General features: G+C 36.8%; 17 protein-coding genes, 3 long non-coding RNA genes and 1 pseudogene across 41 annotated transcripts; 10 read left to right on the top strand and 11 right to left on the bottom strand.

The window, feature by feature from the left end:
* The first annotated feature begins 7,045 nt into the window (after positions 1–7,045).
* LOC142548301 (uncharacterized) lies at positions 7,046–8,472 on the top strand. Its single transcript, XR_012820957.1, has 3 exons — positions 7,046–7,182; positions 7,566–7,763; positions 8,158–8,472. It is a non-coding gene; the product is annotated as an uncharacterized LOC142548301 (long non-coding RNA).
* Positions 8,473–8,662: 190 nt separating this feature from the next.
* LOC142549869 (uncharacterized) lies at positions 8,663–12,594 on the bottom strand. The gene is made up of 3 exons (XR_012821272.1): positions 12,456–12,594; positions 9,148–9,271; positions 8,663–9,065 (listed from the first exon to the last, which is right to left on the bottom strand). It is a non-coding gene; the product is annotated as an uncharacterized LOC142549869 (long non-coding RNA).
* LOC142549868 (uncharacterized) lies at positions 9,784–12,537 on the bottom strand. Its single transcript, XM_075659072.1, has one exon. The coding sequence runs from the start codon at positions 12,286–12,288 to the stop codon at positions 9,988–9,990; it is 2,301 nt and encodes a 766-aa protein (XP_075515187.1). The 5' UTR covers positions 12,289–12,537; the 3' UTR covers positions 9,784–9,987.
* A 481-nt stretch (positions 12,595–13,075) lies between the features above and the next one.
* On the top strand, positions 13,076–15,151 carry LOC142550312 (uncharacterized; annotated as a pseudogene).
* A 398-nt stretch (positions 15,152–15,549) lies between these two features.
* On the bottom strand, positions 15,550–17,854 carry LOC142549864 (uncharacterized). Of its 3 annotated transcripts, none has more exons than XM_075659068.1 (4): positions 17,140–17,854; positions 16,698–17,058; positions 15,908–16,084; positions 15,550–15,770 (listed from the first exon to the last, which is right to left on the bottom strand). In XM_075659068.1, the coding sequence occupies exons 1-4, from the start codon at positions 17,535–17,537 to the stop codon at positions 15,747–15,749; spliced, it is 960 nt and encodes a 319-aa protein (XP_075515183.1). In that variant the 5' UTR covers positions 17,538–17,854; the 3' UTR covers positions 15,550–15,746. The 3 variants fall into 3 exon arrangements, with proteins under 3 accessions (XP_075515183.1, XP_075515184.1, XP_075515185.1); XM_075659069.1 differs by having other exon boundaries at positions 15,908–16,081; positions 17,140–17,837; XM_075659070.1 differs by having other exon boundaries at positions 17,146–17,833.
* Positions 17,855–19,840: 1,986 nt separating this feature from the next.
* Positions 19,841–20,528, bottom strand: LOC142548300 (uncharacterized). The gene has a single exon (XM_075656610.1). The coding sequence runs from the start codon at positions 20,399–20,401 to the stop codon at positions 20,009–20,011; it is 393 nt and encodes a 130-aa protein (XP_075512725.1). The 5' UTR covers positions 20,402–20,528; the 3' UTR covers positions 19,841–20,008.
* Positions 20,529–22,109: 1,581 nt separating this feature from the next.
* LOC142549862 (E3 ubiquitin-protein ligase RGLG5-like) lies at positions 22,110–26,370 on the bottom strand. Of its 2 annotated transcripts, XM_075659066.1 has the most exons (12): positions 26,301–26,370; positions 25,236–25,614; positions 24,476–24,560; positions 24,217–24,357; positions 24,016–24,129; positions 23,844–23,941; positions 23,317–23,396; positions 23,131–23,236; positions 22,913–23,040; positions 22,623–22,806; positions 22,429–22,485; positions 22,110–22,340 (listed from the first exon to the last, which is right to left on the bottom strand). In XM_075659066.1, exons 2-12 carry the CDS (start codon positions 25,599–25,601, stop codon positions 22,260–22,262), a joined length of 1,440 nt encoding a protein of 479 aa, XP_075515181.1. In that variant the 5' UTR covers positions 25,602–25,614; positions 26,301–26,370; the 3' UTR covers positions 22,110–22,259. The 2 variants fall into 2 exon arrangements, with proteins under 2 accessions (XP_075515181.1, XP_075515180.1); XM_075659065.1 differs by lacking the exon at positions 26,301–26,370 and having other exon boundaries at positions 25,236–25,993.
* Positions 26,371–28,603: 2,233 nt separating this feature from the next.
* LOC142549861 (putative methyltransferase PMT9) lies at positions 28,604–32,272 on the top strand. The gene is made up of 7 exons (XM_075659064.1): positions 28,604–29,094; positions 29,194–29,358; positions 29,675–29,857; positions 29,954–30,548; positions 31,007–31,119; positions 31,237–31,457; positions 31,727–32,272. Exons 1-7 carry the CDS (start codon positions 28,849–28,851, stop codon positions 32,037–32,039), a joined length of 1,836 nt encoding a protein of 611 aa, XP_075515179.1. The 5' UTR covers positions 28,604–28,848; the 3' UTR covers positions 32,040–32,272.
* A 31-nt stretch (positions 32,273–32,303) lies between these two features.
* LOC142549863 (SAGA-associated factor 29 homolog A-like) lies at positions 32,304–36,038 on the bottom strand. The gene is made up of 9 exons (XM_075659067.1): positions 35,650–36,038; positions 34,935–35,028; positions 34,679–34,755; positions 34,045–34,157; positions 33,809–33,894; positions 33,580–33,633; positions 32,828–32,978; positions 32,707–32,720; positions 32,304–32,564 (listed from the first exon to the last, which is right to left on the bottom strand). The coding sequence occupies exons 1-9, from the start codon at positions 35,765–35,767 to the stop codon at positions 32,462–32,464; spliced, it is 810 nt and encodes a 269-aa protein (XP_075515182.1). The 5' UTR covers positions 35,768–36,038; the 3' UTR covers positions 32,304–32,461.
* Positions 36,039–37,097: 1,059 nt separating this feature from the next.
* Positions 37,098–38,361, top strand: LOC142549860 (uncharacterized). Its single transcript, XM_075659063.1, has 2 exons — positions 37,098–37,601; positions 37,784–38,361. The coding sequence occupies exons 1-2, from the start codon at positions 37,212–37,214 to the stop codon at positions 37,943–37,945; spliced, it is 552 nt and encodes a 183-aa protein (XP_075515178.1). The 5' UTR covers positions 37,098–37,211; the 3' UTR covers positions 37,946–38,361.
* A 606-nt stretch (positions 38,362–38,967) lies between these two features.
* LOC142549859 (glucuronokinase 1-like) lies at positions 38,968–41,816 on the bottom strand. Its single transcript, XM_075659062.1, has 6 exons — positions 41,422–41,816; positions 40,777–40,926; positions 40,229–40,417; positions 40,030–40,146; positions 39,448–39,608; positions 38,968–39,360 (listed from the first exon to the last, which is right to left on the bottom strand). Exons 1-6 carry the CDS (start codon positions 41,629–41,631, stop codon positions 39,123–39,125), a joined length of 1,065 nt encoding a protein of 354 aa, XP_075515177.1. The 5' UTR covers positions 41,632–41,816; the 3' UTR covers positions 38,968–39,122.
* A 3,897-nt stretch (positions 41,817–45,713) lies between these two features.
* Positions 45,714–48,772, bottom strand: LOC142549858 (CRM-domain containing factor CFM9, mitochondrial). Its single transcript, XM_075659060.1, has 4 exons — positions 48,600–48,772; positions 48,247–48,514; positions 47,249–47,650; positions 45,714–47,127 (listed from the first exon to the last, which is right to left on the bottom strand). Exons 1-4 carry the CDS (start codon positions 48,671–48,673, stop codon positions 46,186–46,188), a joined length of 1,686 nt encoding a protein of 561 aa, XP_075515175.1. The 5' UTR covers positions 48,674–48,772; the 3' UTR covers positions 45,714–46,185.
* A 7,054-nt stretch (positions 48,773–55,826) lies between these two features.
* LOC142549866 (anthranilate phosphoribosyltransferase, chloroplastic-like) lies at positions 55,827–59,565 on the top strand. Its single transcript, XM_075659071.1, has 10 exons — positions 55,827–56,075; positions 56,162–56,305; positions 56,428–56,589; positions 56,724–56,807; positions 58,090–58,278; positions 58,452–58,542; positions 58,646–58,705; positions 58,839–58,957; positions 59,164–59,298; positions 59,378–59,565. The coding sequence occupies exons 1-10, from the start codon at positions 55,887–55,889 to the stop codon at positions 59,408–59,410; spliced, it is 1,206 nt and encodes a 401-aa protein (XP_075515186.1). The 5' UTR covers positions 55,827–55,886; the 3' UTR covers positions 59,411–59,565.
* Positions 59,566–62,286: 2,721 nt separating this feature from the next.
* On the top strand, positions 62,287–64,789 carry LOC142549867 (uncharacterized). Its single transcript, XR_012821271.1, has 3 exons — positions 62,287–63,163; positions 63,245–63,372; positions 63,493–64,789. It is a non-coding gene; the product is annotated as an uncharacterized LOC142549867 (long non-coding RNA).
* Positions 64,790–65,860: 1,071 nt separating this feature from the next.
* On the top strand, positions 65,861–68,840 carry LOC142549857 (cysteine-rich receptor-like protein kinase 42). 2 transcript variants are annotated; one of them, XM_075659058.1, is made up of 5 exons: positions 65,861–66,763; positions 67,217–67,330; positions 67,423–68,002; positions 68,077–68,221; positions 68,300–68,840. In XM_075659058.1, exons 1-5 carry the CDS (start codon positions 66,001–66,003, stop codon positions 68,642–68,644), a joined length of 1,947 nt encoding a protein of 648 aa, XP_075515173.1. In that variant the 5' UTR covers positions 65,861–66,000; the 3' UTR covers positions 68,645–68,840. The 2 variants fall into 2 exon arrangements, with proteins under 2 accessions (XP_075515173.1, XP_075515174.1); XM_075659059.1 differs by lacking the exon at positions 67,217–67,330.
* A 7,406-nt stretch (positions 68,841–76,246) lies between these two features.
* LOC142549855 (uncharacterized) lies at positions 76,247–78,187 on the bottom strand. Of its 3 annotated transcripts, none has more exons than XM_075659053.1 (6): positions 78,019–78,187; positions 77,781–77,924; positions 77,503–77,589; positions 77,161–77,393; positions 76,888–76,929; positions 76,247–76,720 (listed from the first exon to the last, which is right to left on the bottom strand). In XM_075659053.1, the coding sequence occupies exons 1-6, from the start codon at positions 78,098–78,100 to the stop codon at positions 76,499–76,501; spliced, it is 810 nt and encodes a 269-aa protein (XP_075515168.1). In that variant the 5' UTR covers positions 78,101–78,187; the 3' UTR covers positions 76,247–76,498. The 3 variants fall into 3 exon arrangements, with proteins under 3 accessions (XP_075515168.1, XP_075515167.1, XP_075515169.1); XM_075659052.1 differs by having other exon boundaries at positions 76,888–76,935; positions 78,019–78,186; XM_075659054.1 differs by having other exon boundaries at positions 76,888–76,923; positions 78,019–78,185.
* Positions 78,188–78,232: 45 nt separating this feature from the next.
* Positions 78,233–82,145, top strand: LOC142549856 (uncharacterized). Of its 8 annotated transcripts, none has more exons than XR_012821270.1 (5): positions 78,233–78,389; positions 78,502–78,929; positions 79,065–79,170; positions 80,118–80,270; positions 80,800–82,145. XR_012821270.1 is itself a non-coding variant. In XM_075659056.1 (4 exons), exons 3-4 carry the CDS (start codon positions 80,187–80,189, stop codon positions 81,055–81,057), a joined length of 342 nt encoding a protein of 113 aa, XP_075515171.1. In that variant the 5' UTR covers positions 78,235–78,389; positions 78,502–79,170; positions 80,118–80,186; the 3' UTR covers positions 81,058–82,145. The 8 variants fall into 8 exon arrangements, 1 of the variants encoding a protein (XP_075515171.1); XR_012821269.1 differs by having other exon boundaries at positions 78,502–78,979; XR_012821267.1 differs by having other exon boundaries at positions 78,502–78,671; positions 78,746–80,270.
* Positions 82,146–82,910: 765 nt separating this feature from the next.
* On the top strand, positions 82,911–88,376 carry LOC142549853 (zinc finger CCCH domain-containing protein 41-like). 5 transcript variants are annotated; one of them, XM_075659050.1, is made up of 5 exons: positions 82,911–83,054; positions 84,265–85,104; positions 85,246–86,451; positions 86,988–87,299; positions 87,592–88,376. In XM_075659050.1, the coding sequence occupies exons 2-5, from the start codon at positions 84,328–84,330 to the stop codon at positions 88,045–88,047; spliced, it is 2,751 nt and encodes a 916-aa protein (XP_075515165.1). In that variant the 5' UTR covers positions 82,911–83,054; positions 84,265–84,327; the 3' UTR covers positions 88,048–88,376. The 5 variants fall into 5 exon arrangements, with proteins under 5 accessions (XP_075515165.1, XP_075515164.1, XP_075515163.1 ...); XM_075659049.1 differs by having other exon boundaries at positions 82,912–83,154; positions 84,287–85,104; XM_075659048.1 differs by having other exon boundaries at positions 82,912–83,154.
* Positions 88,377–88,407: 31 nt separating this feature from the next.
* On the bottom strand, positions 88,408–105,317 carry LOC142549852 (protein RST1). The gene is made up of 25 exons (XM_075659046.1): positions 104,867–105,317; positions 104,413–104,694; positions 104,189–104,272; positions 103,760–104,036; positions 102,622–102,872; positions 102,148–102,328; positions 101,840–102,030; positions 101,602–101,702; positions 99,620–99,695; positions 98,163–98,294; positions 98,005–98,086; positions 97,109–97,181; positions 95,379–95,547; positions 95,008–95,138; positions 94,833–94,924; positions 94,414–94,493; positions 94,128–94,331; positions 93,952–94,029; positions 93,204–93,386; positions 91,837–92,739; positions 91,146–91,442; positions 90,256–90,909; positions 90,013–90,160; positions 89,811–89,929; positions 88,408–88,860 (listed from the first exon to the last, which is right to left on the bottom strand). Exons 1-25 carry the CDS (start codon positions 105,245–105,247, stop codon positions 88,510–88,512), a joined length of 5,520 nt encoding a protein of 1,839 aa, XP_075515161.1. The 5' UTR covers positions 105,248–105,317; the 3' UTR covers positions 88,408–88,509.
* Positions 105,318–109,042: 3,725 nt separating this feature from the next.
* On the bottom strand, positions 109,043–111,353 carry LOC142549851 (LOB domain-containing protein 25). Of its 5 annotated transcripts, none has more exons than XM_075659045.1 (4): positions 111,235–111,353; positions 110,763–110,888; positions 110,383–110,428; positions 109,043–109,762 (listed from the first exon to the last, which is right to left on the bottom strand). In XM_075659045.1, the coding sequence occupies exon 4, from the start codon at positions 109,756–109,758 to the stop codon at positions 109,183–109,185; it is 576 nt and encodes a 191-aa protein (XP_075515160.1). In that variant the 5' UTR covers positions 109,759–109,762; positions 110,383–110,428; positions 110,763–110,888; positions 111,235–111,353; the 3' UTR covers positions 109,043–109,182. The 5 variants fall into 5 exon arrangements, with proteins under 5 accessions (XP_075515160.1, XP_075515159.1, XP_075515158.1 ...); XM_075659044.1 differs by having other exon boundaries at positions 109,043–109,759; XM_075659043.1 differs by lacking the exon at positions 110,383–110,428.
* Positions 111,354–121,454: 10,101 nt separating this feature from the next.
* LOC142548298 (cyclin-dependent protein kinase inhibitor SMR6) lies at positions 121,455–122,386 on the top strand. Its single transcript, XM_075656609.1, has one exon. The coding sequence runs from the start codon at positions 121,860–121,862 to the stop codon at positions 122,175–122,177; it is 318 nt and encodes a 105-aa protein (XP_075512724.1). The 5' UTR covers positions 121,455–121,859; the 3' UTR covers positions 122,178–122,386.
* The last annotated feature ends 308 nt before the right edge of the window (positions 122,387–122,694 follow it).

The raw sequence follows: 122,694 nt of genomic DNA, 5'->3' as shown, positions 1-122,694 counted from the left end.
CTCATGGGCGACCCATTACCATTAACCCATATGTTATTTCTTACAATTGACAATAATATATATTGCCGGTAGAAGATGAAGTGTAGACATCTGTGCGTGCGTGGAAATGAAAACTTGATTTATTTCGTACAATAATATGCAAATAAAGTTTTCTCGACTTTGAAACAAATGTTGAGAAATTCATTTAGCTGTTGTTCTTCGAGTCAATGATATACGTTGCGTAATTGGGAGCATGCTTGAACCCATTATTTTACTTATTTTATCTGTTAAAGTCTTTAAAATCAAGATTAACCAAACTACGTAATATTGTAGTCATTTGGTTGATTACTGCATGAAAGGTAACAAAATAAATAAAACAGGTTAACCAAAGTAATATTGTAGTCATTAGTATGATTAATTAATTTAATAGACTAACTTTATGTATTTCAATTAGCAAGTATCCGCAGCTAATACTCCTAAGTACTTGGAGATTTTGGAAGTAATTACGAGAAGCTTAACGACAAAATTCTGATGGCACGAAAGGGAAATCCCATCATTAATTTTCATTAGTTTTTCCCCTTCCAAACAAAAAATCAACCCTTTTTCTTAATTGTGTCAGTGTTGTTACATTCGTATCACTTAATTGGTTCCTTTAATTAAATGGTTAAATAGATTTTATCAACTAATAGTTATTTCTTTTACAGTAGTTTCGTGGAGTAAAATTAATGACGAAGGGAATAATTATTATTATTTTTTTTATTATTATTATAATAAACCAAGTCATGAACACAAAATTTTAGTTTTGTTTTAATTTCAGATAAATTTATTATTTCATGATTCTATCTAAATACAGTTAAATAATGAAATGAAAATCAAATACAAATTGATCAAGTTTCGTGGATCAAACACCAGCTTTCGTCTCCATCATCCACCCGATCCCAAACCAAGCCCACCTCGCAGAATCCCATCCCATCATCGTCATCATCAACAAACGCAAAATACTTAATAAAAAATAATAGGTAGGAAATTGTTTGAAGCAGTGGGGATTTGGTCAATTACACGTTAATAAGACAATTATTCATGCTTGATGGACAAATATACAATATGGATATTTCATGACTGACCACATTGAGTCCCGCCATTTTAATTTTAAACTAAACAATTTCACAAATTTAATCACCAAATTTCACAAATATGGATATTTCATAATTGACCACATTGAGTTCTCCGACTAAAATTTTCGTTGAAAGCTAGCTATTCTTTAAATTAAAATAAAATTTTCTGATTTTTGAGTGACACAATTAGACTATTTTCAATTTCACCCTTTACCATATTACATAAAAGAAAAGATTTGTATATACTTTTAATTTTTGTTTATGTCTATTTCAAAGGCGGTATTATATATACACATACACAATTAATTAAGTTACATAAATATGTGAGAAAATATCACTACAAAAAAAACACGGGATTAGCGACGGTCAAAACTGTCGCTAATACCGTCGCTAAAACCGTGAGGCGACGGTTGTAGCGACGGTTTTGTCGTCCGTAGCTGGAGGTCGCGTCGCCTTCATATAGCGACGGTTTCTCAATAACCGTGACAACATAGCGACGGTCTTAGCCAAGAACACCGTCGCTACATATAGCGATGGGTTTTTAAATACCGTCGCTATATTAAACAACGGTTTTTAAATAAACCGTAGCTTAACGAAGTTACGGTTTTCAATCTTATCCCAAAAAACTCATTCATGATTTACAAAATTAATAATCTACTACTTTATAATTCGTAAATAAAGTACGACACAAAAATTAAATATGACAATTTCTGTAAAGAAAACGCTTTAAAAACCTTACGTGCGCGAAGATATGCCGATTTACGTAACACTGGAAGATTGTGCCGACGAGCAAATCTACGAAATTAATACAAAAAAATGTTAGTACAAAACAAAAAAAACCGAAATTGCGAAAAAATTGATAGCGTTTCGCTACTACCACTGAAGAAATGCGACAATCGCGTGAAGAAAATGTTCGCGAACCACGGTATAAATAGAATCATAGCGACGGGTATATCGTAAACCGTCGTCATTAGCTACAGTTTTGATTTAAACCATCGCTAATAGCGACCGTTTTCGAGATACCGTCGCCGATAGCGACGGTTAAGTATATATCCGTCGACAATAGCGACTGTTATATAAAACCGTCGCCGATGCGATCGGCGACGGTTTCTAGCGACAGAGCTTTTCACACGGTCGCTATGTTAGCGACGGTTTATTATACCCGGTCCTTATGAGGATTATTCCATCCTACCCTTGCAGGCAGTGCTTGCAGGGGTACATCCAAGGGCCGGAATTTTTTCTGGCCCAATTTTTTTTTTTTTAATTTATTTTTTCCCATGAAGTGGAATCCCAACCATTCATATGGGGTGTGGGCACTGCCCTCACACCCAGGATCGAACGAACCGTCGTTATGATAGCTCTTATCACTAAACTTGATTATTGAAGTAGATGAGGGCGATATATAGAACCATCGCGACGGTTTTAATTTAAACAGTCGCCAATAGCGATGGTATTTTAAAAATCGTCGCATATCTTAATTGGCGACGGATTAAAAACCGTTGCTATTAGCGACGGTTTAATACAAACCGTCGCCAATAGCAACGGTTTTTAGAAAATCTCGTTACCAGCGACGGTCGTCTAAAACTGTCGCCGCACATGGCGACGGGTAAAAAATAAGTCGCCTAATAATATGGCGACGGGTAAAAAATCTGTCGCCTAATAATATGGCGACGGACTAAATATATAATGTAAGGTCCGAGAATTTTATCCCGTTAATCTGAAATGATTTGATGATAATTGATGTGATTATAGACGGAAGGGATTAGACTGGAAAAGGCGTATGAAAACACGAATTATGTGCGAGGACAGAACACCTCGAACATATGCGCGACAGTGGCAGAAGACCTCGCGCATATGCGCGAGGAGTAGGCACGCATATGCGCGAGCTGTGCGGAAGCTTAATGCCATGTCCAGAGAACCTCGCGCATATGCGCGAGCTACAGCATGCCGAGACAGTAGGTCTCGCGCAGATGCGCGGTATCCAGTGCGCGCAGATGCGCGAGCAGAGATAAGCTTAGGCGCAGAGACAGAGTGTCTCGTGCATGTGCGCCGACGGTGGTCGCGCATATGCGCGAGACGTGTTGAACAAAGGGGGAGCCACACACACACACACACACACACACACACACACACATATATATATATATATATATATTACAAACGTTAATCCTCAGAAAACGAAAGGGGGAATCAAGGCTTCAGAGAATTTTTAAGATCTTGATATTATATTTTAATTTGCGAGAAATCCGTCCGTCTGTTTTTGAATCCGACTGCAGTACCAAGTTCCCAGCAACGACAGCTATAACAGGACGTAAGTTTCATTGAGTTCTGATATCGTTTGAAATTATGATATTGGGGGAATTCTAATTAGACTGATATTATATGTTCCGGATATGCTGATCAGTATATAATTGAAGTCAGATAGAAGAACAGATTGTGTATGCAATTGTTATGATTTTCTGAAATGATATGACTGAGATTGTACAGATTTGATTTTATGAATTGTTATTATTGAAGATTATGATTCGTATTGATATCGATTATGAGTCGTGGTATTATATCTAGGATGTTGAGATTAACGAAGTACTGAAACTGTATTATTATGTCGTCGAAACACCAGTAGATTGGTATTGATCAGATTCAGTATTGATTGAGAATGTATCGTTATGTCATTGACATGGATCAGATTATGTTTGATTCGATATTGATCAGATTATGTCTGGATTTGCGTATTGATCAGAACAGGCCTTGAATTCAGCTGTATATTGACATAGTCTATCCGATATTGACATTTCAGATTTGATATGGACAGATTTGACTTCGAGACTTCGACTTCATCAGACCGAGAAGAGCAAGGTATAAATTTATGTTGATGCGGGATTGCACAACTCGAATTGGATTCGACTTGAGTTTCCCAAAATCACATACTTTATGTTATTGCATTGTTATTTGCAATTGAATGTGTTTGATATCTTTGGTCTATGGATTTATATACAATGTATGTATTGAGTCATAGGCGGATGTGCCTAGTCGTATACATTTGATCCCGTGACAGAGGTGCCCGATTGTGATGGAATCGTCACGGGCCCATTGCACATTGTTACCGAGGTGTGGCTATATCGAAGTGGATAGAATTGGAGTTTCTTCTATTACTATTGTTCGATATAGATGCCATGGTCGATAGGCCCAGTTTGTGGCTAACTAGCCAAGACACCGGATGTTTGGCTATATCGAAGTGGATAGAATTGGAGTTTCTTCTATTACTGGTGTTCGATATGGAAATAGCCAAAGTCCGTGAATAAGAACGTGCCACCACCCTGATCGGGAGTGTAGGTGGGGGTAAGTTCTTATTCAGAGCGGGATCCCTAAATTAGGATGAGTCGAGTCAGAGTCTAGGAGTCACGGAGTGTGATTCAGAATCTGTGTTGATTCATGTGTCGGAGTTGACACCTGTTATGTGCAGAGTTAGCATTCACTACAAGAAAAAAGACGAAAGACAACGGTTAAAAACCGTTGTCGTAGGTCAAAAAAACTGTTGTAAAAGCCCATGTAGTTAAATGGTACGCTCAAAGACAATGGTGAAAAACCGTTGTCGTAGACATCAAAGACAACGGTAAAAAACTGTTGCCGTAGGTCATGTAAAACCGTTGTTAAAGACCCTGTGGTTAAATGGTGTGCGCAAAGACAACGGTGAAAAACTGTTGTCGTAAACGTTTAAAGACGACGGTGAAAAACCGTTGTCGTAGCATTGAAAAATCGTTGTAAAAATAAATTTAGCGACGGATTGTCTAAACAATTCCGTCGCTAATAGCGACAGATTATTATTTTTCGTCGCCAATTAGCGACGGTTTAAATTATGTTTACTGTCGCTGTTGTTTTTCGTAAAATAAAAAAAAATTCGGTTATAATTTTAAAAACCTAACAATCTTATTAAATTAAAATATTTACAATCTTTAACACTTAAAATTGAAATTTAATGAAAATCGTAGACTAATCGTGGAAGAATAAGAGCGACGGTTTGTGTTTAAACCGTCGCTAGGTGCGACGGTATTTCGGAAAACTGTTGCTAGTAGCGACACCAATTGCAAAACCATCGCTATTTGCGTCAGTTATTTAAACCGTCGCTATTAGCGACGGTATATTATATAACTGTCGTATACATTAACTTAGCGACGGTTCTATCGTCGCTAATTTAAAAATGTAAAGAATTTAAAAATGCGACGGTTTATTACCGTCGCTAGATTGAATCGGCGACGTGATGGCGGATACCGTCGCTAATTTGCGCGACAGTCAGGCCAAAACCGTCGCCAACATTAGCGAAGGGTTTTGTTCAGACTGTCGCTACGTTAAAAGTAGCGACGGTTATTTAAAAAACTGTCGCTAAATATTAGCCGATTCTTTGAAAAAAATTAGAAACTACGACAATGTTTTTTCAAAAACCGTTGTCTTTAACCAAATAATACACTAAGAAACGACAACATTTTAAAAAACCATTGTCCTAGTTCTAAAACCATCCGAAAGACAACGGTTTACACAAACCGTTGTCTTTGACCCTTGACAGAATCTTATATAGACAACGATTTTTGAAAAAACGTTGTTGTAGCCCAAAAAACCATCCAAAAGATCGTTGTCGTAACCTAAAAAAAAACCTCTCATAGACAACGGTTTGGTTTTGTTGTAGCCCAAAAAAAAAATCTCTTCGACAACGGTTTTTAAAAACCGTTGTTGTAGCCCAAAAAAAACACTCATAGACAACGGTTTTTAAAAATCGTTGTCGTAGACACATAAAAGACAACGGTTTTTAAAAAACCGTTGTCTATAAGCGGGTTTTTTTAGGCTACGACAACGGTTTTTGTTAAAACCGTCGTTTAAAGAAAAAAGACAACGGTTTTAATAAAAACCGTTGTCGTATGAGTGTTGTTGAATTGTATTTTTCTTGTAGTGATTATTTCATGTTTCTGACTTTGATACATGTTATGATTGTCTGTTCATGCTTTTATACTTGTTTATATGAAATGCATGTATACATGATTTATACTGGAATATAATTCTCACCGGAGTTATCCGACTGTTGTCGTGTTTGTATGTGTGCATGGCAACAGGTGGGACATGATCAGATCAGGGTCAAAGAGATGGAGAGAGAGATCATGATTAGAGTGGAGACTACGGACTTGGACTAAAGATAGGGTTGAACACTTGACATGTAGTCGTCAAACCTTAGTTTAAATGAATGTAATATATCTCGTACAGAGTTTGTACTTTTATACTGATATGTATATATTAGATTAATTCCATTACGTTCCGCATTTTAAAAAAAAATATTTAGACCATGTTTACTATAATGAATGAAATTGTCCCAATGATGATTAAGATTATGATTAGCGTCCGGATCCCCAAATATAACATCGCCAAAGGCGACGGTAATAAAACCGTTGCAATAAATTGCGACAGATAGATTCAAACAGTAGCAATATTAGCGACAGTTGTATGGCAAACCGTCGCTATATTAGCGACGGGCATAGATAAACTGTCGTTAACTTTAGTAGGCGACGGTTTTATTACAACCGTCGCTAATACAACGACGGTTTATTAGAAATTGTCGCTACAATAGCGACGGTGTAATATAAAACTGTTGCCAAAGTACCGTTTTTTTGTAGTGTATTATCAATGAAAAACATCTTGCAAAAACTACATTAATTATGTGACCCCGTCAATATTGAATTACAATTTATACAAAACTATTTCATGTTAACAAATTTTAATCCCGATTTTTAAAATCACAATATAACAAAACACACAATACACGTTTTACCATAAATAAAAGAAAGACAATTACTCATTGTTTGTTGACTCTTCAACTTCTCAATATTCTATTTATAGCATCATATTTGTTTTTTTTTCCTAAAAATCACATTATTATTAATTGTTCTTATTATTATATTATCATCAATTCCGGTGTGGCTCTTCGATCATCTTCTTCCTAAAGAATCGTTTGGAATTCTCCAATTTTTCTTCCAAATATATAAATATAAATATTTCTGTCCTCCATTCCGAGGGGAAAATCTGCAAGCTTAATTGAATGACGTCTGTAAGTTACGTACGTTTTTCATAAAATATATATGTTGGCTTAGTTATTAATTTGATTATGATGTTAAGTTTTTTTTAGAAAAATTTGTGTTGACGTTTCGATTCTAATGATTATTATACGATGCATACATGGATTCGGTTTGATTTTGTGAGTGTGTGTGTATATTCTCTAAATCCTATATTATGTGATTTAATGATGTCAAGAAGATTAATTACAAATAGAAAACAGATAATTTTAAGGTATAGAAGTTTATGCAAATCAACGTTCATGCATGCATGAATTTTAACAAGGTTTTAACTTTTTCTTATGATTTTCTTAAAATCTAATTAGAATCCTGCGGTTCTGATATTTATTGAAGAAAAATATTATATATGTATACGCAGCACGAGAAAGGTCGGCCTTTGCCGAAATTTGGGGAGTGGGACGTGAACAATCCGGCATCGGCTGATGGATTCACAGTCATATTTGCCAAGGCTAGGGATGAAAAGAAGGCAACCGGTACAGCCGCTAGCATCGCAGCACCCTCTGCACCGCCTCCCTCCATGTCTCAGCCACACGAATCAGATAATGACCCCCGCAAGGTTTCTTTTTGTTTCCACCCCTCAGTTTATTGCACACCTTCATGTGTCCAAATGCATGACAATTATATTTTGTGAAAACAGTATTTTTAGTTTTATATATTTACTTTTTTTTTTAATCTATTTTAATTTTCCAAAGTGCAATATTAATGCGGTCTCAAAATGATGCTGATGTACATTACAAATATCATAGTCGCGCCAGACTCTGTCTAAACTGGCAACGACTTATTTCTTATGGAATCATTTTAGCATTTATATAATTCAAGTATCGATCCCGAAATCTTGGGTTTATTGTGCTGCATGTGTATATTCACATTTTCGTTGAAATCTTTAGAAAGTGTCATCATTTCTTCGAGTACACAGATTTTATTTCTTTTTCTTCATATTGATGATGCAGAAAAAGTGGCTGTGTTGCTTCTGAAAAGTTGGACGAATTTGTGAAAGATGGCATCGGATAATATTTTGATGTAAATTTCGAAATGGGGCTGTTTATGTGGGTTGGAAATCCATCGAAAGATGACCGTAAAAACTAAATCTATTTGTCATGTATTCAAATCTCTTCTATGTTCTTCCTCAATATATTTTGAGGGAATTTGTAAAGTCCATTTTAAATTGCCCAGCCATGTTTATTTTTCAATTCGGATTCTTGTTCGCATTTACTGTAAATGATAAGTTTAGAAATATTTTAGTAGCTTACGTTTCTGTCATGTTTATAATATCCACTGTTTCATTTTAGATTCTAGATTCTTGTGTTTGCCGCCAACGAGGAAAAATGAAGCCAAAATAATTAAAAATCCCGATTGACCGATTTTTGTGCAAATCCAAAATAAACAATATTCAAATACTAACAACATGTTGATCAAAACTCATGAGATGCAAAATAAACATATATATAAAAAAAATGCATGGAAATGTAATAACAATCCAAGAAAACTCAGAAATCAAACGTAACACCGAAATTATAAAATCTAAAACTAATCAAACAACAATCCTAGGAACACAAACTTCACGAGAAAAACCGAAAAGCAGACATGATCAAGAACAGCGCACACGTGAAAAGGGCATTGTTCTTGGAAGCATGAGACTTAGCAGTGGAATCCTCGTCTTGCCAGATAACCCAAACGATCATCCGCTGCCCCTTCTCACAGTGCCCGGTCGCTCCGCTTATGAAGTAGAAGAACCCCGACCGGTCCAGCGTGTAGATGGTGTCACCCTTGTTGGAGAAGAAATTGGGGCGGCTGGAATTGCATTCGTTGTACTCGGTCTTGTTCACTTCCATTACAGAGTCTTTCTTATATTTGAAACCTAAACATGTACTCAATATGCATGTCAGTATACATACATTAATTCGTGGTATCATTCTTGAAACAAAAGTCAGTGTACTTACGAACGGTGTCGCCAACCTTGAACCGCTCTCGCGAAGCCCATTCATTGTAGTGGTCGGTCTGATTCGCGGGTGGCACCGCCCAACCAGCCCCGTCGCCCACCTGAAACTGGAAGCAACTCCCCATCTGCAGCAAAGACAGCTCTAAAAGACAAACAAATGTAATGCAAACGAAGGGTTTCAACTCCATTACTGTTGGTTGATGAAGGCTAGCTATATCTTCTGGATATAACTAAGAAATTTAACAATCAACAAGGAATTAAGAAGAGAATTGTGGATGGCTGTCTATCTGTTGTTGTGGTACATAGGAGAAACTCCTCCATTGCACTGCATATATATAATAAACATCAATCAATAAATTAAGGGATAAATGCTATTGTTTAACGTGAAGGGGGTAATGGCTGAGTGGGGAGTAACGGTTGAGCGTTTTGGTTTACCGGGTCAACGGATCAGTTTGTTTCTTGAATATGTATTTATAACATATTTTTTTATGTCCTCCTTTTACTTATGGTAGAGGATTAACGTGGATGGTATTTATAAATTTTATACCCTTTTTCAACTAATACGACATTTTTCTTTTTTACATGACCATAATCCTATAAAGAGCTAAAAGCGTGACAATAACACAAAAAGCGTGTGTAAAATAAAACCATATCAATCGATATATATGACAAAAAGTGTCAATTGTCTATTCAGTATTTGATGGAAGTGATATAATAGCCATATACCACAGAGCTGTCATTCGTTCAACATCTTTTAACTATACATCATCTTCAACAAAAGAAGGTACCGCTTGCTCTACACACTCAAAAACACCTCCTAGTACAGCACCATACTTGCCTGTTATTCTTCAGTCTGTGATTTATAAATTTCTTTCCTGTTAAATGGTTTGCTCCTCCTAGGAACATCAGCAAGATTACAGAACCCAGACAAATCCTTCCTAATCTGCACTTTTTTCTTCGTCTCCGGTGGCCGAGCACCTAGGTTGCTGATATCAATTGTGGCACCATACAATCGTGCAGACCGGACGACTGAATCATACGCCTTACTAGACAGAACAAGGCCCTCTTTCTGAGACCTCAAATGCAACTCGTATGCCAGCCTTGGTTTAGCATCGTTCGCCAGTGCCTCAATCAATATTTCATAAGTAATCTCGTTGGGAGTTATCTTCTGAACTTCCATACGCTTGAACCATTCATATCCTGCACTTCCAAGATTATTACGAGCACATCCACTTATTATTGCATTGAACGTGACAACTGTAGGATCGACCCCTACAGTAACCATTTCACGTATTATGGAATCGACTATATTGAATTTACCCTGTCCAGCATATATTGAAGCCATGATGGTGTAGGCATATAAGTTCGGTTCAATGCCCACTTTAGTCATATGTATCCAGACTCGAACGGCCTCATCGTATAGTTTCCCTTTCTCAAGAGCACTAAGCAATGCACCATAAGAAATAATTGTTGGCTTCTCGCCTTGTTCCACCATTCGTTTGAATATCTGGATCGCTGCTGCAGTTTCTGAAGCTTTGGAACAGGCTACAAGGACAGAGTTCCACTCCCTGCTGCCTGGTTTAAGGCCTTTCTCTTCCATTTTGTTGAGCAACCTTACTCCCCATCTCCAAATTCCCTTTTTCCTAGCTGCAGATAGAAGTACATTAAAATGAGAGACCATTAGTTCATATGACAAGTTATTTGGTTTAGGGCCTTTATCCAACAAGTCCTCATAAATTTCTAATGCCGTCCACCATTTTTTCGCCTTTCCCATGAGCCAAATGACGTGATTACAAACAGATAAACTTATGTCAGAGTTTATCTCTCTTATCCGAGTATACAATTCTTTAGCCACAAGAAAATGCTCTTCACGAGTGCATGCCCAGATGAGGCGCTCATATTCAGCATGACCAGACTGAAGGCCAGCCTTATCCATCTCTATTAGCAGTCTCAACATCTCAGTACTTGAGTTCTCACTAGCCACAAGCCAATGCCGCATCACTTGGTAGCAGATTCGAATAGTGAAGTTCTCAAGCTTGTCAAACTCGCTTTTCCAGTCTTCATCGGAATCCTTACCAATTTCGCCTTTTTCGTATTTTTTTATTATATCGGTGAAGAATGACAATGCTCCAAACCCATCTTCCAATCTACGGTATGCATACAAAACTGTAGAATAAGTTGCGGGAGATGGAGACATTCCCTTCTGTGGCATTTCCTTAAAAAGTTGGAGGGCCTCCGATTCTCGTCCTTGTTCTATATATATACCCATTAAAGAGTTGTATGTCACAACATTAGGACGCATACCATTTACAGACATATCATTTATGACTTTTTCAAAGTCATTGAAATTTCCAGATTGCTTCATCGCTCCCAAAAGGCTATTGTATATAAATAAGTTGGGACAGAGAGAACTATCAGTTTCTTCACCCTTTCTCTTAAGCCAATCGTAGAGGGCCATAGCTGGGGTTAGTTTCTTGTCCTTGCCAAAACCTCTTATTATGGAAGAATAAACCTGAAGAGGGAGGTCACCCTTACCCTTCAGAATTTTTTCCACGTCATCAGCATCTTTGGCTGAGTGTAAGGTCCATGCCAATGCACGAACATCAACCCTCGCATTATTCTCATCATCTAATTTCACATCAAGATCATTTCCACCATCATATCCATCACCGTTGTCCGGACAATCATCATTCCTTTTGTCACCACCATTATCAACACAACAAGGGGATTTCCCATTCTCTAATTTCTCGCGAACAAATTGTGCGGAGTCTTCTTCCGAAAAATCACTCGAGTTCTCTAAATCTACTTGGGTAACACTATCTCCAATTTCTTGTTCCTCCAATGCCCATGCCAGAGAAAGAGAGGTTCCACGGGAACCACTCTTTGACTTCAATGATAAATATACTTTGCTTTTGGGGTACACATATAAGAACCTCCATTTCAGCTCGGTCTTTGCACTTCTACTTCTAAAGCCTCTCGACAAACACAATAGGCCACGGAAAATACTCAAACTTTTCTGTCCTGTAACCAAATTATAACTAGAATATGATCCAAAATCCAACTGGGGTGTGGCACAATTGGACCAAGATTCACTTGCTGAAGGCCAAATGCTCAAAGCTTGCATATTGAGTTTAAGTAACATAAAAATCCACAAAGAACCTACAAACTTAAAACTGGAAATCTCAAAAACAACTCTGGACTCATATCAGGTCATCCACTCTATATTACAAACAGAACGAAACTAGAATTTTCTGCCTAACAGATATGGTGACAACCATCTGAAAAATCAAGAACTGGCAAAAATCATACCTTGCAAAAAGGGCACAGGACTCAAGTTAAGGATGGGATTTTCCGGATATTTTAGGCCCCAGAAACTGAGACGGGATTTTTCACAGCCATTCGAATGCTGGGAAAGTGAACGAGATGTAAAAGGACTCGTCCCATTAAAATTATCTTCTACTGATTATCCTTATCTGATGTTGACAAATACGTCATATTCCATTTCTACACATAATTACATATGACATGTACAACATTAATAGAATATATTCACAAAATAAATAAATGGCTTATTTTCCAATCACCTAACCGAAAACTAAATTAAAAAAAAAAATCAAATTAAATAACCTAATAAAGCAATTGGACAGTGAAAAAGGAAAGAAAAAATATGTGACAACGTTGATGTAGGGAATGTAATTTGTAAATATAACATCAATCTAATGATAGATACTTGTGTTAGAAAAATATGTTTCCATAATGTGTTTTGTTTCGATTGCAATGTCGCTACTTTGAAGAAATATATTGTTTTCACTGTGTTCATGTTGGAGAAACTTTAAAACAAAGAATATAATTTATAAATAATAATATCTTTAAATTTTTCCAGGACAGTTGTGAGGTGATTTTTTTTATAATAAAAAATTAAGAGTCGAATGGCTACTAAAAGGTAATAAAATAGTTTTTTAATCACTTTCTTGATTATTTTTTTGAACATGATTTCAATTCACTCTAATTACATAAATTAGCCCAAGTCCAATAACATAATTATAATTGGGTAAAGCCCAAATGTAAAAACATCATTTTACCCAGAAAAGCCCGCAATTTAAACGCAGCCGCTGGCCCGTAACAATAGGGTTAGGTCCATCAGTAATGTATTTTTCTTCGTCACAGGAAGGATTGAAAGGTCCTTTTATTCCTTCTGTGCCATCATAAACTTTTGATCTTTCCCCACATCAATTCTTCACCTAGTGTGGTAAGATGGACGAAACTTGTCAAGCCTGCTTTTGGTTCGCTAAGGTCCCTTAGGTTGGTTTATGTTGACATCAAGGATGAGGTGTTTCAGTAATTCCTAGCATCATGTCCGCATCTTGAACAGCTATGCATAAGGACCTCTTATGTTACAAAGAATCTTCAAGTTGTTGATCCATTACCAAACTTCGGAGTTATGGAAATATCCAAATGCTACCAAATCCAAAGTCTGGAAGTATCTGCAATGAATCTTGTCTCGTTTACATACGATGGGAATGAAACAAATCTGCCGTTAAAAAAATTCCAAATGTCTGAGCTAAGTCTTGTCGGGGGATTTTGCCAGTCCTTTATGTGTGAACCCGACAAACACTCAAGTTATTCAGTTCAGCTGGTGAAGCTGGCATTAAATCTTGGTTTTTACGGTTGGTTTTCTACCATTATACTTTTGCTCTCTCATATTTAATAATATCTAATCTTAGCAATAGGAAAGATCGCTGATATAATCCTGTCTCGATCTTTTTGTCAGATTCGTCTGAGAACATATTCTGCTCCTCGTGATCTGCCTCAGTTACACTCCCTCAAGCGGCTGGAATTGAATATTGTGTCACAAGTTGGCCAAAGTCTTCTCTTCTTTTCTTCATTGGTCAAGGCGTCTCCTTTCTTACACAAATTTAAAATCAAGGTGAAGGCTCTTTCTATAAATGTTCTACTTTAGTTTACATGTTGATTTAATATCATATGAATTTTTCTTAAATGTATTCTCATTGTAGCATTAGACATGTTGTCTCTGATGTGGGTTGAGATTGGTTTGGACTTGCTCATCCGAGGCATGTCAAGCTTCACTTGTTGGAATTGGCCAAGCTTGAATAGTATTTAACTTGCTCAAATTTTGAATCATACTTGACCTTGGCTCAGGTTTTTAAAAGGCTCCCCCCCTAGGCGAGGCAAAACCTTTGTGCCTCGAACCTACGCGGCGGCGAAGCACTTGTGTGCCATTTCCTTGAGGAGAGACCCCATTTTATTTTAAAACACAATGGGTGCTTTGATTTTTCTTCTTTCTTTCTCCCCGTTCCGTTTGCGCTCTCTCTAAACACTCCCATGTGCCTATCCCTCTCGAAATATTCTCTTGTTTGGTAGAACAGATTGAAAGAGAAAGGATTTTTTTTTTATTTCGTTAGAAGAATTGGACACTTGCAGGTTGATATTTAGTGATTGATGATTACTAGGACCAAATTGTTTAGTATGCTATACAATTGAAAGTTAACGAGTTGAATCAATCTGAACAAAGTTGTTAAGCATGTTCTTGCATTTTACTTCAACCAGTTTAACAAGTCAAAACCAATGTCAACGATATGTTTGGTAATATGAGTTCCTGTGCCTGAATTTCTTATTTTCCGAATCCTACTCTAATCAGTTGAGATAATAAGCCTTTTACTTTCTTCATTTTGATGCAGATAAGTTTCATGGTGGATCAACCATGGTATACGGTACTGAAATCAACTCTGACGGCTGATGAAATTTTGTCTGTTTTTTTTTTTTTTTACGGTGAAAACTCTTGTAATTTATTGTAATTGCAAAATGTCTTTTATTACAAGATCAATCAACCAAAAAGGAAAATTACCACACTCCCAAACAAAAGGAGAATGAGACGAACAAGCAAAAGATGCAATGGCATGAGCAACACAATTCGCAGAACGCCGAACATGACTAAGAATGGGGCTACCCTGAAGATCCAGAAGAAGTCTGATATCAAGTGCTAGAGCTCTGGCATAACTGAAGTTCTCTTTACTTTGTTATTTTTAAATTGAATTTCTCACGTGTAGGTTACCTCTGTTTGGAATTGTTTGAATTATATTTTGTAGGTGTTTAATCGGCTGCCTTTTTTCTTCTTTTTATTCATGTTTTGAATTACGTAGGTTTGTACTTTGACAACTTGATGCCAACAATTATTTTTTAGTCTGATATAGTAATTTGACATGAGGTTTGAAATTGAAAAGAGAGAATGTAATGAAAATTTGAATTGAAAGCTAAGGGATACGGTGATGAATTTGCGGTATTCTCCGGAAATATATATATATATATATATATTCGCAACTATTTTCCAATCACCTACCTAAAACAAATCAAATTAAGTAAACCTTAAAATGCAATTGGACAGTGAAAAAGGAAAGAAAAAATATATGACAATGTTGACGTAGGGAATGTAATTTCTAAATCTAACATCAATATAACGATAGCGACGACGTGTGGTAATAATTTAGTAATCTCTCATCGTTCGTTCACCAGACAGAAATAATCTTTTATTATTTACACAGTTCTTTTTTTAAAAAAAAAAAAAAATAGAGAAAATAGGGTTCAACTTCTCTTCACGAACCTACCCTGCAAATAAAATAAATAATTAATTTAGATTTCAGATATCATTATGAGTAAAAGGTAATTAAGATTGTGGTCTTATAATTTTTATTTTAGAGAAATGCTGATGTAGTTTTGTCCCAAGGCAAGGGATAACTAATTACCTTGAGACGAGGGCGTTTCTCGGCATTGAGCTTTCGGACTTGGTAACGTATTTTCTTAGAGAAAAGCCTATTCCGCCTCTTCTCCTTGTACCTCAACACACTGGCTTCCCTTTGTCCCATTTCCGGCACTGTCCACAATCCCATCTTCACCTCGTTACATGCCCACCCCATCACCTGCTAATCATACAACACAACATAAGAAGACTAAATCGAACCGGATTCCGGTGGAAAACTCCAGAAGCATTAATCAATTAATTCGGGGCAGAGGCAAAAGGGCCCCCGATTAAAAACGATGGCCCCCCCAAAAAAAGACTACACTCCAAAGATTCCTTGTTGATCCAACTTGCATCAACCCCATCTTATTCAATAATTGACCTCCTACTTCAAAATATTATTGATAATTCCTGTTGTTTTTTTATATTAAATAAGGGCCGAGATCCAATTCCAATTCTAAATCCAAATCATCTATCTAAATATAAAAATCTTACATAACATATCTAATAATTCCATTGTGTATGGTCAAAAGCACGTGGTCTTTGTTGTTTGTAGAAAAGAATTAAAAAAATAGTACCAAAGCTCGATGCCATTTCTATAAAGGTGTACACCTTTTTTCCTTCACAAAAAGATTAAAAAATCAATTTAATACTCATCCTTAGTTACCTGTTAATTCAAAATATCCAATTTTTTAAATAATTCGGCGATATTTCTTTATATTAAACAATAAATTAACATGTAATATGTATTTAATTAATAAATTAAGTACATAGTAAAGGTAAAATAATAATCTTACGTTATATGATGACTCTTGCAAGAGAAGAAAATCATCGGACATGTTGGGGACGATCTGGGAATTCTCCGAATCCACATAAAGCGGGCCTTTATTGGACCATGCCTTCAAGATTTCTTGATAATCCAGCTTCAACGAAAGCCCTTGGATCGCCGCCCGATCATCGCTCAGCCGCGGATCCGCGGCGGAGCTGGTCACCTCCTCCTCCTTTATCTTCTTCCTCTCCACAACCTCCGAGTAGCACACCCACTTCTCCTCGCTGGAGTCCCGCTCTCTGTTTTTCATCGCGTTGCGTACAAGCGCCGCCGACCCGTCTCTGCTCTCGGGACCGCCGTAGGCCGATGACGGGGACAGATCATCTTGTCTGAAACCACAAATCAAGAAATTCTCAAACTTTATAATCCGTAAGTACTCTGAGGATTCCAAAACGCGAGCCATTACGTACCGGTACCTGTCACTGTTGTTGATTGTAGTGTGGGATGAGATGGAGGGGGTATCGGCGGAATCATCGAGAAGGTCGGTGAGGGAGGTTGCGCCGCCGTCTGTGGTGGAGAAGAAGTACGCGACGTTCTCTTGATCTTGGGCACTCTCTTTGTCTTGAAGTTGATTCCCCGGGTGCAGCGGGAATAAGTTGAGCCCGTGGGATTCACTATCAGCGGGGGGAGAGGTTGTGGTAATGACTTCCACCGATCCTGCGGCGGAGGCACCCGCTGCACGCGTTTCACCGATCCGCCTGGTTTTCACAACTTCCTCGGCCGGGAACTGGAGGCGGAGGCTGAGGAATTTCGGTTTCTTGGCCTTAGTCCTGGACTTTCTAGCTGTGGGGCGTCGTTTTCTGTTCATGGAGGGAGTGTTGTTGCTGCACAACAGTAGGACGAGTGTGGAATTATAGGGAAAGGAGAAGTATCTAATGGAGGTCACGAAAAAGTGAAAAGCGGGTGGGGACCACTATCGGCAGAGCAATCAAGAAGAAGATGATGAGCTGCTTTCTTTGACACGTGGATTTACCTGATTGGGTGGAATTTTGTAGATGGTGCGTTATCTGGATTTCCTCTTGGATGAAGTCTGCCGTCGGTGGTAGCAGTCCAGTCCAGTCCAGTTACTAGATTGCAACATACACTCGGCTATTAATTTGATAGGGTTTGATAGGGGTTTGTCTATGTTTCAACAATATCCTAAATTTATTAGATAATATCATCGAGCTCTCAAATTTCACTCGGAATTCAAATGCTAAAATTTGGTCACAACATATGAAACAAAAGCGTCGACCTGATTTAAAAAGTTTTTGGATTTCCGGTTACACAATATTGAGCAAGTCTATTTTCATATTAATGGGAATTGACAGTTGATTATGAAGCTGTTGGACTTATTTTCAAACTTGGTTTTTTGCAAAAAGCCCTTGTTGGAGACATGTTCCTACTGTTAAATTTAGGATTTTACGGCCCAACGAGAAATCAACCATATTCGCATTGGTGGGGTCTGTCATTATTATCAAGGAATTTCACATGTAGAAAGAGTTTAGCCGATATCACAAAGGGCGTGTAAATAAACACCTTCAATCTTTAAATGACTTGAGTTATGAAAATGAAAAAAAGGTAAACTAGAAGTCTATATTATAATATTACAAAACATAATTACGGGACTTGCACTTTAAAGTCAAAAGTCTCTTCCGCAGCAGGTGGAAAAACACAAGCATTCCTGCCCCATTTAAGTCATTGCTGCGAGTTCCACTCTCAAACAACCGCCAGCGTTTAGCCGACTGTGCTATTGGCTTCGGCAAGAATGCATCTGGCGGCAGAGGCGGCCGCATCTATGTCGTCACCTATACCGGCATGATGATCCGGTGAACCCACGACCTGGTACCCTCCGCTATGCTGTGATCCAAAACGAGCCGCTTTGGATAATCTTCAAACTCGACATGGTCATACGGCTAAATCAAGAACTTGTGATGAACTCCCACAAAACCGTCGACGGCAGCGGCGCCAGTGTCCACATATCCAACGGCCACAACTACGCAAGTAACATAATTATCCCTGGGATTCATATACATGCTTGTGCGAAAGCTGGGGATGGGATCATCAGAGATTTCCCGCAGCATGCAGGGCATTGGGAGGTTTATGATGGAGATGGGGTAGCCATTTTAGCCGGGAAAAACATCTGGATCGATAGATTACATGGATTCGTATTTTGTGAGACAGATATTGTGCAAGTGATGCAATTTGTGCAAGTGGAATTGGAACTGGAGATCGGAAGGCGATTTCATGTTGACCGGTGGCTTTTCCGGCAGTCGGGACGTGGAGCTTGGGCTGCACATTCGAAGGCATCAAGTTTAAGTGCTAGGCCAGTTTCTCTTGTGGGTTCAGTCACCAGAACTTCTGCGGCACTCAATTGAGAAAATGGATCTCGTTGCTGGTTAGTTAAGTACAATGATGGTGTTATTGCAGCGAGTTGAATCCCATAAGTTCTTGAGTGATTGATGTAAACAGCATTAATTCAAGTTCAGTGAACGACAGAAGAAGAAATGCAAAAGGCAAAAACTTGTCTCGAGTCGTATTTTGTGAGACAGATATCTTATTCGAGTTATTCATGAAAAAATATTACTTTTTATGCTAAAAGTATTATTTTTTATTGTGAATATCGGTAGGGTTGACCCGTCTCACAGATAAAGATTCGTGAAACGACCTCACAGATAAAGATTCGTGAGAGCGTCTCACAAAAGTCCTACTCAAAGCAACAATATTGTCAAAGTAAGAAGTGTGAACTATCCATGCAAATAATTTATTAATTGAAATCAGTTACGATATATAAATTAAGGGTGGGAGCCAATAGTAAATGTTGTTTGGAGAATATTCCAAATTGTCAATTTTAAGCCTCTGTAAACCTGTATATTTGATAACTTCTCCATCCTCTCCTCTTTGACCTACAAATCATCTTCACTGTTCTTCTATTTTCTTCCCTTACAACAAAGGAATTATCAGAATTTTTTCCCCATATTTAAAATCAAAATCTATCATTCTTAATCCAACCATAAATGAGAGAATCAATCAGGCAATAATAGCAATTTTTAATTTCCATGTCACTAATATTTAATAAACATGTAAATGCATGGGTGGTAAGGTATTTAAATTAACTAATGCACAGCAGAATGAGCAAATAAACAAAGAAAGGAAGGAATATTGAACTTATAGAAATGCAACAACACTAAATTCGCTACTTCTTTATGCATTAACATTTATTTATTACTCACGATTGAGCTCATAGAAAAAACGAACTCGATTGAATATAAGATGAACAAATTAACACTTAAAAGAAATTTAGAAGAAGAAGAATCCAGCGGCAGCGGCGGTTCCAACAGCAGCGGAGACCTTCAAGGTGGCGGCGCCGCTCTTAGGTTTATCAGCTGCGGGTTCGCTGGGGCTAGGTGCTGCGGCAGCGGGAGTGGGAGCAGCAGCTTCGGCGACTGGGGAGCTGGCCTCGCTGTCGGGGACAGGTGGAGATGAGGGCTCCTCCTCGGGGGAGTCAGCAGGGAAGGATTCTGGGGAGGCGGCTGGCACAGGGGCAGATTTCGGGGTGGCGCTGGCGGCTGTTGGCTTCGATGGAGCAACAGATGGTGATGCTGAAGGAGCGGCATGTGGTGATTGGCCGGAAACCGCCACCGCGAAGGCGGCGACCAAGACGAGTGCGAGAGCAACCATTTGACGTGCCATTTTTATTCTCTTTTCTTCGAAAATAATTGCCCTCTTTTAAGTTTCTTGATTCTTGTAGGCTCTTGCAGTACTTCTCAATTTATATTTCGAGAAACACTGCGATACTAAAGAATGGGGAAACAAGAACGGGGGCGGAGGGGGATTTATAAGGCGGAAGTTGGCGGGGAAATGGGCGGTGCACGTTGTTCCATGCAGGATTGTTGGTTGTGGTGAAGTTGCTGGCCGAGATTTATGGTCAACGTCTTATATTGCATGCACAGGAAGTAATATTTGTGTTCAGTTTGTGGTGATGAAAGCTTGGTTATCTCACGGCCGTTGTTCAATAGTTGATGTTACGAGAAATAATCGGCACAATTTTTTATTTTATTTTTAAAAATAGTTTATTTTGCTATGTTGTTTTGTTTCTTAAACTACCAATTAAATATTGGCTAATGCAATCAATTTTATAGTATGCATGTATATACATGTGTTAATTGTTATATATTTGGGGTAATCAGTGCACTTGAAATTTATTTTTTTCCTTGATAATGGTGTGACCATTTTTCGTTTTGACAAAAACTTGTGTGATACGGTCTCACGAGTCGTATTTTGTGAGACGGGTCTCTTATTTGGGTCATTCATGAAAAAGTATTACTTTTTATGCTAAGAGTATTACTTTTTATTGTGAATATCGGTAGGGTTAACCTGTCTCATGGATAAAGATTCGTGAGACTGTTTCACAAAAGACTTACTCGTTTTTTGCTTTTACTCTTTGCACCGATTGGGTTGTTATATAAGATAATAAAAATTATAGTAATAAAAGACATGAATAAAGAAATAATTTTTAACTCTAATTATGGATAACTTCTATTAATTCTGAGCCAGACACCATGATTTCTTCACTCATCGGCTCGAAGTTGACACTTCCAACATGGGTAGTGCGATGAATGTTGGTTTTTTCAGCTGGAAATATACAACTTTTTTTTATACAGCCTATAAGCCAGAGACCATGTTTAAGCAGATTGTTGATGACAAACTTGGGGAGATCAGAGATGGTTTCAGGATCAACCCACCCGGCAGATTATCATCGATTTCAGAGTGGTTTTTAGCGGGTATTATTATCGATTTCGCTAATATATTACCATATTTTTTTCACACCATACTGGGGAAACAAGCAAGTGGTCTCACTCTTGATCTTGTGCAAGGTCTCGTGAGCAACCGGTGCCGACTGCTGTTTTGAAGTCCTAATAAAAGCTAATCTTACTAGTTAAGCAATAGATTGCTCTAATCCAATTAATTGACCTTCATTGATTCCAGCATTTCACTGAAATCTTGAGTAACAATTAATGCTGAATTTTTTTTAATTAATCTAAACAAGAGATTTTTACTGTTTTGTTCTCATGAGAAACAACTCCACCACCTGAAGAATCTAATCCGCTCTATCTTTGGATATTCAAGTCATAATAAACAAATGTCATCAAGAATCTCAGTTTATTCCCTACCTAACATGCATGTGTTTGAATAAAAAGAATACGAACTTCATACAATTCCAACCACAAAATAATTCCCTTTGATTAAAAACAATCTTAACCCCCACAATCTCAAACCTGTTTCAATGCAAAACCTCACCACAGAAACTTTGCAATCATCATCGTACAGGATGATCGTACAAGTCTTGTTATGGCTCACGTATGACTTCATCGCAGGCCTAAAAATATGTACACAATACAACCAAATGATATGTACAAAGACTGATTACTTGATTTGTACAGTATCACAACCACTCTCAAAATGCTGCCACTTTTATACATCAATAAACCAATACAAAGAATTTGATATTATAATAATATAGTGTCAAGATTCAAAGGAGGAAAGCTATTTAGCAGAGCTTGATTCTGGTATCAATTCGACTCCGGCAAATTGGACATAGTTGAAGGTCTTGTCCACAATGGCGACATGTCTGCGAAAAACAAGGTAAAAGCACTTTTTGTGTGGAAATTTATGGCATTCATTGCACCATGTCACAACAGATCACGAAATGGAATTACCTGATGACCACAACCGAAAACCATGTCCTGTGGGTCGGTAAGGCAAATGGGACAAATCTATGAACCCAGAAAGAAGCAACGGTTAGTTTTTACTCGCCTAACTCGTTCAAAAATTTCTCTTACAGAGGTACGAGCTGATAAAGGAAGGAAACACATTATCTACAACCCAATATAGATTCATATGCAAAACATACCTGGTAGTCCAATGTCGAGCTAGGAGCAGATGGAGTTGCATTTGCAGCAACATTGTGCTCGTAAAATGAACTGGTGCTGTGCTGAAAACTAGTTGCTTGTGAGGGTTTTGAGCTGCTGGCATACATCATACTATAGACAGGAGGAGGAAGAGGGACCCTTCCAGAAACATTTCCTTTTGATCCACTAAACCATCCAAAAAAGTAAATGTTTGCGATTAGCGCTACAGATGCACCCAAGTAATACCAACCCAATGGACCACACGTATACAGAAGTAAAGGTGAAGGATTACCTTAGCAAATTGAGCTCCATTGTTGCTTTATATTGAGCAGGAATTTCCATTAAAGAAGAAAGAGCAAATTCAGTCTCTTTTCGAGATTGGTGCACATTTTTAGACATAATCTCTGTAAAATTAACAAACTGAAGAAGAAAGGAGTAAAGAGTTTCACCAGATTTATCCAAAAGCAGATATTGGTAGAAAAAATAATATATCTCAAGCAAACAGCTGACCTGGAAATTATCAAATTCCCGAGCAGGAATGTTGTCATCAAATTCCTTCATAGTGTCCCAGGGGCCATCCCCAACCCCAACCAAAATAATAGATAATGGATATTTGCTGCAAATAATGTAGAAACCTTACCACGAGAATGAAGAAAAATGACCAGCATATCACAAAAACATGTTTAAAAAATTCACCTCGCTTCAACAATTGCTTGAACAGTTCTCTGTTCCTGCGGACTTAACTGACCGTGTCCAGTATCAACACTTCTGGTAACCTGAGAATATGAATAATATTGCTGACCATGGGTATGAACTATGAAAATCATAAAAAGGAAACATCTAACATTGGTACAACCACGGAACTGTTAAGGCATTAGAAAACATAGATAAAAGGAAGAATTTTTTCCATTAAGTTATCAGAGAATCAGATTCAAATTCATCTTCCTTCCGACCATGTCAGACAACTAATGAACATAAGAACACGAGGCGAACATAAGAATGGCAGGAAGTGTGAAAAAGAAAATGGTTCTAACAACAATTTTGTGAAACCCAATGGTTCAGTCAATCAAAATATGATGATTTATGACACAATTAAAGAACTTCCTACCAAAAATGTTTTTAGATTTATCAGAGAATGTGAAGAGAAGTACAGGCTCGCCTAGAGCAGATTTTACCAAAACATACAAAGAAAAAACCTTGCCATTGTTTATATCCTAATATACCTGTCCGTCTGCAATAATCAGTAAAACATGGTACTGGCCTCCACTACGCTGAACAATAGACATCGCCATTTCGATAATAGGCGCAAACGATGTGGGACCTGAAACAAAGTGATATAGAGTTTAAGCTATCATTCAAATCTATCTTGACAACGAAGGCTAGAGAGTTATTAACCTGCCAGTTTCAAACTAGGAACGATTTCTCGATAACGACTTAAAGCCTCCTCAAATCCATTACAAAATCTCTCGTCAGGGTAGAAACTGAAAACTTCTTGATCATTGGTTGATGCTGCAAAATTAAATAGCTGAAATATATATTTATAGTTTGAGAAAGAAAATTAGAAACTTCAGAATAATGACAGGTTTCGTTTAATACCATCTCCAAATCCAAAACAGGGGATCAAGTTATCATCGTCAAAAGCGGCCATTGTCTTTCCAATGATAGATATTGCTTGTTCGTATGGATTAAGCCCATTTCCAATGTAATGTAAGCTTCGGCCATGATAGGAATTCTTGCCTAAACATTGGATCAAGCTCAGCTTCTGCTCCACAATGTCTAGTCCTCAATTGAGGCATCTAACTAAACAAAAACAGAAACAGAGATAGAAAAAATAATAATTTAAAAAAAAATCTACCTGTCCATTCATTGCTCTTAGTGAAATCAATCCCAACAATTAGATTGGAAGACTCCAGTCCGGCACGTGCAAGGGCTTCAGTCACCTGAAAAGGCCTCAACTTTCAAATCTTTTGTGAAGATCGAACAATCAAAGTTTCGGAAGAGTGGATCACATCATCACTCCACATAATGATACAAGGCATCAAAACAATTCCTGCCGCACCAGTTAAGATCTGGTATTCCTAGGTCACATACGGTTAACATGCCGTTAACACTGACTAATCTATTTTCATCATGGATGATTTTGCTATTTTAAATATTAATTTTAACACTGACCAATCTACTTTCATTATGGATGATTTTGCTATTTTAAATATTAATTGGAATTGAAGTATCTAGGCTTTCACAACACACCATCTAACTATTCATTCTCAACTCCCCACATGTAGACAAATCATAGCATGCTAAAGAACTCCATTATAGTAGAAGACCAGAAATAACCGCATAATCTCCAAATTTTCTCCCTATAAAGATACAGCTCACAAATTACAATAAACTAAAGTAATTCGACCAAGCCTTCAAGAACTATTTTAGTGAAAAGTTCACAAACAATCAGCAAGTTACAACTATACCAACTGCCTGGCATTATCCAATTCCCTTCACAAGATTTAATAAATTAATCATTTAATCGTTGCTCGTTTTCGTTGCTTTACATTATCTGATATCAAGAAAAAGACCTATGATTCAGTAGTTCTCCCCCATTATTCACACGCACATACCTCCTCCAATGATCTGTAATTGTCTGCAATTCTTGAATACCTCCTGTCAAATTTTTTTTGTGGCACGTGTGGTTGCGAAGGAAGCCCATGTTGTTGAGGGGGTGCGTGTGATTCCGGTTGACTACCATAATTTTGAGGTGGGACATGAGAGTGTGACGAAGTATCGTAATTTTGAGGAGGAACATGGTCCTGGCCTGAAGGTGGATAACCTGCTGGATAGGGATACTGCACAGGATAATTCTGAGCATATGAAGAATATGATGATTGAGCATGATTATGATGCCATCCGGACGACGGAATAGATCGACCAGTTGAAGATGGCCTCCCATTCTCTCCGCCTATAGTGCTAGAGCTCTGATTTCCCATTAAATCAATTTATCTACAAAAGCAACTCAAAATTCTTATTACAGGCCCACTCTTAACACCATTGAAAACTGATTCAAGTAACCTCTCAGATTAATCAAGGGATTATGAAATCCAGAAAGAAACGATTAGTCCAAAATCCAACAAAAAAATCCGCTGAAAAAATTAGCAAAGGGAAACGATAATATAACCCAGATTCCACACAGGTTGATATCCCATTCGGATCAAAGTACACCCCTATCTAACAAAAACAAGCAAAGCAATTCAAACTCTGGATATGCTAATTATCTAAAACTTATTTTTATATATACAAGAAAATTAAACAAGTGTGAATTTATCAAAACAGGTGGCTTATTTGACTTGACAAATGAAGGAATAATGGTTCGGGAAACCTCACTTACCCTTCGACCACGTAGTTTCTTTCAGATAAACACGCATCATACTTTCAAATTTCAGCAACCAACCCAGAAAAAAAAAAGATGCCAACACACGTAAAGTATTTATTTCTATGAAAATTCAAAGATAATGCGTAGTAAAGAGAGAGAAAAAGTGAATTGACTGATATCTTGAACCGTAAGCAAAAAATTCAACGATTCAAGTTAGACAAATTTTCTGGCAAACTTAAGACAAACTTGCAACTGCCTTTTCAGAAATGAATCCCGAAAAATCTCCACATGCAGAAATTGAGAGAACAGAGGATACCTCAGTTGCGGAATATTGATTTCACCGACATCCTTGTCACATAGATGTCATTACATCTATTCACACATGAGCATACTTACACGTAAATGTTTTTTTTAATGTTTTTTTTTTTCAACAAATCCAATATATTGATGACAACCAACTCGTCGAGTCGTGTCTATCTTATTGTTAGTTACAGAGTTAGGTTTTACGTAAAAGTCAACATATTAATATTTTAATAAATTTTTGTTGATTAGTATCAAATTTATTTTTATTTGATATATTCACACAAATTATTTTATCACGCGCATATATCAATTTTCATTTTAAATTTATTATATAAACCTCAATTTTATAAAAATAATATATATATATATTATTTTGATATTAAATTTTATTTTTTTGTCGTGTACAAGAAATATTAATTAATTTATTACAAAACATTATGTTTATGCTATTGATTACAGTTAAACATTTCTATGGATTTTCTCGAGTCTGTTCATATAGAACTTAAATAAGCTAACTAATACTAAAATATCAGCGGAAATTCAGATCTTTTCAGTAATTAATTTATAACATGTTAAAGTTTTTCTCTTTTTGATCAGTATTGTAGTCGCTCTTTGCATCGAAGAATCTAGAACGAAAATGAAGCAGGTTCCGTTGATTTCTATGCGAATTAAAACATCTTAGTAGCTAGAGGAAAAGAAAGCAAAAGCGATTCAGATAATAGCAGTAAGCGAAATGAGAGCAACCTAAACCGTGAAATGTAGTTGTTGTTGACTCAATCATCTTTATCTTTATCATTACGACCCAATAGAAACAACTAAAACCGCATATTCATTCTAGAGCTATGATTATTCAATTCAATCATAAGCTAAGCAACTGAATTGAGCTGGTCCATGAATCTAAGAAACAGTGAAAATATCTCTCAATTCGAAAATCCAAGATTTGAATTGACGTCTTTTCAACAAGAAGCATTGTATCTTATTGCAAGTATTTAATTTATTCGAAATTATTTCATTTAACCTTTTAATATTTATATTTTCATCGTATCTTTTATTCATCATTTCATTTAAAATATTTGATAATCTTCAATGTAATATTTTTAAAAAAAAAAAAACTACTTTCTCAATTTTTAACGGATTTTACGTATTGCGTATGTCACAATTTTCTAGTTGTAATTATAATTATAGATTTATAATAATGAATAAAACATATAAATATATTTGCAAATATATAAGTGGATAGTTCAAATAATTGATCACTATGTCGATTAACTAAGAAATTTGAATCATGTTGTTAACTTAAAGGTATAAAGGTCGTCGGAATATACCATAAAAAACAAAAAAACAAAAAAAAAAGGTCGGCGGAATATTCTATGATATCCTCTTTCTTCGCCAACTGTGTACTAAAGTGTTATGATTTATTTCACAATACAGATATTCATCAATTAAAATATATTGTTGGCTCTACACGTATTAAAAATTATAAGATTGTTATTAATCAAATGTATTATATTCAAAAAAAAAAAATTTATTTCCTAAATAGCACACATCAACCAAATACTTTTGCTGGTATTTTGGTGATTGATGTGAGAGAAACTAATATAAATTTAAAATATAAAATTATTGAATGTATTGTTTTATAGGCAATAGTTATTGTATAAATTTATTCACGATATCAAAATCACAGAGGTTAAAAGACAATATTGAGTAGTTTTTATTGCCCAATATCTGATCAACTTAAATGTACATTACTTGGAATGCACATTTTCAGCAAGATTTTAAAAGTTAGCACTAAGAATGATGACAAAGGTCCCGGTTGAAATCTTAACCCGCACACCTGATTGGGTCGCAATCGAGTCCGAGCGAGTCTCGAGTTTAGCCGGACCCGACCCGCATATATGAATTGTAATACATCGATATATATCTTTTGATAAATCGAAAATAGAAATATCATAACTATAAAATCGGCATATTTTGACAAAGATTATTGGGGCCGTTCTGGGCCAATTGATCTGGACTCTGGCAATTTATCGGAGACTGGCCCGTCGCATTCCAATAATATTCTGGATGAAGTATATCATGAATTCATTTGCTCAAAATAAGAAGCACAAGTCTCACTCACGAGTCATGATCCATAAACGGGTAGGACCCGACTCCTACATCAACTGGGACCCGACATTTCTCCTGTACTCGGTCGAACCCATCATTTACCGAATGTATGTATATATATATATATATATATATATATATATATATATATTTTATATTATAATTTGAATTAGTTTATTTATTATTCAGTCAACATACTGACTCTTCGGCTACCTAAACCAATCCAACCAATAGCATTCTCCCACGACATCGGGGGGACGCAAAGCCGGTGCACATGCTATCATGTTCTCCCTCACAAGTGGAGAAAACACGCACAAGGAGTCGCCGAGCTACCTCGCTTTGCGTTCTCTCCCTCGAAGCTAGAATACGGCTGAGTCTCCATTTCGTTAATCGGGAATGCATCCACTGTTAGGGTTCTAGAATTGGGTTCCATTTGCTTGCTTTTGGTGAGCGAAATGAATCCGAAGAGGGACGCTGTTCAATCGACGGGGCTGTTGAAGTTCGTGTTGATGGGTTCGTTGGTGTTACTGGGATTGGTTTGTCTGTATTATGGCGCTCTTTTTTCCTCTGCTCTGCCACGTCAAGACGATTCATTTGACGGCGTCGCTGAGGGAGTCGACGGAGGATTTGATGCGAAAAGGGGTTTGGATGAAGTGCTCGAGGTCGGAGATCTCAATCCTGGAGTTCCCAAAAGCATTCCAGTGAGTAATCGTATGTGCGAGTGTTGATGTGTTTTCAGCTCACAGTTACTATTATTGACTTCTGTGTCTTGTTTGTTTTCTCTTTACGGATTTTTGTAGGTTTGTGATTTGAGATATTCGGAGTTGATACCTTGTCTGGATAGGGATATGATGTCTCAGATGAAATTGAAGCTCAATTTGAGTTTAATGGAGCACTATGAAAGGCATTGTCCGCAGCCCGAACGCCGTTATAATTGCCTTATCCCTCCTCCCCTTGGTTACAAGGTTTGTTGCTTCATCTGCTCTGTATTTCGGAAAGAGTGGTAGAAGCTCTGTAATCAACATCCGAGAATTTATTGGGTGATTGTTCTACATAGTTACCGTATGTGTAAGAGCTAAAGTGATTATCACCTTTCATTGGATACATTTTGACGGATGCTGAGATTAAATTTCGAGTATAAATTTTGTGTTGCTTTGTTCTGTTATCTGTTCCTTAGAATGCGTGTGATTCTGCCGCCGTAGTAACCGCATTTTCAATTTGTTAGTTTTGAATCCAATTTGTTAGTTTTGAATCCAATGGAATTTGATGTTAGAAGTCCAGATCTCAATTAGATGGCCGATGAGTCGGGATCAAGTTTGGAAGGCGAATATACCCCATACGAATCTAGCACAGGAGAAGTCGGATCAGAATTGGATGGTTGTGGATGGTGAAAAGATCAAGTTTCCAGGTGGTGGCACCCATTTCCACTATGGTGCTGACATTTACATTGCTGCTATTGCTGGGGTGCGTTTGTATAGGTCAATCAGCTATAGTTTTCATCTTGTAGTTTTATGTTTAGTTTGTTTTGTTTTCTAACTCTTCGTGTTGTTTCTGCTATAGATGCTTAAATTTCCTGATGACAAACTCCATAATGGTGGTCATATCCGAAATGTTCTTGATGTGGGCTGTGGGGTTGCCAGTTTTGGAGCGTATCTCCTTCGCCATAACATCATTGCCATGTCGCTTGCTCCTAATGATGTCCATGAAAATCAAATTCAGTTTGCATTGGAGAGGGGGATCCCCGCCACTTTAGGTGTTTTGGGCACCAAAAGACTGCCGTATCCCAGCAGATCATTTGAATTGGCTCACTGTTCCCGCTGTCGGATTGATTGGCTTCAAAGAGATGGTATTCTTTTGCTGGAATTGGACAGATTGCTCAGACCAGGAGGCTATTTTGTCTACTCTTCACCCGAAGCATATGCACATGATGTGGAAAATCAAAGAATTTGGAGCTTGATGCACGACCTTCTGCGAAGAATGTGCTGGAGAGTTGTTGCAAGGAAAGACCAAACCGTGATATGGGCCAAGTCTTTAAGTAATAGTTGCTATAGGAAAAGAACTCTAGGAACTTTACCACTTATGTGTAGTTCCGATGATGATCCAGACACGACATGGAATGTGCTTATGAAAGGATGCATCACTCCATATTCAGCGAGTACGTGTTTATTAATGTTAATCATCAATCAGTAAACCTTCCAACCTACTAGAATATCTCACCAACCTACTAGAATATCTCACAGCAGGATGACAGAATTCTTGATTTTCCTCATCATACTTTAACTGTAGATAGCAGACAAACTAAATGGGAAGAAGTTTTTAATTCTGTATGGCAATAATTTCTGACTCTGCTGTTTGTGCATATAGTTCGCCAGTTTTTCTATCAACAATTTTTAGTGTTGAATTAAAGTTGATGGACCATGTTGTTCTATTACCCAGAAAGAAAATTAATTGATTTGATTGCATGTAATATTTCTCCTTGTTATCAATTTTAGGTGGAATATTTTCTTTTCTTTTGCATTTAATGAATTGTAATAATATTTTGAACTGATATCATGAGTGTGTCATTTTTTTTTTCATTTAATCACTTAATTACCCACATTTTTATGATATTAGAGATGCACCGGGAAAAGGGGAGTGGACTAGAACCCTGGCCACGAAGGCTCACAGCACCTCCACCGCGTCTAGAAGAAATTGGAATCAGTATCGAGGAATTTCAGAATGACATGGCAAGTCTTTTATAACGATGGAATGCACTTCCGTATTAATGTTGTCTCATGACAGTGTATTTTAATTCCTGTAGTTCTGATGTATGTGTCAACTTATCTGATGACTATGTGATGCAGAATGTATGGCATTATCGAGTGGCCGAGTACTGGAAGCAGATGAAATCTGTCATATTTAGGAACTCACTCAGAAATGTCATGGACATGAATTCAAATCTTGGTGGATTTGCTGCTGCCCTAAATGACAAGGATGTTTGGGTAATGAATGTTGCTCCAGTCAATGAATCATCCAAGTTAAAGATCATATACGATCGAGGCTTGATTGGAACAGCTCATGACTGGTAGGCTTTTGTTTCGTTAACTTTTGTAAATTGATCAAATCCTCTTTTGACATTCTCCTGCAAGCTGGCCATTGGTTTGCCCATTAATTACTTGGTCAGTGATGCCTAGATTTGAAGGGTCGTTCAATTTATTAATATCTATATTTTAGGAACAAAAATATCCATGAATGAGATCTATCTTAAAACTTGACCGAATAGTTTATTTGTTATGGGAATTCAAAGTCAAGGTGGTTGGCCCTTGATACAGTATGTATTCCTCTCTCTCACAGGTGTGAATCGTTCTCAACTTATCCACGCACCTACGACTTGCTACATGCCTGGTCAGTATTCTCGCAGATCGAGGACCGAGGTTGTAGCTCACAGGATCTGCTTATTGAAATGGATCGAATACTGAGGCCAGAAGGATTTGTGGTGATTCGAGACTCGCCTTCTGTCATCAGCTATGTACATAAATTCTTGGCTTCCTTAAAGTGGGATGGATGGTCATCAGAGGTTGAACCAAGTGCCGATTCGCTCTCCTTAAGTGATGAAAGAGTGTTAATTGCGAGAAAGAAATTGTGGGATGAGAATCATGTGTCGTAAAAATGTGCGGAGTTCTGTGCCTTTCTCATCACTGATTTCTTGATTAGATGCTGAGGTTAGTTCTTAGTGTGTATGAACTTGTCTGATCCGCCAATTGCAATCATGACGGCGTGCCATAAGCAACTGTGAGTCCTTTGAAAAACAGCAGAATCTACCTATGAAAAACACGCTTGTAAAAACAATTGACTGTCATTTTCAGATTCACCTCTGAATTAGTAATTTTTACACCCGTAGACTGCCGTTTTGATCAATAAATGCAGCAAGTAATATTTAAATGACTAAATCAAGTTATTATAAAAAAGGAAAAAAGTTGATTCAAAGGGCGTGGATACAAACTATACTTAATCTTAGTCTAGTCGTTACAAAGCTTTAATGCTATAAGAACACGCGTCAGAAATTTTTACAACCTATAAATAGTATAATTATTGACGATATCCTTCTGGAAGAGGAACGACTCGGTGGAAGGGTACCAATCGTTGAGGCAAAGATCCATCCTCTTCATCATCGTCAAATTCCAAAACATAGCTGTCAAGGTAAAACCACAAAGAAAATTTAGAACTTATAAGATCACCTGATGAATTGAACATCCATGTCAAAACAAGCATATAAGTAACAATAGTAGAAGATGATAATAAGCAGAGTAGCAAACTGAAGAAAGGGTACTTACTCATCAGTCTTCCTCTAAATAATAGCAAATCGAACATCATATCGCATGCAGAAAAGAAACATAATTGCAAGTCAGCTTGAATCATTTTTTCTTTAGAAACAACATAACAAGCAAATACTACCTTCCGAGCTTGGACAACAGTTGCTTTATATAGAGTTGTGGTTTCTGGATATACTGCCAAAACATGTTTTCCAGGAGGAAAATCATGGGCACTAGAGAGATCAGTTCGCTTTGGAAATGGTATAATATGCGACATAGGCAGCTTGTATTTTCTGACACCATCAAGAAAAAGAAAGAAATAGACGAAGCTAAGCCACAATGTTGACTTTAAAGTTTAAACATATAAGTATTTTGATTATCAATAAGAACCAACAACAGGCAAGCACTACATTTAGATGAGTGCGACCATCAATAAATTTAACTAATTAGCCATAGAAACCAAAGACCCTTACATTTAACCTAAAGAGTAAAATATAAAGGTGTAAAATCCTTTTATCACACAACACTACAGCTAACAAGATTAACGCAGGAATCCCTCGATTATATCCATGAGACTAAGACTATCACCGATCTACAACGATACTTTATTTTGGATTTATGTACTGAATTGTGGACGGAAAGTGCATTTTGAATATCACCGTCACGTCAAAATATGTGTTGCCTTAATTGAGTTGTAAGGTTCTCCAAACTTTTAAAAGAAATGAAAAACGATAAAGAAGGAAAAAGAAAAACAGAATCAGGAACATAAATAAAAAATCTTTTTCTAGTAAAATGGCCTTAAAATTAATGATATGATAAAGTATCACGGTGAACTGATGTTGAAGCAGGGCAGTTAGAACCAAAAAATAAGCAACAATAGAGGAAACAGCCAACCTCTGCCCTCCGCTCTCCTCATCGTCACCTGGTTCTTCATCCAACACTTCAATTCTGTGTCAACACAGTTATTACACGCAAAGCTTGAATAAAACCAAATTACACCAGATTTTTTTAAAATAAATATAACTAAAAATAAAAACAAATTTAGTCGTAAGGTCTTTCATCAATATTTGTTACAAAAATAGCAAATATGCATTTTCAACTTCTAAATAAAAACATCACTCACTCTCTTGTTTCCTTGTCAAAATGAATAACTTTAACCACGAACCATTCATCCTTTCCTGCATCCTCTTGAGGGACCCTTGCTGCCACCTGAATTGTTTGAAGATTTCTAATTATAATCCATTACTAAATATCACAAAGGTAGGTATCTCAAGCGAGAATAACCATAGTTGAATTAAAAGCGAAAATCAACAGGATGATCAGCAGTAACTGGATGAAGAATTCAGGCTTAATGTCGACCTGTTCACCCTTCAAATTTGCAAGGTTATCTAGGTGATTTCGCATTGAAGGTGAAAGTCTGGAGACATCTGAATCGGCCTTCATCCTCTTCTTTTTCGGCTCAGTACCATCTCCTATGGATGAAATGCCTGAGTTATATTTCCAATCCGGAGATAAAGTGGATACAAACACACGCAAAAAATGAATCATAAATGAAACATGAGCAAGTAGTTATAAGTAAATTTCATCTAATAAAAGCTCAAGTTCATTTTTAGCACTTAACAATTAAAACCAACATAAATTCGATTACATAATGGATATGCATCTGCATCTCATCTAATTTGTTTCAATAGGTATCACTCACTCTGGAAAAGGATTAAACCTTTCGAAATCTCTTCTTTTCATGCACATATTGTTATAGAACAGGGAAGGAGGCAAATTTTAAACTCAGTGAGATATTAATAGAAATAGCATCAAAAATAGTTGCAATATTTTGAGGATTACTAACTTAAACATATCTAGTATGAAGATAACCAACTGATCAAAATTCCAAAAACCTAAGATCACTTGACAGCTTGGTAATGTGATCCACTAAATTTGTCATAAAGCCAGAAGTAGACCTATTTTTGAATGCCTTCTAAAACTAAGTACAAACCTATCTTTCTGCGATGTTGCCCTGAAGTCCCAGAAGGTATTAGCGCATCCAGTTGTCCTAATAATTGGGTGGAAATGCTGCTTACAAATGAATAAACAATATGAGAAATAGCAAAAAAAATGTGTGTGCAAAATATGATAGCCAAACAAGACAGCAACACTGCTGTAAGTAGCGACAATGTTAGGAGAACTAGAAAAATGAAAATAAAAGTCCAAAAAAAAAATAAACATCCTAATTGAATAAAACTCAGGCATACGTCACTTCATTCTCTGACAACTCTTTGGCTTGAGTATATAACATTTTGAGCCTCGATAGTGAATTGTCACCTGACTTTTCAACCACTTCAGGTGCTGTATGGATAAACAAAAACCATATCATTTTCTCTGCACTTGTCTGTGAGAAGGTTACATATAGATTTAAACCAATGCATGCTCATACTTTATTCATAATTCCCTAGCTCGAAAGATCCATGTCAGAGCCAAGAATTCATGTTAATCGAGCCAAATTGCAAGTCTAAATGTTTTTCCTAATGTAGGGAGCTAACATATATTTTTACTCAACATTTATGTAAATATAAATAAAAACTTCCGGTCATCCCGGACTTTGTGATTGGGATCAATCCAAGCTCATTTAAAACAATCTAAATCTACCAAACAGCATATACCATTCTAAATAATGTCCAATAAATAATTTACAAAGCCAGCTATTAAGTCAATTTGATCTTTCCTCCAATAGATTCGATATATAGCCATAGCAGCAAATTAACTCATCCTGTCAAAATGTCATTCTTCAATTTACGAAGCCACCAAGCTAACACCGCACACAATTTCAAACTGGAAAAAGGTTGAAGATTTTCCTAAATCAGGATAACAGTGAACATATAGTTCATAGTTGTAATAATCAAGATTAAGTGGAATAACCAGAATGGCTCCAAATTAGGAAACGAAATTAAAATTTACACAACCACTCACTGGATTGGAGTTTCTTGTGCATCTTGTTGATCTCCATGAGGATCTCCTCTTGCTTTTTCCTTAAGCGATCAAGTTCCTCCGAGTTCTCCAAGATTCCGGCAATATCGGGAGTCGACATCGCCAGGTATTCCTCGAAGACCCGTGTTGACCGCCGTAACTAACTTCCGGTAAGAATGCAACTACGTTGGATCCTTGAATCTTGACACGTTCGAGAAATCCAACACTTTTGAGAAAAAAAAAAGATATTGGTTTTTAAGGAAAATATGATCTGATTTCTGATGGAAAGATGGTACCTTTTCAGGTATGTCCTTAAATTGGGAGGTGGGTCGAAGGAGGGTTCATGTTCTTTGGGATGAAACAAGACCCGGATCCGATGGATATCGGATCCGACCACGGTTAGCTTGAAATCGGAATTAGAATTATTTTTTAAAACACAAAATCTTAGCGCGGATGTCGCTTGTATTCGAGATGAGTTCACATTGTCTCGTTTGTCATGTTCTTTTGATAGCGGTCTCAAATTGGGTAAGTCGGATAGATTCAGATCTTGAAAGACAAAAAAACTTGTGTTAGAGAGTCTCACGAGTCGTATTTTGTGAAACAGATATCTTATTTGGGTCATCCATAAAAAATATTATTTTTTTATAATAAGAGTATTATTTTTTATTGTGAATATCGGTAGCGTTGACTCATCTCACAGATAAAGATTTGTGACACCATCTCACAAGAGACCTGCTCATCTTAAAATATGTATATTACAAATAATTTCTCAAGATAAAAATTCAAAACAATGATAAATATATTAATTTAAATACATAATAACAAAATGTCGCTTAAAAATATGATAGTTATATTTCATTAATTTAAACATTTAATTAAATTTAATAGTGTAAGTTGTATAAACTGTTAATTAGTTTATAAAAATATTTGTTTAAGAAATTCAAATATTTTACAAAATAAATAATACATGATAAAAATTTATGAGATCAATAACAATAAAATAAAATGTAAATAATGGTTTAAAAAATCAATATTGTACAAAATAAATATTTGATCAAGCATTTTCGTTTATGAAAAAATCATAAATTAAATGTCTAATTGTAGAAAATTTAAAGTATATTTACTACACAAAATATATAATTGTTTAAAAATCAATATTTACAAAATAAATATTACATGATGAAAATTTATGAAATCGATATATGTACAATAAAAAAATTCAAACATATAATATATAAAAATATAGTTAATATTTATTAATTCTATACAATTTTTTTAAAAAAAAAAATCTGATTAACTTAGATTGAGATTATTTTTCCGAGTCAAATTTCAGTTCAATCTGATTTGACTCATACTCGAAAATCTTCAGTCCTAACCTGATTATTTTCAGGCCGACTCAGGTTGGGTTCATTGAGGCCCGATAGTACTTACTGGTTATTGGGCAAATATTATACTTTTTGGAGTACAACAAATAATGCTCCCAGAAATTATAATCCAAACAATTGAATACAAAATCTTCCGATTTCACTCAAACCTAATCCGTCTGCTCTTCTTTGAATAAGTCCATGGATCCAGCAGATTGGGAGAATCCAGACGACTGGGAGCTGATTAATGATGATGGTTTTGTGTACAAGCGCAAGAAACAACGGATCCAGGACTCCCGCGCCACCTTGTGCGACGCCAATCAGCCGCCAAATCCGGAGGATTCGAGGAAGAACCTCCGCGAACGGAAGAGAAAGGTTCTCCTTCAACTGAGGGAGAAGTATCAAAGAGAGATCCGTCAGTGGGAACGTTTCTCGAACACCTTAACGGAAATGGAGGCCAACTCCCAAACACAGTTTCAGGCGCATGAAGGGATTTGTAACACGGTCTCTGTTAGCGAGCCCTCGAGCTCACAAGACATTTTCTTGACGAATTCCACTCACCGGAAACTCGTCGACGATCTCCTCTCTCAGGTTCTAGCTTCTTGCTTTAAAATTCTATGCATCCGCCACTTCATTGTTTCGAAGTGTGTAACATGCATTGTGAAAATAAATACCGGGGATTATTCCTTTGTGGGACTTGAAAACGATAAAAACAAAGAAAAAGGGCGAACTTGGATTTATGTTTTTGATGACATTTATATTGAATCGAATAGGTTGAAGCACAGGAGGCTGTAATTCATGGTGTCTCCCATTTATGTGATGTAGCTGACGCATTGTGTAGTGCGCAAGAGGAAAGGCTGAAGCAACAATTCATCGACCTGCCGATTTGGGACTCGTCGCCACGTGAACTCGTTGCAGGATTAACAGACCAGTAGACCTCTGTCAGTACTTTGTAGGCACATAGTGGTGTTGTTCTACGTGTATCAGGATTAACAGACCAGTAGACCTCTGTCAGTACTTTGTAGCACATAGTGGTGTTGTTCTACGTGTATCTTGTGCGTATTGAACTGTAATCTAGCACAAATTGTCTGTTTGTTGCAGAGTTAACTTGTAACAAATAAAATAGCAGGCATGTCTATGGAGGTTTGTGTGGGAATATATGGCAGGTTCTCGAGAAGTGTGAATTGAGGTTGAGGATGTATGAAGTTAGGTTACAAGTTTGCTTTTGTGGCTAAATTTGGATAGGATAGTGAGAAGTGTCTAAATATTCTGGCTCTATTCGAGCTCTTGTAAATCGAGGTTGAGGATGTATGAAGTTATATGATGATCTATGTTGTCTTTTTGCCTTGAATTTTCGAATGATAACAGATAATTTTTTTGAACTTGCACATTGTTGTTCCTGTTCCAATCTTTCATGCGTTGGTCAAATGGATGGAATGATCGAAAGGCGAAACTCAGGTGCTGCATTACTGTGGCTATGAATTTGTGGGTCTGAGTTCTGGTAGGCTCGTGCAACAAGATAAATATTGCTTGCAGTTTCGTTAATTTTTTATGATTTAAAGCTTTTTCAATGTTGTATGGTGCACAAACAGAAAGAAAGACTGTTCTTTTATTGAGTTATGCTTCTTGATCTTAACATTTGATTTCGTGCGAGGATAATTTGTATTTCAGTTGCTGGCAAATATTATACAGAAGAATGATGCCTTTTTCATCGTCTTTTGTGTTTTTGCTGATGATTACCGGGTACACGTATTTTGGTTGATAAAAAGGAAAAAAAATGTTGTATGGTTCGTAAGTTTCAGTCTCGGTCTCATGTGACATTATTCTGATAAACTGACGAGGTTCCCCCACCCCCCCCCCCCACCCACCCACCCATTGGGTTGCATTTACTGCGGAACATGTGTGGTTCACAACATATATCTTTCAAAGACCGAAGTAAATATAAAATGTCCTCCTGTTGAGAAAAATCTCTGGATCTTGCGTTTACTGATTACTGGGAAAGTGAAAACAAATTCAGAAATCATGACTAAGCTAATAGCAATTTATAAGGAAGAAAAAACTCGATGTGCTGCAGTCGGGATGGCAAACACGAATAGTTTCGTGAAGCTTTCATCACATAGTGCCAATATCAACGTCATTTAAAAAGGATGGCATAACTTTCACCGGTTGAAAGATAAAGCCAGCACTCCTGCATGCGTCCTCCAAGAGTTGTGCCTGTGAAGGCCCTTCTGGGCAGTACACAACGACAGCACCTCCACTACCAGTAAACTTTGATGCAGCACCGATCCGTCTGGCGACTTCAACCATCTCTATGTTCAGAGCACCAAGAGCATCGTCACCAAACATTTTCCTAATAAAAAATCAGGCCTCGAATTAAGCATTTCTCATTTACACCATAACGCAAGGCAACGGTACACAGTCTAACATCCTCGAGTACCTTCGCAAATCAAAGTTACGATTCATGAGATTGAAAAGTTTTCCGTAGTCCTTTTCAACCAATACCGTCCTTCCCTCCAATCCAATATTTGCAACCTCTTCCATTGAGGATATAATGAACTCATCACCATTTAACCACCTTTGACGAACTGTACTGTGAACCTATATTACTCTTTTGTCAATATAGTATGTTCTTTCATAAGCGACCATCATACAGTAAAGACAAACAGCAACAGCTCTGTATTTGGTATCATGCAAGCACATGTTGATGGTCGAAAGAGGAAGCGCGATAAAGTGACCAAAGAAAATTGTCCTCCAAATAAGGACATGAGCAACGTTCAAAAGCAATGTCATTTATAAAATCCCAACAATATGAATTTACAGACTTATTCATCCTTGTAGATTTTTGTCAATATGAATTTACAAAGACTTATTCATCCTTGTTAAGATATATAGCAATAAATCATAGATAAGCAGTCCACAATGGCCAGGGAAAACATCGAAAAACATTCACATCCTGCCTTCTATAAAAAGACATGAAAAATGGAGTATAGAGAATGATGTGTGTATGATAATAAGATACCTTTCCAGAATCACTAGGATTCTCAGCGTAGATAAGATATAGTGGTGGAAGAAGTTCAATGTCCATAGGTTCATAAATCCCATGTCCCAATTCTTCCATGTGCTTCTTGTTAAAATCCTGAGTGGAAAATCATAAAGAGACTCATTAAAATAGATCACTCATACGGAACATGGAGAGACCTCCCATTCTCATCACGTACCATATACACAACGCCCCCATAGACCTGTGCTACTCTGTCTTGGAGACCGGCAACAATACCAAGTTCCTTCTCTGCGTTAAGGATAAGGTGTGGCCGCACCTTGACTTTAATCAGGTGCCGGACGTCATAAAAGTCGAGAAGGCAGCTAAGAGCAGCACAAACAATAGCACTTGAACCGGAAAGTCCAGTCTGTTACAATGGAACAAAAATTTGGATCATATTTTATGATTGATAGAGTGGGGCACAGCTGCAACTGTTCGTATTACAAGAGGAATATATAGTAACTAGCTCATTTATGCTTGCAATCCTGGAACGAAGCAGGGACAGCTTATTTTGGAGAGAGAGAAGAATAGAAAGACTTGAAGCTAAATAAAATAAATTGACTATTTGTCCCATCTAATAAATTCAAGGCCAATAACTTAACTGATTAAAGAAGAGAATTGAGATATTTGAACAACATAGTAAGCTTAATCTGCAAAATTTATGTTGTGACAGCACGGAACAAAGTCTTAAAAAGATACGAGAACACCGAAGAACATAAGAAGCACCTGACGAGGGATGTTTGTATCATAAGACAGAGTAAAATTCCCTTCATGTAAACTGATGTTGTGTTCTTTGCAATGATTGTGGAAAATTTTACAAATCGCCACCAGCAGGCGCACCCCTCCATAATAACCATCACTTTGCAAACGATTCACCTATAGGAAACCCCATTTAAATCATAGAAACTGTCGATCAAGGTAAACCATACACCCCTATCATCTAAAACCACAACGAAAATAAGATTAAACAGAAATGTTTCGTAAATCTCTATTTCCGGCAGCAATCAATCAACCATTAAACCATCAAGGGATCAAATTAAAAGAAACAAAAAGAGATCAAAGCTAGCAGTTTCAAAAACACATTCATCCAAATCACAGCAAAACCAAACAGGATTCCAAAACAAATTTTAACTACTACCCTTCCTAAGCATTGCTTCTCAGCAAAAATCCAATTAACTGTAACCATCACCAAGACTTGAATCGATGCAACAACATCAACACCATCCATAACAACAATTAAAAACAGATGAGCTTTTAAAACCAAACGAAACGACATTGGATCAAAAACCAAGAATGCACAATCGATCAGTATTTTTAACAACAATGACAGACAAATAGAGAAAGAGAGAGAGAGGGAGAGAACAAAGATACCAAATTCGAGAGAGACTGAAACTGGACAAGATCGTTAGTCGGGTGAGGAACTATCACCAAATCTTTAGAAGGCTCCAATTTCACGGAAGCCCAGAAATTGCCAATGCTCAATGAAATCGTGCGCCCATAGTACACATCACTGGGATTCCCTAACAACCCGATCCGAGCGTACGCTTTATGCTCAATCGCTTCATTTTCATGGGTCGTCATTGACTTGATTCTCACCAAGCAGAATATTCGGAATCAAAATTTAAAGTTAATCAAATCAAAAGAATAAATTCAAACAAAGATTTCGGGTGAAAGCGAGCGTCAAATTCAAGAGGAACCGTATAGTGTTGGGGTGATGAAGTTTAATATCTCATTGAAAAATGGAATAGATTTCCAGATCAGCACTTATTTGTAATAATGCTAATCTAGTCGCTTTCCTGTCATTGCATAAGATAGAAAGATTGACATCATAATTTTTTGTTAAAAAAAAAAAAGAAAAGTAATGCATCATAATAAATATGCAATATATCAACCAAACAGTCTTAACGAATAAAATTGAAAAATAGTTTTATTTCATCAACAATCTCAATAATAGACTGACTATCAAGTTAGTATAATATTTGTATGGACACTCTTAATATTCGTTAAATTTTGATGTCACAGATGAGATCCAAAGAAAGTCTCGTGACGTACATGCGTTGCACGTGTGGAACACACAAAAAAACCGTAATTTATGAATATCTCATTATATATTTTGAAATTAAAATGATCTATACATAAATCGCGTCATTGAAAAAGTAGCTACAAGTATTCATCGAAAGTAATTTGACAGGGCATAAAACATGAAGATAATTGTAATATTTTGAAAACTTTTATTTTTCGAGCAAAAAAAATATTTAAAAAACATAAGTAAAATTTTAAAATCTTATAAATCATTTTTTAAGTAATTATAGATGTAAGAATAATTTGTTTCACATAAAAGGATTTGAATTCATTCTTATTCCTCATTTGCTATCACTTTGATGTATATAAGAGTAATTATTATACGTAAAATCAATTTAAGCTCATTTTCATTCTTTGAATTGTTTTCTCATGGCACCAAATAATTATTTGGGTTTGTCATGCATAAAGTTTTACGGTTTGACCCATTGACACCCACGTCAATGCAATTCTCATTATGTTCACAATTAACTTTGTATATGGCTGGACGGTATATCACAATTATAAGAAATAAAAGTCTTGTATTGGATCATAAATATAACATTTGACCTGAAGATTAAGAAATGTTTGAACTAAAATATTAATCTTCCATTGTTAATTAGTTTTGTTGGATTAAGCGTGCACGAGTGAGAGTAGTACTGAGATGGATAAACTCTTAGGAAGTTCTCGTGCGTACTGCTGACATTGTGTCGCTTATTTTAAATTTCATTAAAGATATAATTTTTTTTAAAAAAATAGACAGTAAATCTTATTCCAAAATAAAATTTCAGTTTTCTTTAATTTATTGTAAAGTTCATCAATACCTGAAAAACAAAAAAAAACATGTATTTATTAATACTATTTAACAAAAATAAGGACATACATGTAAATTCACACAATTTACGTTATTCATGGATGTTAATTTACTCAAGTTAAAAATAAAATTGTCACATAAACTCATATGAAACTGTTTCGTGGGTCAATTTTGTGAAACATGTCTCATATTTGACCCGAATCATGAAAAAATATTGTTTTTCACTCTGAAAATGATTGGGTCGACCAATATAAATTGGAGAACTATAAACTTTTGAACAATAGTATCAATGAAATCGTCTCACAGAAGACCTACTCAAAAATTGGAGAACTATAAACTTTTGAGCAATAGTATAAACTTCATTTTTATTCGATTTATTTTAAAATTCTTTAACATTAATTAATAAAAAAATGTCGACTCGTCTTAGAGACATATCTACTTGATACCGTCTTATAGAAGACTTACTCAAAAATTGGATAAATATAAAATTTTGAACACAAATGTAAACTTCATTTTTATTCTACTTATTTTAAAATTTATTAATTAATTAAAAAATTGAAATCAAACAAAAGGACATCTTAAAAGATAAAGATAGAGTTCACAAATAAAAAAAAACAGAGATAAATAAAACAAAAATAATTATTTTTAAAATAATAATATAGTTCATTTTTTAAAAAAATGGAACGTAAATTTCATTAAAGATATAGTTTTTTTTAAAAAAATACATAGAGTGTAAATTTCATTCTAACACGTGGTGACTGAAATTTATTTTTCTTCAGTTTATTTTAGAATTCACTAATAGATGTGAGAACAAACCAAAAAATGTATTTATTATGACTATTATTTTAAATTTTATTAAAGATATATATATATATATATATATATATATATATTTTAAAAAATTGACTGCAGATTTCATTCCAAAAAATGGAATGTAAAATTTAAATTTCATTCTAAAAAATTATAGCTAAATTTTTCATTTTAAAAAACGATAGCTAAAATTCATTTTTTTCAATTTATTTTAGAAGTCATTAATGGCTAAAAAAAACAAAAAAACATATATTTATTATTGTTATCATTGTGAATTTCATTAAAGATATAAGTTTTTTTAAAAAATGGAGTGAAAATTTCACAAAAAAATGGAGGCTAAATTTTATTTTTTTTCAATTTAATTTAGATTTCATTAATTAATAGATGAAAAAAAAAATAAAGTGACATGTGTTAATGAATATTATTTTATGAAGATAAGGACATAGACGTAAATTCACAATTTAATGTCATATATTTATGGTCGTAATAATAATAATAGTAGCTAGGAAAAAAACATACAAAATATATATATTTATTATTGTTATCATTTTGAATTTCATTAAATATATAGGTTTTTTTTAAAAAAAATAGATTATTAGTATTATTTAAAATTATTAAAGATATTTTTTTTAAATGGAGTGCAAATGTCGTTCCAAAAAATGGAAGATAAATTTAAATGTCACTCTAAAAAATGGTAAATAAAATTTTTATTCTAAAAAATAGTAGCTAAAATTCATTTTTTTTTATTTTAGAAGTCATTAATAGCTAAGAAAAAACAAACAAAAACATATATTTATTAATTTTGAATTTCATTATATATATAAGTTTTTTTAAAAAAATGGTTTGCAAATTTCATCACTAAAAATAGATGCAAAATTTTATTTTTATTCAATTTATTTTAGGTTCCATTAATTAATAGATGAAAACATTCTATAAATTAATAGATAAAAACAAAACAACAAAAGTGAATTATATTAATGAATATAATTTAATGAAGATAAGACATAGTTGTAAATTCACAATTCAACTCATATATTTATAATTTATAAAATTTTTTAAAGATATTTTTTTAAAAAATGGAGTGCAAATATCGTTCCAAAAAATGAAAGATAAATTTAAATGTCACTCTGAAAAATGGTAATAAAATTTTCATACTAAAAAATGGTAACTATATTTCATTTTTTTTTCAATTTATTTTAGAAATCATTAATAGCTAGGAAAAAACAAATAAAAAAATATATTTATTATTTTTATTATTTTGAATTTCATTATATATATATATAAGATTTTTTAAAAAATAGATTGCAAATTTCATCACTAAAAATAGATGCAAAATTTTATTTTTATTCAATTTATTTTAGATTCCATTAATTAATAGATAAAAACAAAACAACAAAAGTGGCATGTATTAATGAATATTATTTAATGAAGATAAGGGCATAGATGTAAATTTACAATTCAACTCATATATTTATAGTAGTAATAGATAATAGATAGATTATTTTAGATTTCAATAATTAATAGATAAGATTTTTTAAAAAATAGATTGCAAAATTTTATTTTTATTCAATTTATTTTAGATTTCATTAATTAATAGATAAAAACAAAACAACAAAAATGACATGTATTAATGAATATTATTTAATGAAGATAAGGGTATAGATGTAAATTTACAATTCAACTCATATATTTATAGTAGTAATAGATAATAAATAGATTATTTTAGATTTCATTAATTAATAGATAAAAACAAAACAACAAAAATGACATGTGTTAATGAATATTATTTAATGAAGATAAGGGCATAGATGTAAATTCACAATTCAACTCATATATTTATAGTAGTAATAATAATAATAGATAGATATATATCAATTTTGTTATGCTTTCCACTTAGTGTGTCAACTTACGTGTCCACTAATGAAATATCACTAATCTATTTATATATAATTTTGATATGTTTAATCATATCCTATACGAGAAAATGTGCGTACATTAGCATACATTCACTCATGTTCTCTACATTCTGGCAGCAGTAACGGCCTAACTGGGAACTACCTACCATTACCACATGGCTGCATTCTTCAGCCAGGAAGAATATTACGACAATTTCTCTTGATTCTGTAACTTGTAACAAACAATGGAACACCTTGTCCTTCAAGAATAAGAATCTGCTAACGTATTTTACTAGATTACACAGTAATTCTCTTTCAGCATCCGCGAGAATTGGAATCAACTGTCGACCGAAAAGTTCAATAGCATCATCATTCAACAAATTCTTTAGCCACCTTGCATAGAGCTCTGTCTATCACCAAGTCATTCTCGGTTCCAAATTTCATCCTCTTCGAAAACGTTTATCTTCCCACTGTTTTTTCCTTTTTCTTACAAACTTATTTCCTGCCATCACATGATTGCTCTCCTGATGTGCCATCTGATTCCCATTGTCCAGTCTCTTAATCACTTGACAAGTGTTTGGCCGTAGAATGGTCTTCTGCCAACTCACCACTATTTCTATTTAAGCCCCTCTTAGAATTTCTTTTATCTTCTATCTTGAACTGATCGTAGTTCTCATCATCACTACTGCTTTGGTAATTGTTAATTGATGCTCCAGAATTTGTCAGGTTTTGTTCTTCCCCCTCGTCTGACCCCCACATAGCATCATCGAGGTCACTTAGCATATCTTCTGACATAGATGTGTCGTTCGTACTGCCCCTAGATCCAATTTTATTTCTCTCGAATCCCTTTGAGTTGGATTTACCAATCTTATTATCCTTCTGTCTTTCCAATTTACTCCAGGGGAGTTTATCGAGATCTTCCTCAGAGTCCTCGCCTTCACTATCACGATTCACATCATCATTGGAATCCCATTCATGATCAAGCTTGGAATCTTTGTCATCTTCACTTTCACTATCTACTGAGGTCCTCCTACGAGTCTGATTCCAATTTCCCGTCCTTACCCTGTTTTCATCCTCTGAATCTTCACCTCTGATCCTGTCATCTCTTGTGAATCTACTAAAATCATCTCTGTTCCAATATCTAACACGATCGAGTTCTTCTTTCTCTGCTGCTTCCTCTGCAGCCCATTCTTTGTCAGCTGCATCTTCTATCTCAGCAATGAATCGGTCAAGCTCCTCCTGATCACTGTCGTCCTCAGGATCCTGTGGCTGCTGAAGCTTGTCAGTTTCGATCTGTGTTGATTTGTCCTCTCGGAAAATGTAGGGACTTCCTTCTCTCTTGTCAATTGCATTGAAAAATGTGGATGCCACTCTTTGTATGCTGGCCATGGCAACCGGATCGTCGGGATTCACCCCCTTTCTACGGAGGTCCTGTTCTGTTTTCTTTATGTTAAGCTTCTGTGATTCAAGTGCTTGTTCAAATCTTGCTTTAAACAGCGCCTGTATAACAAAGTCGAGGATAATTGGTTAAATATCAAATTCTCTTACATATTTTACAAGTTTTTCAGTGTAAATTGCAGAAGAGAAAAAGGAACTAAAGAAGACAGCGTTTTATATCCACCTTCCTTTTAGTGAGAGTATTGATAGGTATTAAATTCTTTGGCTGACGATAATTTCGGCCTCGGAACATGATAATAGTTTTCACGTTATGTATGTTGACCACGATGCCACCGCTCAATCTTGCCAACATAGTTGCCATCTCCTTAATCTTTTCCTTGGGAAAATTATCGCAACAAACTTGCACTGTCTCGTGGAATTTCCAATGAAGGTGCATATTTTGAACAACTCCTCCAAAGACTCCACGAACACCTACTGGAACATAATTTCTGTTTCTGAAACCGATCTTCTTATATGCCTGTAAATGTTCAGGAGTAAACAGCTCAGGGTCGTGGCGTGGAGGTGGAAGCTCTGGTAACTCGTACTTTTTCAGCTTCTGAAGGAGTAAAGCAACCTTTTTCTTTGCCTGTACTTGTTCAACAGGAAGCACAATTGCAAATATTAAGGACATGAAAAAATATGAGAACATAATGAAGAGACGTCACATAAAAAATGGTTTTAAATTGTCATAGAACATGCATAGAAATGCCGTCAAGCAGAAATGCGATTTTTAAATTTACCTCGTGACTCAAACACAAAAACAGCTATTTTGATGCAAGGCATGCCAAACCAAAGAGTTATGATGACATTCACATCCAACGATTACTGGTAGCTAAATTTCCAAACCATGATGTAGCACTATGGAAACTTGCGCCAACTAAAATTCCATGAAACTGGGAAGCAAAACCATCGACACAACTCGGTTAAGGATTTTGAGTTGTCAAAGACCAAAGGCACAAGCATTTCTTGACCAGCTAAAATCCCATAAACAGGGGGAGGGGTGCGAACCAATACGGCTGAAAGTAGCTGACTGTGACAGAAAGCTCAATACCAAAAAACACACAATAGACCAAAACATTGAGAAAGCCAATTCGGAGCAGCTAAGATTCTAATGACAAGGAGATTAAAAAATACCACAGCATTCAACAAAATTCAAATCTAAGAACAATTTCAGCAACATACTCTTCTTAGATTATAAATCATGCGTTCCTCATCCGTCATCAACTTTTTTCTCAACTTTTTCGCCCTTCGAATCTCCCTCATGGTTTTACCCGATTCCCTCTGCATTCGCTTCTCTACTTTACTCCTCATACTCTTCACCGAATACCCGCGAGCTCCATCAACAAGATTAAACCTTTTCACTGAAAAACCGTCATCCACACGCGAAAACCCCGAACTCCCATTGAGAGAACAAGGCAAAAACCTCGTACAATCATTGCTTCCCAACATCCTGAATGATAAGAGACTTTTCATTGGCAACAAACATCCAATATTCTACGAGAAAACACAATTTACGAAAAAACGAAAAATTTAACCTCTGATTGAAGATCAAAGAAGAGATGGCTTTGAGAGAATGCTTTTGAAGATTTCTCGCAGTTGCGGCGAACATTTTCTTCTCCACTTCTTGGGAAACTGAAGCTCCGGGGAGTGTATCGACTTCCTTTGGGGGTTTGAGTACGTTTGGTTTATTTCACTTGACCCCCCTGTATTTCATCTTAATTACAAAACGGAGTTGCTAGCTTTATCCAGTTTGACATTGGGCTTCCCTTATTATTACGCAGCTCCGGCCTCCCAATTTTGGGCTTTAACAAAGGCTCAAATATTTGTCCCGCCTCCCAATTTTGGGCTTTAACAGAGGCTCAAATATTTGGTTTTCTGATTTTTTTTCTCCTCGCACCATTATAAAAATTTAATATTGATCTTAATTATTTAATTTAGATGATAATGACTAAAATTTATGCATCAAATATAGGTATATGATTATCATAAATAAAAAAACAAAAAATGCATGAAAAAACAATAAAGGCAAAAAATACGGTCTCACGGATCGTATTTTGTGAGACAAATCTCTTATTTGGATCATCCATGAAAAATATTACTTTTTATGCTAAAAGTATTACTTTTTATTATGAATATCGATAGGGTTGACCCGTCTCACAGATAAAGATTCGTGAGATCGTCTCAAAAGAGACTTACTCTTCCATCAAACTCTAAAATTTACATAACTAAAATTAATATTTTACCAAAAATATTTATACACGGTGCACGTACGTCTCTTGTCATATCAAATAAATATAGTCTGATTTACACTATAAATTTGTTAATTGTTTGTGGTGTTTTGGATATTGTCACTATATTTAAGTTTTTACGAAGAAATGTATTTATTGCAGTGGTTGAGATTTGTTAATTATTTGCGGTGTTCACTGAATTTAAGTTTCCACAAAGAAATGTATTTCTAAATGTATTTATTGGGGTGGTTCCTCAACGACTACAATAAATACATATTTATGATGAAATTTTGTTTATAATATAATGTAATATTAAATTCGGAGGATTTATTATATAATATCGACCATGGATCTTTAGCACGTAATACGTACATGTAAATTTAATTTTTATTTAAACTTTATCTTTTTAGCATTAAAAGGGAGTAAGAGTATGCAATTGTTTTCACCATCAAAGTTTATATTTGAGCTTTTATTTTGTTATTATATATTCAATTTTTACATAGAAAATAATTAAAGTGGTATTTTGTTTGTACAAATAATTAAGGTTGATATCCTAATTTTTAAATAAATTTTAATAAAGTCTTTTTTAAATTTCAAAATCACCAATTGCATATTTGATTATAATATATATAATTTTATTCTTTCAATTAACTCTTTCAACAAAGAAAATGATCGTATTTTATTTATTAAATTATTTTTTGTTTATATTTTTACTGCATATTATAAAGTACTATTAATTTTTTATATTTCATAATTATAAAAAGTTAATCTTATTAAAGCTTATGTTATATTTAATTTTTTAAATATCATAACTATATTCAAGAAAAAAATATCACTCACGTAATATTTGTGCATTATATATATATATATATGTATGTATATATATGTATGTATGTATATTATTTTAAGTGATTTTGCCCATATCAAACTATTGGTCTAGATTAAATGTGGGTAGGTTCAATAATTTTAGCAGGCACGTCTTATCTTTCTTAATATCAATAGTATTTATATATTTTTAGATATAATAAGTTTCATTATTTTTTATTTGGACTTTATATATATTGATACCCCATGGATGGGCCCATTATCCTTGGCCCATCCCTAGCTCAAAAGAAAGACAAGCCCATCAAGGGCCCATGTATTCTCCTATAAATACCAGGTTTGAGTGTTCAGTTATTGGATTTACTATATTGTTTTCAGCAGCGCCCTTAGCTGCTCCCCCCATATATCCTCAGTCTCTGACTTGAGCGTCGGAGGGGCTACGCCAGGATACTCTCCTGGCCCCCTCCTAACGGTCTTATTTGTGATTTCAGGCCCAGGGTAATTTTGAAGCCCGTGTCTGGATTAGTGACGCTTGCGTGGATCGGACCCTAAATCTCCCGTGAGTATCACTTGGCGCCGTCTGTGAGAACACTTGAGTTGAGACGTAGAGATGGTAGGCAAGAAAGGAAGTAGAAGAGTTACCTCGGCATCATCGCGTCCTCAGAGGGGACCCGAACAATCTCATGTTGAGACAAGACAAGAACAGCCGCATCTTGAGACGAGACATGAACAACCTCGTCAAGAGGCCAGAACTGAGCAGCCCATCCACGAGACGAGGGTCGAGCAAACCCATCCCAATGAGAATGTGGGAAACTTGACCCTGGAACAGCTGGGCCAATTTATCACTCGAACAGTGGATGAGGCCATGAAGAGGAATCAAGAGTCTATGTTTGCAGAAGAGCAGGCCGCTCGCCAGGAGCGAGAGGAGAATGTGAAGGGCAGTCAGAGTAGGGTGGAGGAGACGCGACCCCTCCCAAGTGAGGAGAATCCGGAGATGGAGGAGATGTGGAGGGAGATATAGATGTTGAGGCAACAGTTGGGAAGCAGAGCACCGGCACCCAAGAGAGGAAGTCCCTTTTCACTAGCCATTTTAGAAGAAGAACTTCCTCCAACTTTTCGACAGTCGAATGTGGGAGAGTACGATGGACATACTGACCCCGAGGAACACTTGGGGAGATTTGAAAATGCGGCCATGTTACATCAATATTCAGATGGAGTCAGGTGCAGGGTGTTCCTGGGCACGTTGGTGAGGTCAGCCCAGCAATGGTTTAATACCCTGCAGCCCAACTCCATACAGTCTTTTGACGATTTTGCTACAGCTTTCTTGCACAGATTTGCCAGCAGCAAGAGGCACCAGAAAAATTATTTGACCCTGTTCGTGATGAAACAGCAAGAGAATGAAACTTTGCGAGAATTTGTCCAGCGTTTCAACAGTGCAGCGCTGGAAATACCAGCGGCTACCCCTGACATCATGATAAGTGCCTTCACACAAGGACTGAGGGGAGGGGAGTTTTTCAAGTCGTTGGTCAAGAAGCCTCCGTTGAGCTATGATGATCTGTTGGCTCGAGCTGAGAAATATGTAAACTTGGAAGATGCCCAACGGTACAGAAGGATGGAGAGCCGGCCCGGAGGAAGTAGAGTTGAGGGAGCGGAGAAAGGAGGAAGGAAGAGGGGTGCGGGGGAAAGAGAGGAAGACAGAACTAGTAGTAGAAGACAATTCTCATCCCATGTTCTCCTAGATAAGAGTCGGGACGAGGTGATGGAGGTGAGGGAGCCCGCGGGGAGGTGGGAGAAGTCGCGAAGGGTTGGGTACAGTGCTAGATTATCTTCACGGGATAGACGAGAAGGATCCTCATTAAGGAGTCGACAAAGGTCTCGCTCGCCCCCTAGGCGTGGTCAAGGCCCTCCATGGATAAATCAGAGGATGGGTGAGCAGAGAGGGGAAGGTGGATGTCAAGATGTCCCTCAGGAGCTCGTGGAACCGAGGAGGGGAATGAATGAGGATAACCACCCTACGAGAGGAATGATTCATATGATCTCGGGGGGTGCTATTGATGGAGACTCTGGGCGAGCTCGGAAAGCACATGGGAGAAAATTGGAGAACTTTGAGATATATAGTGGTGCAGACTTACCACAAGACCCCGTCATCAGCTTTGGGCCGGAAGACCTCCGGGGCGTTGTGACTCCACATAACGATGCCTTGGTGGTGACGGCCACCATTGCCAATTATGATGTGGCAAGGATATTTATTGATAATGGAAGCTCCGTGAACGTCTTGTTCAAGAGCACGTTGGATCAAATGAAGATGAGAGGATTTGAGTTTGAGCCGGTATCCACCCCGCTGTATGGGTTTGCAGAACACGTCATCTTGCCTTTGGGTCAGATTGTTCTTCCCCTATCCTTGGGGACTGATCCTCGGCGGGTAACAAAGGTGATAGCCTTCACTGTAGTAGATACCCAGTCAGCGTATAGGGGAATTCTAGGACGACCAGCCCTGAAGGATTTTAGAGCAGTAGCTTCCAGTTATCATCAGAAGCTTAAGTTTCCTGTGGGAAGAGGAGTTGGAGTCCTGTGCGGGGACCAAAAAGTCGCACGTCGTTGTTATGAAAGAATCGTGAAGGAAGAAGAAAAGAGAAGTCACGAGCATTCGCATGGAAGCTTGAGCTCAGTCTTGCAGTTGTAGAGTCATTCGGAGAAGCTTCAAAATGGGTAACTTTGTCCTGTGGAGGTACAAGAGGAGCTGAGAGGAAAGTTGGAGAATGCGCTGGGTAAGGCTCTAAAGAGGCATGGGAACGCTTACCACCTTAGAGAACATCTTTACTTCATTTTTGATGTATTTCGTTCCTGAATTTGTCTTACGTTATCAGTTGATATTTAATAAAGCCAAGTTCTTATATTAAGTTCGTGGTTGTTCTTGTATTATGAGGATTATATGAATTTTATTTTACCTGCTTAGGCTGCGCCTAGTAGAGGAGAAGAGTGTGGGGGAGAAAAGTTAAATTTTTCCTGCTAAGGCATCGCCTAGCAGAGGAGTAGAGGCTGAGGTGGAGAATATTTATTTTCCTGCTAAGGCATCGCCTAGCAGAGGAGCAGAGTCGGGGATGAGAGGAGCAGAGTGGAAGAGAAGAATTTTTATTTTCCTGCTAAGGTATCTCCTAGCAGAGGAGTTAGAGGGTGGGGGCGTTGAATTTTATTTTCCTGCTAAGGCCCGGCTTAGCAGAGAAGTTAAAGGGTGAAGGTGTTGATTCTATTTTCCTGCTAAGGCCCGGCTTAGCAGAGGAGTTAGGAGATGATGAGGTGAGAGTTTGATTTTTCCTGCTAAGGCCCGGCTTAGCAGAGGAGTTAGATGGTGGAGATGTTGATTTTATTTTCCTGCTAAGGCCCGGCTTAGCAGAGGAGTTAAAGGGTGGAGGTGTTGATTCTATTTTCCTGCTAAGGCCCGGCTTAGCAGAGGAGTTAGGAGATGATGAGGTGAGAGTTTGATTTTTCCTGCTAAGGCCCGACTTAGCAGAGGAGTTAGATGGTGGAGATGTTGATTTTATTTTCCTGCTAAGGCATCGCCTAGCAGAGGAGTTAGAGGGTGGAGGTGTTGATTTTATTTTCCTCCTAAGGCCCGGCTTAGCAGAGGAGTTAGGAGATGATGAGGTGAGAGTTTGATTTTTCCTGCTAAGGCCCTAGCAGAGGAGTTAGAGGGTGGAGGTGTTGACTTTATTTTCCTGCTAAGACATCGCCTAGCAGAGGAGTTAGAGGGTGGAGGTGTTGATTTTATTTTCCTGCTAAGGCCCGGCTTAGCAGATGAGTTATGAGATGATGAGGTGAGAGTTTGATTTTTCCTGCTAAGGCCCGGCTTAGCAGAGGAGTTAGAGGGTTGAGGTGTTGACTTTATTTTCCTGCTAAGGCATCGCCTAGCAGAGGAGTTAGAGGATGGAGGTGTTGATTTTATTTTCCTGCTAAGGCCCGGCTTAGCTGGCTTAGCAGAGGAGTTAGAGGATGGAGGTGTTGATTTTATTTTCCTGCTAAGGTATCACCTAGCAGAGGAATTAGATGGAGGAGTTGAATTTTATTTTCCTGCTAGGGCCCGGCCTAGCAGAGGAGTTAGAGGGTGGAGGTGTTGAATTTAAATTTTCCTGCTAAGGTATCACCTAGCAGAGGAGTTAGATGGAGGAGTTGAATTTTATTTTCCTGCTAAGGGAATATATCAAAATTCTCAACGTACTGGACGAGCGCTCGATGCGTTGGGCGAGCGTGAAGAGGCGAGCGAGTGGCTGCGGGCTGAGCGGGTGTGCGAGGCGAGATGGGGGGCGCTGGACGAGCAGGCGCACTTGGGCGAGGGTGGAGCGGCGTGAGGCGTGCTAGGGGCGCCGGGCGAGCGTGGCGCTCTGCGGGGGCGAGCGTGGCGCTCTGCGGGGGCGAGCGTGGCGCTCTGCGGGGGCGAGCGTGGCGCTCGGAGGGGACGAGCGCTTGGCTGGGGGGGCAGGCGTGCTGGGGGCGCCGGGCGAGAGCTTGGCTGGGCGAGCAGGCATGCTGGGGGCGCCGGGCGAGAGCTTGGCTGGGCGAGCGTGGCGCTCGACGAGGGCGAGTGCTTGGCTAGGCGAGCGTGGGCGCTCGGCTGGGCGAGCTTAGGCGAGGGGGCGAGGTGGCGAGGGCGAAGCTTGGGCGAGGTGCTGGCAGGCGAGGGGGCGAGGGGCGAGCGTGGCGAGGAGCTGGCGCGTGGGCTTGGGCGAGCTCGGCTGGGCAGGGAGACGGCGAGGCAGGCGAGGCGGGCGTGTGGGCCTGGGCGAGGGGCGAGCGTGGCACCCAGCAGGGCGAGCGGGAGGATGGCGAGGCGCGACGCGCGGGGCTGGGTGCCTGGGCGAGCGAGGGGCTCGGATGGGCGCTCGGCAGGAGACGAGGGGCAGGGGGCTCGGCTGGGCGAGCTCGGCAGGGCGAGCGGGAGGATGGCGAAGCGCGGCGCACGGGGCTGGGCGCTTGGATGCGTGGGGCTGGGCGAGCTTGAATGGGGTTTCGGCGAGGGTAGCGAGGCGAGGACTCGGGCATGGGGGGGGGAGAGCTGGTGAACGAATTGAAGAGAAAACTATAACAAGATTGCGATATGATTTAATTTGTTTCCAAATCTTTGGAGACTGACAAACGACCGGAAGAAAATACACAACTCGTACCCGGTGACCCGAGGACAACACATCTAATCGAACTTTGAACCTACGATTCAGTTCGACTCGGGAGGGGAGACTGGTGATACCCCATGGATGGGCCCATTACCCTTGGCCCATCCCTAGCTCAAAAGGAAGACAAGCCCATCAAGGGCCCATGTATTCTCCTATAAATATCAGGTTTGAGTGTTCAGTTATTGGATTCACTATATTGTTTTCAGCAGCGCCCTTAGCTGCTCCCCCCATATATCCTCATTCTCTGACTTGAGCGTCGGAGGGGCTACGCCAGGATACTCTCCTGGCCCCCTCCTAACGGTCTTATTTGTGATTTCAGGCCCAGGGTAATTTTGAAGCCCGTGTCTGGATTAGTGACGCTTGCGTGGATCGGACCCTAAATCTCCCGTGAGTATCACTTATTAAAATATATAAATTTTTAGGATATATGATGCAATAAAAAATAAATATAGATTTTTGGAGACAAGAATAAGCTACTGCGAGAAGGTTGAACGTATTTTTTAGTATAATTGTGATTAATGAGAGAGGTCACGTGTCTAGTAACGAGGCGAGACTCCATTTGAATGACGCTTCCATTTCCCATGAACAAAGCAAGAAAACTGGAGTAATGGCTGCTTTTGGAAGCAATGCTCTTCTATCTTCCCCTTCTCATCTCATATTCAAGAACGGCGCTGACTTCTGCAAGATACACGGTTCTGATTTCTATCTAAACGCCCGTAATGGAATTCTGCGGAGACAAGCTCTTCGCACGGAATGCTGCCCCAGAATTCAGCTACCCATTTCTTGCCCCAAAGAGGTTTTTTTTTTTCCTCTTAACTTTGAGCTTTTACGATCCGTTTGTTTTCTTAGCCAGTTTTTTGTTGGTTTCTTTTGTCCTGTCAGTTATTTGAGTGCCTGCTGGATAAACGAGACTTGACTGAAGAAGAAGCAGAGGGCTCACTGGATTTCTTGCTGAGTGATGGGAGTGAATCTTTGATCAGCGCTTTTCTTGTTCTTCTCAGAGCCAAAGGAGAGAACTTTGAAGAAGTAAGGCAATTTAATTTTCCCTTTTTTTTGTTCTTTTCTTCGCGCTATAGACGTTTGTTTCTCTTAGCATTCGAGATTTTTGAGTTGATCATTTGAAGTTTTCTGTTGAACTTTGAATTTAGATAGTGGGTTTGGCTAGGGCTATGATAAAATGCTGTAAAAAGGTTGAAGGGTTGGAAAATGCGGTGGATATAGTGGGCACGGGCGGCGATGGAGCTAACACCGTGAATATCTCGACCGGTGCTGCGATTCTTGCTGCTGCGTGTGGTGTCAAGGTTGCTAAGGTGAGCCTGGATGATAGATTATATACTGATATAAATGGGAAATATTCTTGAATCTACTTTCACTTCTCACCTCTCGCATCACCTAAAAATTTGTCATCAAAAGTATCTATATTGAAACATTTTCTTTGTGACAGCAAGGGAATAGATCAAGTTCATCGGCTTGTGGAAGTGCAGATGTTTTGGAAGCACTAGGAGTCGCCATTGATGTGGAGCCAGAGGTTAGAATGTCTTAAAGTCCTTGATGCTGTAATGGTGGCAATTGGCATCACAAAATGTTCAGTGCGTTAGGTTTGGTCAATATTAGGAGTGGCCACTGATGTGTGTAGATCTTATTTAATTTGTCATCCGCACGCGTTTTAGTTCTTCATAGCATAACTAATGCTACATCCAATGGTCAAAAGCTGATTTAGATATTCGAGATCCACGGAAAAATTAGACCCTGTGGTAATGTATGGACGAATTAAAATTGGAATCTTGGATCTGGCATCTAATTAACCCATCTGCAAAAGATTATTGATTTGCCTTTCTTACGATTGAAACTTGGACCTAACTCAACACAAAAGCTAGCTCAAGGGGGAGAAGAATTGTCCAAGCTCATATATACAACTCCCAGGTTATTTATTCAACCGATGTGGGACAATTAACACACCCCTCTCACGCCCAGGAATGAACATCTCGAGCGTGAAGTTTACAAATGACCCAATTATGGGCAGAACGGGTGGCCTAATTATAGGCAGTCCAACACATAACAGTAGAACCCGGGCTCTGATACCATGTTAAGATTGGAACTTGGACCTAACTCAACACAAAAGCTAGCTCAAGGGGGAGGATTGTCCAAGCTCATATATACAACTCCCAGGTTATTTATCCAACCGATGTGGGACAATTAACAGCATTTTATTTGACAGCAGGAACATTATGCCCATTAAATTGTTGGCAGAAGAACTTAAGTATTTGGTCCCCTCCCCCCACCACCCTCCATTTATTGCCGTATAAAGTTTCATACCTTTGTTGTTACTCAGTTATTTCTTCTTTTTTTTGTGAAAGATCATACGATATTTAAGTAAACGATCTTATAGTATCTATATCTTTATTATGACAAAGTAAGACTGTTCCTACTTAATTTTTTAAATCATATACATTTTATTCAAATAGCCAGAATACTATCAGAAATTATACTTTTGAACCCTTTTTGCCTAAATCTCCCACTCACTTGATTTGTGAGTGTTCTTTTCCTATTTTTTTCATTTTCTTAAGCTTTTTTCATCCAGATATTTTACTTGTTCTGAAGTCTTATAAGATGTTTAAATAAGCTTAACTAACTAATCCAGTTTCTGCTAAAACCAGATAGGGGGATTCACTACGTTTACTACTTCTATGTGACAAATAGGTGAAGCATAATAGAATGTAGAGATGCATGTTTCTTTCAAGTGCATTGTACATGTTTTGGCAGACTTGGATAATTGGATGTGATATCATATTTGCTACGTGTCAATTCAGGGCGTAAAGACATGCGTGGAAGAAGTTGGAATCGGATTTATGATGTCTCCAAATTATCATCCAGCAATGAAGACTTTTGCTCCTGTGAGGAGAAAACTTGGAGTGAAAACAATATTTAACATCCTAGGTCCTATGTTAAATCCAGCACATGTATCCTACTCTGTCATCGGAGTCTATAAAGAAGGCATGGTATGTGTTATCTGGAAAATGGAGTTCTACTCCATGAATAACAGTTTTTGATACCTACTTGTTCAACATTTCCCTCTTGATAGGATTTAGAAAAAAAGCCATAGTACCTACATTATTTCTTGTTGTGATATGTCCTTTAAATGCCATCACCGTGATTCATGGTGTTCTGATAGGTCAGTAAGATGGCAAAAGCATTACAACGATATGGCATGAAAAGAGCATTGGTTGTTCATTCCGAGGGATTGGATGAAATGAGTCCACTCGGTAAGATCCTATCTTGTTTAGATCAAGGAAGTCTGGTTGTGTCCATCACAAACCCTTTCTTCAATTCGGGCTTCGCTAGATTAAATCTGACTACTTGGAACAGGTCCTGGGGTGGTGCTTGATATTTCACCCAAAAAAATCGAGCAGTTTTCTTTTGATCCATGTAAGAACTCAATCTGTTTAATGTTACCAGCATGTGATATCTTATACTCACCACCCGAGGAGTTCCTTTTTGGTGTGAATTCGGGAGTCTTTCTCTGAAGATTATTCAATCGAATTCCATTTTGTATACGCAGTGAATTTTGGTATTCCTCGCTGCACATTAGAAGATTTGAAAGGGGGAGGACCAAAATATAATGCTGATGTGCTAAGGCGTGTGCTCGCTGGTGAGAAAGGAGCTATTGCCGATGCACTTGTAAGTTTCTTAAACGCATTGTTTGCAGTAATCAGCAGACAAATTCTTGATGTTTTCAGTCTTTTTGGAAGAGTGGGTTGCACTTGTCCCAACACTTCCTGTTCAAAGCCCGTCAAACCATCAGTTACCTTTACATGAACTGGCTACGTCTGAACACAACAGCACGAGAAATCCATCTAAATACAGTGTGGTATACATTGAATCAGGTGTTAAATGCAGCAGCAGCAATATTTCTGAGCGGGATCGTCTGCACCTTGGCTGAAGGGATATATCGAGCTCGCGAAGTTCATCAATCCGGGAAAGCTCTGGAGGTTCTTGATTGCTGGATCAACGTCTCAAATGTAAGTTTAGTTACTTTAAAAATAATACCTAGTGGTCCTCCACTTCCTTAATCCATATAAAAATGTAAAATTTCCGCAGAAGGTGAAAAGGCCTAAAATAGTTGCCGCCTGACTACTGATGAGCTTGAATTCGAAATGTGGAGTAAAGAGAGGAGAGTTTAAAGTCGGAATATGTTTTTCTCGTAGACTTCGCAAAAATGAAAACATGTAATACGAGAAGTTTCTAATGAGATATAATTGTAAAATAAATAGTTTGTTCTTTTTTCACATATCTTACGTTTCATATTCCTTTTATATATTTTTTATTGGTATAAAAAAACATTAAATGTGGTTAAAAGAAACATTAAATATAACTGATGATATTAAAATACATATTGGAATTTTACGACGCACGAGAGTTTGAAACAAATTTTAACCTCAAATAATTAAAAAACGTTATATATATATATATATATATATATATATATATATATATATATTTATTTATTTATGCAATCTCTTCTGCAACTCATAATCTTTAACTTCATTTTTCTCGAACCCTTATCACCATTTTCGCCACGGGTTGCCGAAAATTAAAAAAAAAGCACATATTCGAAAGGTCATGACGAGAGTTACGTTTTGATACCGATGTTAAAGGGTTTCTTGAAACTTTCCGACGATTTGTCGTCTTTTTCACACTCGAAATTGCAGCCCTCAACAACTTAAAACTCAAAATTGATCGAGTGATTTTTTTCTCTGTATCTTAAGCTAATTATTGAAATTTATCGCAAGCTAATAAAATAATGAAATTCGAATATTGCAAATTTTTTATATAAAATGCAAAGTTTGAGAATTTTAGAAAATTAGCCGCAAAGCTAAAAAGAATATTTGCGACAAATTAAAATATAAATGATGGATTTTTGACATTTTAATCAAATATTAGAATTTTAGAAATTTAAAGTCTTAAATAGTTGAAATTGGCCTTTTAGTAAATTTAAATGGTTGTGAAATTTTTATATCATAATAAAATTATTCAAATTAATATTCAGATGGTTAGTTTGAGTTAGCATTTCCATAGTTTTCTTGAAGACTTAAATTACTGGTAAATTAGTTGAGATAGATAAAGATCAGTTATTTTCGCGATGTCTGACATAATGTATCTCATGGTCATATGCATGATTTATTTGCTATTTGTTGATTTATGTGGTATTATACGTTGAGTCGCATATTATCAGTTGTTAATTGATGTACAAAATAAAATAAAATATTTCTTTGTCAACACACATTTTTATTTTAGTTAGACACAGTCCGTTGAGTCGTGAAACAGCTCGAACATATCATGTATTATTGTTGATACCCCTCATTTGATTCCTAATATCCTGATAAATTGCACATATTCACCCATGACATTGCATTTCTATGTCATATGTTGTAGTTTCTGACTCCCGAGAAGGGGATGTCGTGTATTTTGTGTGTGGACATGACATGTGATACAGATGGTTCGACCTCATGTGCTCGAGATGAAACATCAGGATGTACCAAAGCTTCTTGAGAGTGAGTTCAATTGTATTTAGGTACTGCATAGTATTCTCGTCTTTCAGATACTATAGGTATATATTTTGAGGGTTGTATTATGTTATTTTCGATCATTGTCGACTCTATGATAATTTTGGTTTGTATATGTCATGAACGTGTCTGGTCGACACTTGTTTATGTTGTTGTGTTTATTGATGACATATATTTTTATTTTGAATATTTGATTTTCTGGTATGTGCTATTTACGAGTAGGTCATGCAGAAAATTTTATAGGTCAAAATGAAATTTTTTAACTAATTTTTCTGTTGTTTACCGATTAATAATGATCATGATTACGATAACGAGTTTCACAACATTTTTACTGGTGTCAATTATTTTTATTTATTATTTTGTAACAAAGTTATCAAAATTGTTTTGCGCGTATTGTTCTAAATGAATGAAGATCTAAAATGAAAAGTTTGTGAAATGGGGAAAAATTGTGTTCCTTAACACTGGTGTGAAATACCCAACTTTCGAGGATGCAAGGATTGTAAGAAAAACGTGACACATATTAAAAGAAGTAACGTGTACAAATTGATATTGACGACGGCCAAGAAAATTTAGATACGTACACGATTCTCCTTCTGAATCTCGGCTCCCGATACACTCATCGATGGTATGAGAACGCCTATAAATAGAGCGATTTAGGTCCCTAAGCACACACTTCATAAGAAAAATTTACACCATCTATTAAGAGGGTGGAGTGCTTAGAAGGCATCAACCGATAAGAAAATCAGAGAAATCAAAATTTTCAATGGCCGGAGGTAACACTCGATTTAAGCTTCCGCATATTGTTTTTTCATGTTCATGTATACGTAAAAACATGATTTTGAGAAAAATCTTTAACATTTGGTATAAGAGCCGTGATACCTCTGCCTTGAAAATATTGTTTTCATTTTCTGAAAATTGGATATCGGAAAAGTTTTGCGTAAAAGCTTGAAGTTAGGAAGTTTACGTAAAAATTAAAGTTTGGATATCATAAATTAAGAAATTTACCTGAAAATTTCTTCTGAAAAATTTCTTCACGTTGCACTACGGAGTTCTCGGATGAGATCTTGAAAATTGTATAAAGTTTTTGAATTTGAAAATTAAAATAAAATTTTTTGGAGAGCAATTTTTTAGGAAGGAAAAATTGTAGAAGTGACTTTCATGAAGAAGACAATTGAAGGATAAGATTATAATGATTCAATACATTGCATTATTGATTAATATAAAGGAGCTCACGTTTTTCAATTTGTTTTCAAAGTGTTGGTGTCCATTTGCAATTGAATGAGATGATAATAGTAATGCAATACGTTAAATTTGAAGGGGACCCACCTTTTCATTTTGGCCGTGGAAGTTTTCACGTAAATCTCGGTGTCCAGTTTATTCTTTATTTTCGAGTTTTATTATCTCGAATTCCGCACCTGAGACAAACAGTTAGAACCTCGACTTCAGCTCGATTTCAATCAATGAGGGGAAAACAGAGCAAAAAACGTTTCGCAATTCAACTAGAACTATACCGAGGCCATTGCATCAATGCCAGATGGAATCATGGAAATCAAATTTTCCAGGGGACAAGCGGGCTTTTACACCCTGATCGCGTGTTTGTTTTGGCTCAATGCATGGAGGATTTGTCGAGAGAAGAATGCGAAAATTGCTTTACGTCCATCAATAAGCAGATTCCGGGATGCCTTCCTCATAACTGCTCCCGTATTTTCTGTGATGGCTGCTTCTATGCTTCATAAGGGTTGAAAACTATAGCTTTTTTCATGAATCATTATCAAAACATGGTTCTGAGGTGATTTCAAGATTACCCTTTATTGTTGTCGCATTTTCGAAAAGGAATTGTGAAGCTGAACGTTACCATATTCTGTCATGTCTCTGCATGGATGATGTCAAATAGTTCAAATTAAATGGCCTAGTTTTGCTTCCAGTTCCTGTCGTTTTCCTCTTCTTTCATGATCTGATTATGATTAATTTCCAATTTTCCTTGCATATCATCCCTAAAGACGAGATGTAGCTATGCCAAGGACAGCAGTGGTCGGACTTTCAAGAATCTTGTGACAAGAATGATGGATGAGTTAATGCAGAAGGCACTGGAAAACCGAGGTTATGCACAAGTGCAAAAAACTTCTGATGACTTAATATCGGCATACGGAATTGCTGGACAACTGTGAGTCAAAGTTCATGCAGTGAATGCCTCACAAGTCCTAGCATCGGAATCTAAAAATGGTTGCCCTAGATTGAAGTACGATACTGCACGTCGGTTGCTATTTACGTTACTCGGATTCTGAGTTTGTCAATGAGCCAGAATCGTCCTCAAGTAAAGGTCAGTTATGCTCAGTTTAAATATTGCTCCGGTTTCCATTTATGACATCAAAGGCACTAATGCATCAAATTTTATACGCAGAAGCTGTTTTCTTTCTTTCAGCAATCATCGGCTCGGTTGGGATATGCCTCACAGCAATTCTCCTAGGATACTTTTGTCTACAACTGTCTATAAGAAGCGAATCACACTACACGGGAAACAACAAAATGGTATGCTGCATTTTATGTTTGATTTTTTTGCTGGCAATATATCTCTTCGTTATTTTTAAGCTATAACAATGTCAAACAAATTTAGCCTGTAAAATTCTCAAAGAATCCTGAGCTCTAAAGACATGCAGGTGGTATCAGATGCCATCAACAGAATCTTGCAATTCAAGTATTCAACATTAGAAAAAGCTACAGAAAAACTTCAATGACTTCCACAAGATTGGCCAAGGAGGATTTGGTGAAGTATTTAAGGTGTATATTTTTCTGCATTACCCTTCGCACTTGCAAATAGGCAAAGGGTTTTATCAACTAATTTCCTCTGTTTCCCTGAGGTATTAGGGTAACAAGATGGCCGAGAAATCACCATAAAACATCTGTTTCTAACAGAGAACACTCAAAATCAAGAAATAAGCAATGAGATAGACATTATACGACAAGCCCATCATCCAATTTTGGTTCGGTTTCTTGGTTATTGCTTCACATATACTAATGCATACCTTGTCTATGAATACCTTCCAAACAAAAGCCTGGACCTCATACTATTCGGTAAGCCAAACAGGATTACTTGATGTTTACTCAATATCTCTTTTGCAAAAAATAAGGTTGTTTTTCTTTATATTGATTAATCTGACCTTGCCTGTGATGCAAATGGAAGAAATATCCACAGGAACTGCAGAAGGTCTTCAATATATGCACGAAGATTGCCATGCCAAATCATCCACAGAGATACAAAAGCGAGTAATATCTTGTTAGACATGAAGCTAATGCCAAAATCGCAGATTTCGGTCTAGGAAATAAAGTAGACGTGTATAGCAACGGAGTTCTTGTACTCGAAATAGTAAGTGGCGAACGGAACAACAATTATCAGCATGATGACAGTCTAGACACGCTTGTCACCATGGTGATAAGCATCCCAATAGCATGAAAAAAACTTCTTTAACATATGATTTTGTTTATTTACAAGGGTACTTGGACAATAATCATGAAAGCATTGAAGCATTATCAAATGGATAAGGTGGCAAAGTGTAACAGATCCAATGCTTGGCATTGAAGATTCGTGTGCCGTCCAAAGAATTGTCGAGATTGCTTTGTTGTATAATCAACAATCGCATTATTTACGTCCAACAATGGCGAGAGTGGTCGAGTTTCTTACCAAAAAGGATTTGATTTTGCCTGCTCCATCCAAGCCTTCCTTCGTTTAAGAATCTTGAATTCATCTTTGTGGGCTTCTTAATTATATGAATCTTAAACCCGTTTGGATTATGTCACGAAGGCAAAGGTTGAACATTTTTGTCAGGATTTTGCTCTTTTAAGGCATTGATACATCTGTGATCGAGAATATACTACTCCATCAATTTTAATCCCGTGTATGCTCTCGATCAACTGATAGAAGCCACTCATTCCGATCTCATAACTTTCAATCCTCACCAACTAGAGAAATATAAGAAAATTAAATAAAGTATAAATTTTTTTATTTCTGGTGCTTATAAAATTTTGAAATTACAAACTCACGTTAAAATATCACAGATAACTTATAGCTAATTTGACACATAAAATTTTAACAAAAATCTCAAGTTCGTGACTATATTTTATATTTGAAACTCAATTATAATAAACTTATATCGTCTCAAAAATAAAACTTATATTAAAATATTAATACCACCGTTCTAGTTAATTTAATCAGCCTTTCTAAGTTAATTTAATCATGAGTCCAGCTTCATGACTTTTAAATTTATTTAATAATTATAAGTCTGATTAGGAAAGAAGTTCATTGTGTATATATATATTGTGATTTATGAGTGTGAAAGAAGAATAAATAAATAAATAAAACAGAGCATGATTGGGCCTAGTGATGTATAATATGAATGATTGACTCTTGAGAAGTTTCAAACTTTTACCATACTTTCTACGTTTATTACTTCTATTAGAAGATTTATTATACTTTATATTTGTAATATTTCTTCCACTTGTTATTCTTTTTTTCAACGATCTTCTAGATTTCATTAGTTTGCATGATTAAAATTCAAAATAAAAAAACTTAGAGTGAATTTCAAGAAATATTTATTATTTGGAAAGTGGATCACAAGAAGTTGACAGCTCTACTAGTTTTCTCCTCTTTTTCTTTTATCGTTTTACTTTTTTATTTTATTTTTGGTCAACTTTCGACCAAATTGATATAAATTAAGTCTTTTCGTCCAATCGTGCGTTGATCCAGGAGACAAGGTCCAGTTAAGCGGCTATATTTTGACTATTCCAATTGGATTCACCCTTGTTTACATTTTCAATTCTCTATATTCTTCGTTTTTTTTTAAAAAAAAAGGTTTATTTACGAAATTGGATATATATATATATATATATATGTATGTATGTATATCGTCCGTATATCTAATAAAGTATTTAAAAATATTTCTATAAATTTAATAAATGGCATAATAAAATTTATAATATTTGAATATATGATATTTCATATAATCAATTTATATATATATGGCTCACTGATTCATGATCATCCTCTCCGGTGGGAAAAAGAAGAGGAACTGAACAGAACTCAAATGTCCATTGGATTCATCACTCGCCTCCGCTGGCTGTTTCAGATTCTATTGTGATCACGAAACAGAAAAAATTTTCTATATGAATTCAAGAATCCAAAATTTTACCAGCTTAGCATGGATTATCATCTTCATCTTCTTCAGCCAGGCTCCACCTTTTTCTTTGTCCGATCCCAGAATTTTCGAAGCCGGGTTGCTCTGTGGAAAACCGCCGCCGGTGCCGAACAGCAGCTATATTCCTGTCTTCGTTGAAGAAATGCGATCGCTCTCGCAGCGTGTCACGGCGGATGACTGGGGGAATTACACGGTGCACTCCGCCGATTTTTCTATATACAGCCTTGCTCAGTGTCACAGTGATTTGTCTCACGATGATTGCCTCCAGTGCTACGCCGCCAGCCGCACACGCCTTCCCCACTGCCTGCCTTCAGCTTCCGGCCGCATATTTCTGGACGGGTGCTTCCTGAGATATGATAACTACAGTTTTTTCGATGAAAGAACCGACCCCGTTTGGGATATGGTGAATTGCAACAGCACCGTGGGGGTGGGGGTGGGGGTTGATGTGGAATTCGGGAAGAATGTGGCGGAGCTGATGGATAATCTAACTGATGCTGCGGTTGCGAATAGGGGGCACGCGGCGGATGGGATTAAGGGTGTCTTTGGATTGGCGGAGTGCTGGAAGACTTTGACCGGGGATGGATGTAGGGAGTGTTTGGCGAAGGCGAATAGAGAAGTGAAAACTTGTCTGCCGAGCAGGGAAGGCAGAGCTTTGAATGCTGGTTGCTATTTGAGGTATTCCACGGTCAAGTTTTTCTCTAATCAATCCGAGGATTCAAATCGAAACTCCGGTGAGTTTGATGCAATTCTTTTAACGGGTTGTTGGAATTAAGCCGATTCTTGGTTTTGTTATTTTGTTTGAGTCTGTTTTTTGTGCATATGAAATGGAATCCATTCTTTGGCGGCATGATTCTATATGCGCCTTTAGCTTCGGTTCTGCGATAATTTAGTGATCTTCTACGTGTTTTGATGCAATCGATATACACTGTAATATATGCTTTTGTGTCCCTTTTCTTGTTTTTTCGTTGTATTTTGATTGCATGATCGAATTTTTTGCATTTCCATGCTTTGTCTTTCAACTTTGGATGGCTCATTAATCTGATTATAAGGTTGAAGGTGGGTGACATTTCGTAGCATATTACAGCGACCCTTTTTATTCTGTTCATTTTCCTTGTGGTGTACTGGTGTTGATTCATTCTCATGAAAATTGCTTATTGTTTTTTATTTATTTTTTATTTTTCTAGGAGTCACTAAAACAGGGACTTCAATAGCGATTGCTTTGTCTGTGGCATTCTTCTGCATGGTTTCTCTATTTGCTGGTTATGCATCCTATGGAAGATGGAGAAGACGAAAACAAAGTAATATAAATTGTCCGTAAAGATTGATAAATTTCAGTTTTTCTTTTATGTAATCGATAGAAAATTTATTTCACCATTTAAAATCCTTGCAGGACGTAGTAATCTTGGCCGGATTTCATATTCCTACAACAAATCGAATTTGAATTTCAAATATGAAACATTGGAGAGGGCGACAAACTATTTCGACAGTTCAAGAAAACTAGGCCAGGGAGGGGCTGGCTCAGTGTACAAGGGAACCCTTTCGAATGGCCAAACGATAGCCGTGAAAAGGTTGTTTTTTAGCACCAGGCAGTGGGTAGATGAGTTCTTCAATGAGATAAATTTGATCAGTGGAGTTGAACACAAGAACCTTGTGAAGCTTCTGGGCTGTAGCATTGAGGGCCCTGAGAGTTTGCTGGTTTACGAATTTGTACCAAATAAAAGCCTCGAAGAATGCATCAGAAATAAGGCCAAGATTCTGAATTGGAAGGAACGATTCAATATAATTGTCGGAACTGCTGAGGGGATAGCCTTCCTTCATGGTGGTTGCTCATCCAGAATCATTCACAGGGACATAAAGAGCAGCAACATCCTTCTTGATGAAAATTTTAATCCCAAAATCGCTGATTTTGGTCTTGCTCGATGTTTTGCAGCTGATAAAACCCATCTAAGCACAGGAATCGCGGGCACATTGTAAGAAACTTTCTTCTAAATCCGAATGTTTTGAGCATTCAAGTTCTCTCGATTTTAAGAAGTTGTTTTGACAGGGGATACATGGCTCCCGAGTATCTTGTAAAAGGACAGCTTACTGAGAAAGCCGATGTCTATAGCTTCGGGGTGTTGGTTCTTGAAATTGTGTGCGGCAGGAAGAACAATGCATTTGAGGAGGATTCCGGGTCCCTTCTAAAGACTGTAAAATCTCATGGCTCGAAGCATTTTTCTTCGATCTTACAATGTTAATTATTAAATATTTTTTTGTTCTGGCATTAGGTTTGGAAACTCTACAAGACAAATAGATTAACAGAAGTAGTGGATCCTCTTCTAAAAGGTGATTTTCCAACAATGGAGATCTCAAAAGTGCTGAATATCGGGCTTCTGTGCACACAGGCTTCTGTCGCTCGGAGGCCTTCGATGGAGGAAGTCGTTCGAATGCTTGTGAACGAAAACTGCGAAATTCCCGAGCCAAATCAACCACCATTTTTAAACAGTATGGTTTCGGCAGACTCTGGTCAGTCATCATACAGCACAAACAGTTCATCATCAAACACGGTTAAAAAACTCGAAGACCGATACTCATCAGCAGAGTCATTGAGTATACAGAGTTGTGATCTATAAGCGTATATATCCAAACTACGAATGAAGTTTTGTAAGAGCTAGTTTTTGTGTGGAAAAAGTTAATATCTGTACAAATCTTGTATTAGATTTCGAAAATGCATAGAGAATTGTAGGAAAGATAATTTTGAATTCAGAGATTTGTATTTGATGTAAAAAAAATTATCATTTGACAAATGGGAGCACCAGAGATTGCTATTGTGACACGGCCTTCAATTTTATAAAAGTTCGTGAGGTCCCTCTTCTTTGTCTCTCACGTACTTGAACCTATTATTTCATGTGTTACTATCACCACAAATTCTTAGGAAAAACTTCATGCATCATGCTCAGGGCGACTCGCATTTTGCAGCAAATCAGGAACATAGCTCAGTTCGAGACCACCGAGTTCAGAGTACGAATGCCTCTGAATTCAAAACTACACAACATATTTTTATGAAAGGTATGCTCTAAAACACATTATCTTCCACACCAGGAGCTCTTATGAATTGAAAAAAACAGAATTGAAACAAACCTGTATGTGCTTCCATCAAAATTACTCAGACAATCAAACTAACTCTGAGACTCACCCCATTTAGAATCGCATGTCAGGAGCAATCAATCTTGAAATTGGAATTCTCCGCTTCTTTCCTTTTCTGTTAACTTAAAATCATTCTTCCAACCAAACCAAGCTGTTCACATGAGCTTGAAAACGGTATGATTTTAAATAGGTGCCCGACTCAAACGACTGAATTTGTTGAGTACATCCAGTACTGAAGACAAAACCTCTCTAAATGTTAAGCAACCGAAGGGAACTATCGATTTGGCATTTTTGCAACACAAGTTCTTAAAATTGGATCTCAAAGGTTCCAAATCAACGCTAAGAATCACGGTCCACTCTCCAGTTTCTGGATTCATTTCCCAAACATCCCTCGTAAACTCATTGGTTTTATAAAGGATAAATTACAGCCCATTTTTTTGGAAATTGAGGCATAGGAAACCAACTAATGGTTTCACTCTCTACATTCAATGTCAAAACAAAGTTTTGCCAATCCAGTGTGCTTAGCCTCCGGTAACTAATGACACAGATCTCCTATTAACTGTGAGACGAGTGTCCTATGTCAATATGCCGCCAAACTTATCAACTACAATAGTTAGCACAGCGATTTGGACCATATGGTTTCTTACCACACGCATACACCACTTCATACTCCACAGAAGCCTCAATTATCTCACTGGAATTTGGAGGAAGTATAGCCCGCTGTTTTGTCAAGGGATTAGTAACATAATAAACCATTACGGCTAGTCCATAGTCAAACTTACATATCTCGAGACAACTTCGTCGCATTTCCACATAAATCACATTGCGATGTTGTCGTCTTTCCTTGTAATTATCATTAAGAGCCGGATACAACTCCTGGATTATAATTCCAGGAGTTGAATTCCGAATATGGTGTTGGATGAAATCTTTGGTACGGATCATAATTCACAAGGTTCCATTCTCTGCAAGCATTGAGGTGGGAGATGTAATGGTAATTATAACACAAAGTATCGTGACTAACATAAAATATTATATATTTATTAAAGACGTGGATTTGATATTTATCATGAAACATCATGAAAAAAATTTGAATTTGAAGTTTATGATTTTTCACTAAATTACAAAAATAAATGAATAGATTTGAAATTTATACACGCAGCCTAAAAGAATTTCGAAAAACATTTCTTGAGGAAGACATCTCTTTTGTATCTTCCTCGCACACCTCTTGCAGCAATGACAAATGGACACCTGTGTAGATATATAGAAGAACCATACTCGGTTTATATAAATTCTCCTCCTTTTTCTCCTTAAATTCAACAAAAAAGTAGTAGCAAAATAACTTGCAACCGTAATCCCAGAAAATATTTTTACCCACATTCTCAAATTATCGCCAAATAAGATGTCGCTTCAGAAATTTTGGTCATTTTCAGAGAAAAAGGAAAACGGGAGAGAGACTTCACAAGTAAAAACATCAACTGAACACACTCAACAATCTCTAAAATTATAGGAATTTTGCACAAAAGATATAAACTTGGACAAGATAAAGCTGAATATAAAAACAACAAAACACAAAAGCCGTCATCTTTACCGCAGTCTTTGGTTCTGTGGTCACATCTCTATCGGCCATCACAGGCGCAGGCAGCGCCTCTGTGAACGAGGAAGATGTGTCGTCCGACAGTTCCAATTATTAAAAACCTAAATCATGCTCTGTGGCATGTATTTATATCAGTGATTAGGGCTGGGAAAAAATACCGAACTTTCGGTATACCGCACATATCATATCGAAATATACCGTATTTATCGAAAATTAATTATGATAAAATTATTTGGGCCAAACTTTCAATTGTAATTTTATTATGTATTGGGCTTGTTTTAAATTTGATAATGGGCTGAAACCAATAGTCAATCAGTGAAAGAACCCAACAAGAAAACTCACCTGCTCTTATTTCTTCATCGTCGTGACAAAGAAAACTCAAAGCCTCGTTTTGAAGAAAAAAACCCTAACCTTACTTTTGAATCGAAGACAACGAAAAATCTACACAAAGAAACGAAAAATCGATGATTGTGAGAGGTAAATCCCTTTTTATTTTGACTCTTTCTTGATTTACTTGATAGGAGATTGGACTATTTGGAGCTGCCGATTTATATAGTTAGGGGACAGATGTACAGATCATGTATAAAATTTTTCTTAGTTGAAATTAAAGAATATTTAGTGTATTAATCATGGGAAACTTTGATACCGATAATGTACCAATGATTAGTGTATTAATCATGGGAAAATTTTTCTTTAGTTGAAACGAGAGAATATTTCCCATGTTTTGTGACCAAAATGTACCATGCTCTTGTGATGATAGATAATTTGTTTCCTGTCAAAAATATTTTATGTTGCTGTTACTGAACTTTGGAGATTTTATGTCTCGATGAGAAAACTCTACGCTGCCTCACCTATTTTGTTCTTTCGGTATCTCCAAAATAATTTCTCCATTATATAAGAATAAAGCTGCATTATTCCAAATTTTCTATAACTTGTGTTAATACTTTTAAAAAATTAGTACATTTACCAGAATATCATCTTTATACGCAATTCTTATGTATATTATTCTATCATTTATTAACTAGCAAGCTCATTATTCTAAGTTTTAAATATGCTCTCGAAAAAGTGTTCAATTTTTTTTTCTTTTCAGGATGGAGTTTAATATGCCTCTTCCAAGTCCGTTCCAAACATCAAGTGCAACAGAATCTGAAACACAAGAGTCTACAGCTAGAAAAAGATTAAGAAACTCTTTGAAAGAAAAGCCTCCTACAGCTCCTAAGCATTCTAGGAGTATATTTTGGGAGCATTGTGAAAAGAGTACAAGAAAGTTGGCTAATGAGAGCATACAACAAATAGGGATATGCAAATATTGCAAAGTTGAGATCCCAACAGTTTATGGAAGTACTAGTGGGTTAAAAAACCACTTAGTAAAGAGGTGTAAGTCGAGTCCTCTCTACGAAGCATGTACAGATGATAAAAGCCAAACTGTTTTGACAAATGAGACTATGGGGCAAGGAAATGCCTTGGTTCCTCATGCATATAATCAGAAAAGATGTGAGCTGAAATTGGCAAGGTATGTGATTGTTGATGAAGTGTTTTTTAGGGCTGTCGAAGGGAATGGGTTTGTAGAATTATTGAATGAATTACAACCGAGATTTAAAATTCCCGATAGAAAGAAAGTTGCAAGTATGGTTTATGATCTATTCTTAGTTGAGAAAGCTAAGATACAAAGTGCGATCAGAGGCCAAAGGGTAAGTGTCACAACCGATACTTGGACATCCATTCAAAACATAAATTACATGGTAGTGACAGTTCATTTTTTAGATTGTGATTGGAAGCTACATAAAAGAATAATTAACTTCACAACAATCACTAGTCATGCCAGGGAAGAAATTGGCAAGATGATTGAGGTTTGTTTGAGAGGGTGGGGATAGAAAAAGTCTTTTCAGTCGTAGTCGACAATGCTTCCTCTAATAACACTGCAATTGATTACTTGAAAAAAAGAATGAAAAGTGAAAATTCATTGTTGTTTGAAGGAAAATACTTGCATTTGATATGTGCTTGTCATATACTTAACTTGATTGTTAAGGATGGCTTGAAAGAGCTTAATGCTTCAATTAAAGCTATAAGAAATGCAGTTGTTTTTATTCATTCTTCACCATCAAGGTTGAATAAATTTAGGGAGTTTTCCGTGCTAGCCAAGTTTTCTAGTACATCCACAGTCCCAATGGATGTCAAAACAAGGTGGAATGCAAATTATAAAATGCTTGAAGTTGCATTAAAGTATAGAAGGGTGTTCGAAAGAATGACCGAAGAATGGTTCCCTTTTATGAATTATTTTTGTGAAAAAGATGAAAATGGTAAAGAAAGAGTAGGGCCTCCAAATACTGATGATTGGGAGAATGCAAAGGCTTTCGTACACTTTCTAAAAAAATTTTATGATGCCACTTTGGAGCTAAGTGCATCTAAAAATCCTACTTCTCAAATTATTTATCAATCGATGGTTGCACTAAAAGTTGAGATTGAGAGAAAGAAAAGCGATGATTCAGATCAAACTCTTAAAAAGGTAGCAAGTGCAATGAAGTTAAAGTTTGACAAGTATTGGGGGAATTTGGATGATTTGAACCCTTTGATATTTATTGGAAATGTTTTGGACCCGAGGAACAAACTTCAAATGATCAAAGTCAGCATAAAAAAACTAGGAGGCACTCCTACAAGGATCCAAGAGTTCGTTGATAAAGTCAAACAAATCTTGATAGCTTTGTGGATTGAGTTCAAGGGAATACATGATGTATTGAATGTTGAGAATCAAAGTATGCAAATAGAATGTGATGGTGCATATGGTGATGTTAGTGGTGGTGGTGGTGGTCTTTGTGATGAATTGTTTGATGATGTGGAAGCACAGAACAAAGAAGAACAACTTCAAGAGATATCCAATGAAGTGGATAAGTACCTAGCCGATGAGATTGAAAAACGATCTAATCAATCTTTCAATCTTTTGGAGTGGTGGAGAGCAAGTGAAACTAGATACCCCATCCTTTCACTTATTGCCAAGGATATTCTTGCAATTCCATGCTCAACCGTTGCTAGTGAGTCTGCTTTTAGCTTGGGCAAAAGAGTTGTGGATCCTTTTAGGAGCAGTTTGAGTCCTAAAATGGTAAAGGCATTGGTGTGCACCAATGATTGGCTAAGAGCAGAGGAGTTCAGTTTTTGGAAAGATCCAACCGATGATGACGTTGAATTATATAAGGAAATTGAAGAAATTGAAAATGGTGAGAGTTTTTCTATTTAATTAAGTTTAAAGTCATATAATATTTGTCATTATTAATCTAACATGAATTATAATGCTTTTTGCAGCTGCAAACGCCACTCAAGACCGTGCCAACATTCCATCTTCTGCCTCCACTTTGGTCTAACTTAAAGAGTAAGACTATATTTATAAGTTAATTTAGTTTTGAACTTTTGCAAGTCTTTTGACTACACACGAAAAAAAATATTTGGAGTTGGTGAATATTTTTCTTTGGCTATGTGTAGAAATGGAGATCAAAAGAAAAGAAACTAAATTTAACTTGTTTGTATTTTCTTATGTTATTTGTAGGAATCTTGCCACGAAGTCCAAGCTATAATCAATTTTTTGAAACCTCGGGTACTTCTCATTTGAAAGTGGTATGGCATGAAACAAATAGTCCGAGGGTACTTTTGTCTCCAATGGTAATCTTAGTGTAATACTGTTTGTTTATGGTAAGTAATTGTTCGACCAGAAGAACAGAAAGAAATCATGTTAATTTGAAATGCTTTTTGGTAACTACAATGTGGCTCCTGTCTCCGGAGGGTGGTGATGTCTTCTTCCTCATTACTGCTCAATGTTAATGGTTATTTGATCCTAGATTTAATACTTCTTACTAATCATTTATCTCCTACAAGATACCTACATTGAGTCATATGATTGTTTCATATTATAATTTCTGGTCTTGGATATTCGTTTTCTTTATAGGAAGTTTATATTTTACAGTTTTTTTAAAATAATTTCGGTATAGTCGGTATTTACCGATACCGTATCAAAAAATCGGTATACCGAATATATTGGTAAGAACGGTATGAATTATATATCATGCCGAAATTTCGGTATACCGAAATTTCGGCACAATATCGGTATCTTTTTTTCCGGTACCGAAATTTTCGGTACGGTATACGGTTTTTTTGAAAAAATTCGGTATACCGTACCGAACCAGCCCTATCAGTGACGTTTGATATGTATTTGTATAATTTTTTATATATAATTCGTTTAATTTTTATTTAAATGATAGTCTTAAAAATGAAAGATTTTGCGAGGAACTAAACTGTAATTTAAAATTAATGAATTAAAAAAAACAAAAAATAGAAACATGGAAATCTATTTTTTGCTCAGCATTGAATTGAGAATAAAAGTTAGATTCTAATATAGTTTGGTCGTGTGAAGAGGAGATCAAACGCAATCTTAATTTAACATATCTTAGATTGACATGTAATTTAATAATGATATCTTAGATTTTGTTTAAGAGATGACACGTGACAAAATCTTAATTTTGGATAACTAATATTTACGTAGTCGACTCTGTAACTAACGTGAATATTCTATAATGATTATAATATGTTTTGTACTCTTAGGTATCGATTGGTTCAAGTACTGGCAAGTACTAATATAAATAGTCCTATCATATCACTTGTTTTGTACAAGTATTATTTATCCCAATCAATCAAATTATTAATTATTTATCTCACATCAATCAAATCAATAATATAAAAGTACGATATTATCCTTAATAAATAATATTATTAATATTTTTAACAAGGACAAAATAGTAATATCATATTATCTCCAATTTAATCAATTAAATCAATCAAATCAAACACTATATTAACTATCATTTTCTATTTATTTTATTATTACAAAATATTACTTATATTCATACTATATATCCTATACTATGAACCAAACGGTACCTCAAAGTATGCTTGATGTGTGTTATTAAGATACACGTGTAATTAAATATTTTAAGTAGTTAAATGTTAAATATAGAATAAATATTAGTATGCAAGAAAATGTGAAAGATAAATGAAAATTAAATTCGGAGAAAATTTATACCTTTATTTGAGGAGAATAAGTGGGATAAAATCTATTTGTGTACTAATTTCCAAATATTGATTTCATTTTCATACGTTTAATAAATATATTTTTAAAAAATGTAACCTTTGGGAAACCATGATTTATCTCAAGTTTTATTCCTGATATATATTTATATATGTCATATTATATATACACTACCATCAATAATTAAATGTTTTGAGCTAATTGATATCACATCATCATACTTATTCGATTATTTTTATTAATGTTATTAATAATTCCTAGTTTGATATGATTTATTATTTAATAAAACCGATAAATCTGATTTAGTTCGAACTTTTATAAAAACGAACCGAACCGGCACTTCACACCGCTGATGAAAATCATACATTCAGCTTTATTCTCTGTTGTTATATATTGAATAAAACAATCTAAAAGCACAAGATGTCCAAAACAGCACTATTCAGTTATAAAGTATTAAATAAGTCATAACAGTAATTGTTTCAACAACTTTTTTCCATGCATTTACAAATTCTGCTCCAAGAAAAAAATTACTTGCTTGGAGTAGAAACGAAGATTATCTAACTACAACACATTTTGGAAAGAGTTATACATGATTGAAGCTTTTAAATAACACAGGGATTTTATATATTAGGAGATGGAGATGAAAAAAGTACTGTCCGACCCTTATCTCAGTATTTAACATGTATCAGCAACCAATCTAAATCTGCTCTTAGCTAGAGAAACTAGTTCCTTCCATGATGATTTATCGAAGAGAACAACTTCCTTGCGCCTTGACAAAGGCAAGATCCACCAACCACCCAAAACCCCGATCAGCACAAGTTTTTCGTCTTTCATTTCAACTCTAGCGAGACACAAGAAAGTGTAATCTTCAACTTCTACCGTCTTTAATTGCGGAGGCTGAAAAATACAGTGGAGGAAGATGTAAAAAGAACCAAACAAAGAACTTGGATTTTTGTATCTTCTTAACTCCAAATTTGACACCGACTTCAGTAAGAGAATGCACAAGGACAGAGTATTGCACAGCAATAATTGAGAAAATTCGATAAATGGAGCAAGAAAATCACCTTGAATCTGTACAAGAAGGGTTGTCGGCCAATAATCTGGTGCTGCAACTGAAAAGATTAATATCAAAAAGGGAAAAACAAGGTGGAAGCTATGAAATTATGAAACCCGAATATTTAGAGAAACTACTCATAACATTTCACAATCTTTTCGTAAACTACAGAGTTTCAGTAATTCTATATATGACAGAAAGATGGATTACGAGAAATATGGTGGAGTATTTCCTAAACATGCAGAATTCCATACAGGCAACCAATGGAGAAAAAGCTAATTACCCGATCAACAACTAAATAAACCGAGGAAGGGTATGGCTTTGTGGTTAAAAAGACAAGAGTAACTTTAGCCACAAGGAAGACAGGGTGACTCTGTCCCCAATTCAGCCACAAATTTAAAATCAGGAAAAACGGCACTAGCAATTTCCGAATCAAAGCAATAATCCCATCAACTTTTTCGCAATAAGGCGAATCCGTTGAAATCGTTTGAGGATAATCAGCCAGTGGATGGAAACCTACAAATGAGAAACAAAATTTCACTCGCTCATGCCAACCACATAGCAAGTGACAATCACTTTCAAAGTACATGAAAACAATACATTTACCAGAAAATTTGCTACTCACCTTCCAAACAATAAGAAATCCTTGGCCAAAGGACAATTGATCCAAGAACACCACACACAACCGTATTTCGAACAGAAAACCTGCATTCTGTGAGCAAAACCAACAGTCACAGAATTTCAGTAGATGACTAATTCAACAATGGTATGGCCCTTTTATCCACAAAGCAAAACCTTCAATAGTGAAGTACATTGATCTCGTTGGTTGTCCAATATGGTGATAGAACAAATTAACACAGTTATCAAGAACAAATGGAAGCTCCACTAAAAACTTGAATTCACCTGAGTCCCACAATTTCTGAGCGTATTCAAATGATTTCCGCAACGCAACCGATTTGAAGCTAGATTTGGTCAAGATACACAGCTCCGGAGAGTTTGTAGCTTCCAATTTTATCCACGCCTTGAAAAAATCCGATTTCCCGAAACCTGACAACAGAAATAAGATAGTGATCAGTGTATTCATTTGACTGGGGTGAGCATAGAGAGGAGTATATGCCTGTTGATTGGGAAGGGGACTAACGAGGAGTTGTTCCGACGGAAGAGGACGAAACAGCGGCAGCGATCGGGGCCCTAAACGGCCGGAGAAATCTGACGGCGAACATTTTTCAGTGACGCATGTCTTTCTAAACACGCTTTTTCTCATAAAAATCGGTATTCTCTTTTCCTATCACACGCTTTATAAGAAACGGTTTTAAGAAATTGGATAGAGGGAACACGCTGAAGAGACCAAAATATCTTGGCCCCCTTGTATACACAAGTATCTAGTGAAACAGCACCTGCCTCCACAAGCAAGTAAAAAATGGCATCCTCTTTTGTATCTCATCTCCAATTCTCTATGTCGAATCCTTTGTGAAGCGATCACCGACCATATTTCAAGAAGCCCATCTGGAGGTAATATGTTGAAACATTACTACGGTTCCTTCCGTGGTGAATTAATAGCTAAAGTTGCGTTCTTTGCTGTGAATATTACCTGGGATTTATTTTTATGGTTTTATATCGGTAGGAGACAAAGATCAGTTGTGGATAGATGTGGTCGGAACCCGATAGAAGAAAGCTAGAATCACTATGAATTGCTTGCAGTTTCTGTTGACTCGAGTGCTCAAGAACTCAAGGATGCTTACAGGAGAATGCAAAAGAAATATCATCCGGATATAGCAGGGGAACAAGTGCCTTGTGTGCATCCCATATCATGTTCTTGAATCTTGATTTCACTGTAAGAAGTTTAATTAATTAAGATTAAGTTTCAGGGTCATGAGAACACACTGATAGTTAACAAAGCCTACAAAATTTTAACGAGCAATGAACGAAGGAAAGATTATGATGCATCCGTTGGTCGAACGGGATTCGAGGTTGATAGGAGTGCTTCTGGCAGCGTTTGGCGAGGGCCCTTGCAACATCATGCTCTATTCGTGGACGAAAATGCTGGCATAGGTTGGTAACGTTTGAACGATGTTTTGTTTCAAAGAAACCAAGATTTTGAGGTTGGTTTTATCTTTTATTATCGACAATCCAAGAACGAAACTGTAGCTTGGTGTGGATTTATTGAAATGAAATATGAATTTCTAGGCTGCAGAGAATGCGATGCATCACGCTGGTAACACGTTCGTGATGGATGAAACTTTTGGAACTACGGTGTTAAAGTTCAATATGGAGATGATAATGGAAGAATTGAGTATCCATGATCAGACAATTTTATTCTTCTGTATGTCTGAATCAAATTCCCCTACAATTGCCTCTGCTGACCATTCTTACTTGGTTGTAGAAATCATGGCTCTTCATAGGATCTCCCCAGAGGCAGATCCAGCAGCGAGCGAGGTTGGGGTTGCTGCTGCCTGCCCTCGCAAACCTGAAATTTTTTGAAATTCTTAGGAATAATTTTTTCTAAACCCAAAGGTTCTCAGGTTTGAGGGGGCAGGCAGCAATTATTTTTTTCTAAAACCTAAGATTTTGTCTCATCTCGTCCTTCCTCTCCCAGATTCTTGGATACAATGATACAATTTATCTGAGGTGAGTCCAACGAGGTTGAAAATGGCAGTCCCTCCTCAGAGTCTGAAAGTAAAATAAATCGTCCCCAGTGCATGAACTAGTTAATGTGTACACAGATCGTGCAATCTGAATCCATTAATGGATGAATATTAAGAACATATTTTTTCAAGAGTGTCTGACTTAAACTGTATCAAGAACACCCATGAACATCTCGAAAAATCATCGAACAATGTAAGAAAATACTTAGCACCTTCGTTATTGGCAGTGCGATAATGACCTATATGTCCATGTGGGCAAGATGGAAACTATGTGGGGAATTGTGTCTCTCGACAGATGGAAACACAGCTCTAGTTTGCTTGGCTATTGGACACAGTGTTATGAGTCTATTTTGTGCAATAAAAGGCAAGCATTGTAATCGAGCAACAGACATGTGGTCAAATCTTTTATGCCAAAGATCAATATATTATTGGGATAATAAGAAACATTACAAGTTGTTAATTGTTTGGATAAAGGAATAACTAGATTACATGATGAATCATTCAATTAAGTCTTGGGAGCAGCAAGTGATGAAGGATTGACAAGATAATACAAGCCATCTTTAAATCTATCAAGAGTTCCTTAACCAAACAGAAGGTTGGATATAACACAACACTGGTTGTCCTTGGTAAACTGGGAACAAGGACTCGTAAGCTTGAAAATTCCATGGATGATTTGAAGGAGTCTGTTGGGAACAGCCTTGGGATCATCGATGAGAAACTGAGACAAATGGGCAATATTATTAGAGAGGTACTTCTTTTCCTTTTTATGTACACTTTTAAGTGGCAATAGGTAGGTTTATCATCAACTTATTCGATGACACCTAATCTTGGAGACAACATGTTCATTTCTTTTTCAGCTTTATATTCATTTGGCCATGTTAGTGGACTTAATTTTACTGAATTGATATGTTAAATCATAAATGACATTAACTTATGCAATATAGAGTATACTTTTGTTCACTTTCTCGATTGTGTACTTATTTCAAACTATGCAAAGAACGTTTACTTACTATTACACATACATGAAATTAATCAAAGATATTTTTCATCCAATCTTGCCTTATTCTGAAAATCAATTTTTTAAAAAAATAATCAAATGAATTGGAGAGTTGGTTCTCCTTTGCGTTAAGGGTACATTACAATTTCAATTTATTACATGATATCTAAGTGAAAAGTGTCTTGTGGGTGAGCTTGGCCTAACCCTTTCCTTTTTGCATGTTAAAAAATTCTTGATTAATTTTATGCAACTCTTTATGGTTATTGTAATATGTCTGCAGGTGCAAACTGGTGTACAGGTGATAAGTGATGAACAAGCAAGAGTAGGTGAACTACCAGTTGCTAATCTGCAGTCTCCAAATTCGGAAAAAGTCGAAAGCCAAAACCTTGCACATGCTGAACTGACCCAGTCAGTTGCATCTGCTAACCAGCAGTTCTCAACAGTTTTTCTTACACTGCCACCTCCAAGCCTCCCTCCACCCAATGCTCCACCACCACCACCACAACAAAACTTAAGAGTTTCATGTTCAGTTTCCTAACCAGTACTCACAAAACCAAACTACTTGTGTTCCTCGGCAAGAATCTTCCTTTCCTCCATCTGACCAGTCTCCCCAACAGCAGTATCAAGTACCTCCAACTCCCCAGCAGCACCAGCATCAGCTTCTCTCACCTCCACCACAACATATAAATCAGCCACCTCCACCACAACACCAACATCAGCCACCTCCACCACAACACCAACATCAGCCACCACCTTCTCAACCACATTACTCTCAACCACCTCCGCCGCAGCACCAACACTCCTGAACCTCACTCTCTGCCACATTCACCTCCTCATCTGCATCCCCCATTCTCTGCAATTAACACATCCCTACCCCAGCCACAATTGAGTCATCACTCCGAAGAAACGCTGTATGGACCTCCCCAAACTTATCCATCTGGCATTCGCCCACCACTTTCTCATCCCTCTGTTGAAGTTCCTCCCCCCTCGACAATTATATACTCCTACCCCAAATGTTTATGAGCCTCGATCTAGCAGGCCTATTCCAGGATATTCTCATTCATTTGGTTGGTCAATCAGCAGGTCATGTCGAACATATCTTTACAACAGCTTACCATCACAGCATGGTAGTTACTCGCCAAGGAAACCACAACAATTTCCTTCCAACTATATATGGTGGACTTGGTGGTGGAAGTGGTTATCCGCAGCTACCTACTGCTCGAATATTACCTCAAGCAATTCCTACAGCCTTAATGTTGGTGGTGGGTCGGGGTCTGGCAGCTCTGGGAACAAGGTTCTTATTGATGATGTGGTTGGAAAGTGACCCACATGGGATTTCCAATAGACCAAATGAGGGCCACAGTCCGGAAACTGACAGAGTATGGACAATCAGTATCAGTAGATTTAAACGTGGTAATGGACAAGTGATGAATGACACTGAAGGCCAAGCTCCTCGGGGGTGGTTTGGCCGGTAACAGATTCTGCTGCTTCATGCGGGTGTAGAGTTTTGAATTCACTTGTTTGAAGAGACAAACTCTCGCTACGTTTCTTTTTGTGTTTAATTTGCTATTTTTCAGTGTATTTATGATATTATACTTCCTTACAATCTTTATCTACATTTGAGCATCATGAAGAATTACAAAATTTATTCTTTCAATAGCTCAAATTTATTCATCCCTATGCTAAAGGTCATAGATTTGGCTTGCTAGATGTTTGGTCCCAAAATTTGTATATTGCGTATGACAAAAACTTGTGTGAGACGGTTTGACGGGTCATATTTTGTGAGACGTATCTCTTATTTGGGTCATCCATGAAAAAGTATTACTTTTTATGCTAAGATTATTATTTTTTATTGTGAATATCGGTAAGGTTCACCCGTCTCACAGATAAAAAGATTCGTGAGATCGTCTCACAAGAGACCTACTCATTGAGTATTTATCGATCAGGTAATTGAATTAAAATTATAATACAAAGACAATTATAATATAATTTTTTATATGTTTTTTTTACTACTATGTTCATTATTTACTGAAAAAGGTAAAAAAATTTGTAATTTATCATTCTATGTCTAATTTAAACAATTAAAATCTGTATCAACTAAACAAAAGGATTGGTCGTCGAGGAAGTTACTGGTCCACCGCACCCGCAACGAACTAACTCGTACATAGTCACAATAACTTCATGTCAAAAAAGCATAAATTCATGAACCAGCCTTCACAAATCCAAGGGTAAAAGCGTAAATTAACTCTTTCACCTCATGAACCCAAATATTGTGGCCAATTTAGAATAACGCAAAATTCATGCATCCTCTGTAAATAGCAGGAACACCCCCTGTATTTTCCAATGTAGTTGCCAGGTTTCTTAGAAGTATATATACGGGGAGTCCGGAGTCCTACGATATATCTTCCTCCTAATGTACAACCCCCATTCGGAGATCACTCAGCAAAAACTGACAAAATCTACACGCGAAATACAGCTGCGAACACATAATCAACGATCCATTGCAGAACAGAAGGCAAAATATATTTCAATTAGGTAGAAATTTGGGGGCCCTGCATTGATAAGTAATCGTACTACATATTTTTGCGTTGAAGAAACAAGTCATCGAAGCACTAGTTCGAATTTCAGTTATTAGGTTTAATTTCTCCACCTTTCTGTCATCGATTTCAGCTGATTTTGATTTGTTGAGTGGTTTTTCTTTTGTCGGCGTGGTGATATGTTTGATTATGTTTCTTCGGGATTACGCGGTTGATTTTTTGTATTGACATTAGGCTTTTTGCTCCTTGCGCAACGGCTGCGCATTTTTTTCTTCTGTTTTGTTTTTGTTTATGTCTGGGATTGGTTTTTATAGTTTTGGTGCCAGCAAGGTTGAAAATGTTGAATGTTAACTGGCAATTCTTGTGGCGTCTCTGATTGAATCTTAGGTCCCACTGACCCCAAATGTGGTTGTGCCTGAGATGGTTGATTCTGGTTACTGTTTGCATGATTTAAGTGTGGGTACTAGACATTTAGTACATAAAGATGTCTGTGATAGTCAATTATGGTTAATTGCTGCTCATCTAGCCAACTCTTGTTCTGTGATAAATAATTATGTTCTTCGGTTTTCCTTTCTTCGATAGGTTGAGCTGTAAGTTTCATAATTAACTGCCCGGTATTCATCAGCAAAGAGCTGTGTATTTATTACATTCTATTTGTTTTTTGGATTTTCCAGGACTTTCTGATAAAATCTTGACTTACACTTTTTTTTAGATGTGAACAAACTGACGCCGTAAAAGCTTCCAGATGGAAGTTGATATGCCGGAGTCATTTTTAATATCTAGTGCCATGAAATGTTTCCTTAAATTCCAGAGTCTTTAATGATAGTACTTTAGGGATGCTAATGAGTTTTTTATTTCCTTATCTTTCGTAAAATTGGAAGAGTTGTGCTTGCCTTTGCTGGTAATTAGTTGGAACTCGGAAATATTAGAATTTAGTAAATATAAGCTTTTTATCATGTTGAGTCTGGGATTTGAAATATCAGCTTTGGCTGGAGTTCTGTGGGGTTGAAGAGTGACTTTTTGATTTAATTTGTAATGTGGAAACATTTTAGTAAAGAAATGTCTATATCTTGTTTGATATTTCAGAGAATGGGAAAGGGAAGTCAGTAAATTGTTTGGCTTGAACCTTTTTGTCATCTTTCCATCTCTAGGTGGTGGTGGAGCTATAATCGATTCACTAATTTTTTCTCCGTTTTCCTATCTCCTAGGGATATTGAACTTTTGAAGCAGAGTGACAATTCAGATTTCTTTTTTCCCATTACTAGTATTCCATGGATCTAAAGGCTTCTTCTCAAGACCTTTCACCCTCAGATTGCGCCAGTGATTCCGAGGAGAAAGAAATCAGTGAAGGCGAAGATGAAGACGATGATCGTAACCATAAGCATCGCAAGCGAGAGACAGGCTCTCAACCACTGGATGGTGATTTTCTAAATCAAGTTTCAACAAGACCATATAGGAAAAGGAAGCCTTTTGATAATGGATTTCCTTACAGAGAAGGAGATCCACAATCTGGTGAAACCTCGAAAAATCATAAAGGGGCCTCAGAAAGAAACTTCTTTACGAGATCTGAAAAGAGACTTACAAACAGGACCCCATTTTCTAGAGTTCCCATGGATTTGAACCAAAGAATTAGGGCAAACCAATCACTTTTAGCTGAAGCTGGCCCTGTACTGGGTAGGGGAATGGACCCTCTCTCCTGGGGTTTGCACAATTCCAGGCTTGGCATGGTTGATGTCACAACTCCGATGGTCCAATCTGGACCTGTTCCTTCTGGCCTGCTTGCAGGAAGGGGACTGGCAAACATTTCTAGTGCACACAGTGCATCATGGAATGCATTTGGAATGGTTCCAGGAGTACCAAATGGTGGGCTTGATGGACTTCGCCACTTAGGTTTACAGGGGGCATTGAGACAATCTATTAATCCAGCACTAAATATTGGCCTTCCTCGGCAACGTTGTAGAGACTTCGAGGAGCGTGGTTTTTGCTTAAGAGGTGATATGTGCCCGATGGAACATGGTGTTAATCGTATTGTTGTTGAAGATGTTCAGGTATTGTCTAAATATTTGTACTACTTTGGAGTTTTAAATACTTTGTCATTCGATATAAGTTGTTTGTGTTTTTTCATTCAGACCTTTACTTGATTACAAATGTTAGAACTGCTTGATTAAATTCTATCCTTGAAACTGCAGGGCCTTTCACAATTCAACCTCCCTGTTTCACTTCCTGGTTCACAGCTTCTGGGAACTTCTGGGAATGGAGCTTTACCTGTAATTAGCACTTCCTCCAGCTCATTAGCAAAAAACAAGGATTTTCATGTGACAAGTGGCAGGCCTGGAATTACTGAAGATGGTTTGGGGCTGAATGGTGGTTTTGTGGGTGGCTCTGTGGCAGTGGGATCTGATGTTTATGATCCAGATCAACCTTTGTGGGCAAATAATAATACTGAAGCATCAGCATCACTACTAGCAGTTAATGGATCAAATGCTGGTGTTAAAGAGTCCTCTTTGGATACAGATACGTCTGGTCAGAAACAAATTGAATCATATGAAGGCTATGATGAGAAACCGATTAGAAGTGCTTGCACTTCTGTATCTCAAAGTTTGTCTGGTTTGGGAATACAAGCTAGTTCAAAAAAAAGATTCGGAAACAAAAATATAATTGATTCTACAGGGACATCCTCCAGTTCTATTGATCGGGATATCAGAAGCGAGGAGGCAGCCATTGTTGGTCTTCAAGCTGTTTCCCAAGGAAAAGGAATGAATGCAGATGACAATTCTCCACAAGTTAAGGAATTGTCTCTGAAGCCATGGAGAGATTCAATATCTAATGTTCGGAAACCATCTCAGAAAGCGATTCGGACTCTATTTGTTAATGGCATTCCTCTAAAAGATAACAGGAAGGAAGCTCTTCTTTCACATTTTCAGAAATTTGGGGAAGTCATTGATATTTATATTCCAATGAACAGTGAGCGGGCTTTTGTTCAATTCTCGAAAAGGGAAGAAGCAGAAGCTGCGTTGATGGCACCTGATGCGATTATGAGCAATAGGTTTATCAAGCTTTGGTGGGCAAATCGAGATAATACTGTTGATCATGGATTAAGTGGCATGGGTGGTTTGCCTATAATGTCTCGAAGAAAGATAGACGATCCTGCTCCCAATGGGAGAAAAGAAAATCTTCATGCTGCAGGTGGCAAGGACAATAATGCATATCCTTCTGTTGCCCAATTGCCAATCTATGATCATCTCAAACCCATGGTTGCTAAAGTTTCCAAAACCCCTCCGCAGCAAAAGAAATTAGAGAATTTAGAGCTTTTGAAAGAACTTCGTAAGAAGCAAGAGATGCTTGATCAAAAAAGAAATGAATTTCGGCTTCAGTTAGACAAACTTGCGAAACAAGTAAGCCGGATTTATTTTAGATTAATCTAGAGGAAATAAATATTCATTTTGGACCGGCAGTGCTACATTTGTAGAATTTCTTCTCCTTGCATATTAAGTTTCTAATGTTCTTTACTTCTGAAGCTGACATCTTTACTTCTGAAGCTGACAGATGTCTTATATTTAGAGCGTTTGCTAGGCCGAGTCTCTAGTTTTAGAGCTTGTAAATGAGTAGAGGTATGGGTGAATATGGGGGTTATGAGTGTATGAGAGTAGTTGGGGAGCCGTGTATTCCTAGGGGATTGGCTGTGAATTTGATTGGCAGGTGCCCTCCGCCAGTTGCAAAATTTAGTATAAAAACTGTGGGATAATGGAGAATTTTTTTAGAAAAGAAATTATATATCTCAGACATTGTGTCCTTTATCGTGTTTTCTGCATTCATTTGAATTACTATTTTCCTTCTGGATAAGTGATTGAATTCCACATCTAAAATATTATTCAATTTCTAATATCGGTCGCAACTATCTTGCCACTCTCAATTTTTCATTCTTTTGCAGTCTGTAGGTGTCAAAGATTTGACAGTATCAGAGGCGTTTAAAAGTCTTGAAGGTGAGTCACTACCTGATGATGCAAAAACTGAAACTACCAAGGCACCTGGTACCCACGTAATTGCTGAAAACACTAGATCTGCTGAACATGCGGTACAACATACTACCACTTCAAAGCCTACTATTCTGCAGCCATCAAGCTTGAGACAAATTCGTCAACCTGCTCTGCTAGGGACACCATTTGTAGGAAACAGATATAAGTTGGACAATCGCCCAACAGCATTCAGAATTATTGCGCCATTACCAGCTGGACTTGCAAATGTAATTTCCAGAACTCTTATCATATTAATTGAAATTTTCCATTGTTTTGCCTTTGTTCAATCGAGCTGGCTGAACAAATGGCCACAAACATACACTTCATCTTGAGGACTGTACATGGTAATTCTAGCCAAATTTATTCGACCACGATTGTTGTTGTTACTTTCTGTTGGATTTGGAGGCCAAGGAGAGGATTATAGAGATTATTTTTGCCTTTTGCCTTTTGCCTTTTGCCTTTTGCCTTTTGCCTTGTCCACTTCCATAGCGTTGTTGACATTGAGCTTCTTTTTGTTAGGTTGCTACATTGAAAGAACACTTCTCTACTTACGGTGATCTTTCTTCAGTGGAACTGGAGGAGTCGAAGCTTCAAAAGATCAATGATAATTCAGTACTATCTGATGTTTCAGCTCTTATTTCTTTTACAACAAGGCGTACTGCTGAGAGGGCATTCTTGAATGGTAAATGCTGGCAGGATCACAATTTGCAGTTTATGTGGCTTGCGTCTACTAATTCTGGAAGAGAGGGAGGCGATGCTTGTAATACTTCAGCTTCTTCTAGCATGCCTTCAGATGCTAATGCTCATATCCAGCCTGACAGAGATGCTACCTCGATTCATTCTCAGAAAAGTGATGCCTCGGGATGTAGTGAACCGGAGAACCAGACAAAAGAAAGTGATGCAGACTGTGTGGAAAAGGGAGAAGATTTTCAGCCTGTTGCAACCTTGGTTTCGAGCGAAAACAATGCATCATGAAGTTTATGCCTTGGAAGCTGGTTCAAGTTTGTACAGCAAGTTAAATTTCGTATCAGATGAATATGTAATCCTCAAGATTTAGTTGCTGCTGGACTGTCTTAAGTTTTCTTTCATTTTTGGAAAATTTAAGAGAAATCTCTGATGACAAAACTGCTAGCCATCAGCAACTCTTGGTAACTTGTATTCGATGTGCTATTTCCATTAATTTTTTTGGCGGCGTGGATCATAATTATAAACTTCTCTATGATAGGTGTATGGTTTTGTTACTTCTCTTGTAATCTGATAGGATACGCTGTATATGCTATTCAAAGTCTAATTTCCTCATCTTATATCAAGTATTCATTTACACTATATTAGAAGCTTAAATTTACAGAAAAAGTTGTACATAAAAATATTGAATGTTAAAACAAAACCCCTAAGCTCATGGTATTTAAGTAAAAAAAAAAATTGAATTAGTAATGTTCATGTAAAATGCATGTTAGCAAGTCTCAGCTGCTTGTCCACAGGCAAATATCCTTTCAACAATATGCTCGTGCGATGCAGCAACCGCAATAAGGCATCCGCAGTGTCATTCTCGCTCCTGTCAATCTGTAAATAATCGGCACTCTCTCTGTGTGTGACCCAATCAAGAATCCTGTCCGTTGATGTCCATATGTAAGAAGCTACAGATTCCGCAGCCATCTCCCAACCTGTTCCCGATAGGAGAGCGGAAAGGGTGACAGGCAGGTCACTCAGCACACTTACCTTATCAGCAACCAAAATGGGCATGTATTTGCAGCAACTGCCACATAACAAGCCTAGAAACCGTAATGCCTGCATAAAAAGGAAACCCACAAAGTGATCACTATAGTTAGCCACATTCTTTTCTGCGTTATATCGACCTAGCTCGTGGACTGCAAAGGGTTACTTTTGCCAAAAATTACAGTTTTATGCTGAAACGGGTGCAATGGTCTTTTGAGTTTTCATATGCTAAGGCGTACAGTGTGTGATTTCTACACGTTTTGAGTGATAGACAGAAAGTACACTCCGGTTGTCTCTGGTTACAAAGAATCAATTGAAATACATCTAATCATTGTGCACAACCATCCAAAAAAAGTAGCAAAACTAACTTGAACGGAAGGAGAGGAAATGGAATCACAAGAAATCCAAAGAGAAAAACCAAGTAAAATTATAACCCTCCATTTTAGATATTAGGACACCTTCCTCCCCCCATTGGAAAAATAAAAAATTATAGCTAGGACAACCAGAAATTTGTATAACACAATAAGCTCAACGTGGCAAACTCCAGGAAAGGAAGAGGAGAAAAGGTAGAGGAGCAACATTAAGGAAATCCTATGAAGGTTCCACGCTTCCAGTCGTAGTGCAAGTTCTCAACATGAACACACATTTGATGGACACAAGCTACGTATGATTAAATGTGCATCAACAAGGTATAGAAATGAAAGCGTGTCAAATCAGATTTGGTAATTACTAAAATTATACTAGTCCTTAACAAGATTTTATTATTATTCACTCTGAAAGATCTTCTGCTATATCTCCAATATATTTTTACTTATAAAACAAGGTAATAATTGTATTCTGAATTAAAAGTTTTAGCTCCTTTGTCATCTGTGTCTCTGGGATTTTGTTTTGTTGCATTCTTTAAACACTGTATTTTAACTATTATTCAAAATTCAACCAAAAATGAAAATGGAATACAATTTTCTTTATAGCGACGATGTTTAACTCGATTCCAAAAGGCAATGGATTTATTTGGTTCATACCGTGGAAGGGTGACTTGTCACACAGAGAATTTCAGCAGTATCAACTAGCCATTGTCTTCTAACATTTTCTTCTGTGTCTTGCAAAGTTACAGCGATTTCTACCAGAATATTCCAGATAACTGCAATTTCAAGACTTTTGTAAGTCTACTGGCGTGGATCCTAAGAATGTAACATTATTTAATTTGATAATCAGCACACTAACCTTCTGAATCAGTGTCCAATATAATAGCTTTCCATTTTGCAAGCTCCAACAGAGGAACGGAACCAATTCGAACTAGCGCCACTTTAGCCTGAATCTTTTTCAAAGTTTTCAAATCTCTGTTCTTTTCTTTGAAATTTGAATCCAAAACCTGTAGGAGAAAAATTATTTGACAGCTCCAAGCTACGCGGTTTTGCAATAACAATTAGAGCTGCAGAAGCTTAAAAACAACAAGGGAAACGGTACCATCAAAAGATTTGATAGCCAACTTTGCCGAGCCTTCCCCAGGCATCTAATTGCTTCAGCCCATTCCGCACTGGAATTACTATGATATAATCCAGTATCGGTCAAGTGAGACCACGGCAACATTTCAAATAGAACCTCCATACAATGCTCCAAAGTATATGCATAGTCATGAGCCTCTAAAGCAGATTTGTTTAAACAAAGATACAATCCCTTCCAGCATAAAACTCTTAACGAGACTTTCTGTGCTTGGTTGTATTGATCAGAAGACACAAACCACAGTATGAAGGCAGCTAGATCATCAAAGAGCTTTTCTAGTCTAGAAAAGGAGAATATCTTCAACAGGGCTCCCAGGTGCAAGAACACTAGTGACTGCAGATTTGACTCAAGTGTCTTCAGTCTTGGCAGATCAGATAGTTCATCGAGGAAGCCAAGGAGAGAATCAAATTGGCTTGCATGTGATAAAGAAAACAGGAAACATTCCTCCCTGAGTGTTCTCCTCGAGGCTAAATTTCTTGAAGGCACTTCGGCAACCTGATCACTATATTTCATGCATCGTCTGATGACTGCACCCCAATCCAATGATGGCAATCTTGGAGCATGTGAAAGACATCGCAAAGCACAAGCAACTGTGCTGATATTAGTTCTGGTACCAAGCTAAAAAAAAATTACAAACAAAGTGAAAGCTGATTAGAAATTAGTGTTTGTTGCCCCAACTTGTAAACCTATGAAATCACAATGACAGACGTCACAAAGCACAAGCAATTGTGTTGATATCAATTCTGGTACCAAACTGTTATATATGTGTGTGTGTGTATCAAACCAAAATGATGGCAAATCAGTAATTTAGTCTTTATTTTTCGAAATTGTAAACCTTTAGAATGAAAGCCTACCTCGGGATAATTCACATTTATCAGCCACAAAGACAGTTTCATGACCAAACTGTCTTCAGCTAAGCCCAGAGGAATGGACTTGTGAACACCAGATTGGTTATGCACAGCAATCTCCTCATATGAGGTTTCTTCGGTAAAGACATAATGCCTGAGAAATGTGACTGTCCACGATGCATAATGCTGCAATCGAGGATCATCAGAATTCTGAGCCACAAGAAATAGTTCTTGAATCAGTGTGAGCAATTCCTGCTCTAGAACCAGATTCGAAAGCAGCGGACCCAAGGCATAAGAAGATTCCTGCAGGAAATATAATATCAACCCATTACAAACACAATAAACTTGTTTTGACTCCATTTCCATATATGCTTACAAATGCTATTTACCTTTTAAAAATCAAAACGATAACTTCCCAGATACTAAGATGTTTAATTGGCTATGGGTGATAATCACATTCAAAAATAGTATATTCCATCGCTCAGATTCATGCACCAAAAGTTTCTTTTGACATCCACTAGGAAAACCATATAGCACAAGGGTATGGGCGTGGGCGCAATCTTTTGTAGTCGGGAAATATTTAATTTTACATAGGTTAAGTTGCAAAAAATTTTACCATATGTTTTAGGAGGGAAGGGCATATAATGTCTCCTCTAAGAAATTATAAAAATAAACACGAGTGACTTGAGTTGGCAACCTTTTGACTGAATGTGGTATGCAAGGAAGGTAAACGGTAATGTGGAATCAATATTCCAGCACTAGCCCCTAATGCGTTTACAACTCCAAGCATTCCTCCTAGATGAATAATTGGAGGGTGAGGACTGGAGTAAGTTCTCCTAAATAATGCCAGCAAACCTTTAACAGGCTCGACTTCTAACGAGTGCACCCCCGCATTTAAAATGATAGAAAGAAGACTTCCAGCTCCTACACAAGATGCCATCAACAAGCATTGGTGGAAGGTATCAGATAATTCAACAGATAGCAGCAGTTCAGAGATTAGCTCCATGAAGACATTCACAATATGGACCAACTCAGTGCGATCGATCAATTCAACCCTTTGGCAGAAAAGCACTATAGATGGAATCGCAAGACATGCTCCTACAGATGGCATTTGCCAACCTGTTTCACTTACAGCTGACTTAGAAAACAGGAAATTTGCACTAGGAATAATCCACGAAAAGATCAGATCTTTTAAATAACAAACTGCATCATGAGCGCCAGCCCTGTATAACGCACCAAAAGAATTCCCCAAACCAATGATAGGTCCGGCAATACCCCATATGTCCTCCAGATCCAGACTATCAGAATCCTCTCTCAGAAACTCAACAGTACCAGGTTGGGTGGAATCATCTGTTCCAAGAGGAAAATATGAAGCTAGCTTTTCAAGAATATGAGCTGAAGATCCAGTAAACTGGCATATCATCTGGACCAAGCTTCTAAGGATTTTCCTCAACAAATCAGTTTCCTGCTTATTGAATGTGTTCTTTTCGTGTAGAGTATTAGATTCAGAATTGACTCTAGTCAGTAGATCTTGACACGAGAAACCCAATCCAGTTCCACAAGCTCCTTTCACAAGGGTGCTCTTGCTAACAGATGCCACCTGTAAGATAACAAACCAAAGCTAACTGCCTAACTGTATCACAACATCCAAGTTAACCCAGCTAGATAGAGATATAGTTCCAATTTCAAAGAATAACAGGATCACCATCCAAATAAATTGACATCGAAATTGTGGTAACCATACATGATTCATGCATCTAACATGTAAAAAATAGATTAGAGGGTTCAGAAAGGAGATTCAGTGATTCTGCCAAAAAAAGGAACCCAATGAAGAGAATTTTCAATGACTTTTCTAATTAGAACGAGTGACACAATTTCAATTAAAAATTTTATATGCATAATGAATAATGCACCACAACATATAACATATTAAGCAACAAGAATGTTGCAAAATCATATATGGTGAAGCACAAAAATCCAAGTTTCTAAGTCAGACCATTCTCAGTCACAGCCAAGCCTCAGTGGTTTCTTACTGCAAATAATACAAACTATTAAGCACCAAACCTCAATGAGTGCATTGATATTTTCAAACTTTTGCTTGTGATCAGTCACATGCAGGCAACATGATATCAACCCAAGAGAAATTGCCGCCGACCACTGGCGATGTTCATGCTCATACTGAGATAGCCAATTGAGCAAGAACTTCGAAGCTACTGACTTGATGGTGTGTGCAGAAGGTGGTAGTACCTACATCAGAAAATAGCAGTCAGGGATCCATATGATATGTGACAAAGCATGTATCTTAAAGCACAACATAATAGACTTAATTTAAATCAACTTGTGATGTCATTATAATTCTTGGATATACCCATCATATGATTTAGATCTCACCCAAAGTTCCTTGCATAGCTCCTAAGTTCTGTAAAGATATAAAATTAATCCTCCCCACAAACTTACCTTGAGCACTCTGAATTTGTGTAGGAGCTAGAACAGCCATTGGGATCCAAATTTATAATTATTTGCAGTTGACTCAATTCCTAATTTCGTTTAACACTGGAACTCTTCTAATCATTTTACTATAATGAATTCTATCTACAATCTACATTAGAAAAAATAAGTTCCTGTTTCATGAAATTATTTTAGATGAGCAAAGCAGCACAATGAATCCATGACTGGTTCTTAGAATCATGAAAAGCATCGATGTTTCTGACCGTAGGCAAGGAACGGTCAGAAACATGATAAGAATGATCCATGTGGTGAAAAGAAACAGATGATTATATAGTATAGATGATCGAATTTCTATGTTAATCACCAGACAAAAAGCTCCCAGTGCAAGAGCCATATTTTCAGCGGATTGAGGGTTTGCTGTTTCAGCTAACCTTGTTATAACCTGCATGATTATGATTAAAAAATTCAAATTGAAAATTTTTCAGAAAGCCATGAATTAAAGCAAACGACAACCATAAAAGGACAAAAAGTATACTAAACCTTCAAAATATAATCACCAGCCTTCAAAGTTTTATCTGGCACTGTATGCGCCTTTGCCTCAAGTACCATGATGCCAGACCTAATCCATCTCAACATAAAAGGTTTCCAAGATTGCAAAGAGAAAAGAGCAAGCAAGATATTCCTCGAGAGCTGAAGAGAAGCAGCTATTTCCATGGTTGCATCCTCATATACAGCATGCACATCCTGTTGTCCCAGTGCACTGGTGCTCAAAGGCCAGTAAATTCAAAAATAATGTAAACATGACACAACAAACTTGTTTTCTTACTTTTTGGTGAGTCCTATCTTTGGGAGTAGGGATGACAAGTAAAGCTGCACCAGGCAATTCTTTAGCCCTGTGGTTACTACCTGTAATAGAAATAATGATGGTAGCAAGAATGTACATATTTGAATCCAAACATATATTTCAGAATTAAAAATGTCAGTCGTAATTACTTGAACATTGAAACTCAATGTGTGTAACATCATTGTCGAAAAATTAGAATTTGAAATTGATTGAGAAGAATGAACTAGAAAGCAACTCGATTCTTTAGAAAAGTTGATAGAAATAGCATCGTGTGAATACACTAACCGGTAGGTTCTTAGGTGTTTGAATGTGTATGCATCAAGCAATGAGCAAAGATGGATAATAACATCATTCCACCAAACATTGACATTATATAATTTACAGAACCAATTGGTTCGTACCTGAAGTAAATATAACGTCAGGGACAACATCTAACAGCTTAACGATTTTGTTTCCAGAGACCTTTCTCTGCTTTACAAATCTTTGTCTTGTGCTGCAAAAATATAAAAAATATCGATGTGAGAATTTAATAATTTCTATCAAAAAAGTTAGATAGCAAAAATGGAATCATCTAACATGTGCTCATGATTTATAATTTTGACTTCAAATTCTTCCACTGCTTTCAGTAATTCAGGGTTATCCTGAGAAATGAGCAATTCCATGTTCCTGCTGCTGAAATCTGGTATGCTATTCTGAATATGCACCCCCTGGTTAAAAGGGGCATGTTAAGAGCCAAAAATTTTAAAATATTGAAAAGCAAGGACAAACATATAAAACCCTGACATCCACTTAAATTATAACGATAAGTTCTAAAAGAACTGTAAATGCCCTAGTGCCATCATTTTGCTACCAGATTCAGTAACAATATATTCTGCAAAAAACGTGATAATAATATAGTACAAACAACTAACCGATCCATGAACACATTCAAAAAACCTAAAGCCTACCTCATACTGCAATAAAGCAGCAAAGGCAGCTTCTTGAGCAAAAGTCCACAAAGAACTTTGACCAACTTCTCTACAGGTTACAATATTCCACAATATGTTCACGACACTTGTAGCAGCTCCAGGATATGCATCAGCATCCATTGACCCCCACTTCAGAAGCAGAGAAAGGCTAGAGAGTGAAAAAAGTATCGGAACATTAGAAGTAAGTTCTCATGGTATCTGAAGAGAACTTTATCAGGAATAAATCCTACATCAGGCTAACAGCAGAAGAAACTGAAAATTTCTCAAGATATATGAACACACCTAAAGGGCAACTGAAAAAATACCCATATTATTGCACTTCTCCAAGAATATCCAGAATGAGAGACATTTTGAAGACAGCACTAAAATAAGTAAATAATGCCCACGAAATATGAAGGAAGATATGAGTGAAACACAACAAAGAGTACATCAGTACGGAAAATTGATAACTGACAGGGCTCAATTAAAAAAACTTAATGTAACTCATAGAAGTCTATTAGCATAACTATTTCGGGTCAGTTACACATGTCTTATCCATGTAGTTACACATATCTTATCCATGTTTGTAATTACATCAAAAGGTCCAAGCCCTAAATTATTAGAATCATTCACAATTTGTATTCCTCAAATCCGTTGTCTAAACTCATGTAATGAGAAAACACAAAAAAGAGATGCATGCAAGAACAAATGGCTTGAAGAATTAAGGTCATTAAAACCTTCTTCAAGATAAACATCTGAGCTTATAGTTATGTAATATTTCTCTACATTGTGCTAAACAAATTGTACAAAGAGACATTATGTCTAAAATCAGGCCTGATGGCATATTCAAACCTCATTTTATTAAAAGAAACCTTAAAAAAACAAAGGGAAAGAAGGAAATAAACTTGAGGACAAGAGTTCAACCAATGGAGGAGCTAACTGCCCACACTTGGCCCAAAAAAGTGTGTGTGTGTGTATTATAATTTTTAGACCCAAAATTTTGCTAATATTATACGTCTAGCTCCCCGTACTAAACCCAAGAAACAACAATTTTTTTCTTAATAATTTATTGACCCAAATTTTATATTCAAATTATAAAAAATTTACCTACTATACTAACCAGATAGACTGTTAACCTTCTACACTGTGTTTTCTCATCATGAGTCATGAATTTCATACACTCTGATTAACAGTCATTTCAATTCATATTAATCATCTTCCATATTCTATGAATTTCATCAAAATTTAGGTTCGATTTTTCTTTCAATGTTCTTCAATCGTTCAATTGTTTTTAAAGTATGTGTCTTTTTTGCGAGCGGGAATGAATTCATGCATGCATATTTTTTAAATGTAGGGTTTATATTTTCTATCAGATTTTGTTTTGATCGTCGGTTCTGTACACGTTCGTCGTCATTTTTCCAACGTTTCCCATCAACTAACAGGTGTTTATGGCTGTGTGTAGCTTGTGTTCGAACCTTATGACACGTTATTTAAGGCTGTCAATTAACCGATGTCCTTTTTCTTGCTTTATTAATTACTGTATATTGTTGCTTACACTGAACTACAATCCTGGCTCCGCCCCTGAGTTCAACTCATACTTTTTCAAACGGAGTCCTAAACATATGCTCAAAAGATCAATCCAAAGGCCAACAGTTGCTTTTAAATGGATTTAAATCTTAAAGTTCAACATAATGCAACTAGAAAAAGAACGTGCCGGAGTGATTATTTACCCATGAGCAACAAGAGCATTCCCCAAGTAGTTCCGTGCGTGCACTTCAATCACATCCCAGGCTGTGTAAAAATCTGAGCAAATAGCAACACAAGATCATAAATTTTTAAATCGTAATTGTATCAAGAAAAAGCAAAGCAAGTATGCATTGGAATCATATCTCAGGGCTACAATCCTGTCATGACAAAAGGAATCCACGAGAATGTTACGAGTAGAATGCTGATATGACTGAAGGAACATGCGTTAAAATTAGAGTGCATATCCAAGTGTGAGTAACATCAGTGAGCACAGCCAATTGTAATTTAGTTTTAGGGTGCTAGCAATATTAGAGTTCTTCAGCTCTCAAACAGTCCCTTTGGGTTCATCATCGAAATCACGGAATAAGGGTAACAGAAAAACCAGCTCTGAGAATAGCTCAGTACTGCCCATTATAATATATACTGCTCGGTCTGCAATGAAAGGGCTGTTACTGAAGGAGTGACAGGATTTGGAAAAATAACAAGGAACTGGCTGGTTGTTGTCCAATAAAGATGTAATTGGAGGTTCCCTTCAATTGTTAAACCACAACATTTTGTGGAGATGGACCGGAGGTAGGACAACAATCTTAACACAATATAACATTACAAAGCAATCATAGAAGTCCGAGACAAGAGCACCACTATAAATGTCTCCCTAGGTGCGTAAAAGAAAGAATTGATGCAATCATTTCAAAAAAAGTAATTCAGCAAATTTTTCACAATGCAGGCAATCATTTACCAAACAGCAGAACAAGGAAAGAAGAGACTATAAGCAAACACTACTCATATCATAACACGAGGATATAATTTCAAGTGACTGGACAGCATTTCAAACAATTTTTTCTTGGTAAAGAACTGAAAACATAAAAGATAGATATACCAATGACATCTGCTTCACAAAGGCAAGCAAGGCTTTGGAATCCAAGAGACCGAACTAAATGATCGTGGTTTTCAATGCAAGCCTGTTGATTCAACTAGACAAATTAGAGCAATTCACACAACACATACAAAACCCAAGACAAAAGCAAGACATCACACCTCAACAGACAATATAAGGTCCACACCTCGATCAGGGTTTTGTTTGCAGACATCTAGAATAGAAACGGCGATACTGATGCAGATACTTCTTTCAGATGCAAACTGCTTTAATACATTTTGATGCAACGCTCCCTAAATTTCATGAGAATATCAAAGAAATGGAACATTTACTTGTCCAAAAGGAAGATAATAAAGCATAATGGTAGAGTATTACTGCAATACAATCATAAAAGTAAAATAAAACACAAACCACTCAAACCTCATCTTTTATTGATTCAATTTTTTTCTTTTTATTGTTAGCATTCGTGGTAGCAGTAGCACAATAAATTTAGTGAAAAATAGTTGGTGGATAACAATTTGTCCACCATCCAATCTTAGTAATCTTTACGTGTTCAACCTCACATCTAATTTGAAACAGTAAACATGTGTAGAGATAAAATTTTACAAGTCTATGGGTATTAAAGAAGAAAACCATGCCACAATTCTACACAGTACCACATATATAATCGAGTTTTTATGGTTTTAGTTTTAAGATGATAAACATGAATTGCAATCTTCTGACAAAAAATTGGATCATTTTTTTTAAAAAAAAGGCCATGCACTTAACAATTTGTTTCCCTGTTTCCTCTTCCAACTTGCTTATTTTTAAAGTTATTTTATTAGGTACAGCAACAACTGTGAAAATAGTACTTGATTCAAGGCAACCATCACTGCAATTAAGAAAAAAAATTAAGACAATAGACACAATTATGCATGATTTTAACAAGTTCATGCTAACCATCCTAGTCCGCCCTTTCCTTACACTATTCAAATTAAAACTAACTATTAGCACAATCAAGACGAACAGCATGATATTAATACTTGCAGAACTGCACAAGTGCAGATGCTGAATGGCACACGCATGATGCATAAATATTAGTATTGAAAGAATAAGTGACCACAAAAATTAATATATAGCTTTAATCATGAAACTAAAGCAAACAAATCACAAGTCCTCAAGCTCCAGCCTTAAACATGAGATATCACGAGCATGACTGTTGTCTATTGTTTCAGCTTTAAACTCAATTCATTGTTTTATGTTCCAAGATTATTTCATGAGTTCAAAGAAACTACAATTTGATTTCATAATTTTTTTGTCCCTTTCTTGAAAGGTATAAATAAGTGTTGGATAAGGTACAAAGATGTGGCATCCAAAAAACGTTGACAACAGGGAACGTTTTCTGAAGAATTGGTACAAAATTGGTGAAAGTAGAGAACCCCCTGATATGCTGTTAACTCTAGCAAAAGATGATAGAACAATGACTACAGAAATCTGGAAGAAAGTCAGAAAAATCTAAGGAATCAAAAGGTAACCAATTAGAAATCACTATCAACTTTATACAGATGAATTCTAGTTTAATGACATAGCAATAGAAAAAGATTCCTGATCAAACTAAATTAAAAAAATAGAATCTTACACGCAAAGTTCCAAAGACACGATCATTTATCGCCCATGTCTTACAAATCATGCGTACTGCAGTAGCTTTTATGACACTGGAAACAAATACAAAATAAAAACCAATCATTAACAAAATAAGAATCAAATAAACACATAATAAGAGAGGGAAGAGAACCTTCTGTCACAAAATGGTGTAACATTTCCTGTTTCAAATTCTAATTGAGTGGCACGTGGAATTTAATTATGGTCCACTAACAGCAATTTGAAAATGCCATTCAAATGCTATTGAAAAATCATGTAAAATACCTACAATAATGAAAATCGTCGCAATTCACACCAACTAATAATGAAAATAAATTTTAAATAGAAACTATTGGGGAAAATTCATACATTCAACATCATCAAAAAATGAATTCATGAGTATGTATAACTTTCTAAAAAAACACGGTTTAATTTTTAAATTATAGTAAAAAAATTTATTTGTCAAAATATAGTTAAAAAGTAGAAGTTCATGATTTCAGATAATCTGCCATCTTAATATTAACATAATAACACCACAAGAAATAAATTAATTATATTATTATTATTATTAAGAAATAAATTAATGATATTTTTAAAAATATTAAATATAACAATATTAATAAAATTAACAACGATAAAATAAAAATATTAACGAAGTAGGCACTAACAAAATTTCTGCTAAACTAAGATAACTGGCACAATTTATTTAATTTGAAAAATAGATTTGGTTTTTGTTTTTGGAAAATAAACTAAATAGTTTATTCAGTTTGGTTTTTGCTTTATAAAATTTATTCATATCAAATAAAGTGATTTTACATAAAAAAAAAAACGATTTTATATGAGATTTTTAATATAAATTTCTATTTTTCAAAATTTTAAATTCGGTTTATTTTTTTATAAATAAAAAATCAGTCTATTCTATATTTTCTAGTATTTTTAAAGAAAAACCATACAAGCACCAAAATATTTTTAAAATATATTCATTATCTTTGCCCATAAATAATGAGAAAGGATACTCTCATTTGTTATGGAATTTAAAATGAATTAAAAAAAAATAAGCCCATTTGGTTGTTACACCACAGCCAACGACGGGATCAAGACAGAATAGCATTTGCACGGAAATTTCGAACTGCCATTAGTGGACCTTAATTAAATTCCATGTGCCACTCAATTAGCATTTGAAACAGGAAATGTTACACCATTCTGTAACAGAGTGGTTTTCATACTCAACTTTTTACCTCTGCACGACGAATATTTTTTTGGAAAAATATTGAACTCCCAAATAATATGAAGGAAATAAATTTAGCCAGGGTTTGGAAATTTAAGAAAATCCATAATCTAAGCATGAAGAATATGAAAAAAAAAATTCACTAGAGGATCGAGATATTATCTAAATCAGTCAGTGGTTCCCAAAATTAAATTTCGTATCCTACTAGGTTCAGGCTTGAAGTCTACACAAAGCAATACACGGCCACCTACTAAGTATGATTTCTACAGCAGGTGTTGTTCGGGACCTCTAGCTGTCCTGGATTATGGTTCACAGCACAAGAATTGCTCCGTTGCGATGATGCCGTGTGTCTTTTGACTAAATATTTCCCTTTAGTTATGTTTACCGGTAACAAAGTAATTTCACCTTAAAGTTCATCTATAAAATTGGATAAATAATGCTTCGACATATTTTGTTGAGCTATTAAGGACGGAACTGTGCATGCATGTCAGCTCAAACCTTGAAAAGACATACACTAGTTGAGAAAATTACCGCGTGATCTAACATATATGCGATTAAGTAGAGGAACCAAGGGCAGAACATAGAAGTGAGTTAAAGAGTTTCATTATCACTACACAAATACACCCCCCCCCCCCCCCCCCCCCAAAAAAAAAAAAAAAAAAAAAACCCGCCCATCAATATTGTCTTTCAGAGGATAACCATACATTTATACACAACCACTTCAAAAATAAGAATAGTTACTGGATACATACGGATTCACATCGTTGTTAAGCATTGGCAGAAGAATCTGAACTACCAGAGGTGTCATTGCGGAATGTGAAGCAAGTGACGGAAGCAAACCTAAGAGTTTTAACTGTAGAAGCGATAAAAAAAATAAAATTACTAGCAGTTTGATATCCACAGATAATCACTTCTTTTCTTACAAAAACACAACCATGCATACAATCAAAAATAAAGAACATGATTCATGAGTTTCAAGTCCTGGCTCACCAGCATGTCATGAGCATCATTGTCTTTATCTTTACTAGAAAATATATGACTGTAGAATAGAATGGCTAACAACAATGGAACACCGAGCTTAGGTTCCAGACTACTTCCAATAGCCAAGAGATCAATGACAGAGTCTCCCCGTTGATGCAAGAGAAAGACACTTGCAATAGCACAGAGTACCAAAGGCATTTCTGACAGACGAAAAGGATAGAAGGCATCATGTGGAATGGATTGATTCAAAAGCACTTTAACACGAAAGATACATTAGGACTGAGACATATATTAACAAAGCATGAAAATGGTTTAACCTGTCAAAAAGCTTCCCCCAGAGTGTGTGATTGTCGCACTCTGCTTGTGTTCAATAATTCCTACACAATACTCTCTTACAGAGGAACTCCAAGTTTTTAATCTATTTTGCTCTTCATTGGTGTACGCTTTCCAATTAGAAAATAAATTGATATAAACCAAACCAAGCGACAATGATTTATCCTGCAACAGAAGAATTTTGCATAAATAGATCGAGAAGACAAGCCAAATAAAAACCATGTTTATCTTTTAGTCTTTTACAAATAATTAAAAAATTTCGTAGAAACATGCCACACAAGCACACTTCCACAAAAGGCGAGGTTCATAATTATTTGATTAATAATAAAATAGGAAAATGTAATCTAGTAGCGGAAAGCATACTTGTTTTCTAACTCGATCAATGGCAAGGTTATAAATCAGTAAGCCAAGTAGAAATAATGACGACAAAAATTTTTACCGAGGTGATTAAGCAATACCTCAAACCACAGATTCCTTAGAAACCTAAACATAAGGTGTCCGGGAGTTGTGATAGACTGCTGTTTCCATTGTCCAGCCGGCTTTTTCTTTGGTGCAATCAGTAAAGCAGTAGCAGTCTTCCCCAGGATAGAGAGTATATCACTAGCTATTTGTTTAATACACCTAGATGGAGAGGAAACAAATGCAAGGGCAGGAAAAATGAACAAAATTTCTTCAGTCAACTCACTTGTAACGGCATTCATGTCATATTCTGCAAAACCATGCGAAAGTTCATAACATAAATGTAGCAAAGCGATTATTTATAGAAGCATGCAAGCGTTTGAGAAACATTCCATAGAAAATTTTAAATACACCAAATGGCACATGCTAGGTGACTGAGGATTAGTGATGCAGTGCAAGATGCCTTTTAACACATTGAGATCGCCCCAAGTCCAAATAACGCGACTCAAATGAGCAGATTTAGGACGATGTCGGATTTGGAAAAGAAATAGGCTACTTTGATTTTAAACGGACCAGCAAACAAGACTCGTGACTTTGTCACGAGCCAGACAAGATTTTGGGCAAATTCTTTCATTTAGGCTTTCAAATTCGCGTTTTCTTCGTTTTTAGTAAGTTTCTGTTTTGTCAATAAATTGATCTTGGAAGACCGAAATTTGGTTCCAATTTGATTTCCTTAATTACGTTAATTACATCATTCCTATTTTTCGAAATATTTCCCAATTTTGGTAACTGTGAATATGTTCTACATAAATGTGCTTTTGAGGTATGGACACTGTTTCAAGTGAATAAAATCAAATTGAGTATTATTTTCAATTTTTTCCAAATTTTCCTAGCATTCTCTGTGAATCAACATGTTAATTCTTTTTATTATCCGCTTCCACTACATCAATTAGTTAAACCGATAGACTGAGATAATTGCACATTAATTAGCATCGAATAAGTGATGGATGAAATTGTATCCAACTACGTGGAACCAAACAGGGTTTTGCAAACTTGGCGTGTGCTTGTGATTATCAAATTCACTTTTGGTTTGATCTTAAATGGTTTTGAGTTTTGACGGACTAATTCTTAACCCCGCAGATCTGGATCACAAAAATGAAAACAACCAAAGCATACTATTGGAGCAGAAAACATTACCCCTTTCATTTTTCCATCTCAACAGAAACAAAACCAATTGCAGTACAGGATATTGTTCGTGTTCAAGCTCCGACTGCACGAGAATTGGGAACAAGGATAACATCACTGAGGAAAATTCAGCCATATAATTAAGGTTAAGCTCTTTTTGAACAACCAATAAGCGCCTTGATGCATCTAAATTTTTTTCAACCCCACCCGAACACTCGCGAAAATCTGTATGCAGCAATAAAATTGCTTCCACCAATGCCAGACCACATAATTGAGCCTCATGAACTAGCTGATATCATTGAGAAACCAGTAAAAAAAATTATCTAGAAAACTAAAATCAAATGAGTAAAAGGGAACATAATTAGCATAAACAAAATAATGACAGGCTGAAAATAGTGTGCAAGAGAAGTGTGAGATTTGTTAATGGCATAATAAACGTACAGATCTCATTCCAACTAACTGCCTCAGCACCACCAGATATGCATCAACCAAGCATTCAACAACATAAGAAATATTCGCAACCTCCTGCAAGAAAGGACAGGGTAGTACGGCGAAACTTCAGACAAACTGTAATCTAATGATTCCTGAGAGATAAATGTTTATGGCACATTTCAAATGGAAATCAGGTACAAACAACATCATTTTGAATAAAATTTATAACTTACTTCCGCGTTCTTAAAGGAGAAATATTTGAGACGCTCCGATAACAGGTTGACTATGGGAATTGCCTCTTGAGGAAATGAGCAACAGAAAGCCAGTATCGTGGAAAATAAGTTCCTCACAAATGCCGAACTATGCCCCATAACCGGAACTTTAACAACCAAATAATTCAAGAAAGGGCCCAAGAATTCACAAACTGCCTCCATTCCCAGATGCTTACACTTCAGTATAAATAAAACTACCTGTTTCACTAGTTCGCACTGAACCTCGTTTCCACATGAAAGAATCTGCAGAATCCAAAGCATTTGTGCGTTACATGGTACAAACAAGCAAATAAATAAAACTTCACAATGCCTTTTCTTGAATGATAAAGAACAGACCGAATAAAAAAATATGTTATATGTCAATCTAAACTAAAAATGTCTAACGTAAGAAAAAATAAATATTAGATAAAACCACCTTAACGAAGGGATGAATTTCCGACGAATGAAATTTGAAAGAAGACAGTTTCTCTTGAAATCCAAACCTTGCAAGAAATCCAATCGCTTTAATGAAAACACAGCGAAATTGGGGACTCGATGAAGCTTCGAGTGCAGAATGGATTTCCAATAAGGCGTTGGAGATATCAAATTTCGAGTCTTCGACCAATCGGCAGAGTTCCCGCGTCGATTGCTCAACGACAGCCGGGGAGGCGGAATGGAGGCAGTGGTTGATGGCAACGACTCCGGCGTCGGATGAAGGCGCGGAGCGAACCTTCTCGAACATTGAGATAACTGCGAGTCGCTGAAGCGAGGGTTGAGGGATTCGGGTTTTCTCCAACAGTGGAGCGTAAGACTCCATCGTTGTGACTGATTCAGAGGGGGAGACACGACGTTGAGAAATAGTCCACGCTTAAATAAATTCTCTTCAGACAGACAGCTGTTTCAACAGACTTACAATTAAATTTAAGAGACTATCTGTTTTTAAGAAATAAAAACTTAAATTGACAAAAAATTTAAAACCATATTTCTTATTTGAACTTGATACGTTTCCGTGATTTTTATTAAGTTTTTTAAAATTTAAAAATGGAATTTAAAATTTTTTACTTTTTATTTTTATATAATTTTTAGAGTATTTTTTTTCAAAAATCAAAATTGAATTTTAAAAAAATTCACTTTGAATTTTAAAAAATTACAAATCATACAAATTATAAAATATGAGGTGTACAAATTAGAAGCAAAAACTTGTGTGAGACGGTCTCGCGAGTCGTATTTTGTGAGATATATATTTTATTTGGGTCATCCATGAAAAAATATTACTTGCTAAGAGTATTACTTTTTATTGTAATATCGGTAGTGTTGACTCGTCTCACTTATAAAGATTCATGAGACCGTCTCACAAGATACATACTCTAAATTAGAAATTTAGGTTAAGAATTATAAATATTTTTAAAAATATGCAAAGCATGGTAATATAAAAATAAGAAAGAAAACTACAATTTTAGTGGCCTAAGTTTGACATTTCAGAATTTTGGTAACTTATGTTATTAAATTTCTAGAACGTTATCTTTATTATTTTTAAAATTTTAGATATTTTTCTATCAAATATCTTATCTGGTATCTTTATAAACTTTACAAACTAACAAAAATAAGAAAGAAAACCACATGTATATATGCGTGTCATCGAGCTTCTGGTGGGCTAGGGAAATGCTCTTGAGATCTAAAGAAACGGGCTCGAACTAATTGGGCTCAACTTTAATTGAAATTGGACATTGTCAACTGGAATCAGTAGTCTGTGTTTGGGTCATTGTCTATAGGTGACCCATAACTCATAGCAGCCTTTCTAGTGAAAAATGTCAAATGAAATCCAATTTGCGATACCCATATCTCACACAGAGATTCAGATATTAATTTTTGAATTTGGGGTTTGGATGAAAAGATTCTTTATTTTCGGATTCATTATTCGCAAACATACACTTTTTTCCATATAAAATCACGAGCAAAACGTAATGAGCTTAAATTTTTTTTAAAAAAAATTTAAGCTCTAATTTTACGAAAATCGTGTTTTGAATATTTAAATTTAAAGGTAAAATTGATGTTTTGATTGAAACTAAACGTGTTGAATTTCGTTATATGATATCAAATCTTGATAATAGATAGGGTAGCCTAGGTGTATGTGGAGATCCCCTAGCCGGCACATGGACAAGCACAAAATGACATCTCAAAGTCAAAAAGGCAAATATTTCAAATTAATTCGATGGCCCCATCTTCCTAGCTACAACCCCAAAAAAAAAAAAACTCATTAGGAAAAATTATTTTATACATTTACCAAAGTGAAAGAGGATGAATAAAATACGGCCCTAAGAGAAAATATATCAACTATTTGACTTTTGAACACGTACATTTTTCCTTGATTGAATGATATGTATGATGCCTTATAGTTCAGTTCATCTGACACTAACATCACAAATTTGAGATTAAATTTTGGATTCAAAACCAATTATGATACATTATAGACCAAGTTAAAAAAAATAGGTCTTATGTGAGACGGTTTCACGAATCTTTATCTGTTAGACTGGTCAACCCTACCGATATTCACAATAAAAAGTAATAATCTTAGCATAAAAAATAATATTTTTTCATGGATGACCAAAATAAGATATCCGTCTCACAAAATACAACATGTGAGGCCGTCTCACACAAGTTTTTAACAAAAAAAAATTACCAACGATAGTATCCATGTGTAATTCTGATATTTGTGTGAAAAAGGTTTAAAGTTAATGAAATCAATCAGTGAGTTTGACGTTGGGCTTCACGGGTGCTTACATTGAGTCAAAGTGGTGTTTGGGTCGGTTCGAGGGCCCAATGACTTGAGAATGATGGATGGGACTGATTATTTGAAATGACAAGACTTAAATTGTTTTTGTTTCTTTTATTTTATTAGATAATAGATAATGACCCAATCTAAAGTTGCATGGCTGTGTCTGTTCTTGGTCGTCCATGATCTTCAATATATGATTTTGAAAAATATGAATAAATTGGTTATGAGTAATTGGGATTTCTTCTAGCATAATCCTTTCAATGTTTAAGTAAGATAGATTATGAAAATATGAAAGACAAGGAAGAAAATTAAAACGTAGTAAGATCACGTTTGATTGGAAAAACCAATTAACTAAAACATTTTTTTTAAAAAAATTGATTTTTTTACAAGTATATTGTTTAGTACAAATCTTTTTTACAGAGGAAGATGAATATACATAATATATTCATTATTTATTTGTATTTAATAATGTAAATTTTCCTATTTCTCTTCTACCCCATTTATGATACGTTTGGTATGTCTCATGTAATCCTTGAGCTGATTCAGGAAAATCATGATAAATAATCCGATAGATACAACAAAATGTAGGTTATTTGTGGGAAGTTTCGAGCAGGCATTAAGGTACTACACAAACCACGCATCTAAGAGTAAATATTTAGTTATACATGCGAGACAACGGAAAAATCAACAGACCCAACATGTATTGATCATTAGATGCACTATTAGACGAGAGTAGTGCCGAAGGTAACATTCCTTCCAAATTTATTCCCCAAAAAAATATGCTTTAAGATAAGACTCACAAAAAGAATCTCGATCCAAATTTCCCCAAACATGATTACACCTAGAGTCAATTCAAAAATAATATGAATGAGATAGCAGGTTATATTTATTTTTTGGGGTAAGAAGTTTAATCCGATCCATCCGTATGAATGAAGAATACATAGGTCTGTTGGTATATGCTTTTTCATACGCACCACGCGTGACGACTTTGAAAAGAGAAAAGAGAGAGACAGAGAGCATATTTTGACGTGAATAATTTGGGTTGGGGCATCACATTCACTAGCCCTTTCACTAACTAAACACCACATGTTTTTATCGTCATCTCCTCGAATTAATCAGACGAAACTCAGATATTTGAGTTATCAAAAAATGGTGGATCTCAAGGACGAGTCGGGCTATCTTCTCCCTTAGTTTTTACTATTTTTTACAAATTTATAACTTTATTTTTATAGAATACACAATCTTTTTTAAAAAAAAGAAACACACACACACACACATAATTAATTAAAGGTCATGCAAATTTCGGTAAGTTCATGTTCAATTATGTGCTGTGTTGTTCACATTGGCTGTGTCAAATTTCTTCATTATTTGACTAACATTAATATTCGAACTTTTCTTAAATCTCTGATTCATGAATATAGTTGAATATTTGCTAGCTAAAAAATAGTTATAACATTAATATTAAAGGCACAAGTTCAATCTTTCATAATATAAATTATTTATATAATAACAATAAATAAATGAACATATCTAATCTTTTTCTAGTTGGATGAATCACCGCCGGATACATTTATTTTGAGTCGTTTGGTTGTCTTTAATTAATTATATGTGATCAATTAATGTTTCTTTAGCACCAAACAAATTTAATATATGATATTATTATATGCACGGAATATCATTTCTAATTCCGTTTTTTCCTCTTTTCGGATGGTAAAATATATTTCTAAAAACATGAAGTGTAAATCAAACAATCTTAAAAAACTACTTTCGTTAATTAATTACACATATTACAGACACAAGGCAGATATTACATGGGATCAAATGCTAATATGCTGATTATTATGGATTCTAAAATACTCCAATGTCCACACAAAATTTTCACAATATCCACGTACGTACAATATTCATGATACAAACATGATTAGTTCACAAAATAATTACATACATATTCCATTTGTTTGATTACATGCACACACTTAGCCCCTGCCATGCCTATCATTGTCATGTATGTTCTCCCCCGACGGATTATCGATCCATGGAGGAAGATAAGGGAAGCAAAACCCTGAATTTGGGTCGAAAGACGACCCACCAGGCGCTCCATAATCCGGATTCCTCCGCGCAATATTATTATTGTTTTTGTTCCTCGGTGGATTATTTTGCATATGATTCATGGGATTGTGGTAAAAATTCGGTGTGTTTTCGTTGGTCACATAACGCATTAAATCGGCGTTCGTTGCATCCAGTTCCTTCTGGAGATGAAGAACCTGTCTCTGAAGAACGGAAATGGCTCCTACACAGCCGTAGACCGGATCCTTGAGCCGAGCCTCGGCTTCGTATGCGAGAGAGTTCACTGCATCTTCTCTTTGATGTGGGGGGATTTCGTTTAGCAGTTTGCTAACGTTGCTGGCTCCGAAGATTTTGTGTACATTGGCGAATTTTGTGGGTTCCTCGGGAGGAAAATAGGGCGCAAAAATGCAGCCAGACAGGCACTTTCTCCTCAGGAACTTGCAGGCGGCACACGGAGGGTTGGAATAGTTGGAAGTTGATGCCATTCTGCTGAAAATATATAATTACTCAATGGGGTTAAAAAAAAAACATTGGCACATTATATATATTAATCATGTGAAATCTAACAAAAATGATATATGAATTTATCTTGATGGTTAATATCTATGATTAATCAAAATTCAAAATCTAATTAGATTGTTTTTTCTTCAGGTAGGTGAGAAGAAAAATTCAAGAAAACCATTTGGTTCCGATCAATACTTTTTGGCGAAAATATACGATGTAGATCTGATTAGACCCATGATTTTTGATTCGTATCATCACACTATTTTGATGACGAACTTTATAAATGTACTCTCGATTACGTGAGTATCACAAGAACACCCACGATGATTCCGCAACACAAGAACCTTTTATTGAATGTGAAAAATACGGAGATATTAGATTTTCTAGATTTTGTGTGTAGCAATATATATGTTCATTCATATTAATGACTTATTATGTGTCGGGGTCAAAGTCCACGTGAACGACTAAAACCAACACTTCAGATTCAAGATTGAGCAAAGAAATGTACGTAATTATCAATAAAAAACATGAACGGTAAGTCCTGAAAGATTTACACTAGTAGTTGTTAATATTTAACCAGCGTTTTTAAGACAAAAGAAGCTCACCTTTGTGGTTTTCTCAAGGGTCTAACGTGCAGTATAGAACCTAAGACTGCAGGAAAAATCAAATCAATCATACTAGCAGTTGCTAACAGGAACTTGTAAATTTTGATTCAATTCACCCGTCAAGTCTTTTTCCGTGGGAAAAGAACATAAGGAGCAAAGTTCTTTGTAATTTTGCAAGAAACCAAACATTTATATATATGGCTGTATTTTCATTATTGGTGATTCCTCCTTGTACCAGATCGAATGTAATGTCAGGATGATCAATGATATAAACCTGATGATAAGACTTGTTTTTCTTGGATCTTGAAAAATGAGATGATTCATGCCAGTAAAAACATGAATCAATATATTTATATAGATACACGTATATATATACATACCTCTTTCAGTAGATCGATTTATCTCAAGTACTCCGAAAATCTGCCAAATATGGCTAAATTTCTTCTAAGAAAACAACCCTCTACTCAATTTAGCAGCTCCCACTTTTCTTACAAGGATGATCAAGCCTGTTATCCATTAAAAACACACTCCATTCATGTTCTTAAAACTTATTTCTATATATTTCCTGTTAATTAGGCAAGAAGAGAAAATGGAAACCCTAGCAAGCTAGAAAAGCTGCTGGCAAGAGACAAAAACGAGGAGACACGAAGTAGAGTTATTTGACATGAGAGGAGAGAAATATTGGGAAAAAGAATTGAGTGAGTGATTTATGGGAATGTGAAACAAAAGCCTGTCAATTGGGTATTATTAAAACAATGCTTTGTGCTGACTGTAAACATCTTTCTGAAAAAAAAAGTGTGAGAGAGCAAATGAATATATATATATATATAAATACAAAAAGAGTGAACTTACACTTCTTCTGTAGCAGCAGACTGATCACTCATACAAGTCCCTTCTCTAACAATGATAAATGAAACTAGCATCTATGATTTTGTTTGTGGAACAACATGCTTTCTAGGCACTTATATATATATCAAAGGAAATTTGCTTCTTCTTTGTTTTGTCGTCAGCGTTTACACGTCCTTGATTTTGGTCTATGATATTGTTGATATAGGGTCTTAGACCTGTGTCATTCATTTTTTGGCAATCACACATGCATTTTGGTTTTTGTTGTGCAACTTTAGTTATTTTTCAATGTTAGATTTCATATGAAACTGGAAATATCAGTAACAAAGATAACGAATTAAAACTAAAATTTTACAAAGAAAATTACCAAAATAACAGACACAAACATCAAAATTATGATTATCTCATATATTTTCCAAAAGTCTCATTTTAGATGTCATAAAATTTTCTCGTATTTAGTACAATCTCTAGCTCTATACATTTGGAGTGGAGAGTGGAGACTGGAGAGTGTTATAGTAAATGCATGCTATGTGGTTGCTATAACACACTTTTTTCATGTAATAATTTGCTCTTGAAAATAGTAAAGCATTGAAATTACAGTATCCGATTGAGAGAATGGAAAAAGAAGTATCGGCGCCGGTGTAAAAAGAGATTAGGCAATTAATGCATGCCTCACCTTTAACACGCAGCAGATCGCAATCCTCTAAGACGACAGATATCGATGATCTTCTTGATTTTATTTGTTTCCTCAAACACTGTTTTCCAATATGCACTACAAATAATTACCAAATGCTTTTGAACCTTATATTATTATATATTTCATAAAATCAAGGAATCTAACCTAAAATTTAGCATTCAAGATTCCATGTGATACCCCATGCAGGAGCCCATTACCCCTGGCTCATCCCTAGCCCAAATGGAAGACAGGCCTATCAAGGGTCCAGGTATTCTCTTATAAATAACAGGTTTGAGTGTTAATTCATTCATTCATTATATCGTTTTCAGCAGCACCCTTAGCTGCTCCCCCCATACATCCTCAGTCTCTGACTTGAGCGTCGGAAGAGCTACGCCAGGACACCCTCCTAGCCCCTCCTAATGATCTTATTTGTGATTTCAGGCTCAGGTTAATTTTCAAACCTACGTCTGGACTAGTGACACTTGCCGGAATCGGACCCTAAATTTTCCATAAGTATCACTTGGCGTCGTCTGTGGGAACTTTGAGTTGAGACGTAGAGATGGTAGGCAAGAGAGGGAGTAGAAGAGCTACCTCAGCATCATCGCGTCCTCAGAGGGGACCCGAACAATCTCATGTTGAGACAAGACAGGAACAACCGCATCTTGAGAACTCGTCAAGAGACAAGAGCCGAGCAGCCCCTTCACGAGACAAGGGTCGAGCAAATCCGTCTCAATGACAACGTGGGTAATTTGACCCTAGAACAGTTGGGCCAATTTATCACCCGGACAGTGGATGAGGCCATGAAAAGGAATCAAGAATCTATGTTTGCAGAAGAGCAGGCCGCTCGCCAAGAGCAAGAGGAGAATGTGGAGGGCCCCCAGAGCCGGGTTGAAGAGAAGCATCCCCTTCAAAGTGGGGAAGTTAGTGAGATAGGGGAGATGTAGAAGGAGATACGGATGTTGAGGCAGTAGGTAGGAAGCCGAGCGCCGGTACCCAAGAGAGGAAGTCCTTTTTCATTAATCATCTTGGAAGAAGGACTTCCTCCAAATTTCCGACAGTCAAATGTGGGAGAATATGACGGACATACTGACCCTGAAGAACACTTGGGGAGATTTGAGAATGCGGCTCTGTTGCACCAATATTCGGATGGAGTCAGGTGCAGGGTGTTTCTTGGCACGTTGGTGAGGTCAGCCTAGCAGTGGTTTAACACCTTGCAGCCCAACTCTATACGTTCTTTTGAAGACTTCTCATGTGCCTTCTTGCACCAATTTGCTAGCAGCAAGAGGCACCAGAAAAATTATTTGAGCATGTTCGTGATGAAACAGCAAGAGAATGAAAATTTGCGAGAATTTGTCCAGCGTTTCAACAGTGCAACGCTGGAAATACCAGTGACTACCCCTGACATCATGATAAGTGCCTTCACACAAGGACTGAGGGGATGAGAGTTTTTCAAGTCGCTGGTCAAGAAGCCTCCGTCGAGCTATGATGATCTGTTGGCTCGAGCTGAGAAATATGTAAACTTGAAAGATGCCCAACGGTACAGAAGGATGGAGAACCGGCCCGGAGGAAGTAGAGTTGAGGGAACAGAGAAAGGAGGAATGAAGAGGGGTGCGGGGGAAAGAGAGGAGGACAGAACTAGAAGTAGAGGACAATTCTCATCACATGTTCCCCTGGATAGGAGTCGTGATGAGGTGATGGAGGTGAGGGAGCCCGCGGGGAGGTGGGAGAAGTCACGAAGAGTTGAGTGCAGTGCTAGATTGCCTTCGCGGGACAGACAAAAAAAATCTGCACCTGGGAGTCACCGAGGTCTCGCCCATCCCCTAGACGTGGTCAAGGCCCTCCATGGATAAATCAGGGGGTTGGGGAGCAGAGAGGGGAAGGTCGAGGTCAAGATGTCCTTCAGGAGCCCGTCGAACCTAGGAGGGAAACGAATGAGGATAACCACCCTACGAGAGGAATGATTCATATGATCTCGGGCGGTGCTACTGATGGAGACTCTGGGCGAGCTCGGAAAGTACATGGGAGAAAGTTGGAGAACTTTGAGATATCTAGGGTTGTAGACTTACCACAAGACCCCATCATCAGCTTTGGGCTAGGAAGACCTCCGAGGCGTTGTGACTCCACATAACGATGCCTTGGTGGTGACGGCCACCATTGCCAATTATGATGTGACAAGGATATTTGTTGATAATGGAAGCTCCGTGAACGTCTTGTTCAAGAGTACGTTGGATCAAATAAAGATGGAAGGATTTGAGTTTGAGCCGATCTCCACCCCGCTGTATGGGTTTGCAGGACACGCCATCCCGCCTTTGGGTCAGATTGTGCTTTCCTATCCTTGGGGACCGATCCTCGACAGGTAACAAAAATGTTAGCGTTCACCGTGGTGGATACCCTTTCAGCGTATAATGGAATTCTAGGACAGCCAGCCCTGAAGGATTTCAGAGCCGTAGCTTCCACTTATCATCAGAAGTTTAAGTTTCCTGTAGAAAAAGGAGTTGGAGTTTTGTGCGGGAACCAAAAAGTCCCGCGTCGGTGTTATGAAGGGGTAGTGAGGGAGGAGGGAAAAAGAGCGTGTGTGGAGCTTAACATGATTAGGAAAGGAAGAAGTAGGTAACTTTGTCCTGTGGAGGTACAAGAGGAGCAGAGATGAAAGTTGGAGAATGCGCCGGGCAAGGCTCTAAAGAGGCTCGGGAACGCTTACCACCTTAGAGAATATTAATCTTGACTTGAGTTTTGCTATATTTCGTTTCTGAATTTGTCTTATGTTATCAGTTGAAATTTAATAAAGACAAGTTCTTATATTAAGTTCGTGGATGTTGTTGTATTGTGAGGAGAAGAAAAATTTTATTTTCCTGCTAAGGCACCGCCTAGCAGAGGAGCAGAGTTAGGGAGGAGAAAAATTCTATTTTTCTGTTAAGCCACCGCCTAGCAGAGGATCAGAGTGGAGGAGAAGAATTTTATTTTCCTGCTAAGGCATCGCCTAGCAGAGGAGCAGAGTGGAGGAGGAGAATTAAATTTTATTTTTCCTACTAAGGCATCGCCTAGGAGAGGAGCAGAGTGGAGTAGAGAAAAATTTTATTTTCAGGCTAAGGCATCGCCTAGCAGAGGAACAGAGTGGAGGAGAAGAATTTTATTTTCCTGCGAAGGCACCGCCTAGCAGAGGAGCAGAGTTGTGAAGGAGAAATATTTTATTTTCCTGGTAAGGCATCCACCTAGTAGAGGAGCAGAGTTTGGCCGGAGAAAAATTAAATTTTCCTGGGAAGGCACCACCTAGCAGAGGAGCAGAGTTGTGAAGGAGAAAAATTTTATTTTCCTGATAAGACATCGCCTAGTAGAGGGGAAGACTTTGGCGGGAGAAAAAATTAAATTTTCATGCTAAGGCACGGCCTAGCAGAGGAGCAGAGTTGTGAAGGAGAAAAATTTTATTTTCCTGCTAAGGCATCGTCTAGCAGAGGAGCAGAGGTGGGGAGGTGAAAAATTAAATTTTCCTGCTAAAGCACCGTCTAGCAGAGGAGCAGAGTTGAGGAGGAGCAAAAATTTTATTTTCCTGCTAAGGCATCGCCTAGTAGAGGAGCAGAGGCGGCGAGGAGAAAAATTTTATTTTCCTACTAAGGCATCGGCTAGCAGAGGAGCAGAGGTGGGGAGAAGAAAAATTATTTTTTTCCTGCTAAGGTATCGCCTAGCAGAGGAGCAGAGTTTGGGTGGAAGAAAATTTTGATTTTTCTTGCTAAGGCCCGGCTTAGCAGAGGAGTTACGAGATGATGAGGTGAGAGTTTTATTTTCCTGCTAAGGCGTCGCCTAGCAGAGGATTTAGATGGTGAAAGTGGAGAATTTTTATTTTCCTGCTAAGGCGTCGCCTAGCAGAGGAGTTAGAGTTTGAGGGTGGAGAATTTTTATTTTCCTGTAAGGCCCGGCTTAGCAGAGGAGTTATGAGATGATAAGCCCGGCTTAGCAGAGGAGTTAGAGGGTGAGGATGTTGACGTTTTTATTTTTCCTGCTAAGGACTATTTTAGCAGATGAGTCAAGGGCACAGGGAAGTGAGAATTATTTTCCTTCAAAAGCTTAGTAGAGGACCTTGAAGATGGGGGCGACGAGGGCATGCCGTGTTAGAAAAATTTATTTGGTTTGTCGTTAACGAACGATGTTTGCCGCTGCGAAAATTACGGGGATCGACCTGCCCGGTCAGGCCGCGGGGATCGACCTGCCCGGTCAGGTCGTGGGGGCTCGAGGCAACGCCCCCAAAAGCTCTTCAGGAACCAAGGGATGCAGGCGAAGAGACAGTGCGAGGCACTGTGCTAGGCGAGAGTGCGGGCTGGGTGTGCGAGGCAGGGGCGCTCGTGCTAGGAGACGGGTTCCAGGCGAGCGTGGTGAGTGGGGTGCTCGGGCACACGGGCGAGCGTGACAGGGCGAGCGGGGCTCTCGGGCGGGCGTGAGCTCGGGCGAGCGTGACGAGTGGGGCGCTCGGGCGCTCGGGCGAGCGTGGCGAGTTGGGTGCTCGGGCGCCCGGGCGAGCGTGACAGGGCAAGCAGGGCGCTTGGGAGGGCGTGAGCTCGGGCGAGCGTGGCTGGTGCGCTGGAACGCTGTGCGATGGGGCGGAGGCGAGGCGAGGGGCGAGCTTGGCTTGGGCGAGGCGATGGGGCTAAGGCGAGGGGCGTGGCGATGGGGTTGGGGCGACACGAAGGCTGAAGCGAGGCGAGGGGCGAGCTTGGCTTGGGCGAGGCGAGGAGCGCGGTGATGGGGCTGGGGCGGGGCGACGCGGTGGGTGAGCGCAGCGGGGGTGAGGCGGTGGCCGGTGCTGCGTGTGAAGGTAACGACGAGGTGATTGTGAGATGGCGCTAGGGTTAACACGCAGGCGAGATGTGGGCGGGGGAGAGCGTATGAGAGTTGCAGAGGAAGTTCTGTATGGGATAAGTGAGAATGAAGTAAGGAGGTGACCAGAACAGGGAGGAGGAAAACACAATTAATCGAACTTCTAACCTGCGATTCAGTTCGACTCGGGAGGGGGAAACTGGTGATAGCCCATGGATGGGCCCATTACCCCTGGCTCATCCCTAGCCCAAATGGAAGACAGGCACATCAAGGATCCATGTATTCTTTTATAAATACCAGGTTTGAGTGTTAATTCATTTATTCATTATATCGTTTTCAGCAGCACCCTTAGCTGCTCCCCCCATATATCCTCAGTCTTTAACTTGAGCGTCGGAGTGGCTACGCCAGAACACCCTCCTGGCCCCTCCTAACGATCTTATTTGTGATTTCAGGCTCAGGGTAATTTCAAAACCTACGTCTGGGCTAGTGAGACTTTCTGGAATCGGACCCTAAATTTCCCGTGAGTATCATCATGTTTCTATATTTTTCACTGTAATAACAATAAGAATTGTAAGTAATTTTAAAAGCACGAATTAAAATACTTGGATTTTGATGTGATGCATCTCGAATGTTTCTCCCCCTATTATATTACAAATTTTCAGTCATTTGTTCATCGACACATAATTTAATATTTTCGTGAAATTTGGAAAATTTTACTAACCCAAAATACTTCAAAGTACTATCCATATTTAGGATTTGTCGTCACTTTATTTAGTATAATTTTTTTTTCTTATAGAGTATATTAATTTTGTTAAGATATATGATATTTAGCGTGTGTTTGAATATTAATAGAAGCTATCCCACCAAAAAAAAATATTATTTAATGCACTTTTGTAGAAAAATAAATGTCTTGATTTAAAAAAGCATTTATCAGAATCTATAAGGTATGGCTTTATGAGCTTGATAGGTTCAAGTCTAACTTCTTGAAAAATGAAATACCTTTTTCGTCAATTGTTACGTACTTATACGGACATCAGAGCTGTTTTTTTACTCTTTTTTTTTTGGGTACAAATATATTTGGATTAGGATAATTTATATGATTGTCAATAATATTATTTATTTTTAAAAATGGTACGTATACATTTTTTTCACTTTATTATATTGAGTATGTCTCTTGTGAGACGATCTCACGAATCTTTATCTGTGAGACAGGTCAACCCTACCGATATTCACAATAAAAAGTAATATTTTTAGGATAAAAAATAATATTTTTTCATGGATGACTTAAATAAAAGATCTGTCTCACAAAATACGACCCGTGAAACCGTCTCACATAAGTTTTTGCCTATTATATATTTGGATCGAAGTATTTGAAAGAGTCAATCCGTTTAAAAAAAATTATTTGGAATATTCTACACTCGGCTTCTTTCGATTCTTTTGAATTCTATGTATTTTCCCCCAAAAGAAAAAGAATATTCTATGGATTTGGAGTTCTGCTCCCATTATTTTATGCATGAGAATGGATTTCAGATCCTTCAAAAATGAAATAATTTAAAATATAATTATCAGATCCTTCGAACTAATATTTAAAATAAATCGTCGCTACGATCAACGTTTAAAATAGTAAGCTTCCCACTTAATTAAATCTAATGATGAAATTCTTGAAGTTGCCTGGTGGGAAAATATTCTTTAGTTAAATAATCATTATCGAACTCCCAGCAAACTTGTACGTATAATTTACAGGGAAAAAGAAAAAAGACAAAGAAAAAGAAAGCAAAGAAACCCTTGAAAAGACGAAGGAAATCAGAGATAATTAAAATAAACCCTTTTCACTTTACTGCTCTTTAAGTTGTTTATTTCTCTTTTTCAAAGCCGACATACCGACAAGTCGTGTGTAGATAGAGTATTTGTCCGGAAAATTCTATTTTTAAGGACACATTTTACCTGTATTTTACAGTATTTTTTCGTACAAATCTTTTTTTTTTTTTTGAAAAACGAAAATAAAAAAATTGACCAATCGTAATTCATGGGATGAACTGTGAATCATATATATACAGTCTTGCCCGCGGGAGATTATAAACAATTTTTATTTTTAAAATTATTAATTAGTAAAGAATATGATAATATATAGTTTTATTTTGATGTAATAATTTGATCATAATATGTACTACAGATCGATAATATAGTGAGAAAACACGTTTCACATAAAGAAGTGGATAGCTCAAATCATATTTAAAATTAATTTATAATTTGATTTGTTTGCTTATTTCTAGAATCAAGATCAAGAAAATATATTTGAGGTTAATATTAGAGATAAATATCCGAGATTACTAATACTAGACAATAAAGATTGACCCTCGAATTAACATATAAAATCAATTCTTTTTTATTTAATGTAGAGTAGCTTCTCTTGTGAGACGGTCTCACGAATCTTTATCCGTGAGACGGGTCAACCCTACCGATATTCACAATAAAAAGTAATACTCTTAGCATACAAAGTGATAATTTTTCATGGATGACCAAATAAGATATCCACCTTACAAAATACGACATGTGAGACCGTCTCATACAAATTTTTGTCTTTAATGTAAGGAGATTTTGAAATTTTGATATTATAAATCTGATAAATTAATATCATGACAGAGTAAGTTATCTTAAAAACCCAAAATTCGTAAAAATAATAATAATAATAATTAATAAATAAATATTTTAATAAACAATTTCAATTACTACTGAATCTATAAAAGCAAATATACATTAAATGTGATTGAAGAGATGTAACTAAAATCTTCTAAAATATATATTGGCTCAAGTGTCACAACTCGATCATTTTTCGTCTAGGTCAGGAGCAATTTTTATTTCTCAATAATCGTGTTTTCAGTAATAGCTTACAACGATAACATCCGATTTATTATTTTGTTTTTCTTAGAATCACTTAAATACCTTACGTTTTATAGTTCTAATCTAATTTTTTGTTAATATAAAATTTAATTATACTTGTACAAAATATGGACTATGGAGTAGCATCAAGTACGTGATGTAAAATAGGATGACTGTAGTATGATATGTTAAAGGGGTTAATGAAACAAGTGGGCCAAAGCGGCCCAAAAAATCAATTGACGGCCCATAAATTTGATTGGCTCTAAGATCCAATAAATTTCATGCATCCTATATTTGGTCTCGTCATAATGCAGCCCAGACCCGAATATAAACTTGGTTCATGGAAAATCACCGTGGACATATTGGCATGTCATACATGTTTGTATAATTTATTTTTAAATAAAGGTCATATTTTTATTATGAAAAATAATTAAAGACTAAATTATAATTTTTAATTAATTAATCTTTTAAAAAATATAAGAAATATAAATGAAGGTCATATGATAGTTATGAAAAATAACGAATGATTAAACTATAATTTTGAATTAATTAATTTTTAAAAAATACGAAGAAATATAAATGAAGGTTTATAAAAAATAAGGAGTAACTAAACTGTAATTTTGAATTAATTAATTTTTAAAAAATAGCTTTTCAACCATGTAGGTATTGAACTCGTGCCTTTCGACTGTAGTCAACCCGATATCCATTGAGCCAGAGCATTAGAATCTTGACACACTTCAAACATAAAGTAAGATAAAAATAAACAATTGACATAAAAAATTTCAGAACAGATCTCTTGTGAGACGGTTTCACGAATCTTTATCTGTGAGACGGGTCAACCCTACCGATATTCACAATAAAAAGTAATACTCTTAGCATAAAAAATAATATTTTTTCATGTATGACCCAAATAAGAAATCCGTATAACAAAATACGACCCGTGAAACCGTCTCACGTAAGTTTTTGCCAATGTTTATTATGAATGAAACTTGTTCCAAATGAGCACTTGAAGGTTTTGGCTTCTCCGAAGGTGGACAATTTGACATCCCACGTGATTTGACTGATAAATTTGAGAGAACATCTCACTTGGATTGAGACACTAGCTAGTATTTCGTTTATATCCTCACAATAATTGAGTTATCTCAGACAAGCTCTAGTTTATTCGTCACCGTCAAGATGGTTCATGCACCGAAAAATTCAAAGCACTGGGATCATTTAAAACGGTGGAGTGTGCATGAGAAGCCAAGCTGAAACCAAATTACATTATATTATATTATATTATTTTATCATGTTAAGTCTGAGACAGTTAGAGTAATTAACTTTGGTGTCATGGTCTGTTTTAATAATTATATATATTAATAAAATATTATACTATCCTATTAAGTCTGAGATACATAGAGTAACTAATTTTGGTGTCATGATCTGTTTTAATAATTATATATATTAATAAAATATTACAATTTTAATGTAAGTTATATATAGTTCAGTGGATAGAGTCATTGTTTCTTGAAAATTAAGTTATAGGTTTAATTTTTATTAATGTCATTATTTTATTCTTTTATATTTATTTTTATTTTATATATAAAATTACAGTATAATCTCTCACTATTTTTGATAATTATATTTTCATCTTCATTTAACTATAAACCAAATAAATTATAAAAAATATTATTATATTAAGCTAGGCCAAAAAAAAACCATGGGCGGGAACGAGAGCCGTTGCTGGCTAAACAACCAAAAAATGGCGCCAAAAAAATTCAGCTGCCCGTCACTTGACGGGCAGCCTAAAAGACTGCCCCCTTCTCGATTTCACACACACACACACAATCATCAATCGGAATAGATTCGGATGCAAGGCTACGAGAATTAGCCATTTAATCGTCTCCACTTAGGCCAAGTCTTTAAGGTTTCTCCTCTCTGTTTCCTTCTCTCTTTCGAGTATAAATTATTCGTGCGTCCACTCCTTCTGCCGCCATTAATCTTCTTTTTCCCATTGTTCAAAGTTTCTGTACTGCAGCAAAGCCCAGCCCCCCCTCCTCTTCAAGTCCTTCTCTCTTTTTAATTTTATTCCCCGTGTTGAATCACATAAAGGAATTTAAGGTAGCCCGCTTTTGGTTTATTCTTTCATTTTTTCTTTATACCCAGCCCTTTCCCACTAAGAAAAGCGTCTCCTTTTCCTCCCTTCTTTCTTGAAAAATAGTCTTTGCCAGCTCCGGAGAATTTGTTCCTCCTGCAAAGGTTTTGCACTGTTTCTTTGTTTTCTAAAATGGGTGTTTCGAAGAAGCATCAGATGGAGGTGATCAAGGAATTGGATGGGAAGAAATGGGCTATAGCCGGAATCGCCGTTCGAGCGCCGTTGAAGCCGATATCCACAAAGCCCAAGGAGGAAAGCGGAGACGAAGACGGCGCGTGCTCCACGACGCCGACTGCGCGTGAGCACAAAATACCCAAGAAGCTGTCCTGCCCACCGGCTCCCAGGAAGCGCCGCCCAGCTTCAACTTTCCATTTCAACGGAGTTCGAGAGTTCTTTAATCCCCCTGACTTGGAATCGGTATTCATGTGTCATGCTGAGAGAGCCAACTAAAGAGTTTAGCAGATTTTAAGGTTCATCAAAATATGAAGGCCTTTCGATTAGTTTGTGCTGGAAGTTTGTTGCAGGCTGTATCGGTACTTAGTAGTTTAACTTTGGTAGTTTTAGGCTTTTGAAGTGGTGATGTAATGTATAATAGAAATTATATTGGCATGTATGAATCTTCTTCAACTCTACCTTGCTAGAGCTATAATTATTTTCTCAATTTAAAGCTTAGTTTTTTAATAATTTTCAAGAATACGATAATATGGTAATTCTCACTACATGTTCTCGAATCATATATTCTGACACATTGGGAGAGCATATATCTAGTCATTTTTTAGGGTTTGTTTCAAGATTTTTAGCTTCATTTTCTTGATTAAGTACCATTTGTAAGAGGAAATGGGAGCAGAATTTCCATTTTTCTTGGCTCTTTAATCATATGCCAAAGCAGTACCCTAGATTTAGTAGTGTATTTTCACCTATTGCTCTGTTGACAGAGGATACGCACGTGCGTGCGTTAGGAATGGCA

Source organism: Primulina tabacum, chromosome 6, assembly GCF_025594145.1.
Source record: "Primulina tabacum isolate GXHZ01 chromosome 6, ASM2559414v2, whole genome shotgun sequence".
NCBI classification, from domain to species: domain Eukaryota; kingdom Viridiplantae; phylum Streptophyta; class Magnoliopsida; order Lamiales; family Gesneriaceae; genus Primulina; species Primulina tabacum.
Note: the sequence above shows the minus strand (reverse complement) of the source record. Positions and strands in the feature narration are given on the sequence as shown.

Excerpts from the sequence above, each read along its gene's own strand:
- LOC142549868 (XM_075659072.1), bottom strand. The coding sequence starts at position 12,288 with ATGTTACTTAAACTCAATATGCAAGCTTTGAGCATTTGGCCTTCAGCA.
- LOC142549856 (XM_075659056.1), top strand. The coding sequence starts at position 80,187 with ATGGATGATTTGAAGGAGTCTGTTGGGAACAGCCTTGGGATCATCGAT. Across the intron at positions 80,271-80,799 it reads TGGGCAATATTATTAGAGAG|GTGCAAACTGGTGTACAGGT; the intron begins GTACTTCTTTTC and ends ATATGTCTGCAG.
- LOC142549853 (XM_075659050.1), top strand. The coding sequence starts at position 84,328 with ATGGATCTAAAGGCTTCTTCTCAAGACCTTTCACCCTCAGATTGCGCC. Across the intron at positions 86,452-86,987 it reads TAGACAAACTTGCGAAACAA|TCTGTAGGTGTCAAAGATTT; the intron begins GTAAGCCGGATT and ends ATTCTTTTGCAG. Across the intron at positions 87,300-87,591 it reads TACCAGCTGGACTTGCAAAT|GTTGCTACATTGAAAGAACA; the intron begins GTAATTTCCAGA and ends TCTTTTTGTTAG.
- LOC142548298 (XM_075656609.1), top strand. The coding sequence starts at position 121,860 with ATGGGTGTTTCGAAGAAGCATCAGATGGAGGTGATCAAGGAATTGGAT.
- LOC142549858 (XM_075659060.1), bottom strand. The coding sequence starts at position 48,673 with ATGTTCGCCGCAACTGCGAGAAATCTTCAAAAGCATTCTCTCAAAGCC. Across the intron at positions 47,651-48,246 it reads TGATTTATAATCTAAGAAGA|GCAAAGAAAAAGGTTGCTTT; the intron begins GTATGTTGCTGA and ends GAACAAGTACAG. Across the intron at positions 47,128-47,248 it reads ATACTCTCACTAAAAGGAAG|GCGCTGTTTAAAGCAAGATT; the intron begins GTGGATATAAAA and ends TTTGTTATACAG.
- LOC142549860 (XM_075659063.1), top strand. The coding sequence starts at position 37,212 with ATGGATCCAGCAGATTGGGAGAATCCAGACGACTGGGAGCTGATTAAT. Across the intron at positions 37,602-37,783 it reads TCGACGATCTCCTCTCTCAG|GTTGAAGCACAGGAGGCTGT; the intron begins GTTCTAGCTTCT and ends TGAATCGAATAG.
- LOC142549864 (XM_075659068.1), bottom strand. The coding sequence starts at position 17,537 with ATGAACAGAAAACGACGCCCCACAGCTAGAAAGTCCAGGACTAAGGCC. Across the intron at positions 17,059-17,139 it reads AACAACAGTGACAGGTACCG|ACAAGATGATCTGTCCCCGT; the intron begins GTACGTAATGGC and ends TTGTGGTTTCAG. Across the intron at positions 15,771-15,907 it reads AGAAACGCCCTCGTCTCAAG|GGTAGGTTCGTGAAGAGAAG; the intron begins GTAATTAGTTAT and ends TTTTATTTGCAG.
- LOC142549857 (XM_075659058.1), top strand. The coding sequence starts at position 66,001 with ATGAATTCAAGAATCCAAAATTTTACCAGCTTAGCATGGATTATCATC. Across the intron at positions 67,331-67,422 it reads ATGGAGAAGACGAAAACAAA|GACGTAGTAATCTTGGCCGG; the intron begins GTAATATAAATT and ends AAATCCTTGCAG. Across the intron at positions 68,003-68,076 it reads ACAGGAATCGCGGGCACATT|GGGATACATGGCTCCCGAGT; the intron begins GTAAGAAACTTT and ends TTGTTTTGACAG.
- LOC142549859 (XM_075659062.1), bottom strand. The coding sequence starts at position 41,631 with ATGACGACCCATGAAAATGAAGCGATTGAGCATAAAGCGTACGCTCGG. Across the intron at positions 40,147-40,228 it reads ATGGGGGCGTTGTGTATATG|GATTTTAACAAGAAGCACAT; the intron begins GTACGTGATGAG and ends TTTTCCACTCAG. Across the intron at positions 39,609-40,029 it reads ATCCTAGTGATTCTGGAAAG|GTTCACAGTACAGTTCGTCA; the intron begins GTATCTTATTAT and ends AGAGTAATATAG.
- LOC142549863 (XM_075659067.1), bottom strand. The coding sequence starts at position 35,767 with ATGTCGACTCCCGATATTGCCGGAATCTTGGAGAACTCGGAGGAACTT. Across the intron at positions 34,158-34,678 it reads GCAACATCGCAGAAAGATAG|GAGATGGTACTGAGCCGAAA; the intron begins GTTTGTACTTAG and ends TTTCATCCATAG. Across the intron at positions 33,895-34,044 it reads CAAATTTGAAGGGTGAACAG|GTGGCAGCAAGGGTCCCTCA; the intron begins GTCGACATTAAG and ends CAAACAATTCAG.
- LOC142549862 (XM_075659066.1), bottom strand. The coding sequence starts at position 25,601 with ATGGGAAATCAGAGCTCTAGCACTATAGGCGGAGAGAATGGGAGGCCA. Across the intron at positions 24,130-24,216 it reads CTGTTTTGGATTTGGAGATG|CATCAACCAATGATCAAGAA; the intron begins GTATTAAACGAA and ends TTAATTTTGCAG. Across the intron at positions 23,237-23,316 it reads CAAGCAATTGTTGAAGCGAG|CAAATATCCATTATCTATTA; the intron begins GTGAATTTTTTA and ends CATTATTTGCAG.
- LOC142549855 (XM_075659052.1), bottom strand. The coding sequence starts at position 78,100 with ATGTTCGCCGTCAGATTTCTCCGGCCGTTTAGGGCCCCGATCGCTGCC. Across the intron at positions 77,925-78,018 it reads TTCCGTCGGAACAACTCCTC|GTTTCGGGAAATCGGATTTT; the intron begins GTTAGTCCCCTT and ends TTCTGTTGTCAG. Across the intron at positions 76,936-77,160 it reads TTTATTTAGTTGTTGATCGG|TTGCAGCACCAGATTATTGG; the intron begins GTAATTAGCTTT and ends TAATCTTTTCAG.
- LOC142549861 (XM_075659064.1), top strand. The coding sequence starts at position 28,849 with ATGAATCCGAAGAGGGACGCTGTTCAATCGACGGGGCTGTTGAAGTTC. Across the intron at positions 29,858-29,953 it reads ACATTGCTGCTATTGCTGGG|ATGCTTAAATTTCCTGATGA; the intron begins GTGCGTTTGTAT and ends TTTCTGCTATAG. Across the intron at positions 31,120-31,236 it reads AGGAATTTCAGAATGACATG|AATGTATGGCATTATCGAGT; the intron begins GCAAGTCTTTTA and ends TATGTGATGCAG.
- LOC142548300 (XM_075656610.1), bottom strand. The coding sequence starts at position 20,401 with ATGGCACGTCAAATGGTTGCTCTCGCACTCGTCTTGGTCGCCGCCTTC.
- LOC142549851 (XM_075659041.1), bottom strand. The coding sequence starts at position 111,305 with ATGCTAGTTTCATTTATCATTGTTAGAGAAGGGACTTGTATGAGTGAT. Across the intron at positions 109,760-111,234 it reads TCTGCTGCTACAGAAGAAGT|AATGGCATCAACTTCCAACT; the intron begins GTAAGTTCACTC and ends TATTTTCAGCAG.
- LOC142549866 (XM_075659071.1), top strand. The coding sequence starts at position 55,887 with ATGGCTGCTTTTGGAAGCAATGCTCTTCTATCTTCCCCTTCTCATCTC. Across the intron at positions 58,706-58,838 it reads GCAGTTTTCTTTTGATCCAT|TGAATTTTGGTATTCCTCGC; the intron begins GTAAGAACTCAA and ends TTGTATACGCAG. Across the intron at positions 59,299-59,377 it reads GCTGGATCAACGTCTCAAAT|AAGGTGAAAAGGCCTAAAAT; the intron begins GTAAGTTTAGTT and ends AAATTTCCGCAG.
- LOC142549852 (XM_075659046.1), bottom strand. The coding sequence starts at position 105,247 with ATGGAGTCTTACGCTCCACTGTTGGAGAAAACCCGAATCCCTCAACCC. Across the intron at positions 102,031-102,147 it reads TGGGGGAAGCTTTTTGACAG|AAATGCCTTTGGTACTCTGT; the intron begins GTTAAACCATTT and ends TTCGTCTGTCAG. Across the intron at positions 95,548-97,108 it reads AATGCTCTTGTTGCTCATGG|CCTTTCTCTGCTTCTGAAGT; the intron begins GTAAATAATCAC and ends TTCACTCTCTAG.